Source organism: Nicotiana tomentosiformis, chromosome 6, assembly GCF_000390325.3.
Source record: "Nicotiana tomentosiformis chromosome 6, ASM39032v3, whole genome shotgun sequence".
In the NCBI taxonomy this organism is placed as follows: Eukaryota; Viridiplantae; Streptophyta; class Magnoliopsida; order Solanales; family Solanaceae; genus Nicotiana; species Nicotiana tomentosiformis.
In genome coordinates, this window is record NC_090817.1 from 12,782,669 (window position 1) to 12,926,847 (window position 144,179).

General features: G+C 36.5%; 6 protein-coding genes, 4 long non-coding RNA genes and 1 other non-coding gene across 14 annotated transcripts; 6 read left to right on the forward strand and 5 right to left on the reverse strand.

Annotated features, from left to right (window-relative positions):
- Positions 1-15,820: 15,820 nt before the first annotated feature.
- LOC104115420 (20 kDa chaperonin, chloroplastic-like) lies at positions 15,821-19,066 on the forward strand. Of its 4 annotated transcripts, none has more exons than XM_070177127.1 (6): positions 15,821-15,960; positions 16,182-16,363; positions 17,352-17,531; positions 17,614-17,769; positions 18,037-18,114; positions 18,753-19,066. In XM_070177127.1, exons 2-6 carry the CDS (start codon positions 16,193-16,195, stop codon positions 18,924-18,926), a joined length of 759 nt encoding a protein of 252 aa, XP_070033228.1. In that variant the 5' UTR covers positions 15,821-15,960; positions 16,182-16,192; the 3' UTR covers positions 18,927-19,066. The 4 variants fall into 4 exon arrangements, with proteins under 4 accessions (XP_070033228.1, XP_009624344.1, XP_009624343.1 ...); XM_009626049.4 differs by having other exon boundaries at positions 15,823-15,983; positions 16,187-16,363; XM_009626048.4 differs by having other exon boundaries at positions 15,832-15,983.
- Positions 19,067-29,997: 10,931 nt separating this feature from the next.
- LOC104115422 (17.4 kDa class I heat shock protein-like) lies at positions 29,998-31,363 on the forward strand. The gene is made up of 2 exons (XM_070177129.1): positions 29,998-30,300; positions 30,878-31,363. The coding sequence occupies exons 1-2, from the start codon at positions 30,091-30,093 to the stop codon at positions 31,145-31,147; spliced, it is 480 nt and encodes a 159-aa protein (XP_070033230.1). The 5' UTR covers positions 29,998-30,090; the 3' UTR covers positions 31,148-31,363.
- Positions 31,364-32,180: 817 nt separating this feature from the next.
- On the reverse strand, positions 32,181-32,995 carry LOC104115421 (uncharacterized). Its single transcript, XR_690599.4, has 2 exons — positions 32,562-32,995; positions 32,181-32,403 (listed from the first exon to the last, which is right to left on the reverse strand). It is a non-coding gene; the product is annotated as an uncharacterized lncRNA (long non-coding RNA).
- A 2,438-nt stretch (positions 32,996-35,433) lies between these two features.
- LOC138893269 (uncharacterized) lies at positions 35,434-37,231 on the reverse strand. The gene is made up of 2 exons (XR_011408357.1): positions 36,798-37,231; positions 35,434-36,639 (listed from the first exon to the last, which is right to left on the reverse strand). It is a non-coding gene; the product is annotated as an uncharacterized lncRNA (long non-coding RNA).
- A 22,198-nt stretch (positions 37,232-59,429) lies between these two features.
- LOC104085101 (3-oxoacyl-[acyl-carrier-protein] synthase II, chloroplastic-like) lies at positions 59,430-66,486 on the forward strand. The gene is made up of 14 exons (XM_009589057.4): positions 59,430-59,847; positions 61,010-61,215; positions 61,289-61,492; positions 61,590-61,700; positions 61,793-61,888; positions 62,219-62,264; positions 62,342-62,421; positions 62,583-62,651; positions 62,794-62,878; positions 63,371-63,525; positions 63,618-63,698; positions 64,447-64,506; positions 64,858-65,004; positions 66,150-66,486. Exons 1-13 carry the CDS (start codon positions 59,649-59,651, stop codon positions 64,972-64,974), a joined length of 1,509 nt encoding a protein of 502 aa, XP_009587352.1. The 5' UTR covers positions 59,430-59,648; the 3' UTR covers positions 64,975-65,004; positions 66,150-66,486.
- Positions 66,487-68,592: 2,106 nt separating this feature from the next.
- Positions 68,593-69,432, reverse strand: LOC104085102 (pectinesterase inhibitor 3-like). The gene has a single exon (XM_009589059.4). The coding sequence runs from the start codon at positions 69,429-69,431 to the stop codon at positions 68,853-68,855; it is 579 nt and encodes a 192-aa protein (XP_009587354.1). The 5' UTR covers position 69,432; the 3' UTR covers positions 68,593-68,852.
- Positions 69,433-74,827: 5,395 nt separating this feature from the next.
- On the forward strand, positions 74,828-76,676 carry LOC138893502 (uncharacterized). Its single transcript, XR_011409032.1, has 2 exons — positions 74,828-75,205; positions 76,331-76,676. It is a non-coding gene; the product is annotated as an uncharacterized lncRNA (long non-coding RNA).
- Positions 76,677-90,483: 13,807 nt separating this feature from the next.
- Positions 90,484-92,454, forward strand: LOC138893503 (uncharacterized). The gene is made up of 2 exons (XR_011409033.1): positions 90,484-90,978; positions 92,084-92,454. It is a non-coding gene; the product is annotated as an uncharacterized lncRNA (long non-coding RNA).
- Positions 92,455-96,466: 4,012 nt separating this feature from the next.
- On the reverse strand, positions 96,467-103,092 carry LOC104104754 (respiratory burst oxidase homolog protein E-like). Its single transcript, XM_009612907.4, has 14 exons — positions 102,434-103,092; positions 101,562-101,721; positions 101,301-101,349; positions 100,816-100,929; positions 99,749-100,171; positions 99,276-99,659; positions 99,044-99,139; positions 98,824-98,939; positions 98,574-98,744; positions 98,334-98,490; positions 98,061-98,249; positions 97,797-97,925; positions 97,554-97,632; positions 96,467-96,741 (listed from the first exon to the last, which is right to left on the reverse strand). The coding sequence occupies exons 1-14, from the start codon at positions 103,086-103,088 to the stop codon at positions 96,632-96,634; spliced, it is 2,832 nt and encodes a 943-aa protein (XP_009611202.1). The 5' UTR covers positions 103,089-103,092; the 3' UTR covers positions 96,467-96,631.
- Positions 103,093-114,031: 10,939 nt separating this feature from the next.
- LOC138893584 (uncharacterized) lies at positions 114,032-115,942 on the forward strand. Its single transcript, XM_070178218.1, has 2 exons — positions 114,032-114,352; positions 115,907-115,942. The coding sequence occupies exons 1-2, from the start codon at positions 114,032-114,034 to the stop codon at positions 115,940-115,942; spliced, it is 357 nt and encodes a 118-aa protein (XP_070034319.1).
- A 24,688-nt stretch (positions 115,943-140,630) lies between these two features.
- TRNAA-UGC (transfer RNA alanine (anticodon UGC)) lies at positions 140,631-140,703 on the reverse strand. Its single transcript has one exon. It is a non-coding gene; the product is annotated as a tRNA-Ala (tRNA).
- Positions 140,704-144,179: the final 3,476 nt, after the last annotated feature.

Sequence of the window (144,179 nt, forward strand, 5' to 3'; positions counted from 1 at the left end):
GATTTTATTGTTGAATTGGTCGAGGAAAGGTTGGGTTGTCATTGTAGCAGCTCTTGCCATACGAATTCCTCTAATCGTGTTTTTAATTCCCCCATCTTCTATAGATTGGCATCGTTAGGAGTGTCGGGACATCGTTGTTACACCACGGAAGGCTCCTTTGAGGTATGAAGGCTAAACTCTTCTTCAAGTATCGGAATTCTCGTATTCTTACAAGACTCCATCATGTGTAGTTCGAACTTGAAACACTGTTGAGGTGGCATATTAAAGATAGTAAATTGATTCTGAAATTGCATAACGTGTCCAAACCCTCACGTGTTAATGATTTTCTATTTTTACTTAATCATGTTATACCCCTTTTTGGGAAGAAATTTTTGTACGAAATCAATGTGATCAAATTCTTGTTTCTCATATGATGAAATCTTATGAACTTATACTTGTTAAGGCCAAAAGTGCCAAATGGTAGATTTGAAAATAAATCTTTTGTATAAACAATTATCGTTTTGGGAATCCGAAGTGTGGCATTGTGAATACACCTCCACCCGCATACATTGGGGTGAGGCGACGGGACCGCTTTGTGTAGCGATTGTGATTGTGAATACACCTCCACCTGCACACATTGGGATGAGGCAGCGAGGCCGCTTTGTGTAGAGATTGTGATTGTGACTACACCTCCACCCGCACACATTGGGGTGAGGTGACATGGACGCTTTGTGTAGAGATTGTGATTGTGAATACACTACTACCCATACACATTGGGGTGAGGCGGCGGGACCGCTTTGTGTAGAGATTGTGATAACGAATACACCTCCACCCGCACATATTGGGGTGAGACAACATGGCCTCTTTGTGTAGAGATTGTGGTATTGTGATTGAGGACATTTAGAGGATTACCAACTTGAAATTTATAAATATTATTAAAAGCTTTAAATTAATTTGCTATGGTTTTTAATGGCTATTTAAGCCCTTTTATTGCTTCCATGATTCGTCACATTCATGTTGCACTTCTAATCCTTGAAGATGGTGTTTGGTTTTTAACCTTGTACTATTGACATGAACTAACGACCCTTTTGTTGGGGGCGCTGCATCTTTAATGGATGCAGGTTCCACAACAGGCGGCTTTGATCAATGATAGCGGTGCACCCTCTTCCCAGCTGACTTGGTGAGCTCCACTTCATTTCAGGGTCGTATATCTTTTGCTCCTTATGCATTTAGTTTTGAGGTATACCCGAGGCCTTGTTGCCGGCACTATCATTGTACTTCTTTGTATATATTAGAGGCTCCGTAGACATGGTGTTGGGAAGGTCAAACTAGTAATGTTATATTTGTACCATATGTTCCACTTCAAACTATGAAAGTGTTTGTATTTTGAGACTTAAAAATGCTATAACTAATGAAATGTATCTTCTCTTTATTCATAGGTGATTTCAGATAGAAGGCATTGTACAATCTTGCTTGGCCGGGTTATCTTGGTTGAGCGTCGATCGCGTTCCCCGAGGTCGGGGCATGATATTGTGCCTCACACAAACTAACCTAAAGTAGTGAGACTTCTTTTTGTTTCATAAATTAATGAATCTAGATATTATATTCTTGAGTCCACAAACGTTGAGTCCACCAAATTGTGAAACAAAAAGAAGTCTCACATAACCTTAAAACATAATGTAAAAAACTTTCCTCTTCATTAGAACTTGGTATCATAGTTAGTGTGATGACCGATAGGTCATTTTGAGTTTTAGCCTGTATTCCATTAGTATTTCTCCTTAATATGAAATGACAATCCTCTAAAAGTATTCCAAACTCCATTTAGTATTTCTCGATTTACGTACACAGTATGTGTCTTGTTCCGAAAAGTTTTTATGTGGAAAATTGAAGAAAATATAAAATTTTACCTTAAAATGATTTGAGTTGACTACGGTCAATATTTTATATAAATGGACTCGAATCAGTATTTTGACGATCCAGGCGGGTCCGTATCATGATTTCGGATTTGGGTGTATGCGCGAAATTAATTTCGGAAGTCCATAGGTCGAATCATGTTGATTTGCCAAAATTTGGCAATTTGAAGTTAAAAGGTTTGACCGTAGGATGACTTTTAGCTATCGGGTTCAGAATTTGATTTTTGGACTTGGAATATGCCCGTTATGGTATTTAGAACTTATGTGCAAAATTTGGTGTCGTTTGGAGTTGATTTGATAGGATTTGGACGTTTAGTTGTAATTTTAGAAATTCTTAAACTTTACTTTGAAATTCATGTATTTTAGAGTTCAATTCGTAGTTTTAGATGTTATTTTTGTATTTCGATCACGCGAGCAAGTTCGTATGATGTTATTTTATTTGTGTGGATGTTTGGGTTGGAGCTCTGAGGGGTTAGATGAGTTTCGGACATATTCCGGAATGATTTTGAACTAAAATTTGACTACCGGTGATGCTGGTGCTCAAGTATCGCAATTGCGGGCACTAGCATCACAATTGCAAATGTGACAGTGGGGGCTCAGTTGTCGCAATTCCGACATCCCCTTCGCATTTGCGAAGTCTCCCACATTTTGCCTTGGTTCACAATTGCGAACATTTGTTCGTATTTGCCAAACTCCCTACTTCGCAGTTGCAAAGCCTTTTCTCGCAAAGCGAGGTTTTATGAGGTCGTCAGGGTTCGCAAATGCGAGCCTTGGACCGCTATTGCGAGGGTTCCCAAATAGGAATATTGTATCGCAAATGCGATATCTGCAACTGGTAAAAGGGCTAAGAGATGGGATTTTTGGAAACATTCTCTCATTTTTTAACCTTAGACTCAGTAGGAGGCGATTTTGAAGAGGGAATTTCATCTATAAACTTTGAGTAAGTGATTCCAATCCATTTCTAATCATATTCTATCCATTTATCTTAGACTTTAACATCAAAATCATGTGAATCAAGGTGAAAAATTGTGAAACCTTGTCAAGTTTTTGAAAAATAAGAAATTGAGTTTTGAGAGTCGATTTGGACTCGGATTTTGAAACTAATCATATATGAACTCGTGGGGTCATGGGTAGTCAGAATCTACCATTGGACTCAGGTTTTGATCGAGCGAGCTCCGGGTTGATTTTTGTTGATTTTTTGAGAAAAATATAAAGATCTTAGCTTTATATATTGTAATTAATTTTTCTAGCATTGTTTCATAGTATTAAGTCGATTTTGGTTAGTTTCGATTGGTGTGGAGGCAAATTTTAGAGGAAAGGCCCTGATTGAGCTTTGATTTGATTGCTGAGCGAGGTAAGTGTTGGGTCTAACCTTGACTTGAGAAAATTAGAAAATTTGTATTATGTGGATTATATGAGAAAACGACGTATATGCGAGGTAACGAGTGTATTTACACAGTTAAGATATTTGTTTCCATATTTCTTGTTATTTCATGACTTATTTTATTCCATGCCTTAATTATTACATGCTTCAATTACTTTCTATGCTGTAATTTGTTATTTGTCATCTGATTATTCTTGTATCGAATTAATCGTCTCTTTCATGACTCCGTGCTTAGTTGCTACTTGCCTTAATTGTTTTACTTGCACACCTTAATTATCACGTGTTTTACTTGTCATGTTGTTTTTGTCAATATTTGTTGCATTCTTTGATTTATTATGTGGTTCCTTTATTGCCTTGCACTTATACCCGTTGATTGTAGAAAATTCTTGTAAATTGAGTTATTGGTTTGTTTACGTTTACTTACATTATTTGTGGATCGAGTTGCATGCCACAACAGTTTGTGATATTGTGGAATAATGGAGGATTATGATATTGATAAATGACGATATGGTGGGATCGGGTTGCGCGCTGCAATAGTTTGTGTATGTAATACTTGGTATTGATAAATGATTATATGGCGGAATAAGGGAGGATTGTGATGGTAGGGTGGAATCGGGTTGCGCGCCGCAACGGATTGTATATGTGATTCTTGATATTGATAAATGATGTTATGGTAAAATAAGGGAGGATTATGTGTGTACGGTGAGATCGGATTACGCGCTGCAACGGATTGTGTGTGTTGTACTCGTTATTGTTATTGTGTTACTTTTCAGCATTTTTATATGAAATTACGAGGTCTGTTATTCTGGGTTCTCTGATTGTGAGCTTGAGTTCATTTTTATAAATTAACTGCTTTACTTTCATTCTTGTTTTCTTTCCCTGCTATTATTATTATCATTACTGCGTATATGTTATTGTAAGTGGCCCGTCTTAGCCTCATCACTACTTCGGCGAGGTTAGGCTCGGCACTTACACAGTACATGGGGTCAGTTATACTCATTCTACGCTCTGCAGTTTTTGTGCAAATTTCAAAGTGGGTTCTAGCGACATTCAGTATATTTGCTCGAATCCAGTTGTTGACGGAGACTTGAGGTACAACTGCACAACATTCGCAACTCTAAAGTCCCCTTCCCTCATATGTTTACTATTTTTTTGAGTCTCAAAATAGTGTATTTTGTTGAGGCCATGTTTGTAGCACTCTAGAGTTCATGTACTCGTGACACCACTGTTATGTTTAGAGTCGTTGTTCCGTATTATTATTTATACTAGACTTCAGACTTGTACCGTTTTCATTGTTAATATCTTATCGTAAATTGTTAAAATCAGTAAATATTTTGTTCGCGTCGGCTTTCCTAGCAAGTTGATGTTAGGCGCCATCACGACCTCGAGGTTGGGATTCCGGGTCGTGACAAGTTGGTATCAGAGCACTAGGTTGCCTAGGTCTCACGAGTCATGAGCAAGCTTAGTATAGTCTGGAGGATCGGTACAGAGACGTCTGTACTTATCTTCTAGAGGCTATGGAGTTTTAGGAAAACATTCGCTTCTTTCTTTCTCTATCGTGCGATTTCATTCTATCATTTGATGATTGAAACATTTTATTCTTGTTCTCCTGCAGATGGGGAGAACACGTACAACATCTGCAATCGGACAAGAGCCGAGGACGAGAAACAGCACCCGCAGTGAAGCCTCAGATTGATCATGAGGAGGAGGTCCCAGCTTAGACCGTACTAGTCGAACTAGCTCAGGTCCCGGAGGGATTCGTAGCCACTCAAGTGCTTCAGGACGCTCTAGTCCGCTTGGTAGGCCTTATAGAGAGTGTGGCCAAGACCGGTGCATTTCCGGTGGCACCAGCCATCTTTTAGGCTGGGGGAGGAGTACAGACTCTCGGACTACGGAACGGTATTCCGGGAGATCACCGTGCACATTTATTTTGGGATTACGGAACGGTATTCCGGGAGATCCCCCTGCACAGTTACGTTTGGGACTACGGGACGGTATCTCGGGAGATCTCTTGTTGTGTTTCTGTGTACTGAGTTGTTACATTATATGATTTCATTGTTGTTAAATTTCAGCCTTTATTTTATTGCGGTATTACACTCTATATTGTTTTATTATATATTTACCAGTATGGCCCTCGCCTCGTCACTACTCGACCGAGGTTAGGCTTGGCACTTACTGGGTACCGATTGTGGTGTACTCATGCTACTCTCTGCACATGTTTTTCATGTGCAGGTCCAGGTGTACCTTATCAACATTCTTAGAATTTAGACTAAGTACCAGTCATGGAAGAAGCAGGAAATTCATTAAGCATGCTGCACATAATTCACATAAACAATTAAGACACGTAGACATGTTGTATTAGACTAAACATGATAGCTACACATATTGGAATAACTCAATTAAGAATGAAAATAGATTAGTACTCATTAAAATGGTATAACTCAAAATAGCAGGAAAACATGTTGTTGCTCAGTAAGAAAATCGGGTTTTCCACAACTAGCTTGTGTACCTACTCGGCACCTCACGTACACGACGCTCACATATCACAATAGTTCCAAATCTTAAGGGGATTCCCCCCCCCCTCCCACACAAAGTTAGGCAAGCCATTTAACTTGAGTTAAGCTTAATCAATCCGTAAGAATGCCCTTTCCACGAATATTCGGCTCTGAATGGTCCAAATCTAGCCAAAAGCAATTACATATCATAATTACAACAATAATAGACTCATCTAATTAACCAAATCAACATTTTAACGAAAATTCCGAAATTAACTCAAACTTCATCCGTGGGGCCCATGTCTCGAAATCGGGTAATATTCATAAAATACAAAAGCTCGTTCACTCACGGGTCTAAACATATCAAAATTACTAAAATCTGACACCAAATGGTCCTCCAATTCCACAAATCAAACTTCCAAATCCCTAGCCTCCACTTCCTAATTTTCACCTTAAATACACACTAACTAGGTGGGAAAATACATGGGGAAGCAAGATTATTGATAAAAAATAAGCACAATGGACTTACCTCAAGAAATCTCTCGAAAATGCTCTCATAGCAGGCCGTACATTTTTTTTTAAAAGTAAATTTTGTTTTTCTTATTCAATGTTATTGATACTTAAGTGTTTGCAAACTTTTAAGACTTAGAATTAAACTTTGAAGTTTAAATTTTGAAATTTGAAATTTGAAATTTATAATTTTAAAATTGAAATTTGAAAGTAAGTGGCTACAAAAAATTATTTAATAAGACCAATAGGCAATATGTAAGGATCAAGCTCCGAAGACTTTCATTTGATATTTTTATTGAATAATATATAATACTTCAAATTAAGTTGCAAGTTCTTTTTTGATTTTGTTATTTTTGAACTTGCAAATTAAAAGTTTACAACATTTATAAAATAAAATAAAAAGAAATAGTACATCACATGCTTTGCATTATTTTTGTAAGTTCATCCATGTCAACATGAGGTTCTTGGTTTCCGGCATTGGTTGAATCAGAACCATAAACCATTATATCTCTAATTTCTTAGTTCTCCGCTTCATCTACCTCGTCACACCCTTGATTTCGTCGTTCTGATCTTATCTAATCTCTGAAGCACACTAGAATTTCCAAAGCATTGCAACAGAAGAAGGAATATTTGCATCTACAACAGAAGAAGCATCAACAATGTTAGCATAATAATTATATAATGTTTCTAAATATTTGTGTAGATCAGAAATACAAGTGTCAATATTAGGAGTTTCAGTTGGTGCAATATCCAAATAAGAATATAAAGCAGTGATTAATTGGCGACAAGTGGCCATTTTGATAGAAGAGTTTAAAATAGCACCAATTAGGTAAATAGGGGGAATTAGGTAGAAATATTTTTTAAATTTATCTAGCATAGATTCAACAAGAGAAGTATATCCTTCTTTCTTCTTCAAATTATGTAGTAAAAGAGAAATTTCAGCAATATGAACTAAACCATTTGCAATAGTAGGATAATTTGCAATATTTGAATTTGACCGTTGGCAACGGTCCAAAAATAAAACGTTAAAAACGGGTTGAACCGGGCTGTATCCCGTTAAAAACCCGTTAACGGGTTAACAGGCTTAGCGGGTTCCAGTGCACCAATATCAAAAAACTGTTCGTTTGAAACCCGCTCCCCACCCAACCCATCCCAGCCCGCCCCCACGCTACAGTACGGGAGGCAGTGTCATTCGCCCTGCCCGATTAACAGGTATACTATGAGGCATTATACGGGTGGCAGTGTCATTCTCTAGTTGGTTGGTTTGATCCGGGAGAGGCTCGGTTGTTGGGTACCGATTTGGTTCAGGATGCCTTGGAAAATGTCAAGATGATTCAGGATCAACTTCGCACAACTCAGTCTAGGCAGAAGAGTTATGCCTATCAGAGAGTTTGTGATGTTGCATTTATGGTTGGAGAGAGGGTATTGCTATGGGTTTCACCCATGAAGGGTGTGATGAGGTACGGAAAGAAGGGCAAGTTGAGCCTTAGGTATATCAGTCCCTTTGAGATTCTTGAGAGAGTGGGTGAGGTGGCCTACAATATTGCATTGCCACCTAGTTTATCAGTAGTCCATCTGTGTTCCATGTCTCTATGCTCCGAAAGTATCACGGTGATCCATCCCATGTGTTAAATTTCGGCTCAGTCCAATTGGACAAGGATTTAACTTATGAGGAGGAGTCGGTGGCCATTCTAGCCCGACATGTCCGGAAGTTGAGGTTTAAGAGTTATCCTTCCGTTAGAGTACAATGAAGAGGTCAGCCGATCAAGGCAGCCACGTGGGAGTCCAAGTCTAACATGCGGAGTAGATACCCATACCTTTTCACCAGTCCAGGTACCTTTCTATGTCTGTTCGAGGACGAACATTTGTTTTAGAGGTGGATAATGTGATGACCCAATAGGTTATTTTGAGTTTAAGCCTTTATTCTCGTGTTCCGAAACCTCGACTAGCTCCGTTTAGTGTTCCTCGATTTGCAAGCGTAGTCCGTGTCTTGTTCCACAAAGTTTTTATGTGAAAATTTGAAGAAAGTGTGAAATTTTGCCTTAAAATGATTTGAGTTGACTATGGTCAAAATTTTATGTAAACGGATCCGAATCAGTGTTTTGATGGTCCCGGTGGGTCATTATCATGATTTCGTACTTGGGTGTATGCCCAGAATTGATTTTGAAAGTCCGTAGGTCGAATCGTGTTGATTTGCTGAAATTTGGCAATTTGAAGTTGAAAGGTTTGATCGTAGGTTGACTTTTAGTTATCGAGCTCGGAATTTGATTTTTGGACTTGTAATAGGTCCGTTACGGTATTTCGAACTTGTCTGCAAAATTTGGTGTCATTTAGAGTTGATTTGATAGGATTCAGACATTTAGTTGTAATTTTAGAAATGCTTGAACTTTACTTTGAATTTCATGCGTTTTAGAGTTCAATTCATAGTTTTAGATGTTATTTTTGTGTTCCAATCGCGCGAGCGAGTTCGTATGATGTTTTTAGACGTGTGGATTTTTGGGTTGGAGCCCCGAGGGCTCGGATGAGTTTCAGACATATTCCGGAATGGTTTTGAACTGAAATTTGACTGCTGGTGCTCAAGTATTACAATTGTGAAGGTGGCAGTGGGGGCTCAGTTGTCGCAATTACGACATCCCATTCGCATTTGCGAAGTCTATCGAATTTTGCCTGGGTTCGCAATTGCGAACATTTGTTCGCATTTGCCAAACTCCCTACTTCGCAATTGCGAAGCCTTTTATCTCGCAAATACGAGGTTTCATGAGGCCGTCAGAGTTCGCAAATGTGAGCCTTGGTCCACAATTGCGAGGGTTCGCAAATGCGAATCCTGTGTCACAAATGCGACATCTGCAACTGGTAAAAAGGTTGGAAGACGTGATTTTTGGAAATATTCTATTTTTGTACCATAGACTCGACAAGAGGCGATTTTGAAGATGGAATTACGTCTATAAACTTTGAGTAAGTGATTATAATCCATTTCTAATCATATTCCATCAATTTATCTTCGATTTCAACATCAAAGTCATGTGAATCGAAGTGAAAAATTGTGAAACCTTGTCAAGTTTTTGAAAAATAAGAAATTGAGTTTTGAGGGTCAATTTGGACTCGAATTTTGAAACTAATCACATTTATAAACTCATGGGGTCATGGGTAGTCGGAATCTATCGCTGGACCCGGATTTTGATCGGACAGGTCCCGGATTGACTTTTGTTGACTTTTTAAGAAAAGTGTAAAGAGCTTAGCTTTATCTATTGTAATTGATTTTCCTAGCATTTTTTGTTAGTATTAAGTCAATTTTGGTTAGATTCAATTGGTTTGGAGGAAATATTTTGAGGAAAGGCCCCGGTTGAGCTTTGATTTGATTGCGGAGTGAGGTAAGTGTTGGGTATAACCTTGACTTGAGGGAATTAGGAAATTTGTATTATGTGTTATGAGGATTATGTGAGAAAATGGTGTATATGCGAGGTGATGAGTGTATATACGCCGTTAAGATATGTGTTTCCATATTTCTCGTTATTTCACGACTTATTTTATTCCATGCCTTAATTGTTTCATGCTTCAATTGCTTTCTATGTCATAATCTGTTATTTGTCATTTAATTATTCTTGTATCAAATTGATCATCCCTTCCACGACTCCGTACTTAGTGCTACTTGCCTTAACTGTTTTACTTGCACACCTTAATTGTCACGTGCTTTACTTGTCCTGTTATTTTTGATAATATTTGTTGCATTCTTTGATTTATTATGTGGTTCCTTTATTGCCTTTCACTTATACCCGTTGATTGTAGAAAATTCTTGTAAATTGAGTTATTGGTTTGTTTACATTTATTGCCATTGTTTGTGGATTGGGTTGTATGCCACAACAATTTGTGATATGGTGGAATAAGGGAGTATTATGATATTGATAAATGACGATATGATGTGATCAGATTGCGCGCTGCAACGGTTTATGTATGTAGTACTTGGTATTAATAAATGATGATATGGCGGAATAAGAGAGGATTATGATATTGATTATGATGGTACAGTGGGATCTGGTTGCGCACCGCAACGGATTGTATACGTGATTCTTGATAATTATAAATGATGCTATGGTAAAATAAGGGAGGATTGTGTGTGTACGGTGGGATCGGGTTGCGCACCGCAACGGATTATGTGTGTTGTACTCGTTGTTGTTATTGTGTTAGTTTTCAGCATTTTTATATGCAATTACGAGGTTTATTGTCACGACCCTAGGCTCAAACCTGTCGTGATGGTGTCTATCGATGGTACTAGGCCAACCGACTCCCACAATACTACAACAATTCATACAAAGATATGCCAAAAGGCGTCTTGTATAGCACAATTTCATTAAAGAAACAAGGGTTGAACTCAAAAATAGAGATGCAGAATGAAAAGCACCAAACATCGGGGTGTCACTGAGTCATGAGCAACTACTAAAAACTGGTCCGACAATAATAAGACTAACATAGTCTGGGAAAAATCCAAAATACAACTAAGGAGGAGATAAAGAAGGAGAAAACATGGCTGCGATCGCCAGGCAACTACCTTGCTAACTCCAATGATCAGCTACATGAATATCAACAGCCGCTACCGTGACCAAAAATGCATGGATCTGCACGCAAGATGCAAGGAGTAACGTGAGTACACCAACTCAGTAAGTAACAGAAATAAATAAAGGCTGAGAAGTTGTGACGAGCTAAATGCAAGTACTGTTCATATCACAAAAAAATAGTAAAGTGCGGCATGCTTTGTAACCAGAGTTTAAGTCAAATCAGCTTGTTTAAATCAAGTTCAAGTAAATCAATTAGAAATATCTTTCAACAATTCTCAAACAAAGACTCAAGCAACTATGAGCATGGATGATGAAATCATATACTGCCCCTCGGGCTAACATCACCCAGTCCTCCCAATCACTCCAACCTCACAATCACTCATGCCTCACCATCACTCATGCCTCACAATCTCTCAACACTCGGCACTCGTACTCAGTAGGTACATGCGCTCACTGGGGGTGTTCAGACTCTGGAGGGGCTCCTACAGCCCAAGCGCTATAATATGCACGGACAACTCACGTGCTACACGGACAAATTACATGTAATAATATCATATCAGAATCCGCACGGACAACTCACATGCTAAGGTACAATATCTCACAAACAGGCCTTCGGCCTCACTAAGTCATAAACCTCTCCAGTCTTTCGGGCTCTCAGAAATCAAAGAAATCAGCACAACAACATTAACATGATGTAACAAATAAAATAACAGAGACTGAGCATGATGTAAGAATGCATGAATATGACTAAGTACGGGATATCAACTAAAGCAGTGAGAGAACAGCAAGAAATGACCTCTAAGGGTTTAAACAATACTGGCATAAGGCCTAGACATGGTATCTAGCATGATTTACAATAAATCTTTCTAAAGCACATAAAAAGCATATAACTACAACAGGCTGTTCAACTTTACAGTTGCTACGGGACGGACCAAGTCACAAATCCCCAATGGTGCATGCCCACACGCCTGTCACCTAGCATGCGCGTCACCTCCAAATAGTCACATGACACAAAAATTTGGGGTTTCATACCCTCATAACTAGATTTACAACCGTTACTTACCTCAATCTGAGCAAATCTCTACTCCGCAATTCCCTTGCCTCTTGAATCGGCCTCCGAGCATCTCAAATCTAGCCACAAGCAGCACAATACCATTAATATATGCTAAAGGAATCAATTCCACAAGAAAACTACTAAATTAGACTCAAAACCCGAAATCGACTTAAATTCGACTTCCGGGCCCATGTCTTAAAATCTGACTAAAGTCACAAAACCCGAAAGCCCATTCACTCACGAGTCTAACCATATAAAATTCATCAAAATCCGATATCATTTGGTCCCTCAAATCCTCAAATTACACTCTCCAAAATCCCAAGCCCTAACCCCCAATTTTTACTTCAAAAGCCCACTAATTAGATGAGAAATCAACGAGAAAGCACCATATCTAGGAGTATTAGAGCTCATCATCTTACCTCTGTGAAAACCCTTGAATCCCCTTCAAAAATCACCCCAAAAGCTCCAAAGTCCGAGTTAAAAATGGTGGAAATGAGCAAAAATCACGAAGTCCTCAATTTGTACATTCTACCTAGTGCAACCGCACCTGCGGCCCCTTTTTCTGATTCAACAACGCACCTGCGAAAGCGCACTTGCGCATCATAATCTGCTTCTGCGACCATCGCAGGTGCGGGAACTTCATTGCACCTGCGCCTTCTGCCCAGCTCCTCCAATCTCGTAACTGCAATATCCCGCTCGCTTCTGCGGGCTCGCACCTGCGATGAAACATTCGCAGGTGCGATTATGACAACTGAGTTCAACTTCAGCAATTCCTTCAATTTCCAAACTTGTTCCGTTAATCACCCGGAATTACCCCGAGGCCCTCGGGACCTCAACCAAACATACCAACATAACCCCACAATATCATACGAACTTAGACAAATAATCAAATCACTCAAAACAACATCAAAATACCAAATTACACTCGGATTCAAGCCTAAGGACTTCTAAACTTCCGAATTCCACCAACGATGCCGAAAACCGCTAAACCACGTTTGAATGACCTCAGATTTTACACACAAGTTAAAAATAATACCACGAACCTATTCCAACTTCCGGAATTCCATTCCGACCCCGATATCATAATTTTCACTACCGACCAAAATCGCCAAAATTCTAACTTTCGCCAATTCAAGCCTTATTCTACCACGGGCCTTTAAATCTCATTCTCAACACGCTCCCAAGTCCCAAATTACCTAACGGAGCTAACGAAACCATCAAAATTTAAATCCGAGGTTGTTTACACATAAGTCAATGTCTAGTTGACATTTCCAACTTAAGCTTCTACTTTAGAGACTAAGTGTCTCAATTCACTCCGAAATTATTTCGAACCCGAACCAACTAACCCGATATATCAAAACATAGTGAAAATGCACAAAAGGAAGCAAAAATAGAAAAAATGAGCCTATAACTCTCTAAACGACCGGGGGGGGGGGGTCGTTACATCTGTTATTTTAGGTTCTCTGATTGTGAGGTTGAGTTCATTTTTATAAATTAACTGCTTTACTTTCATTTATGTTTTCTTTCCCTGTTATTATTATCAATACTGCGTACAAGTTATTGTAAGTGTCCCGTCTTAGTCTCGTCACTATTTCGTCGAGGTTAGGCTCGATACTTACGGAGTACATGGGGTCGGTTGTACTCATACTACACTCTGCAATTCTTGTGTAGATTTCAGAGTGGGTCCTAGCAGCGTTCAGTAGATTTGTTCGGATCCAGTTGTTGACGGAGACTTGAGGTATAACTGCACAACGTTCGCAGCCCTGAAGTCCCCTTCCCTCATATCTTTACTGTTTTCTTAGTTTCAAAACAGTGTATTTTATTCAGACCATGTTTGTAGCACTCTAGATGTTCATATACTCGTGACACCAGTTTTTGGGTTATGTTTAGACTCGTTGTTTCGTATTATTATTTATACGGGACTTAAGACTTGTACCGTTTTTATTGTTAATATCTTGTTATAAATTCTTAAAATCAATAAATTTTCTGTCCACATCGGCTTGCTAGATGTTAGGCGTCATCGCGACCCCGAAGTTGGGATTCCGGGTCGTGACAGTTAGTGAACTATTTTCATTATAAACCCTTAAAAGAATAAAGTGTGTGTAGAAAGATAAAAGGATATACAATTATAAATGAGATTGTGTGGTTGATACTTTTTAAAATAAGGATAATAATAGAGACATTTTTTAAGTTTGACTTCGAAAATACCAATTCTATTGTACTTTGTAATATTGCACTTACCGACCTTGTTTTAATTTATTTTATCGTAATTATTTGAAACTATTTATTATTAACACAACAGAAAAGGTTCAAAATTACCCCTCGACTATTTGAAAAAAGACAGGTCTACCCTCCGTTAAAAGCTGACATCATTTATACCTCTATCGTGACCTAAAAGGGCCATTGCTACCCTCTTTCACTAAAGGACACATTTTTCAAAAAAAAAATCGAAAACATATTTTTCTCTTTTTTAAATTCCACCTGGTACACCTCCCCTCTCCCCTCCACCCCTTTTTTTAGAAAGGGTCAAAAACTATCCCTGAACTATATGAAACAGGATAATTATACCCCTCTCCAGCCCCTTATTTTAGTTTTTTTTTCTCCTCTTTATTTTCTTTCTCTTTCTTCTTCCTCTTCTTTCAACCTCCATCGAAGAACCTCACCCAAAATCTCCCATAGACTCTAAAAAAAATTTCCCAAACAAAGTAACACATGCTAATAAAAATACACTTACACCCTCACAAATTACAAATAAAGCACACCATCATAAAACTTTCATATTCAAGTGAACCTTTAGTAGAATTGTACTTACATATCATGCGTGCTTTAGATGACTTATTTTTCTACTAATTGACATTTTTTCTCATGATATGCTTTTCTTGTGGTAAATAAATGCATCAACCGATATATACTCCATATGTTACGATTACATAAATAGGAAGAAAGTAACTAAAACTAAAGAAAACTTTAGACACAACACTAGTAGGAGTAAAAATATGATTTTTGGGTAGACAGGGTCTTTTCGACAATTTTTTTAATGTAAAAGCTAAATTAAAAATAAATTTTGTAACACAAAACATTCGAGGCAATATCAACTCGTGAGTGACATGAAAAATTTACTTTTTATTTATTTTTTATTTTAAAAAACTATTTAGTTACATAAAGTTAAAACTCGATTAATGGTTAAGTTATCCTAGTGTTACATGTTTTCTTTGCAGCTAGAATCGTCCTTATTAATCTTGGAGGGTTCTGTGCTATTAATAGATAATGGTGCGCACATAACTTAAATTCATTAGGGAGTAACTTATCGAAGAGAACTAATTAGAATTTAAGAGATTATATAAAGAGAACCAATCTATTTTAGTTGTAATATATGCAAATAAAAATACACGCACGTTCACTCGCAATAGAGGTTGAAAAAGAGAGGACGAAGAAGGAGAAAGAAAATGAAAGAGAGGAGATAAATGCAATTTTTATTGGCTTGTAATTCTTTGGGAGGATTGAGTGAGGTTATTAAAAAAATAAAAAGAGAATGAAGGGGAGGAAAAAAGATCAAAAAAATAAAACTAAAATAAGGGGTTGGGTAGGGGTATAATTGTCCCATTTTGTATAGTTCAGGGGCAATTTTGAACCTTTTCCGTAGATTCAATACAACCCAATTCTCCTTGAATTATATTGATAGATTTTTTTTTTTAATTTTAAAATTGGAGGTAAGGGGGAATTACAAGGTGAGAAATCAAACTCTCCCATCGATATAATAAAAGTTTAGGTACCCAATCAACTGAATTAGTATATCAAGTTATTTTTTTTAATATGTGCAACTTGAACATCAAACGAGGTTTAGTAATACAAAAATACAAAATGAATTTAATTTATATACATAGACAATTTTAAGAATAATAAAAAAAAGAAATCACCCCCACCCCCCCAAAATATCTGGCAAAAAATCCCTCTTTTAGAACCTTCTAGGGTTTTGTTATCCTCAAAAGGCTCTACGAATTCTATCTTCAACAGTGTAAAACACATTTCAGTCACTCAGTCTGTAGTAGATAATTCATCTCCTTTGTCATCAGTTCAACCTCTTTCCCAGTAAAGGTACTTCCTTTTTTACGATTAATTGAAATTCTTGAACTCATTTTTTGATTTACTCTCTTTTTACTTCTGGGATTTATTCTATTAAGGGGTTCTTGATTTAGTTAAGAATTCTTGAGCTTTTATCTATACGTGTACTTTTTTTTCTTCTGGGTGCTGAGGATATTGACTATTTTTTGATTGTGTGGTTTCTTGATTTAGCTCAGAAAGCAATGGCAACAACTCAGTTGACTGCATCATCCATTTCTGCTAAGGGTTTTGCTTCCTTTGAAGGGCTTAGGTCAACTAGTAATGTAAAGGTTGCATCTTTTGTTCCTTTAAAGCAGAATAACAGGTTGTCCCGTGGTCTTGTTGTTAAGGCTGCAACTACTGTAGCCCCTAAGGTATATAATTTTGCTTTCTTTCCTCTGCTGCTGTTGTTTTATTCCAATATTTTTAGTCGAACTAAGAAGGGGACCTTGGCGTAACTGGTAAAGTTGCTGCCATGACCTCGTTCGAGCCGTGGAGAAATGCAGGTAAGGCTGTCTACAATAGACCCTGTGGTTCGGTACTTTCTCGGACCCCGCGCCGCATAGCGGGAGCTTAGTGCATCGGGCTGCCGTTTATTTTTCGTCAAACTATGTTACTGTAATAGCTGAATAGTTAGGAAGAATTGCTTTGATGGGTTCTTTTTCTGCTCCGAATTGGTTGGCATTCTACAGTGTCAAACAGACTAGGAGAATATAAGGGGATTCAATTTTAGTCTATATATACATAAAAAAAAAATGAAATTTTGACCCAACTACACAGTGTAATTTTTTGGTGAAGGAGTGTCATTGACACTTCTTAGCCTAAGGTGGCTCCGACACTGGTGTCAAACTTTTGTGAGTCGATGATGTTAATTCGCGTCATTGCTCTCAACATGAATGTTTGCCTATCTTGTTCATTCTTTAGTTGGCGCAACTTTATAGTCAGCTAAAACTTATGGGAAGAGCTTGCTGAGCCATCTACTTCAGCCAAAATTGGATTGGGCAACGTAAGCTGCTAATTGATTTTAAGTTAACTGTTCTGATTTTGTGGCTAAGTAGCTCTATCTTGTGCCTGGTTAAACTAAGCGACGAGTTTGTAATTGTGCTTTGTTGCGTTGGGTGTTTCTGTTTTTGTCGTCAAAGAGATGTGATTCTGATATTTCATTGCCTGAATTAAAGTTTGCATCTTCTGTCAAGTATGTATTTGGAAACAAATGATGAATTAATTAAGCATTAGGTTTCTGGTGTCTAGTGGATTTTTAACGCCAAGCTTTGTCATTGCAATACATTTAAGGGTTGCCGTGCTGTTCTGGAAAGTTTCTTATTTATCTTCTTCCTTATTCTCTTGTTGTCGTTCGTGCAGTACACTTCAGTTAAACCTCTCGGTGATAGAGTTTTAGTGAAGATAAAGACTGCAGAGGAGAAGAGTGTTGGTGGTATCTTACTTCCGACATCAGCGCAATCAAAGCCACAAGGAGGTGAGATTGTCGCGGTTGGGGAGGGTCGTTCAATTGGCAAGACTAAAGTGGAAATTAGTGTGAAGGTAATTTCATAATCAATGATATACTCAGCTTGGCTTTCGAGCATGATTTGTCATATTTCTAAAAGGATCGTATTACGTGTAGAATGGTACCCAAGTGCTGTACTCGAAATATGCGGGAACTGAAGTTCTGTTTGATGGATCAACGCACCTGATCATGAAAGAGGATGACATTGTTGGTATTCTCGAGACCGATGATATCAAGGATCTGCAGCCCTTGAACGACAGAATTTTAATCAAGGTTTGTCATTATTGCTTCTTCTTTTTTTCCCTTGTTTGTGTGGCGTCTAGATTTTGATTAAATGATACATTCTCTGTATGATAAGATTTTTGTACATGATGACCTGTTTCCCTATTTTAAATTTTATATTTTTTTTCGGAAGTAGTGTTTGCTAAATGAGAGTTGCATTTTTGGAAGTTTGGCTTCGTTTCCCTGTCGCTTACTCTTTCTTGATATTTCACTTTCTTCAAGATTTTTATTTTCTGAAGTATCATTAAATTATATCAGGTAGCTGAGGTTGAGGAAAAAACTGCTGGAGGATTGTTCTTGAGTGAGGCGGCAAAGGAGAAACCTTCAATTGGCTCGGTAAAAATATGCACTCTGCAGTTCAGCTAGTATTATCCCTCCTATTATTATTTCCAAAGTCAATTTCTCCGTTTCAGATATTATATTTGTTGAGAGGATATAATTTTTACACACCGAGGGGGTCGTTTGGTTTTGATGGTTATTTAATTCTAAACATAAAATCCTGCATAAAATAATACAGTGTTTGATTGGCAGCATGTGAAAGAAATAGTTGCATATCTAATGCAGAGCTTGGTTGGTGTGTGTTAAGTTAGGCGGGAAGCGATGAATTATATTATGCTGGAGAGTATGTGAAATAAGAATATATGTATTAGCAATGCAGGGGTTAAACTATTTAAAGACAAAAAATACCATTTTAAAGTTAGTAATTGATGTATAACAATTTCATTATTAATCACTTCATAACTATTCCTTCATTTCTAGTCCCCATATAAACAATCTCTGCATTATAATCTCCGTATACCTATGATGTGAACCAAACGACCCTTTTAGACTATTTTAACATGTTGTAGTTGATTACTAATCTTACTTCTTATTGAAGGTTATATGTAGTTAACTCTTTTAGGTAAACTGTAAACGCCAGTGCAAAGAAGTTAAACTCTTGTTAAGATCTGTTGCCTTTTCTGTGGTTGAACTAGGTAATTGCTGCTGGACCGGGTCCTCTTGACGAGGAAGGGAACAGGAAATCACTTTCAGTATCTCCTGGAAATACAGTTCTGTATTCCAAATATGCAGGCAATGACTTCAAAGGGGCTGATGGCGCCGACTACGTAACACTAAGGGCATCTGATGTAATTGCTGTGCTTTCATAGATGAATTATATAACAAGCCATTCATTCTCATACCTATGTTCGCGCGGTGTAGTCTAGAGAAGAAGAGAATGATGTACCACTTTTGAATAAAACTTTTGCAAATTAATGATTAATATCAAAGTGTAGAATCCAATTTTACATCTGCTATTCTTCTTGTATCTTAAGTTTGCAGAAGTCTCAGTTTTTGGTCTTCTGTTAAAAGTGAAGGAAACAGAATGCTAGGTTACCAACTTAAAAGATGCAAAGAAGATGTGGCTATAGGTTTTGATAATGGGATAGTTAGGCAGGAAAAGAGATGAAAATTGAATTAATTTTAAAGAGCACTTTTATAAAACGAATAAAAGTTCATAACCTCGTATTTTTCTTTTTGAATTAGTTTTTTTTTTTTTTCATATTTTCTTAGTTGGCATGAGTGAGAATATTAATTTATCTTAGTTGGCAATAGTTAAGGACTATATTGCAAATATAGAAAAATAAAACATTTAAAATAAAAAAAAATTCACTCAAACAAAATGCCTCCCAAACTGATATCATGTCCATTTTACTTCTTCATCATCTTTCTTCTTCACTCAGTAGGAGTATTCTGGAATTGATTTGCTCAATCTTTCTGAGTAAGAGCTCGGTAGAACTTTCTTCACTCATTTTCAGCTTTGATCAAAAGTTTAAGATTTTTTTTTTTTGTACCTATTTTTTGCAATCCATTTTTCGTAGCCGATCATAAATAATATATGAGCAATTTCTATATAACACATAGGCAATTTATGATTTTATCATGATACTTTATTTAAAAAATGATCCCAATAATAACTAATAAGAGATCAAACAGAGAGATCACTTATGCGATCATAAATAATATAAGAGCAATTTGTAGATAACATATAGACGATCTATGATTTCACGAGAAATTCCCATTCTTTAAAAATGATCCTGTAACGACCCAACCAATCGTTTTGCTTTCTAGATTCTCGTTCCCCTAAATAAGACTCCCCGTATGTGCATTTACTGTTTTATGACTTGCGGGGATGGTTAGTTCGGGTTTTGGAAGGGTTAAGGTTGAAATCGGAACACTTAGTTCCTTAATATTGGCTTAAAATGGGTAAGTTTGACTTGAGTAAACGACCTCGAAATCGGGACTCGAAGGTTCCAATAGATTCGTATGATGATTTTGGACTTGGGCGTATGTTCGGATCGGATTTTAGATGACCCGGGAACATTTCGACGCTTAATATTGAAGATTGACACCTTGAAGGTTTTTCAAGTTCTTTAAATTTGGGTTGGAGTAGGTTTTGGTGTTATCGAGGTCCGTTTGAAATTCTGAGCTCGGGAATAGTTTCGTATAGTAATTTAAGACTTGCACGCAAATTTTAGTGTCATTCCGAGTAGTTTATGTATGATTTGGCGCGTTCGGAGTAAGTTGGAAGAACTTGAAGTTCATGACTTGATTCTATTTGGTTTTGGATAACGATTCTTAGTTTTGATGTTATTTTTCGCGTTCCGGGGGTGCGAGCGAGTCCGTTTTATCTTTACGAACTTGTTGGTATATTTGGGCGAGGCCCTGGGGGCCTCGGGCGCAATTCGTGCGGCGGATCAAACTTGGACTTGAAAGAAAGGTTGAAGCAACATGGTTCTGGTGCAATCGCACCTGCGAAGAACCTGCCACAGGTGCGAGCTCACAGAAGCGAGCTAATTCCCGCAGAAGCGGCTTGGCGTGGGCTGGCCAGTGATCATAGAAGTGGAGTAGGAGCCGCACCTGAGAACGCGTAGATGCGAAGGAGTTGATCGCAGAAGTGGGGAAGGTCGCAGGTGTGACGCGGACGCCGCAGAAGCGAGCCATTGTCCGCAAAAGAGAAGGAGGCAGACCTGGGCTTGGTCTGCACCTGCGAGATTTTGTCGAAGATAGGTATGGACGTCATCATACCGATCCGCAAGACTCTACTAGACACTTGCTCATGACTTGTAGAACCTATGAACCTAGAGCTCTGATACCAACTTGTCCCGACCCCAAATCCACTAGTCGTGATGACACCTAACCCAACCCGATAGGTAAGCCAACTAGTAACTATCCATACACTTGTGACACTAGGTCTTAGCAATATGCTAGTAGACATTTGATGGCTTTTGAGTATTTATTTCACCACACTTGTTCTTATATTTGTTTACACTTTGTTTTATCAAAAGATTTTCTCACCTCTTATTTATTTAATAAATAAAAATCAACTATTTCGAAATTTGTTAAAAAGAATAAATACATGGCTAGTTCATCGTTGACTTGCCTAGCGTCGACGTTGGGTGCCATCACGGCCTATAGTGGAAAATGGGTCGTGACAGATCCTCATAATAACTAATAAGCGATTAATCGGATATCACTTAGGCGATCATAAATAAATACATGGGCTATTTCTAGATAACACATATGCAATCTATGGTTTCATCATGATCTCCCACTTTATAAAAAAATAATTTTGGTAATAACTAATAAGCGATTAACCTAAGATCACTTACACGATCATAAATAATACATGAGCGATTTTTAGATAACACATTGGCGATCTATAATTTTAATAAAAAATAATTCTATTAATAACAAATAAGCGATCAATTGGAGATCACATACTCAATCATAGATAATACATGGGTGATTTCTAGATAACACATAGGCTATCTATAATTTTTATGAAAAACAATTCTGTTAATAACAAATAAACGATCCACCGAAGATTACATATGCAATCATAGATAATACATGAGTGATCTCTAGATAACACGTAGGCGGTGTATGATTTCACCAGTATCTCCCGTTTTATAGAAAAATGATCATGGTACTAACTAATAAGCGATTAATAAGAGATTACTTAGGCGATCAAAAATAATACATGGGCGATTTTTATATAAAACATAGGCGATCTATGATTTCAACAAGATATCCAACTTTATTAAAAATAATCTTGATAATAATTAATAAATAAGCAACTAGAGATAATTTATGCGATCACTAATTTTACATGACTAGATAACATATTTATAAAAAATAATCATGGCAAGAACTATAAAGTGTAACGACTCGACCGGTCGTTTTGAGTATTAGTACCATATTCCCCCATTTACTACTCAAATTATGATTTACGGTTGTTATTTGGCTTGCCAGGGGTAATTGGTTCGGGTCCGATGTGATTTTGTAATGATTTGGAACACTTAGTTCCAAGGTTTAGAATTTAAGTTGAAAAGGTTGACCGGATGTGAATTTATGTGTAACGACCCCCGGAGAATTTTTGCTAAGGAAATTAAGGTTTTGTGGTGCCGAGGTAGATCAATTAGTACAAAGGCTTGGACTTTTTAGATTGAACAATGCACTGAGGAGTAAAAAATAAATTAAGCAGAAGAGGGCATTTTTGCGGCCCACTATGCGGTCGCAGAATCACTCTGCGGGCCGCATAATGGCCATAGAGTGAAGCAGATGTGAGGCAAGATTTGAGAAAATCTGCGGTGCATTATGCGACCGCAGACCTGTTCTGCGGTGCATTATGCGATCGCAGAACAGGTATGCGGGCCGCATAATCACCGCAGACCTAAACAAGTGACCCTCATTTTGGAGCTTCAATTATGCGATCAGTTTACGGACCCGCATACGTTTTATGCGATCGCAAATTTGTGTCGGGGCTTCAATTCTTTCTAATTTTTGACCCGACCCAACTTTGATTTATAGCCCTTGAAGCTCATTTTGGAGCAAAAATCGGATATTTTTAGAGAGAAAGGAGAGTGTTCTAGAGAGAGGAAGAAGCTCAAGTGCTTTGTTCATCAAGATCTTATTCAAGCTTTGAAATCCAACAAGGAAATATCACAAGATCTTCACCCAAGAGGTAAGGTTCTAACCCCTAGTATTCAATTTCGAGTTTGCGTAAAGATGATTGATTAAGAGTATGATTCTTAGGTGTAAGAGTATTATTTATACGTATCAATAAGGTTTATGGAAAGATTGTTGAGTTCAAATGGGTAAGAATTGGGTTGAAAATGGTAGAAATCTTCAAAGACTTTAATTGAAGATTTGAGGGTCGAGTTGATGTCAGAATTTTGTGAAATTTGTATGGTTGGACTCGTTGTTGGATGAGCGTTCATATTTTGTAACTTTTGTTGGGTTTCGAGACGTGGGTCCCATGGGCAATTTTTGAGTTAATTTCGTATTTTTATTGAAAAATTAGTATTTTCTTATGAAATTAATTACAATAATTGGTATTGACCGAATCGAATTAATTGTGGCTAGATACAAGGATTTTGGAGACCAATTCGCATGGCAAGGGCATAGCGAAATAAAGAATTACACGATTTGAGGTAAGTAACAGTTCTAAATTTGGTCCTGAGGGAATGAAACCCCGAAATATGTATTATGTGATTGATTTTGAGGTGACGCACATGCTAGGTGACGGGCATGTGGGCGTGCACCATAGAAATTATGACTTGGTCAATTCCATGGAACTGTGTAGTTGAAAAAATCTGTTGATATCCGTTCATTTTTTCCTGTATTAGAGAAATTGATCTGTGAATCATGTTTAAATCATATGTTTACACTACTGGGACACAGAGGGGTCGTGTACTTGTGAAATTATTTGCTAAATTGCTGTTTTGCGCCCAGTCACAATTCTATTTGCACATTTTTACCTCAGTCTCCCTTATTCATTATTGATGCATCATATCACTGTTGTTGGGCTGCTTATCATGATTTTCGAGAGCCCGAGAGACTGGAGATGTTGATGACTGAGTGAGGATGAGGTCCTAATTGTGAGGATATTTATCGATCGGGCTGCACGCCGTAGTATGTTTCATTGATTTATGTCATGATTGGCTTGATATAGCAGTTGGGCTAAAGGAGCCCCTCCGGAGTCTGTACACACCCCAGTGAGTTCAGGTACCTACTGAGTGATGAGTGACTGTGAGGAATGAGTGATTGTGAGGAAAAAGTGACTGTGAAAAAATAGTGACTGAGGTTGGAGTGAATGGGAGGACTGAGTAACTATTGCTCTGAGAAGATGCATTGATTTCATTATTGCTGCATTTCAACTGTCATATATCACTGATTTGGAAAATTTTCTAAAAAACATTCTCTTCTGTTTCAGTCGAAGTTGATATGAAATTACTGTGCATTTTAAATGTTGAACTTGAAAGCATGCCTACCCTTTTATATTGGAAAGTACTGTAATTGGACTTAGCTGAGAAGCTCGTCACTACTTTCAATTATTTATTTATTTATTATTGTTACTTACTGAGTTGGTTGTACTCATACTACACCATGCACCTCGTATGCAGATCCAGGTGATCCCGGATACAGTAGGTGTTGATTATTTCACACAGTCGATTTTTCGGAGATTCAGAGGTAGCCGTCATGTTTCGCAGACCTTGTCTCTCCTTCCCTATCCTCTTGTTTACTGTATTTGGTCTTAGACTATTATAGATCGTATTTTCCAGACTTGTAATGTATAGATGCTCATGTACTCAATGACACTGGATTTGGGGAGTAAATTATATTCAATATTGATGGGATTTTTCCCCTTAAATTAATTATTATGTTTCTAATATTTTAAAAAAAACTTGGGTTATTGATGTTGTCGGCTTGCCTAGTATCGGGATAGGCGTCATCACGACATGTGTGATTTTTGGGTTGTGACATAAAGCCATCAACCAGAGATCACTTAGGCAATTATAAATAATACATGGAAAATTTCCAAATAACATCTAGGCAATCTATGATTTTACCAAAATTTTCTACTTTATAGGAAAATGATCATGGTAATAGCGAATAAGAGATCAAAATAAGATCACTTAGGCGATCATAAATAATACATATGTGATCCCTAGATAACACATAAACGATCAATGATTTTACCAGGATCTCCAACTTTATAAAAAATAACCATGGTAATAACTGATACACGATCAATCGGAGATCACTTGGACGATAATAAATAATACATGTGCGATTTCTAGTTAATACATAAGTGATTTATGATATCATCAAGATCTCTTACTTTATAATTTATTTTTTTGATAATAACTAATAAGTGATTAACCAGAGATCACTCAGACGATAATAAATAATTCATGGGGGATTTCTGGATAACACATAGACGATTTAAAACCGATTCTCATAATAACTAATAAGCGATCAACCGAAAATTCTTTAGACGATAATAAATAATTCATGGGGGATTTATGGATAACACATAGACGATTTATAATTTCACCAGGATCTATCACTTTATAAAAGATTAGCCTGATAATAACTAATAAGCGATCAACTGGAGGCCGCTTCGGCAGTCATTAATAATACATACGCAATTTCTAGATAATACATAGATAAAGTATGATTTCACTAGGATCTCGCACTTTATAAAAAATAATCCTGGTAATAACTGTTAAGCGATCAACCGAATTTTAGATAAGCGATCTCTGAAATTTATAAATTTTTAATTATATATTTTTGAAAAAATAAAAAAAACACGCACTTTATATTACTAATTTTAGGATACGCGCGATGCGCGTGTACCTTATATGTATGAGTATAACTTTTTAAAAATTTAATAAATAATATTAAATAGTATATTTGAGTTATAAAATAAAATTTAAAAAGTATAAGCTCTTGAAAATGACAAATATTGATCCTATTTAATTAAAATAAATAAATAACGGATAACCTAGCTAAGCATGAAAACAATTTAGATAATTTTAGAAGCTTAATGATTTGTCACGTATCCGCTTCTTTTATTTTAACTTTATATTAAAATGATTGTACATGTAATGCGTATTCTAGACAGATTAACTAAAAGAAAAATCGCGACAAATAAATTATGTAGCTAAGCAACAAAACTCTGTCGCTCAATAAAAAATAATGACAAATTATCAAAAATCATATCCAATTCAAGGTCTTATGTATCAGTTATAATATCCTTAATATCATTAACTGAATATAAAGAAGAATAGAGATGTTATTTTGATCTTCTTGCAACAAACTTACTAAATTTAGTTATTATCACCATTTTCTAAACAACTAGTATACTTACCCGCGCTATGCGCGAAAAATATTTTTGAGCAGCTCCACACATTCTTCATATTGGGAAGGACATCCTGCAAGAATAGTCATGCTAATTGGACTTTAACTGTGCAATTTCGAGAACAAAGGAAGGATCGTGACTTAGAAAAATTATGGAAAATAAATGATTTTAACAAATAAATCATTTTGGTAACTATCTCAAACTTGTCAATCGAAATAATATAGAGGGATGTTATTGATACTTAGTTTATCATATAAAGTTAGTTGTTGCATATAAATACCGGTACATAATATTTATTTACCTCAGATAAACCTGCATAACACGTAGAAAATCTATCCAAAGCATATGATAACAGCAAACACTTATCAATTCTCACAACAATTTAAAAGATCTATTCTTCTCCCTAAGACATAATTTTATATATTAAAAACTCAACAACAACAATGTATTTCAGAAACTTTAGTACATCTCCAATTTCCTCAAGATTGCGTTGCTCAATCTTATGTCCAAATTAAAAACTTCAAAATCAGCCTCTAACCCAACAATGAGAAGGACGACTTTAATTTTTATGTTTCTGCGTCTCTGTCGCTAAATAGAGAAAATAACTCGATATAAATGAGATTTGGCTCAACTCCTGTACAGTATCTCTCTATTTCCATCGGTGCATATCTAATTTAATAACATCTGTCATCTTTCAGATCCAAGGGCCAAAATTTATTTAGACTAAATCATAATTAAACTACATTCTCTTGTTAGATTAGCATTAAAATTGGAAAGAGAAATCAACTATATGAAATCTTGCTGGGAATTTCATTTTGATTGGGAAAATATTTTCTTATCAATGGAAACGATTCTTTGGTGCGAGAATGAAAGAAAAACAAAAGATTAAACCATTTATTTCTTCTTCACATTAACTTCAACCAAAAATATTTATCAATGCAACCAATTGCCTACTACAAAAAAAAAATATTTATTTGGTTTCCAAGAAACAAACAAGGTGGAATAACAAAAATGAAAATGTCCCTGTGAAAATAAAAAAGTTATGATGCTTAGGGGTGTTCAAAACCGAACCGAAATCGAAAATCAAACCGCAAAAGTGGCTTAATGGTTTATTGGTATCGGGTTATCGGTTTAACGGATGAGGAACTGATTGAAATTTTATTATTAACGACTTATCGATTTGGGGCGGAATATTTAATTTTCTTATCGGATAAATCATTAACTCGTTAACCCGTTAAGAATTTATATATATATATCTTTCACAGTTCCACTTATCCACTATTGAAGAATTTTTATTTTTTGTTGTTGTTCAAACATATAACATGCCAACAATCTCCTTCCTTGCATGTTATAAATATATAGGTAAATGGGATCCTAATGCCACCAGATGGACCATATTGTTGGCCAAAAGAAGATAGTAACAAGCAATAGCTTGTGTTTTACGCCCATTGAAGGTAACGATGAAAAATGGTGGGAATACATGCAAAGTAAACTGACTTTTTGTTGGTATTTACTAGTAACAGTGTAACACGAAGGACCAAAATAGGCCTTTGTAATACAAATTCAATTAGGCCGATAAACCGCCCGATAATAGCTAAACCGATATCAATCCGCCCGATATCTTATCGGGTGGCTAGCGAATTAATACAGTTAAAAACCGATAACCGATAAAGCGAACCGTTAAGAGTAAATAACCGTCCGATCCGCCCAATAAGCAGCCCTAATGATGCCTGTGAAAATAGTATCTCATTTGAATGGATTTGAAATTTGGGGAGAAAAAAGTTTAACAATTTGGAGAATTGATTCATGAAAAATTATAAAAATAAAAAATCCATGAAAGGATTTGATTTTGCTGGTACCGTATCCCAATATCCCTGTAAGTAAATGATTCTACATTTAAGGAAAGGCTAAATTATAGGAATATTTTATTTTAACCATAGTTTAGGGATTGATTTAGTCTTGGCCTTTAGATTTGAAAAATGACATATGTCATTAAATTAGACTTGCACTGGTGAAATTGGAGAGATTCTATACAGGAGGAGGGGAGCCGTATTCATATAAATGGGACAAACAAAAATTGTTAAAGCAAAAGCAGTTTTAAACAAAAGAGTCTTGAAAGTAAAAAGTCATATATGATAACTAAATAAAAAATAGTTAAGGGGCTATATAAAATTTGTCAAATTTAATTTGTATTTAAAAAATTAGAAGAAATAGCAGTGGTTAAAAATGAAAGTGGTCAACACCTCGTTACCTTTTTTAATGCTTGGAGGGGTTCCTTTTTATGTAGAAAAGAATAAGTAGCCCTAAATATTAGGCCTATTAACAAAAACTTGTACGAAATCGTGGAAGCAAATATTAAATAATGATAGTTAATTACTAAAACTTAATTTAGCAATTGAATTCGGATGCCTGTATTAAAAGCGTCAAAACTAGTTAAAATATATTGCTCTTATGCCTTTTTAAAATCTTGAAATTGTATTCAAACAAAGAAATGTTTTTAAAATCTTGAAATTGTATCTAAATAAGAAATGTTTGATAGTATAAATTATTAGTTAATTTTGAAATCCTAAATATTAGGAAATAATAAAATGACTATTTTGTCCAGTATGAACTCTATTTTAAAAAGGTAAAAAAGGAGAACGACATTTCGCTAAAGGCCTTCGTGCTTTTAATATAGTATTAGTTTTAGTGTACGCGCGATGCGCGTGTACCCTTATATACATACCTTGTATAAAGAAGAAAAAATATTTTGAAAATAGCATAATTAATTATTTGAAAGATGTGTTTGTGTTACATCTATGTTTTCACTGTCTCGATTGATTACTTCTGAATCCAAAAAATTTGATAGCTCGTGGTCTTAGATAAAAGAGGATAATGATCATCGCGTGAACCTCTATAAGAAGTTAAACAATTCTTTCACGTAAATAAATTTATTTTTTTTATTAATTTTTTAGTTCGGTTACAGTTAGCTTATTTCTTTTGTCATTAAAAATAATATTTCTTTCGTCGATTGGAATTAAGATCATTCTGATATCTTTCATCTTCATCTTGTATTTTAGGTGTATCAATTTTTATTCTTGGTTCGTGTATTGTTATTTCATGTTTAATTTTTGGGGCATGCTTCTAAACGAATCATCAATAATATTTAAATAATAATAATAATATTTATTTCCGAGGACATGACCCATGATAGAAAGCTGTGGATGTCGAGTATTAGGGTTGTAGGTTAGAAGATTGTTGAGTCTTGTCTTATTGCGTACTTTTGTGAGACTAGTCTGGTAAAATTTTCGTCTAAAATAGCTAGTGGCAATGTTGTGTCTTACTTCTTTCATTTCTCATAGTGTCAGGTATATTTACTGGCTATCGCTTTTACTTTGCATATATCTTCTCTTTTTCATATTATTATTTTTCCTATGATCTCTGTGGTGGTACTGATATTGTCTCATTTTGTCTTCTTGAGACGAGGGTCTTTCAAAAATAGTTTCTCTATTACTTCGGGGTAGGGGTAAGGTTTGCATACACACTACCATCTCCACACCCCACTAATAAAATTTTACTGGATCGTTCTTGTTATTGTTGTAATATTTAAATAATAATAATTAAATAAGTACAAATTTTTAGTATTACTTCGTATCAATGATGGAAATGTTTGTGGCTTTCAAACTTCGTGTAGATTTGAAGCTTTAAAGGATTTGTTATATAGCCTAACGAAGAGAAAATCCAAATTAAAGTATTTATTATACATTGTAGTCCTAAATATTGGGCTAAGTATTAATTAAAATGAATTTAAATTTTTTAAATATTAGTAAGTTAATTTAAATTATAATTTTATCTATTGTAAAATCTATATTATAGATAGATATAATAATATATTTGCACTTCCGAAATAAAGCACAAGAAGTCTGTCGAATGTTGTAGAAACCTCAACCGTTCCTATCAAATATTAACTGTAAGAACATCCTAGATTACACTCGAACTGGATAAGTTTCTTGATTCTTCTACTTATTTTTCTCGACCCCCTTGCCATAAATAGCACGAAACCTTCTAAATCAAACACAAAAATCAAAATCACAATTTCAAGTCTGTTAATTTTCCAAAATCCCATTTGGAAAGGAAAAAAAAAGATGGCTATGATTCCAAGTTTCTTTGGTGGTAGAAGGAGCAATATTTTCGACCCGTTTTCACTTGATATATTTGATCCGTTTGAGGGCTTTCCATTTTCAGGCACTGTTACTAACGTTCCATCTTCTGGTCGTGAAACTTCTGCTTTTGCAAATGCAAGAATTGATTGGAAAGAAACCCCAGATTCCCATATCTTCAAAATGGATGTTCCAGGTATGTAAATCGGGTTGTTTATATCGGGTCGGTTTAACCTGTTTTGATCATAGAAATAATATTAGGTAACCATTCTAGAGGATTGTTATTTAGAAATTAGATTTGAATTTCAGTTTTTCGGTTTAAATTTTTTAGAATACAAAGTTCGGAAGTTATTTCCGGAGTCCCAAAAATGATTATGTGCGTACTTTCGCCGTTTTGATCAAATAGAACCGTGGGTCATTTCGGGTTTTATTTGGACTTTAAGTTTATGCATGAACTATATGTAGAAATTATACTAAGTAGGTACTTTAATGGGCTTTTATTTAAAAATTAGTCAGTGCGTCCTGAATTTCAATCATTCAGTTCAATTTTTTAGGACAAAATTTGTCCTGAATTATCACGAAGTTAGTTTTTATAGTTTAAAATATCAGGATAAAAATAAATACTGAATATTTTTTAAATAACATCCTGAGAATGGTTATATGTGTATTTAACCTGAACTATATTGATCCGGTTATACTTAGACGTGTTAATGAAAAATTAGTTACTTTTGCAATATTTTAATGAAGAATTGGGTACTTCTGTAACGTTGCGGGGATTAAGAAAGAGGAAGTGAAAGTTGAAGTAGAAGAAGGAAGAGTATTACAGATAAGTGGAGAAAGAAGCAGAGAGCAAGAGGAGAAGAACGACACGTGGCATCGTATGGAAAGAAGCAGTGGCAAGTTTATGAGAAGGTTTAGGCTGCCAGAAAATGCGAAAATGGAGGAAATTAAAGCTGCTATGGAAAATGGAGTACTCACTGTAACTGTACCAAAAGAAGAAGAGAAGAAATCTGAAGGGAAAGCTATTGACATCTCTGGTTAAAAAATATTATAGTTTTAGTTCTTTTGTGATGTTGTGTGTGTGTGGTGAATAATTTTGAAGTGTTTTGTATGTGATGTTTGTTTTCTATGTTTTGGATGTGTTGGATATTTTGGGAGTCTTAAGTTTCTAATGTGAATTAGGTCTGTGTATTATTTTATCTTCAAAGTTGTGGGTGTCTAATCAACAGTTGTAATAAAGAGAATCTTGTTCTTGTCAGTTTTGTATATATATATATATATGTAATGTAAAGATAGTTGCTAATCTAATCTTATGTTTTTTCTGTTGGGGAAATAGTGACTTTGGTCCTTGGATTATTGCCCTTATTTTGCTTTCAGTACTTGTGTCATTTATAGGGATCAAATTCTCACATTTAATTTAATTAAAGATCAATTGTGCTTAGTTGAGTAATACAAGAATTGAGATCAGAACAAGGCAACAATTCAAAATTATGAACATAGATCGACTAAAAAAAAACATGGAATAAAAATGAGAGCTGCCAAATCTAACAAGTGCCAAATCTCTAATAGAAATTATTGAAACGATTCCCACGTTGGCATCGTAGAAGAAAGCAAGAATTTACAGGAAAATAGAAAGCTTAGATTTTTATTTCAGATAGATCACAAAAAATACACTGAATATTTAAAGGGAATCCAATACTAACTAACTAGACACGTTGCAGCTGCAGACAATAGCCACCTTAACTCCTTTAGGGACTGACTAACAATTAAAAAGGGACTAAACTGAAAATAATGAAATATTCTGGGACTAGAATGCCTAGATGCAATACTCGAGGTACCATTTCGTTACAATGCCTAGATGCAATACTTGTTGAAATATTGTCAACAAGTCGAGTTTGTTCCGTTCATTCTTGAACTATAGAGTGATTTACGACTCCACGACAAATTAGTAGTAAATGAATTCTGACCATGGCATTTTTTTTTAGGCAAAATATATCGACAAACTCTTAAAAGTTACTATCACTTTTTCTTTAGATAAAATTTTTAATGTATCATTTAAACGTAATATGCTGACATGCCAAGATAAGTGTTTCTTAAATTTTTCAAGAGCGTTGAATCATCCAAAAATACAAACTCACGTACTTTTTGCCGGAAATGTATAACTTCTGCCGAAAAAATTTCCAGTCAACTTCTCTTTTCTTCTCCACATGATCTGGGCGCACCAAACTCGACATACTTCTCTTTTCTTCTGCCGGATTCTTGATCAACTAGTCCCTCATTTTTTGCATGCCTGTGTGACTTTCTTCCCCAAAACCACGTTGTTTCACAGGGAAAAAATTAAATCAAAACTTAGTTCTTCCAAATCAAACAAAAAGTAAGATCTTCTCAAATCTAAATGCTATATATATTTATTCTTAAAATTTGAAAAAATAAATTACAATCAGATCTCGATTTACCATGCTTCGCTTCCACAACTACCCAATATAAATTAGCCTTGGAACATTATAGCCTTAATAAACAAGAACTGAGCAAAAATTGATCACTAATTGGTCCACTTATGGCAACATTTGGCCCATAATAGGTGTGGAGCCTCCATGGATGTATGTCAAGTTCGCCGGAATTATTTTTTGGGAGATTCCTGGCATTTGAGACGATTAAATGATTTGGGCTTTTGCAAGCTGGGGAATGACATGGGAAAGAATTTTTATGGAGTCGAATTTGCTCAAGGTGGAAGCTGGTGACAATTTCAGAGAGAAAACATGGCTGAGGATTAGTCCGTTGGGGAAGATGACGATGGGTGGAGTGGGTTCTTGTTTTTATATTTTATTTTATTTTCAGATTGTTTTAATTTTAAAATTTTAAATCCACGTGTACTCGTTTTATTTATCACTCTGGCGTGTGAATTACACGCACCATTTGTATTTGGCTGTCTACGAATTTTGTGTCTAAATGATACAAAAAAGACTTGGTTAAAGTATTCAAATGGAACAAACTTAAGATAGAGTGTCTAAGTGAAAAAGTAAGAACAACTTTAAGGGATCGTGTCCATGTATTCTACCTTTTTTTTTTCTTTTTTTCGTTTGACTTCAGGTTTAGCGCCGCACCTCTTCAAACAATGATTAAGAGTGTGGGTTTGTTAATTTTGGTAACTACTGCAACCCACCAGTTGCGAGATGTAGCATGTACAATCGACAAGTGAGGCTTATTTAGTCGATAAAAGTACCTTCACCCTCGACCGTTAGGTCGTGGGTTCGACTCACACTAGAAGAAAAGTATGAAAGCAATATAAATTCTCCTAATTTGGGAGGGGTTTAAAAAACACACATGTACGGTCCTTCAGCTTGAGCTGTGCTAATAGCCCAAATTAACTCACATGAGAATTTTATTTAAAATAGAAAAAGAAAGTGGTGTAAAATATGATTTTGCTTTATAATGCAATAAATAACTTTTAGCTACTTAATTGTACAAGTATCCTTTCTTTTTCCTGCCAGTAGTTTTAGTGTTGGTCTAGTTTTGTATTGTTATTAGATTACTATTGCTACATGTTATTGCTTTTGCTTCTGTTATTATTACTATTTAGCTGTTGTTACTACTTCATCTTCATGATTTCACTGTTGTATTTCTGATCTATATTGTTGTGTTGATTGTATGAGTCAAAAATTATCTCTAATATAATCAAATCATGTTAATATTAAGGAGGCATTCACAGACTGCCAAGTGTCACCAATACGACTTCAATGCAGACCTGCCCAAGGTCGAAGTGGTTCCAGAAATGATGAAGGCCGCGGTCGAAGAGTCAGCAAGGATCAAGGTCGAGGTCGAGCATTCTAGATAGAGTTATGTCACGACTCAAAATCATAACCATCGTGATAACGCATATCTCAATACTAGACAAGTCGACAACATCAATAACCCACGATTCCTTTTTAAATACGAAAAACATAATAATTTAAGTTTAAGAGAAAATCTTACAAATATTGGATATAAATACACTCCCAAAAATCCGGTGTCACTGATTGCATGAGCATCTATAAATTACAAGTTTGGAAAATACGGTCTATAATAGTCTGAGACCAAATACACTAAACAAAGAGATAGGGAAGGAGAGACAAGGTCTGCGAAACACGGCAGCTACCTCTAAATCTCCGAAAAATCAAATGTGCGAAAGAATCAACACTCACTCTGTCTGGGATCGCCTGGATTTGCACACGAAGTGCAGGGTGCAGTATGAGTACAACCAACTCAGTAAGTAACAATAATAAATAAGAACTGAGAGCAGTGACGAGCTTCACAACTAAGTCCAAATACAGTAGTTTTTAACACAAAAAGGGTAGGCATGCTCTCATATTCAACATTTGAAATTCCACACTAATTTCATATCAACTTCAACTGAAACAGAAGATAAGCCGTTTAGAAATTTCCAAAACAGTGATATATGACTGCTGAAATGCAACAATAATGAAATCAATGCATCCTCTCAGAGTAACAGTCACTTAGTTCTCCCATTCACTCCAACCTCACAGTCACTTATTTCTCACAGTCACCCATTCCTCTCAATCACTCGGCACTCGCACTCAGCACTCGCACTCAGTAGGCACATGCGCTCACTAGGTGTGTGTACAGACTCCGGAGGGGCTCCTTCAACCCAAGCGCTATAACAAGCCAATCATGGCAAAATCAATGAATTATGTTGTGGTGTGCAACCCGATCCTATAAATATCCTCACAATCAGACCCTCGGCCTCACTCAGTCATCAACCTCTCCAGTCTCTCGGGCTCTCAGAAATCATGACAAGCAGCCCAAACAACAATGATATGATGCATCAATAATGAACAATAGAGACTGAGATGAAATGTGCAAATAAAACTGCGATTGAGTGCAAAACAATAATTTAGCAGATAATTCCACAAGTACACGACCTTTGTGGGTCCTAACAGTATAAACACATGATTTAAACATGATTTATAGTTCGATTTCTCTAATACGTGAAAAATATAGGGATATCAACAGATTATTCAACTACACGGTTCCATGAAATTGACAAGAGGAGAAGTGGAGAAAGGAGCAAAGAGCAAGAGGAGAAGAACGACACGTGGCATCGTATGGAAAGAAGCAGTGGCAAGTTTATGAGAAGGTTTAGGCTGCCAGAAAATGCAAAAATGGAGGAAATTAAAGCTGCTATGGAAAATGGAGTACTCACTGTAACTGTACCAAAAGAAGAAGAGAAGAAATCTGAAGTGAAAGCTATTGACATCTCTGGTTAAAAAATATTATAGAGTTTTAGTTCTTTTCTGATGTTATGTGTGTATGGTGAATAATTTTGAAGTGTTTTGTATGTGATGTTTGTTTTCTATGTTTTGGATGTGTTGGATATTTTGGGAGTCTTAAGTTTCTAATATGAATTAGGTCTGTGTATTATTATATCTTCAAAGTTGTGGGTGTCTAATCAACAGTTGTAATAAAGAGAATCCTGTTCTTGTCAGTTTTGTGTATATATATATATATATATATATATATGTAATTTTAAGATAGTTGCTAATCTAATCTTATGTTTTTACTGTTGGGGAAATAGTGACTTTGGTCCTTGGATTAGTTCCCTTATTTTGCTTTCAGTACTTGTGTCATTTATAGGGATCAAATTCTCACATTTAATTTAATTAAAGATCAATTGTGCTTAGTTGAGTAATACAAGAATTGAGATCAGAACAAGGCAACAATTCAAAATTATGAACATAGATCGACTAAAAAAAAACATGGAATAAAAATGAGAGCTGCCAAATCTAACAAGTGCCAAATCTCTAATAGAAATTATTGAAACGATTCCCACGTTGGCATCGTAGAAGAAAGCAAGAATTTACAGGAAAATAGAAAGCTTAGATTTTTATTTCAGATAGATCACAAAAAATACACTGAATATTTAAAGGGAATCCAATACTAACTAACTAGACACGTTGCAGCTGCAGACAATAGCCACCTTAACTCCTTTAGGGACTGACTAACAATTAAAAAGGGACTAAACTGAAAATAATGAAATATTCTGGGACTAGAATGCCTAGATGCAATACTCGAGGTACCATTTCGTTACAATGCCTAGATGCAATACTTGTTGAAATATTGTCAACAAGTCGAGTTTGTTCCGTTCATTCTTGAACTATAGAGTGATTTACGACTCCACGACAAATTAGTAGTAAATGAATTCTGACCATGGCATTTTTTTTTAGGCAAAATATATCGACAAACTCTTAAAAGTTACTATCACTTTTTCTTTAGATAAAATTTTTAATGTATCATTTAAACGTAATATGCTGACATGCCAAGATAAGTGTTTCTTAAATTTTTCAAGAGCGTTGAATCATCCAAAAATACAAACTCACGTACTTTTTGCCGGAAATGTATAACTTCTGCCGAAAAAATTTCCAGTCAACTTCTCTTTTCTTCTCCACATGATCTGGGCGCACCAAACTCGACATACTTCTCTTTTCTTCTGCCGGATTCTTGATCAACTAGTCCCTCATTTTTTGCATGCCTGTGTGACTTTCTTCCCCAAAACCACGTTGTTTCACAGGGAAAAAATTAAATCAAAACTTAGTTCTTCCAAATCAAACAAAAAGTAAGATCTTCTCAAATCTAAATGCTATATATATTTATTCTTAAAATTTGAAAAAATAAATTACAATCAGATCTCGATTTACCATGCTTCGCTTCCACAACTACCCAATATAAATTAGCCTTGGAACATTATAGCCTTAATAAACAAGAACTGAGCAAAAATTGATCACTAATTGGTCCACTTATGGCAACATTTGGCCCATAATAGGTGTGGAGCCTCCATGGATGTATGTCAAGTTCGCCGGAATTATTTTTTGGGAGATTCCTGGCATTTGAGACGATTAAATGATTTGGGCTTTTGCAAGCTGGGGAATGACATGGGAAAGAATTTTTATGGAGTCGAATTTGCTCAAGGTGGAAGCTGGTGACAATTTCAGAGAGAAAACATGGCTGAGGATTAGTCCGTTGGGGAAGATGACGATGGGTGGAGTGGGTTCTTGTTTTTATATTTTATTTTATTTTCAGATTGTTTTAATTTTAAAATTTTAAATCCACGTGTACTCGTTTTATTTATCACTCTGGCGTGTGAATTACACGCACCATTTGTATTTGGCTGTCTACGAATTTTGTGTCTAAATGATACAAAAAAGACTTGGTTAAAGTATTCAAATGGAACAAACTTAAGATAGAGTGTCTAAGTGAAAAAGTAAGAACAACTTTAAGGGATCGTGTCCATGTATTCTACCTTTTTTTTTTCTTTTTTTCGTTTGACTTCAGGTTTAGCGCCGCACCTCTTCAAACAATGATTAAGAGTGTGGGTTTGTTAATTTTGGTAACTACTGCAACCCACCAGTTGCGAGATGTAGCATGTACAATCGACAAGTGAGGCTTATTTAGTCGATAAAAGTACCTTCACCCTCGACCGTTAGGTCGTGGGTTCGACTCACACTAGAAGAAAAGTATGAAAGCAATATAAATTCTCCTAATTTGGGAGGGGTTTAAAAAACACACATGTACGGTCCTTCAGCTTGAGCTGTGCTAATAGCCCAAATTAACTCACATGAGAATTTTATTTAAAATAGAAAAAGAAAGTGGTGTAAAATATGATTTTGCTTTATAATGCAATAAATAACTTTTAGCTACTTAATTGTACAAGTATCCTTTCTTTTTCCTGCCAGTAGTTTTAGTGTTGGTCTAGTTTTGTATTGTTATTAGATTACTATTGCTACATGTTATTGCTTTTGCTTCTGTTATTATTACTATTTAGCTGTTGTTACTACTTCATCTTCATGATTTCACTGTTGTATTTCTGATCTATATTGTTGTGTTGATTGTATGAGTCAAAAATTATCTCTAATATAATCAAATCATGTTAATATTAAGGAGGCATTCACAGACTGCCAAGTGTCACCAATACGACTTCAATGCAGACCTGCCCAAGGTCGAAGTGGTTCCAGAAATGATGAAGGCCGCGGTCGAAGAGTCAGCAAGGATCAAGGTCGAGGTCGAGCATTCTAGATAGAGTTATGTCACGACTCAAAATCATAACCATCGTGATAACGCATATCTCAATACTAGACAAGTCGACAACATCAATAACCCACGATTCCTTTTTAAATACGAAAAACATAATAATTTAAGTTTAAGAGAAAATCTTACAAATATTGGATATAAATACACTCCCAAAAATCCGGTGTCACTGATTGCATGAGCATCTATAAATTACAAGTTTGGAAAATACGGTCTATAATAGTCTGAGACCAAATACACTAAACAAAGAGATAGGGAAGGAGAGACAAGGTCTGCGAAACACGGCAGCTACCTCTAAATCTCCGAAAAATCAAATGTGCGAAAGAATCAACACTCACTCTGTCTGGGATCGCCTGGATTTGCACACGAAGTGCAGGGTGCAGTATGAGTACAACCAACTCAGTAAGTAACAATAATAAATAAGAACTGAGAGCAGTGACGAGCTTCACAACTAAGTCCAAATACAGTAGTTTTTAACACAAAAAGGGTAGGCATGCTCTCATATTCAACATTTGAAATTCCACACTAATTTCATATCAACTTCAACTGAAACAGAAGATAAGCCGTTTAGAAATTTCCAAAACAGTGATATATGACTGCTGAAATGCAACAATAATGAAATCAATGCATCCTCTCAGAGTAACAGTCACTTAGTTCTCCCATTCACTCCAACCTCACAGTCACTTATTTCTCACAGTCACCCATTCCTCTCAATCACTCGGCACTCGCACTCAGCACTCGCACTCAGTAGGCACATGCGCTCACTAGGTGTGTGTACAGACTCCGGAGGGGCTCCTTCAACCCAAGCGCTATAACAAGCCAATCATGGCAAAATCAATGAATTATGTTGTGGTGTGCAACCCGATCCTATAAATATCCTCACAATCAGACCCTCGGCCTCACTCAGTCATCAACCTCTCCAGTCTCTCGGGCTCTCAGAAATCATGACAAGCAGCCCAAACAACAATGATATGATGCATCAATAATGAACAATAGAGACTGAGATGAAATGTGCAAATAAAACTGCGATTGAGTGCAAAACAATAATTTAGCAGATAATTCCACAAGTACACGACCTTTGTGGGTCCTAACAGTATAAACACATGATTTAAACATGATTTATAGTTCGATTTCTCTAATACGTGAAAAATATAGGGATATCAACAGATTATTCAACTACACGGTTCCATGAAATTGACAAGAGGAGAAGTGGAGAAAGGAGCAAAGAGCAAGAGGAGAAGAACGACACGTGGCATCGTATGGAAAGAAGCAGTGGCAAGTTTATGAGAAGGTTTAGGCTGCCAGAAAATGCAAAAATGGAGGAAATTAAAGCTGCTATGGAAAATGGAGTACTCACTGTAACTGTACCAAAAGAAGAAGAGAAGAAATCTGAAGTGAAAGCTATTGACATCTCTGGTTAAAAAATATTATAGAGTTTTAGTTCTTTTCTGATGTTATGTGTGTATGGTGAATAATTTTGAAGTGTTTTGTATGTGATGTTTGTTTTCTATGTTTTGGATGTGTTGGATATTTTGGGAGTCTTAAGTTTCTAATATGAATTAGGTCTGTGTATTATTATATCTTCAAAGTTGTGGGTGTCTAATCAACAGTTGTAATAAAGAGAATCCTGTTCTTGTCAGTTTTGTGTATATATATATATATATATATATATATATGTAATTTTAAGATAGTTGCTAATCTAATCTTATGTTTTTACTGTTGGGGAAATAGTGACTTTGGTCCTTGGATTAGTTCCCTTATTTTGCTTTCAGTACTTGTGTCATTTATAGGGATCAAATTCTCACATTTAATTTAATTAAAGGTCAATTGTGCTTAGTTGCCAAATCTAACAAGTGCCAAATCTCTAATAGAAATTATTGAAACGATTCCCACGTTGGCATCGTAGAAGAAAGCAAGAATTTACAGGAAAATAGAAAGCTTAGATTTTCATTTCAGATAGATCACAAAAAATACACTGAATATTTAAAGGGAATCCAATACCAACTAACTAGACACGTTGCAGCTGCAGACAATAGCCACCTTAACTCCTTTAGGGACTGACTAACAATTAAAAAGGGACTAAACTGAAAATAATGAAATATTCTGGGACTAGAATGCCTAGATGCAATACTCGAGGTACCATTTCGTTACAATGCCTAGATGCAATACTTGTTGAAATATTGTCAACAAGTCGAGTTTGTTCCGTTCATTCTTGAACTATAGAGTGATTTACGACTCCACGACAAATTAGTAGTAAATGAATTCTGACCATGGCATTTTTTTTTTAGGCAAAATATATCGACAAACTCTTAAAGTTATTATCACTTTTTCCTTAGATAAAATTTTTAATGTATTATTTAAACATAATATGTTGACATGCCAAGATAAGTGTTTCTTAAATTTTTCAAGAGCGTTGAATCATCCAAAAATACAAACTCACGTACTTCTTGCCGGAAATGTATAACTTCTGCCGAAAAAATTTCCAGTCAACTTCTCTTTTCTTCTCCAAACCGTATAATTATTTATTTTGCAATGCTTTTGCCTCGCGAATCGGCCTCCAAACGCCTCAAATCTAGCCACAAATAATCTGATTCACTCAATAAAAATTATAGGAATTAATTCCATATGAAAATATAAATTTTCTATAAAAATCTGAAATTTCATCCCAAAATCGCCCATAGGGTCCACATCTCGGAACCCGACGAAAGTTACAAAATCTGAAAGCAAATTCAACCACGTGTCTAATCATACCAATTTTACCAAAATCCGACCTCAACTCGACCTCTAAATCCTCAAATCTTATTTTCAAATCCCTGATTTACACCTCAAAAAAGCATGTAATCTAGTCGGATTATTCGATGATAATTCAATATTAAGGAGTAGAAATGATCACAAGGGACTTACTTCAAGTTTTCCCGTGAATTGGCGCTCAAAAATCGCCTCACCCGTTTTGGAAATGTCAAAAATGACAAAACTTCTCGGACGCTTCTGTTTTTGTTCTGACCAGGGATTTTCGCACCTTCGACCAGCTTAGCCGCACCTGCGGTCTCGCATGTGCGAGATTTTTCTTCACTCCTGCGGTGGCCATCGCACCTGCGGACTTGCTTCTGCATTGAAGCATCTGATTCTGCGGTCCAAGACTGCTCTCACTCACTCCGCATCTGCGGAGCCTGGCTCGCACCTGCGGGCTCGCAGATGCGGAATTATTCACGCACCTGCGACGCAGCCAGGCCAAGTCCAAATCCTCTTCTGTGCATTGCCAGCCGCACCTACGAGGATAGTTCCACAGGTGCGATTGCACTAGAAGGCAGAAACTTCCAAATTTCCTCTAAGTCCGAATTTGATCCATTAACCATCCGAAAATCACCTGAGGCCCCCGGGACCTCAACCAAATACACCAACAAGTCCTAAAATATCATACGAACTTATTTGAAACCTTAAATCACATCAAACAACGCTAAAATCACCAATCACATCCCAATTTAAGCTTAACGAAAACTAACGAATTCCAATTTCTATACTTGATGCCGAAACCTATCAATTCAATTACGATTGGCCTCAAATTTTGGACACAAGTCATAAATGACATAACAAAGGTATTCCAATTTTCAGAATCGGATTCCGTCCCAGATATTAAAAAGTTAACTCCCCGGTCAAACTTCCAAACTTAAATTTTTATTTTAGCCATTTCAAGCCTAATTTAGCTACGGGCTTCCAAAACAATTTTCGGACATGCTCCTAAGGCCAAAATCACCATACAGAACTATTAGAATCATCAAAACTCTATTTCGGGGTCGTTTACACATAAATCGATATCCGGTCACTATTTTAACTTAAGTTTTAAACCTTGAAACTAAGTGCTCCAATTCATTCCAAAACCTCACCGGACCCGAACCAATCACCCCGATGAGTCACATAACAACTGTAAAATATAAATTGAATAGTAAATAGAGAAACATGGTTGTACTACTCAAAACGACATGTTGGGTCGTTACAAGTTATAACAGATAGTTTTAAGATAGGACACTAAAAAGGATATTATAGTGGATATTCTCTCACTACTAGAAACACGACATTTTCCCAGGAAAATTTTCCACGAAAAAAATTATTAGTGGCAATTCCCACCGAAATTCAATAGGAAAAGTGAAATTTCTTTTCCACGAATAAACAATAACGTTTTCCATTGACTATCCGTAGGAACATTTTTGCGCAAAAATGCGCGTAATTTAGTTCCCTCTGATTCGGTGGGAAAAGTCATTAAAAATAATTATATAAAACTAAAAATATTTTCCAGGAAAAATAGTGGAAAAATAAATAAAAAATATTTTTAAATATTCCCACAGATTCTGTGTGAACTAAAAAATTTGAATTTTGAATTTTTGTGCTTTATGAAAAAGTTTTTCCACGGACGTAGTGAGAAAGTTTTATTATTATTCACATAACCTTTTAGTTTTCTCTTAGTCTATTTCGTGTTTTCTCCCTCTGTCTCTCCACTCCAACGACGAATTCTTAACTTTACTCAATTTTCAGGTAAGTCTATCTCTCTCTCACCCACTCCTTTTTCGATTTTGATTTTTCGAAACTTAGGGATTTTCTGCTATTTCAAACCCTAGGTTTAAAAAAATTATTGTTGTTCGCTTGTTCATGTATAGTCTAATTAAACCTAAGTCTTTATTTGTTTCGTCTTAGAAATAATAAATTTGTTAAAAGACAATATTGAGTTGGTTTATTCTTGTTAGTTTGGTTATTTTTCAGATCTATTTTTCTTATATGGATTGGTGCTATGTATTTACAGGATTTCTTCACAAACATGGAGAAATTAGAAAAATTTCTAAGTTGCCCATGTCAAAATGAGGAATATTTTCTTCCTTGAGAACTGTAAAATAATGTAGTCTTTATTTAAAAGTAGCTACATATTTAACAATGCAAGCATAATCCTGCTAGGACCGCAGATAAACACCTTCTAAAACTAGAGTTTCCTTGAATTATGCCATATTTTTATGATATAGTTACTAAAGTAATGCCTAAATTTATATTGGAATATCTTTTTGAAATATTTTTCAGATTTTTTTAAAAGTACGTGAATGAGGGTGGGTTTGGGTTTGTTTACAATAATCTAAAAATATAGCTTTTAATTGAATTAAAAAAAGAAAAAAGAAAAAGAGTACTTACTAATATTTTTCAGAATTAAAGAGGAGAAATTAATGAGTTCATGGCTTATTTCATTAGGTGCTTGAATGTGTCCATTTGAGAATGATTTTGTGATTTGAGTTATTGTCTTAGCTTAACATTTTCATTTGATTTTCTTTATTTATAGGTGTTTGGTTATTTAGAAGTTGAAGGTGATAAAATCTAATTGAGAGCAGATGCCAGTGGTGCCTATTAGTTGGCATATGTGTATTGATTTTTACAAAAGAGATGGTGTAATAATTTTTTCCAATTAGAAGTACTGATACATTGTCTACATGCGAGTAAATTTCATACATTAGATATTTTTGAAATATATTAAAATGATTAAGTCCAGCCAGACTGCTAAGCTTTTTATCTTTCCATGTATTTCACTTTAAAGTTTGAGAAATAAAGATACTTGCATGCATAAATTTTCTTTAATTAAGTTTACTTTTATAATAATTGTATTTTTTTTACAGGATACTTTCAAACGAAACTTGGAGGAGTTCATTCAACATCAGTCGATTGATGATAACTATGGAATACTTGTCACTAGTGATGTTAAAAGTCTCAAGTCTCAGATAAACTCACTCTTATCATCTGGTGCATTTCCTGTGCCCCGTTCTCCAGCATATGATGATAACTAAGGACTAGTTTCTTTTAATAGTTTGTCTTGGATGGTAGCTGGATATTGAATATTGAATGCTGGAGTTTTTGAGTTTTTGTTCTACTTTCTATTTAGTTGGATATTGTTTATGAAATGGATTGAATTAGGTGTTGTTTATGAAATGAATTGGATTGCGTGTTGAATTTGGTATTTGAATGCTTAATTGTATTTAGTCTTGTATTGTTGGTTATACTTTCTGTTTGGCAGGTAGTGTAGTTCTAAAAATAAATTTGGCCATGAAAATATTTTCCAGATTTTCCACGGATTTCCCACCGACTCTGTGGGAATTTTGTGCATATTTTTTCCAGAATTTTAATATTTTTCACTGATTTTCGTGGGAATGTTCATATGTTTATTTTCAGGTTACGAATATTTCCCACTGCTTCCATGTGTAAAATAAAAAAAATATCTAAATTATTTTTAATACATCCCAAAGATTCGGTGGGAAAATTAAATTATTATATTATCTTACTTTTCCCACGACGTTCATGGAAAAATATACTATGTGACCCCACCAAGTACTCGTGAATCCCTCAGTGGCAAACTCCCTAGGAATTACCCACGAATGTCCTGGGAAACTATTTTCCCACCAGACATATTCCCAGTGAGTGTCTCCCTTGGGAATGTCGTGAAAATATTGATATTTCACACAGATTTCCCACAGATTCTTCCGTGAAAAAAGTCTGTATTTCTAGTAGTGTGTATGCGCATGTACTATTAGGGTTTTTAGGAATATGTTCCATATAAATAGAAATAGACACAATGATAGGGGACATGAGATATTCACTTGTAAAAAGCACAATTACTTTATAGAGAGGATTTGACCATATTACTAGCATACGAAAACAACCTTTTTAGTAAGATTCTTGTCTAGCTTTTCCACTTGATCCAATAACATCCAAAGTGTTCTACGACTTATTAATCATTCTTCATTGTCAGAAAGAATATCCACATATCTCACCCCTTTTCGAGTGACTCACACTTTTTTTATTTACTTAAATGTCATTCATTACTATTTATTACTATTTAATGTTGTACGACCCGACTGGTCATTTTGAGCATTTACACTTCACTCGATTGTTTGAGGGCATGAGTAGCTCCGTATGATGTAATATGAATTATGTGAATCGTCGGTTTTGGTTTTCAGGTTATTCAGAATTGATTTGAAAGAATGATTCTTAGCTAGAAGCTTTAAATTGGGATAGTTGATCAAGTTTGATTTTTTGTGAATTTGAACTCGGAACAGAGTTCTGATTGTTCCATTAGCTCCGTTGAGTGATTTAGGACTTAGGAGCGCATCCAGATTGTGATTCGGAGGTCCGTAGTTGAATTTGGCTCGAAATGGCAAAAGTTGAAATTTTAGAAAGTTTGACCGGGAGTGAACTTTTTGATATCGGATTCTGATTCTGATTTCGGGAATTGGAATAGCTTCGTTATGTTATTTGGGACTTGTGCGCAAAATTTGAAGTCATTCCGAATTGATTTGTTATGTTTCGGCACGAGTTATTGAATTTAAAAGTTTAAAATTCATAGATTTCGATTTGATGTGCGATTCGTCATTTTGATGTTTGTTATGTGTGATTTGAGGCCTCGAGTAGGTCTGTGTTATGTTATTGGACTTTTTAGTATATTCGGGCGGGGTCCCGAGGAGTTCGGGCATGTTTCAGATTGATTTCAGATCATTTTCTTCAATGTTGCTATTGCTGGTTCTGGTGTGACAGCACCAGCGGTTGGTTTGCACATGTGCGAGGGTTGCATAAGCGACGAAGGGGTCGCAGGAGTGGAAATATTGCTGGGAGTAGGGTTTCGCAGAAGCGGAGATTGCTTCGCATCTGCGAGGGCGCAGATGCAGTGAGTTGAGCGCATAAGCAGATTGGAAGCGCAGAAGCGACAGGTGGGGGCGCACCTGCTAGTGCGTAGATGCGGGTATTTTACCGCAGCTGCAAAGGCATACCTCCAATTCTTCTCCGTAGAAGCGTGATTTGGTCGCAAATGCGATGCCGCAGGTGCGAAAGTGCTGGGCAGAATGATAAATACAAGGGTTCGCGGTTTTGGCTTTATTTTAACATTTCCAAGCTCGGATTGAGGCGATTCTTGGAGCAATTTTTATCCCGTGGACTGGGGTAAGTGTTCTATACTCATTTCTTATCTTATATCACGAATCTACCTTCGTTTTTGATAATTGGATTATGAATTTTATAGAGAAAATTGGGGGTTTTGGCCTAAAGTTTCATAATATGAATTTTTGAGATTTGAACATCGAATTGGAGTCGGATTTGAGTGAAACTAGTATGGTTGGACTCATAATTGAATGGGTTGTTGGATTTTATAAATTTTATTGGGTTCCGAGGTGCGGGCCCGGGTTGGGTATTTTGCCGATTTTGGGCTTTTGATTCAAAATTTGATCTTTTTCGATCGGGATTGGTTACTTTAGCATTATTTGATGTATTTGAGTTGTTTTTGGTTAGTTTTGAGCCGTTCGGAGGTCGAAACATGCGGGATGGCATTTTGGAGCATCGTTTGACTTGTTCGGTATTGAAATTGGCTTGTTCGAGGTAAGTAACTCTTCTAATCTTGGAGCTGAGGGTATGAAATCTTGCAATACGTGTTATGTGATTTGTGTTGAGGTGACGCACATGCTAGGTGACGGGTGTGTGGGCGTGCACATGTGAATTGGGACTCTATTGTTCCGATGGCACTAAATAGTGGCCCTATTTTGTTGATATCCGTGTTTTCACCATGTGATAAAGTAATTGAGCTGTCAATCATACTAGATATCATGTTTAGGCTTTATGTCGATATTGTTTGGACCCATAGTGGTAGTTTCTTACTGTTATCTCACTGATTTCATTGATATTTCGTACTCAGTTATATTCATGCATTCATACCATATCTCAGTCTCAGATATTATTTATTGATACATCATATCATTGTTATCGGGCTAGTTTTATGACATTGTGAGCCCGTGAGTGAGACTGGAATTGATGACTAAGTGAGACCGAGGGCCTGAGTGAGAGTGACATTTTGGGATCGGTGTGCACGCCGCAACATATTATATTGATTATAGTTTATATGGATCGGGTTTCACGCTGTAATAATATTGGATCGGGTTGCACGCCGCAAATATTGGATCGGGTTGCACGCCGCAGCAATATAGCGCTTGGCCTTAAGGAGCCCTTCTGGAATCTGCACACCCCCAGTGAGCGCAGTCGACTATATATATGTGGATCGGGTTGCACGCCGCAACGGGCCTTCTGGTCATATATGGATCGGGTTACTCGCCGCAACAGGTATTGTACAATGTAGAGTGATTGAAGGTGCTGAGCCTTGAGCATAGTGAGTGGAAAGTGTGAGACAATGAGATTGAGTACTCTGAGAGTGTGAGTACATGATTTATCTCTGAGATACATGTCATTGGCATGCACACATGACATATAGGCATAGAGATATATTTTTCCTCATGATGTACGGTATCACGTCATCTATGACTTTTTTTACACACATTGATATGTGGACATATAGAGGTATTTCACACTTGTTATGTGGAAAGAAAATGAAACATCTTAATTATTATTGAAAGGATTTTGGGAAAAATTATTGTTTCAAACTTATTCATATTTTTGGCAACTTCGGTAAATGATTTGGGTTTTCACTGATGTACTTGAAATGCTGAACCATTTTCAGAAATCATGATTTTGCTGAGCATTTTTATCTCTTAGTTACTTCTTGTATTATTTGCTTTAAGTTGTTATGGACTGTTGTTGGCTATTGGTGTGGACCCGACCTTGGTACAAGCTCGTCACCACTTTCAACCTAAGGTTAGGTTTGTTACTTATTGAGTACATGGGGTCGGTTATACGCATACTACACTTCTGCACCTTACATGCTGATGTTGGCTGCTGATGTTGTTGTAATCGATGAGAGCTGGATTGAAGATGTACCGGTGTCCCGTTTGTAGCTGCCTCTTGTTCGTGGTAGCTTTAGATCTGTAAAACTCTGTTTATGTACTTTTCAAACACACGATGTATTTATTTCATTTTCGCTTTGTAAACTCTATTCGTAAAAGCTCATGATTTGTACTACCAGTTCTTGGGAGAAATGTATAAGATTCTGATAATTCCTTTTGTTCAATTGTCTTATTAATATTATTGAAATTGGATGGTTATTAGTTGCCTTACCTAGTGAGTTGGGTTAGGTACCATCACGACTAATGGATTCAGGGTATCAGAGCTCTAGGTTCATAGGTACTACAAGTCATGAGCAAGTGTCTAATAGAGTCTTGCGGATCAGTATGATGACGTCCATACCTATCTTCGAGAGGCTACAATACATTTAGGATATACTTCCCATCTTTCTTTTTTTATCGTGTGGTATTGATTCAGCTTGAAGCATAACTCTTTGAATTCCTTTCACGCATTTGTATACGCATGTGAGCGCTCGGTATCGACTGTGCATCGACGGCTTGTGATTTCATGGTTGAGGTACGATATGTGATTTTGGCATGCTGATGATGGGCCATTCTGTAGTACTTGAGGCTTGGTTTTGATGGTGTCTTGAGCACGGAGATTTCGGTTGTGTGAAAACGTGTTTGTGGGACTTATATGTCCGGTGATGTCCCTATTAGTGGAATTTCTTATTGGATGACTATGTGATGAGTATGATGAGACTACGAAATATGTTCAGATTGTTCGAATGTAACGAGAAGAGTTTACTTGAGGTGTAGCAAGGCCTATGGGGTGTTTGATTTCTGTATTAATTTGGCGTATCGTCTCGAGTTATGGGTGTGTTGAGGGATCTCTCATTTTGTTTAGTTGTGGAGTGAAGTAGATTCTCATGTCTTGTTGATGAGTTCAGAATCAAGAAGATTAAGTGATTGCGTAGTGGTCATGACTGTGAAAGGGTATAGAGAGATGTCGATTTGAGGCAGAGTAGGCGGGTTATCTCCTACGAGGTGTCCTAAGGTTGTGTGGTCCTTATGATGTTTTGTAGAGAGTTCTATTTTACCAGTGAATGATATATGTTGCAATTTGAGTTTGGATCGCTTGTGGAAGTTGTCTTGACTATTACAAGGGTGAATGCGAGATTTGTAGACGATATGAGGTATTATATGGTTTGTGTTACATGGGCTTGCGAAAGATTTAGTTGAATTTCAGTGCGAGATTCTGGCAGTAATAGAGTATGGATATCGTGATGTTATCGAGTGTTTTGTTCTGTGACTTTGGGCCAAGTGGGGGAGTCTGCTAGTGACGATTTAATTGCACGGTTATGTGTTGTATTGGTTTTGGTTCGGGGTATAATGGTGAATCAGTTATGACTTGCAGGGGTCGAGATCGAGGATGACTCAGGTAAAGAAATTTCTGGATACAGGTTGTATTACACTCTATGGGTATACGGGAATCATAAAATAATTGAGTGGTTATTCGCTAAGGATGTAGTGTACATGGATTAGGAATTTGCTCTGTTGCTTAGGAGTTTGGGTTACTCCTTTGGGTGCCATCGTGCCAATGGGTCACCAATCGTTTGGCCCTTTTGGGGCGGTGCAATTGAGATTTGAGTAGAGTGGATGACTCTCGAAAATAGTTCTAATGGATTCAAGAATTATATGTAGCGATTTGGAAGTTTCAAGATTGGTACATAGCTAGAAACTGAGAGTTACATTGGATGTTCTCGAGACTTGTGGCATTTTATACCATTGTGGATTATGCATTTCTGCGTCGAGAAGGTGAAGGAAATAGTCTTAGGTTCACATAAGGTCTCTTTAGAGTGGGTATCTCAGTTGTAGTGCTTTGGGGTGCTTAAGAGGGAAGTCATCGGCTTATGGGCCTTAGGGCGTTGTGGTTTTATACTAGGGTCTCTTGTGTGGTAAATTTTGGTTAAGGATCTTGGTGTTCCAGCAAGGAGAAGTATCAATTTGAAGGCAATTTGGAAGGGACTTGGAAAAATAGGACAGCGTGGTAGTAGGTTGGATCAGCACAGTAATGGATATAATCAGTTCTTTGGGTACTTATGATGTGGCTAGTCTCCACAGGTGTTTCGTGGCAATGTTCTTGGGTTTTGACGACCTGTGTGGGTGGGTGAGTTAGAGAGATTCAGTTTTGATAGCTTGGTTGTGTGCAAATGGGTTTCAAAGAGTTCCCACTGGGTTTTACCACAGTTCAAGGAGTATATTTCCTACCGGCGTGAGGAATATGTTGCGTATTGGGATTTTCTCCAGGATGAGATCAATGGAAGGTTTCTGACTGATCGGGTATGTATTTTGCTTGTGACTCAGAGTTGATTATGAGATTCTTGTACTCTTCACAGGATGGCATGGTAGATGCGGTGTGTTGTGTGGGATTGAGATTTGCATGTGCAAGGTCACAGTTCTGTTTTGAAGGGAAGAACATAAATTCGTAGGCAACATGGACGATTTCAGACGACTAGGTAAATGATATTACTAATCGGTATGGCCTGATGAGAGTATACATTTCAGAAGAGGCAATGTGTTTTGATTTATGGGTACTTCGTTGGTATTGAGGCACTTTCCTGGTTGATCGACTGCTGATATTCAAATTTTTCTATGTGGCACGGAAGAATTTCAGAAGTATTTCTCGTGGGATGATCGTGTATGAGAGATGTGTTAGACATTCTGGCGGCGGAGATAGAATCAGATATGGTGATTCGTGTGTTTTATGGATTTGGAAGCTGGGAGTTCTTAGGAGCAGATTGTTTCATGGCTGTGGACTGTGATGTTGTGGCCGAAGCTAGCCAGATGATAGTATGTGTTATGATTCAGTCATTGTGGATTTTCGGAGGTTTATTTATATATTTGTGGGTGACTAGAGTCGATTTGGGGTCCATTGGTAGGCCCAATTAGGATGTGTATTCTACACCGAGCCGGATTGGTTGGCTCCATACTGCTATTGTTGAGGGATGTGCCATTCGGTTGTTGTTGAGCTTATTCGTGTTCTGAGATGATCTGCGAGTTACTCTTCTATGCTACGAGGAGTTGTGATTCGTTGGTTATATGCACATATGATGCGGTTCTATTGGGCCTTTATAGCGAAATTTGAGCGAGAAGAGTATTGGGTATTGCTTGGTTGATGGAGTATTGGTTATGTTCTTTCGGGTTTTGTGTGGGATTGTGTCATTTTCTTCTCCATGGTTATGGTAATGCACTTGGAGTACTTGATGTCGAATTGCGCATGGTTATTGATTTTTAGTAGGCTGGCTTGAGGTATTTCATATAGACCAGTATTTGGATAGGGTCACGCATTGTAGCAGAGTTATGTTAAGATCTGATCCTTTGTGTTAGATTCGTGTATTTTGGTTCTACGGTGTGTGATAGGTTCTTAGCATTGCGTTGTGGTGGTACTTGTGGAGCTTGCGGGATAGTTCTCCCATCTGAATCAGTTTCCCATGATTTGAGTATATTTGGAAGGTTGCTTATTGGTGCACGGATTACACGGGTTATGGCGTCAGATTGTATTGATGTGGCATGTCACTAGAGTGGTCATGTTGGATGAGATGAGATCATTGGACCTAAGGTGGATACTATCGGAATTGATTACAATATGTTTGGAAGGATGATATCGAAAGTCGGCTTAGAATTTGCTATAGTTATTGTCGAATGAGAGGGAATTCCATGACTGGTTGATCTGATGAATGGTTATGAGTTCTGCATGTTTCTTTCATCATCGGCAGTGTACGAAGATTTTAGAACGAGATTTTGTTTGATATGAGGTTTATTACCGGCATTGGGTTGATTTGAACAGCTAATGTGATTAGAAATCATTGCTTCGAGCATTTGAGCTATGTGGTATTTGAATTTGAGTATTTGAGTTATGGTTACGACTTTTGGTATATCTTGTTCAGACTTATACGGTATGTAGATGCGAAATTTTGATCTTATAAGAAATTTCGGATGTTGGAAATATGATTTGAAGGCTTGTGGGCTAGGTTGAATTGAGAAATTTCAGTTATGTTATGTTATCGGACCTATATGGGATATGACATGGGATCACCCCCGGGTATGTGCATGGCAAGGTTATACGGCAGTTTGATGGCTTTGAGAACAACTCTGGATACGTTCGAGGACGAACATATATTTAAGTGGAGGAAGATGTAACGACCCGACCGGTCATTTTGAGCATTTACACTTCGCTCGGTTGTTTGAGGGCATGAGTAGCTCTGTATGATGTAATATGACTTATGTGAATCGTCGGTTTGGTTTTCAGGTTATTCAGAATTGATTTGAAAGAATGATTCTAAGTTTGAAGCTTTAAATTGGGAGAGTTCACCAAGTTTCACTTTTTGTGAATTTGAATCGGGAACAGAGTTCTGATTGTTCCATTAACTCCGTTGGGTGATTTCGGACTTAGGAGCGTGTCCGGATTATGATTCGGAGGCCCGTAGTTGAATTTGGCTCGAAATGGCAAAAGTTGAAATTTTGGAAAGTTTGACCGGTAGTGGACTTTTTGATATCGAATTCGGATTGTGATTCCGGGAATTGGAATAGCTTCTTTATGTTATTTGGGACTTGTGCGCAAAATTTGAAATCATTCCGGATTGATTTGCTATGTTTCGGCACGAGTTATTGAATTTTAAAGTTCAAAGTGCATAGATTTCGATTTGAGGTGCGATTCATCGTTTTGATATTGTTATGCGTGATTTGAGGCCTCGAGTAGGTCCGTGTTATGTTATTGGAATTTTTGGTATATTCGGGCGGGGTCCCGAGGGGTTCGGACGCGTTTCAGATTGATTTCAGATCATTTTCTTCAATGTTGCTATTGCTGGTTCTAGTGTGACCACACCTGCGGCTGATTTGCGCAGGTGCGAGGGTCGCAGAAGCGATGAAGGAGTCGAAGGAGTGGAAATATTTCTGGGAGCAGGGTTCCGCAGAAGCGGAGATTGCTTCGCATCTGCGAAGGCGCAAATGCGGTGAGTTGAGCGCATAAGCGGATTGGAAGCGCAGAAGCGACAAGTGGGCGCGCACCTGCGAGTACGCAGATGCGGGTATTATACCGCAGGTGCGAAGGCAGACCTCCAGTGCTTCTTCGCAGAAGCGTGTTTTGATCGCAAATGCGACGCCGCATAAGCGACTAATGTGCCGCATATGCGAAAGTGCTGGGCAAAATGACAAATACAAGGGTTCGTGATTTTGGCTTTATTTTAACATTTTCAAGCTCGAATTGAGGCGATTCTTGGAGCAATTTTCATCTTGTGGACTGGGGTAAGTGTTCTCTACTCATTTTTGATCTTATATCACGAATCTACCTTCATTTTTTCTAATTGGATTGTGAATTTTATAGAGAAAATTGGGGGTTTTGGCCTAAAGTTTCATAATATGAATTTTTGAGTTTTGAACATCGAATTGGAGTCAGCTTTGAGTGAAACTAGTATGGTTGGACTCGTAATTGAATGAGTTATTGGATTTTATAAATTTTATCGGGTTCCAAGGTGTGGGCCCGGGTTGGGCATTTTGCCGATTTGGGCTTTTGATTCAAGATTTGATCCTTTTCAATCGGGATTGGTTCCTTTAGCATTGTTTGATGTATTTGAGTTGTTTTTGGTTAGCTTCGAGCCATTCGGAGGTCGGAACGCATGATATGGTATTTTGGAACATCACTTGACTTGCTCGGTGTTGGAATTAGCTTGTTCGAGGTAAGTGACTCTTCTAATTTTGGAGCTGAGGGTATGAAACCCCGAAATACGTGTTATGTGATTTGTGTTGAGGTGATGCACATGCTAGGTGACGGGTGTGTGGGTGTGCACCATGTGAATTGGGACTTTGTTGTTTTCATGGCACTAAATAGTGGCCCTATTTTGTTGATATCCATGTTTTCACCATGTGATAAAGTAATTGAGCTGTCAATCATGCTAGATATCATGTTTAGGCTTTATGACAATATTGTTTGGACCCATAGTGGTCGTTTCTTACTGTCATCTCACTGATTTCATTGATATTTCGTACTCAGTCATATTCATGCATTCATACCACATCTTAGTCTCAGATATTATTTATTGATACATCATATCATTGTTGTCGGGCTAGTTTCATGACATTGTGAGCCCGTGAGTGAGACTGGAGATATTGATGACTGAGTGAGGCCGAGGGCCTGAGTGAGAGTGATTTTTTGGGATCGAGTTGTACGTCGCAGCATATTATATTGATTATATTTTATATGAATCGGGTTGCACGCCGCAATGAGCCTTCGGGTTGCACGATCCAATAGTGTGTATATATATATATATATATATATATATACACTATTAGATCGGGTTATACGTCACAATAATATTGGATCGGGCTGCACGCCGCAGCAATATAGCGCTTGGCCTGAATGAGCCCCTCTTGAGTCTGCACACCCCTAGTGAGCGCAGTCGACTATATATATGTGGATCGGGTTGTACGCCGTAATGAGTCTTATGGTCATATATGGATCGGACTGCACGCCGCAATAGGTATTGTATAGCATTGAGTGATTGAGGGTGCTGAGCCTTGAGCATAGTGAGTGTAAAGTGTGAGACAATGAGATTGAGTACTCTGAGAGTGTGAGTACATGATTTATCTCTGAGATACATGGCATTGGCATGTTCACATGACATACAGGCATAAAGATACATTTTTTCTCATGCTGTACGGTATCACGTCATCCATGACTTTTTTTACACACATTGATATGTGGACATAGAGAGGTATTTCACACTTTTTATCTGAAAAGAAAATAAAATATCTTAATTATTATTGAAAGAATTTTGGGAAAAATTATTGTTTCAAACTTATTCATATTTTTGACAACTTCGGTAAACGATTTGGGTTTTCACTGATGTACTTGAAAGGCAGAATCATTTTCAGAAATCATGATTTTGCTGAGCATTTTTATCTCTGAGTTACTTCTTGTATTATTTGCTTTAAGTTGTTATGGATTGTTGTTGGCTATTGGTGTGGACCCGACCTTGGTACAAGCTCGTCACCACTTTCAACCTAAGGTTAGGTTTGTTACTTATTGAGTACATGGGGTCGGTTGTACTCATACTACTCTTCTGCACCTTGCGTGCAGATGTTGCTGTGATCGATGGGAGCTGGATTGAAGATGTACCTGCGTCCCGGTTGTAGCTTCCTCTTGTTCGTGGTAGCTTTAGATCTGTAAAACTTTGTTTATGTACTTTTCAAACAGACGATGTATTTATTTCATTTCCGCTTTGTAAACTCTATTCTTAGAAGGTCATGATTTGTACTACCAGTTCTTGGGGGAAATGTATAAGATTCAGATAATTCTTTTTGTTCAATTGTCTTATTAATATTATTGAAAATGGATGGTTATTAGTTGGCTTACCTAGCGGGTTGGGTTAGGTGTCATCACAACTAGTGGATTTGGGGTCGTGACAAATGCTATCTTCCATCTTTTTGGATCATTGAATACTGTTATTAGTGCTCCAATTCATTACCATTCGGTCAAATATACATATTATCTGTCATAAAACTGATAACATTTTCATTTGGATATTATTATTTGCTAAGATTGATTCTTCTTTATCTAAATCTAATTGGTTGAACCAAGATCTATATTTTGGATCAAACATTGATGTTTGACTTAAGCTGAGGGTTTATCGAAAACAGTCTTTTTACCTGCACAAGATAAGAGTAAAGTGTGTATATATTATACCCTGCTCAGATCCCATTTGTGGGAATACACGGCCTATATTTTCGTTGTTGTTTAATTATACAGCTAGAATTTCATTGTTAAAGTCTACTCCTCTCGATTCTTGGCTTATAACCCTCCGTTCTTCAAGTTAAATTTATTGAATTTGTCACTAGGACGTTAGACAGTTGAGAAATGTAAACAGTGAGAGAAGGCTTGGGGCTGATTTATTGGCAGGAATCAATTGTGTGATGAAGTTGAATATAATAAAGTTGGTTTTAGTCTTACCCACTTTAATTTGAATAATTTAGCAACTTGTTACGTGTTTGTAATTCACAAGAGAGACTATGCAGATCTCATATATGGTCATGTCTATAATTCCCAAAAAAATTGTCCAACGTGACGAATCTAAAATTTATGGTTAATGGATTCAGAATGTGTGTAGTTTTATTATAAACGATATAAAACTTTAGAGGATCGAGATGGTTGAAATTGAACGTGTGCGTATAAATAAAATTCGAGCCAAGAACAGTGAGTCCAGTAGAATGAGGTTTGAAAATTAATAGTACTACGTAAGATTGAGGTTTAAGAAAGACATATGTAGTGCTCACGGAATTTCCTAAATCACTTGGTTGGAAATCATGGCTAGCGTAAAAAATAGAGGAAGGAAAATAAATGCTTATTCATATTGCATGTAAACAAACGAATAAGTGTATTGTCTTTAACATAAGGTTTATAATTTAATTATGGGTTTTTAAGCTTTGTTCATTTTCGCACTATTAGGTTGTTATTGACTTATAATAACAAATAACTTTTCCTAGGAAGTTGATATAGTAACCTGAAAATAGTGTATTAATCACCTACAATCGGTTAATCAACACATGTATTGTATAAATTCTTTACACTATCAACATATATAATCTAAATCCTTTAATTACAGTTCATTTATGGAGTAAGGGATTACATTTTTTGACATATAAATGACTATGTAACTTTGAGTTTTTTCTTTTGCCAACTTGAAAATTGGTTAGTTGAATGCTAAGCTTTTAAGAGGAATAGATAAGGTAGTTGCAGAAACAAGTCATGTTTCATTATATTGCGGCAAATTCAGGCAGCTTTTATTCAATGCTCAAATTCATGCATTTCCCGGGCCAAAGTGCAAGTAGGGTTGCCCATATAGTTCTTAAGAGTCAAAACAAGAAAAAAAACTTAGCAACATATTCTAGACAGGAATCTAATGTATTTAGGGGTCGTTTCGTAGGATGTATTAAAAATAATAATATATGTATTAGTTTTGGTTTTATTAATTTCTTGTTTGGTACTCCCTTCGGTTTACTTTAATTGATTTTAGGTCTTTTTTCTTGTGATCCACAATATTTGAATTTTTCAGATATCAAGAAGAATTTAAGTTCTTTTTTTCAAAGTTGCCCTTGGAGTAAAGAGTTTATGAATATTTGTGATATTTTCAACGAACAAATTAAGGTTAATATAGTCATTCTCATTGTCAATTAATACTAAAAGGTGAATTTCTTAATATGTGTGAAAACAACCAAAAATTTAATTAGAACCTGTTTGGAAAGCCACATAGGAATTGGATTTGGGTGTAATTGGATGTAATTAAACAGTTAGGCATGTTTGTCTAGCCAAGTAATTACTTGGTCTGCATGTAATTGGAGAGGTATAATTACACTCTCCAATTATCAAGGGGGAGGTGAGAATTGGTGGTAATTACACAGTATAATTACAAGGTTACTTTTTAATTTCTTTCCTTTTTGTTTTTATTTTAATTTACTTGATAACTTTTTATTTCCCTTATTTTATTTTTTTCTTTTATTTTTACTTTTTAATTTTAAAATATATGTTTTGTACATTTTTTATCTTTTATTTCTCTACCTTTACTTCTTGTGATTCAAGATTCAATGTAATTGCTCGTATATTTTATTTATTATTTATTTTATTTTCTTCATTTAGCGTAACATCGTTATTATTCTAGTTTTTGAAACTACACCTCCTAATATTAGCAATAATGAGTCATTAACAAATTTGACATATAATGAGTGATGTCATTAAAGTAGAATTTCATTGTTGCATGATGTTATAAACTTATTATGTTTCCTAATCTTTAAGTTGTATTAGAATTTATTTTTATTATGTCGGAATTTGACATATGTTTAAGTTTTTTTTTTGGGATTTTGAAATTGTGTTATACTTATGGTTCTTATTTACTTGTTTTAGTAGTATTGACTTGTTATTTCACATTGCATGTTGTTCATTTTTTAGCTAGAATTGATAGATTAGTTTTGTCAAATATTTATATAATATTATGACATTATATTTATAAATATTAATTTATTTTATCAAGCATATATTCCATGATGTTCTTACAATATATATTTTTAGTTTTTATAATTAATTAAACTCAATATTATTAATTTGAAAAATATATATAAAAATTATTTTTACAATATTAGTTATAAATATATGATTACTAATTAGTGTATATTCAAGAAAAAATATGTATCTTAAATACCAAATCTAATATCATTTATACTTAAAAGAATTATTTATAGGCATATATTTACTATATTTAACTTTTAAGTTTTGATAATTTATTTAAAATGTAATCTAACTGTGTAATTACACTTGTGTAACCAAACAATACGCTTGTAATTGCACTGTAATTTCGTTGTGACAAACAAACATGTCATCGTAATTACTAGATAGTGGAATTACTAGGCTGCGTAATTACTACCCTAGTAATTACACCAATTCTAATTACCTGGTGGCTTTCCAAACAAACCTTTAAAGTGGACCGGAGAGAGTAGTGTTTTTCAACCTACGTAAATACTTGTATTAATTATACACCATATTCGATACTATTCTTATAAGTAAGAAACTGTGATATTAACAATACCATAATTTTTAATATATGAATAAGAATGTATAACAACAAAATTTCCCTTTCAAAATCTTTAATATATCAGAGCAAACAGTCGATAAGAAATAATCTCAACATAACTAATCTCAATATTATTAATCCCAACATTACAAATATACGCTATTCAATATTGTTCTTATATACCCTACCAAACAATCCGTTAATGTATATTAGATTGTCTAATGTATTTAATACCTCTAGCAATAACTAGTAGTAGTACTTGTTTTTTTTAGCTCCTGCCCAAATTTCTAGGCTAGAATATAAAGCAAAGCAAAAGCCACACAACACTACACACTAGTAATTACTACTCACAATCCAAAAGTCAGTCAGCAAAGTTTTTTTTTAAGATTCTATATTTGACCTTTTCACATTGTTCACCACCATCAACTACAGTCACCTCCCCACCCCACCCACCTACCTAAGGGCAAAATCAGTAATATTTTTAAAGATGTTCAAATATAAAAGAAGTAAAAAAATATTCTCCGATAAAGACCGTTTAATATATACCTCTAAAATCTAGTACTAATAATTTATCTATATACGTAATATAATTTTTCGACGAAAAATGATTAGTTGAACGCCCTTTAAGACACGTAGCTTCGTCCTATGATCATCTTATAAAATTTTTCTAGGCTAATATGCTTTTGTTATTAGTAAAATAAAATTCTTGTTTCAAATTTATGACAGGTCATGAGGGCATTAGCCTAGTGTCCATTAATCAAATAATTTTGTTAAATTACTTAGCTTTTCTGAGTCTCTCTCTTTTGTCTTTTTATGTGGGAGAAAAAAAATAAAAATAAAAATACAATAAATAAAAATTGAAACTTGGCGTCTGTTGAGTTTTGTTGTGGCACAGAGATCCAAGAAAACAACACCACTTTTGTTTTCTTTTAAGTTTTCTCAGATTTAAGCAAACCCCACAAATAAAATGCCACTCATTTCTTTAATCTCGCTCTTTGCACCACTTTTTACTTCATTCTAAAGATACCCATTTGAAAAAGATTTGATTTTTTGATGGTATTATAAAGAAAAAGATTTGAGTTTTGATTGGAAATTGGACCCAAGAATGTCTGCATCGACTGTATCGTCATGGTCAATAGCTGCATGCATGTCAGCTGCTTGTGAAAATGAGCAAGAGAAGAACTTTTTTAATAGGAATAAGACTTGCAATGGCCTTTCATTTTCCAATTCTTGTTTAGTGAGAAACGAGTGTTCTTCAATCTTTGGATGTTGGAGGAGTAAACACAGGCGCAATCCCACTTCAGGTAATCCTGATTTATAGTCTTTAATTTGTTTTATTTTAGGTTCAGGGATGCTAATTGTGTCATTTTCCTGATTCGTTTTTCATTCAGTTTGATTGAATTGGATTTTAACAAAATTGGAGCTCTTATACATGTTTGAGTATCTATTCTAGTGGTGCATGGCATATTCTTATACTGAAGATTCTGTGTAGAGTTCTTAAATTTAAAGGTTATACAGGTGCTACTGCTGTCTCTGTGTGTTCTCTCTCTCTTTCCTTTTTTTAAATTGAGTGTGATGTCTCGGCCAGCTTGCCTGCATCTCGACTATTTCACCGGGTAAACTGTTATCTTCTATAGCATATCTCCCAATCATGTGAGCACAGATATCGAGTACCTGCCACCAAAACTTATACAGATGGGAATTTACTTCTTGTTCCCCTTTTTACAACTTGAAAAATCAAATCTTATTTTCCCCTTTTGCCACTTGAAAAAGCAAATTTTTGCAGTGGCTTATGGCTTTTAGTCCCCGGTTGGGGAGGTTGGGTATGATAGAAATTTAGCCTCGCCCTTGTCAGTTGTCATCTACTGCTTTTGTCTTATTTTATATGGCGGTATTTGATTGGATACGAAGTTGATTTGATTTACATATTATATTAGTGATAGTAAAAGAAAAATGTTGAAGTAATGGTTTGAAAAATTGGTTTGATAGAGAGAACATCACATCAAAGTTCAAAATTTGAATAGTTTAATGAATTTGAATCTTGATATTGGCAATTTCTTTTTATAGAAATGAGATGGTGTCTAATATTTTGGTGTGTCCCGTTATGGAGAGATTGGTATGTATAAATTGGAACGGAGGGAGTACTTTGTTATTTTGTGGACATGATTGCCAGTTGTTGTGCAATTTGGTTGTAGTTTAGTCTGTGCGAACTTCTCTTTTTTTCTCAGTAAGTGAACGTCTCTCTGTTTTGTTGGCTGTTTCTTCAGCCTACCACTAGTGTGTATTCTCATACCTAAGAAGGAATCAACCTTTGCATGTTTGATTTTTTTTTCCTTTTAAATACATAGCTGTTTATAATCTAGTCTCAAGAATGTAATTTCAATGTCATCTTTCTAATGAAAATTCCGTTAGATTTATCTACTACCTTGCATAAATTTTGACGTTTTGTGCCCATCCTTGTACTAGGTGGCATAAGGGCTGTTGCTGTACAACCAGTGATGGAAGTTACATCAAAGAAGAAACCGCCAACCAAGGAAAGGCGAGTGGTTGTGACCGGGATGGGGGTGGTCACGCCAATTGGTCATGACCCTGATGTGTTCTATGAAAACCTGCTCCAGGGTGTCAGTGGCATAAGCGAGATAGAAGCTTTTGATTGTTCGCATTTTCCAACAGTACGTCTGCTTCTTGGGTTGTTTTTTCTCTGACTCTAGTATTTTAGATGTTAATAAAGAGGTGCAATTGCAGAGAATTGCTGGAGAGATCAAGTCTTTCTCTACTGCTGGCTGGGTTGCGCCTAAACTTTCTAAAAGAATGGACAAGTTCATGCTTTACATGTTAACAGCTGGTAAGAAGGCATTATCAGACGGTGGAATTACTGAAGACGTAATGGAAGAATTGGATAAAACAAAGTGTGGAGTTTTGATTGGCTCTGCTATGGGTGGGATGAAGGTGATCCTCTTTATTTTCTTAAATAAATATTGTTCTGATTGGTTGGCTAAGTTAATTTTTTTTAAGTCTATTTTCTTGACTGTTGCTTGAATTGTAGGTCTTCAATGACGCAATAGAATCTTTAAGGATTTCTTATAAGAAGATGAATCCTTTTTGTGTACCATTTGCCACTACAAACATGGGCTCTGCGATGCTTGCCATGGACTTGGTTAGCCAATATATTATAATTTTTTGCGTTATCTATGTTTTATTGTCAAAAGAAAGTCCTTATTCTGTGTTTATTTGTAAATTAAACTGCAGGGATGGATGGGTCCAAATTATTCAATTTCAACGGCATGTGCGACGAGCAACTTTTGCATATTGAATGCTGCTAACCATATCATTAGAGGTGAAGCTGTAAGTTTCTTTACTTATGTCATTAAAGAGTTCTCAATAGCATAGCTTTCCTTATTATCTTATGTTGATTTACAAAGCTTCTTTATGTCTAAGGGAGGACTCCCAACCAATAACATGCTTTAATAGTTGGGCTTTTTTCATTTTTGGCCCGTCGGCTGAAACTAATTACAGACGCTAGCGCAGATATACAAAACATATGCACTGATTATGTATATGTATACTTAATATACAAAACATGTACATTTTCCAGCTATTATTTTTTAGGGCGGACCAAAAATATAATTATCCCTTAATAGTTTGTGTTCTCCTTTTGCTACTGAAAACTTGCAGGATGTGATGCTCTGTGGTGGATCTGATGCAGTAATTATACCAATTGGTATGTATCCTGTGTCTTTTCTGTATTAGTTTAGCAAGCTAAGTTATTTGTTTCCAAGTGATTTTAACTTTCTGCAGGATTGGGAGGTTTTGTTGCATGCAGAGCGCTTTCCCAGAGAAACAGTGACCCTACTCGAGCTTCTCGGCCTTGGGATAGTGTAATGTCCTGTAATTCTTTTCGTCTTGTTCTCGTACTGCTGTCTAGTTGGAAATGCACTAATTTTATCTGGAATAGAAATGCTAATTCTAGAGTACTTGCTTTAATCCAATTGTGGGGATAAATAAAATGACTGCATATTTTCATTTTGATCTTGGGCAGAATCGTGATGGGTTTGTCATGGGTGAAGGAGCCGGAGTACTGCTTCTAGAAGAACTTGAGCATGCCAAGGTGATTTATTAAGTATATTAGATTGCTTTTCTTCTTCAGCCTCCTCATGATTCTTAAATAAAAGAGAAAAATTAGAAAGAAGATCCATAGCCAGATAATTATGTAAGATATGCCCTTTTAATTTCATTGTCTGAATGAGCAGAGAAGAGGTGCAACTATCTATGCTGAATTTCTTGGTGGAAGCTTTACTTGTGATGCTTATCACATGACAGAGCCTCATCCTGAAGGTAATTTTTTCTCTTAGTTTCTGAAATTCCCCTATCCAGATAATTATATAAGCGTTACTTTGGCATTTTATAAGATTTGCCTTTCAACATCACGGGTTGCATCAATGACATAAAGTCGCCCTTCTCTGTTTAGCCATTCTTGTTTGTAGTGTTTGTATTGCTTTTCTCACAACTTATAATTAATAATGGACACGCGGAAATTGTAAATTGCTATCCCTGATTCTTCTTGAGCCTAATATTGTTTCCAAATTTCCGTTTCTTTTATCACTTTTTGGTTTGAGTTGCACTAACAATAGTTCTATTACCAGTCTTTTTTCTCCAAGGTCTAAGATTTTTGCATAATCTCAATTTCAAAAATTTGTTGCTCCGTTTGAAGCAAAGGGAGCTTAACTTAATAAGAAATGCATGATCTCTTGTTTTTGTGTGTAATGTAGATTGAACTATATTAGTTAATAAATTAACTCGAACTCTTCATTTTCCACAAATAAGCAGGAGCCGGCGTTATCTTATGCATAGAAAAGGCCTTAGCTCAGTCTGGTATATCCAAGGAAGATGTGAACTACATTAATGCACATGCCACATCCACACCGGCGGGGGATCTCAGAGAGTACCAAGCTCTAGTACATTGTTTTGGTCAGAACCCAGAGGTCAGATTTTTTCCTCAACTACTGTCGTTTATGCCTGTTTCTTCAGGGTTTTCTTTCAGCTATTTAATCAGTTGCTACTCTATGTTTTGCAGTTACGAGTGAACTCTACGAAGTCTATGATCGGTCACCTGCTAGGCGCTGCTGGTGCTGTCGAGGCAGTAGCAACTGTTCAGGTAGCTTTATTGCACATTCCTTGAAGTAGTGCTGCTACTTGATTGCTGTTTCTTCTAGTTTCTTGTTTAAGACATCATCTAAATAACTTATATGTTTGCAAAAATATGAATTTGAATAGCCATTTTTGAGATAACTCAACGATTATTTCTCTGCTACTTTCATAATTCTTTGCAGTTTACAGGTGCTGAGGAGTGTTATTGAATTGAAGAATTAACCCAAATAGCCGTCTATCCAACTGTTTAAACTAAAAATAGCCGGCGGATGAATAATATATGTTAATCCATGTATAATATGTGTATAACCATGTATAATCAGTGGATAAGCTGCGTATACTGGCTAGAAAAGTTAAATAGTGAATCTGGCTGGTTTTTTGTGTAAAGATCCCTATTGAATTTGACAGTCTTGATTGCCGGATCCAACTTTCGTGGTGGAATCTCATTAGTTATAAAATCTGCGTAGATTGTGGGAAGGACAATGAAGATTGTCTTTTCCGTGGAAATTTACTGCAACCTTATGTGAAATTATGTTTTTAATTGCAATTGCTTGTGATAAATGATAATGTTATCAGATTGACTTATGAAAAAAAAGATAATGTTGTCAGATTGAACCTAGATGTTGGACAGCTCGTCCATATGATTGTTGGTTACTGTATCTTTCTCAATACCATTTTAAACATGTTTCTTCTGTGCTGATGATTCTAAAAATTCTATTGCTTGCATCTGACCGAGAGTTTAAACGATTTTGTAGGCAATACGAAGTGGATGGGTTCATCCAAATATAAATCTTGAAAACCCAGAAGAGGGTGTGGTATGGCTCTCTTTTCATTGCATTGTCAATTGTTTTTGTTCGTTTGAGCTTGATTCATAATCTCAGTTGCTAGATTAAGGCAGATTTGAAGCTATCTTAATTCTATTTCTTTATAACAAAATTTGGCTAAACATGGAGTCTTTTGTGAAATAATCAATCAAACTGATAAGTTGGTTCATATCACTTGCATTGATCTGCTGTTTCAATTTTTCTATCATATTATGAAAACATTTCTCTTTTTGACATGAATGTGATGCATATCTTATGTTATCTCTCTTGGTTCAACTCTTGCAACAATTTAGTGTTTGACCAACAATTTGGCATTTGATGATATCTATATTCATGCAACAGGATACAAATTTACTCGTTGGTCCCAAAAAAGAAAGATTGGATGTTAAGGTGGCATTATCTAACTCATTTGGATTTGGTGGCCATAATTCATCGATCTTATTTGCTCCTTACAAGTAGATATCGGTGACAACATTGGTACATCCAAAGGTATGTAGGCGTCTATCCTTGTTGATTTTTACCTTGATTTTATAAGCAAGGACAGTTAGTAATTCTAGGTGGAACGTAGTTTAAGTGGAGCGTAATTCAGTTATAAGTGTTGTTTATTGAGGAAGATGGGAAAATAAAAGAAGAAAGAGGGCATTTGAAGGTTGAATTTTATCACCCTAAAGATGTAGCTAAGGAATCAGAAAGAAACTAGCTTAATAAAAGGAGCTCAATATTGTTTCTACTGAAAACAGAAATGGAATTTCACTCCCCAAGTCAGATTTCAATTTTGTTGCTGAAGAAGTTAAGAATCTCCAGTGGGAGTAAAAGAAAGAACTGTTGATTCCTTAGCAACATAGCAAAGGCTTATGTTCAAGAAACTAAGAACAGTATCTTCAGCAAGTAAACTCAAGAAATCTTTTCAAAATCCCCAATATTTGATCCATAACTTTTTATTTGGCAAACAAGAATTAACCATTAAAACAGGTCCGTATTGTTTGATTAGACGGTTTCCTTTTCTTGAAAATGTAAAAATAAGGATTTAGTCTGGGAATTGCAGGATGCTATGAGTTGAGATGATTTTTATTCTAGTGACTTCCTGTCACGACCCAAGACCATGGCACGTATTGTCCGCTTTGGGCCTAGGCTCGCACGGATTTGTCCCTTTTGGGCTACGCCACCTCGAGCCTCAAAAGCGCGCATACCATGTGAACTTGTACCATGCCTTATAACGCACTTCACTTTCCTCTCCCATTCCGATGTAGGATTCGCCTAAGGTGACATGTGCACCCCTTCTTCAGAAGCTCGTCAGCCTAGAAGTCTGTCAGTCCTGCTTGACCCGCCCTCTTCAGCCCACCCTCCGTCATGAGCATCACACTTTGATATTATAACCTATGGCAAGGAGATTGTTACTCTTAGCAAATGAACCATATCGTAGATGATTTTGATATCTGGTATAGGGTTAAAGCAATCAAGTTAAAAACTTGTTTCTTGCTTATGGAAAAAAGTTAAACTTATTTCTTCGCGATTCTAACTTCAAAGGAAAAATATCCCCCGGACACCCCCTTTTTTGTTTCTTCCTTTTCTATGTGAAAACAGATATCTTGATGTCTATATTGTCATAACAATATCCTTTTTTTTTTTGTCAGGAAAATCCATTAGTCCTTAATTTCCAGTTACAATGGGAGCTGAAATTCCTAAAAGGCCTCATTTTACTGGTAATATCGTTTCCTATGCAACATAATTTGTTGACATGCGGGAGAAGGTTTCCTTGTAGATAATCATTGGAGCAAGCATTAAAAACTGAAGGGGAAATCGCGAAGGATTTCCTTTTAATTTTACTGTGACATGCTACTGTGACATTCTTGTTTTTGATCATTAAACTGATCTCGTATTTTCTTAGGCACCAGAAAATGATTGCTTACTGGTTCCTTGGTTATCTGGAAATTGTTGGGGGAATACAATACTATTCTCTTAAACTTTAAATTTTGGCTTGTTTAGAGTTTTCCTGCACTTCTTAGTCTTTAGTTTTCCTTTTCTCCATTTGTCCAGGGGTAAATGTAGAACCTTAAATTACACTAGTTGGTTTCACTAGGCTCTATTGCAACCAAAACTTTCTGTATCATCATATATGTTTAGCTCAACATGGATGCATAAACTAGCAGTAGAAAATTGAACTAATTGTTCCTGGAAAAGGGCAGACCGGTGCACAACACATCTCCTCGCATTCACACAGGGTTGGGGGAAGGGCTGCACCTCAAGGGTTGTGATGTAAACAACCCATCCTAATGCACAATAATGGTGCATTAATGGTTGCTTTTATGGCTCGAACTCATGACCTAAAAATCATACGGAGATAACTTTATTGTTGCTTCAAGGCTCAACTAATTGCTCCTGGATCATATTAAATACTCTCGACTTAGATGTTCCACTCAAGAATGTGAGTGGGATGAATGAGATTTCTTCACATTGTAGTCATAAGTTTCGGGTTCAAGCCTAGAATTGAGAAACTCTTGGTGTGGAGTGCACTTCTCTTTAATGGATCCTACCCCGGGGCGAATGTTGATTAATTGCATCGGATTAGTTGGGTCAATAGTTTTCAATACTTAATGCATTAAGGGGGGATAAAAGTAAAAGTAGCACGGGCTAGCCGGTTTTCGGACTGATAATTGAAAAATAGCCAGCGTTTGCAAAGTCCTTGAAAAATAGCCATTATTTTGCTGCAACACGGAAAGTTCCAGCATAATATACTGGAGATTGGTGCACATGTGTATGAACTTCCAGCATATTATGCTGGAATTCCAGCACACAGAAAGTTTCAGCATAATATACTAGAGATTGGGGTACCTGTGTATGAACTTCCAGCATATTATGCTGGACCAGTATATTATACTGGAACTCCAGTATATTATGAAGGAGTTTCAGTATAAATTCATAATATACTGGAACTCCAGTATATTATGCTGGAAGTTCACATGTAAAAAATTCGAACTGCAGTATATTATATTGGAATATTTTCCGGATTTTGAACAGTATTTTCGTTCAGATTTATCTTTACATGAAAAGTGGCTAAATTTCGATTACTTTTGAAACTGTGGCTATTTTTCAATTACCACTTGTAAATCTGACTATTTTTGAATTTCACCCAGGAAAAAAAAGGGTAATCTTGGGGTGTGTTTTGTATGACAGGAAAATATTTTTTGAAAAATGTTTTTCCATTTTCCACTGTTTGGTTGCACAAAATAGTTTGAAAAATATTTTCCTAGATATCGCATTTTCCTGAAATTTGAGAAAAATGACTTCCCTAGAAAAAGTTACGAAAATATTTTCCAAAAACTCTACCTACCCTCACATCTAACCTCAACCTCCTCCAACTTTAATTTTCTGTGCCACCCACCCACCCCAACCCCGTCACACCCAAAAAATATTTTTTTAAAATTGTTTTTTGTATTTTCAATTTTCTGTTTTCTGTTTTATGGCTTCATGTTTATTGTATCTAAATTATTTATGAATACTCTTGAGAAGTTATTTTTCTTAATTTACTACTTGTTTTTCAAGAAAATATTTTCTTGCGTTATACCAAACACACCCTTGGTCGAACGGTCGTAATGCAGACCCCTCAAGCTGCCTCGACATGACACCCAAAATCTCCCTTGCCACAAATTTTAACAAGCTCCTATATAGCCTTTACAGTAGGGACGTCAGAAATCACCATAAATATGTCAAAATTTTAAATTTTGAAATTAATAATATGTTCAGTATTAAAAATTTTAAAGGATGGATCTTTAAAGTTTAGATTTTGAAAACCACTAAAATTTAGACAAAAATCGAAATTTCAAAAGTAATAATATGTTCAGTATTAAAAATTTTAAAAGTATAAAGTTTAGATTTTAAATCCGCCGTGAGTTTTAGCGGAGGTTAAAGGTTTGCACCGACAAATGCAGTCTTTTTTTCTTTTTCTTTATCCCTCTGCTCCTTTCCAGACCTCTCAATAATGACAAGGGGTAAAACATCTGAATTTTAGATCCAACATAGAAATTTGTCGAATAAAGCAACACAGTCAGAGTTAGACTAGGAACAGAAATCTAGCAATCAACATAAAATAGAGTATTTCCAGTAGCTTATAAATGTGTCTCACAAGAATCTTTAAAAAGAAAAAATTAATACAAGCAAGATTCATTTGATGGACCAAAGGTTCGCATGGATTCAATAGGTTCAACACAAACTAATATTTTCCGCTCCAAACATAGAAATATATATATGAAAATTACTAAAAATTTAACAAAATTAAAACAGATTCAAACGCTAAAAATCTTAAAGGTTGAATCTGTTAACTTTAAATTCTGGATCCGCTAGCTTCTAACGTCAAGTTGATTGATGAGGTAGAGAGCATTACTAGTAACCTTAGCAACATTAGTAATCTTTCTCTTCACATCATATCTAACTTTTCCATTAATTTCTTTGAAACCATCTAGACAAGTATCTTCATTTGTCAAAGCAGCACTAACCCAAGTCTCCAAATTACTCATTTGCAACTTAAAACCATTTCCTTTGTGCAAATGTTTTAGCTCAGAAAGAGCCTTTCTTAGCTCATCAATTGAGTCACCTATTTGCTCTATACAATCAATAAGTGCCCCTTTTTCTCTCTTGCTTTGTAATTTCAGTTTGATGAGGAAATTGGAAGCTTTTTTGGCTCTTGAAAAACTGACATTAACAGCTGCTTTTGCTAAATCTGTGGGGGTGTTAATGACATAGTTATAAGATGAGAGGGTTTTAATGCAAATATTTGGGTAACTTGCATGGAAACAAGATGTACTTACAAGGTCTGTGGAGGATGAAGATGATGAAGTGATTGGTTTCTTCCCTTTGGTAAAGTGAGAGAAATGGAGAATGAAGAGAAGAATAAGGAGAAGAAAGCGAAGCATTTTCATTTGTTAGTTTTGACAAGAGACGAATCTAGAATTTATAGTACGATGAGTTCAGAATATGTTTAATTTATATACGTATATATACAACGAATCAAGTCATGAAAGGCAGGGATGGAGCTACCTTTAGTGAATGGGGTTCAATTGAATCTCCTCCGTCGATATATTACGCTGCACAATACAATAAAAACGCAAACTTTTTCATTTATGTATAAATTCTTGGATCTTCTTGACATAAAAAAGCAGCTCCTGTAGTAGCAAAGGCGAGCCAAAATTTTGTTAATTCTTCTTTTTCTCTTTATATATACATATATTATACATTTATTATATACACTTTATATATAAATTATATATACTATATATCTGCAGACGGTTTTTAATTTAAGCAGTGAATGTATGCTATTTTGGTTGATTCTTATTTTTTTCTCTTTCTTAAATGTGAAGTGACTTTGGACTATGAAGTGTACTGTAAGCTGGGGTTAGCTGCTGAATTCTTTAAAGGGGTTGGTGAGTTTGATAAGTGAGCATTAATTTAAGGCATTCATAAATGGGAAAAGGGCCAAATATACCTCTCTATTTTCATATATTGTCTTCATTTAACCTCCGTTATATTATCAAACTAAATTTATCCCTATCGTTATACTATCGGGTCAAATTTATCCCTACAATCAGCAAATTTTTTAAAATACCCCTTGATCTGTTAAGTAATCCAAAATCTCTCAAATTTCTTTTATTTAAATCACTTGTTGTTCTTCTTGGTCCACTATTTTTGAAATAATTGACATTTAGCTGCTTTCGGAATTAGAGAAAAAAAAATATAAGAGAAAAAAATATTAAATACTACAACCGAATAAACAAAGTAATGTAAATTGAAAAATGAAGAAGAACAACAAGTGATTTAAATAAAAGGAATTTGGAAAATTTTAGATTACTTAACAGATCAAGGGATATTTTTAAAAGTTTGTTGATTGTAGGGGTAAATATGGTCCGATAGTATAACGGTAGGGGTAAATTGATCCGATAGTATAATGAAGGTTAAATGTAGACAATATATGAAAGTAGAGGGGTATATTTTGCCCTTTTCCCTATCATAAATTAACCTCCTTTATCTTCTCCTATTCCCTCAAATTCATATATATATATATATATATATATATATTTGTTTCCACCTTTTGGTGCTAGCTAGGCTTTCCAGATATGATCCGGAACCAAAGTGTGATATTTTTGGATTCAAACGAAGAAAATATGTGAAAAAATACCTGATTACCATTTTATATATAGCGCAGTTATTTATCGCGTTATACCTTAACAACACGTTTGTCCGTTAAGATATAGCACATGTAATATATGCTATATATTTAGTATTTGCAGTTTGACTAAATAGCTCATCAATTACATGCGCTATCCATATGATTTGTCTGTGCTATTCACTTATCTATCGTTGAGTATGTTCCCCTTTATCTCTATCGTACAAAGTTTACTAAACAAAGCTAATTCCTTTCGGTCAATTCAATGCCTTATTTCCTACAGATCTCCCCAAACTTGAACGGCATTAACATAAAATGAGTTTCTCAAAATCACTTTTTCAAAATTTTCAGAAAAACTTCTTCCCCCTCCCCTTCCCCCTCCACAAAAATCTGTAATATTTTTTCAAGTGAAATGCATGTTCAAACATAATTTTAAATTTTAAATACTATTTTTTAACTTAACTCCAAATATTACCTTTTTTCAAAAATTATTATTTTTATGTCCAAACACATTTCCTTTTAACATTTACCATCTTCCAATTTCTAACCCCACCCCAAATTCAATTCCTATTTCCAGAGGTGAGTTATATCTAATTTTTAAAGAAAACTACCCTTATAGTTTAGCATTGAAACTGCCAAATTAAACTTGTGAGATTTTTGTACAATTTATGAAGGGAAAAGGGCAAAATATATCCATTTACTTTCATATATTGTCTACATTAAACCTTCGTTATACTATCAGGCCAAATTTACCCCTACCGTTATACTATCAAGCCAAATTTATCCCTACCGTTATACTATCGGGCCAAATTTACCCCTACAATCAACAAACTTTTAAAAATACCCCTTGATATGTTAAGTAATCCAAAATCTCCCAAATTCTTTTATTTAAATCACTTGTTGTTCTTCTTGGTCCACTGTTTTTGAAATAATTGGCATTTACCTGCTTTCTGAATTAGAGAAAAAAATATAAGAGAAAAAAATATTAAATAATACAATCGAATAAACAAAGTATAGTATATTGAAAAATCTAAATTAGGTAGCTTTTCTAAATTCTAAAAGTATTTACAACATCCCAATTTTAATGAATTCGTTGCACCCAATATATGGAGACTTTGCAAATATTAGTGATTGAAGTTGAAGTTCTTCGGAGACTTTACATTGTCTAATTCAACTTTGCTTTAATTAAATGCCTATACATTTTGCACTCTTAAGTTAGTCGATCGAACTCTATACTAACCAGGCAATGGCAAAATATATTTGAATATACATATACATACATGATGATCATCTGCATATAATACACAATAAATAGACCCACTAAATTCTACGGTGTGTATATGATTAAAAAATAAATAAAATTTTAAACTAATTTTATTTATTACAAAAAGAGAAATGGGTGCATTGGTAATAAAAAAAATTATGAATAATTTGTATAGTCTAGTAACTTTAGCATTCACATTAATAGTAATTTTTAAAATTAAAATAGTGGACCAAGAATAGCAACAAGTGATTTAAATAAAAGGAATTTGAGAGATTTTGGATTAATTAACAGATCAAGGGATATTTTTAAAAGTTTGCTGATTGTAGGGATAAATTTGGTCTGATAGTATAACGATAGGTTAAATGCAGACAATATACAAAAATAGAGAGGTATATTTGGCCCTTTTCCCTTTATGGTACGGATTTTGATATATACAGCCTATCGTGTGATTTCAGTTACTAATTCTAAAATTAATAAATATTAATAATTAGATAGATGGAGAAATGAAGGGAAATGTAAAAAAAAAGGAGAAAAATGATAATTGAGTTTTCTTGACCAAAGAGATATGCCAAGTCATCACTTATTTTCCCTCTTATATATATATATATATATATATATATAGATGCTTGCGCTAGGATAAACTACCTATATTACACTCCTTATAGGATATGATTCTTCCCTTGACCTTGAGATACTTTGTGCCGTGGGCAGCCCTTTTATTGTGAAGAACAATTACAACCTTGTTCTTAAATCATTTGCAAAAATATCATCTTTCATGTCAATTCTTTCTACAATAATTATTCCAAAACTAACATCCATAAAATCGCTATAATACCGCCAAACAATGGATATTATGTCTTTTTGCAAATTCATGTGAAGAATTTCTAAATTCTCCCTGACTTTTGAGTTATGGATTCTACGAATGTCACCGATTAGAGTTGTGGTAAAATGGTACGTGTTCCTTCATCCTTAGCTAGAGGTCTTATATTCGAGTTATGAGTATAAAATTATTTTTGTTAGGAGCGATTTATCCCCAATATGAAATTTTCCGATACGAATTCAGATTTAGCCGGACCTAATACCGATACCGGACGAAAACCAAGAAAGGAATTCTACATACGTCTCATTCAGAAAATGAGAGAACTATACGTCCTTATTGTTCAAAATATTTATTAATTTTTTAAAGGGGTCCATTTTGTGAATTATAAGTTCTTTTTATTGGAGAAAAAGAGCAATTTCAGTGGTGAAGGTCCCTCCAAATTTCCCTGTAGTAGTTGTAGTTCAACAGGGGCTAGAATGGCCCCTCTTTCCATAAATATTTTTTGTTTGCACATAACCTGTCACAAAGTTCATTTATATGAAAATTCTACTTTTCAGAAACGGGCTCGGTTATTGATAGAGTGATGCCATTTCTTAAAATCTCTCTTCTGATTCAAAATCGTCGTGTAATATGTATCATTCCCTGTTCCGATCATGAAATATATGAAATTAACCAAAATTTGGATTTTTGTTCTTATTGGAACTCATTGTGCTGATCAATCACAATAATTGTGAAGTACTGTTCAATATCTTATATTTCTTTTTCTTCTTTGAATTAAATTTAAATAAATGTATATCCTTTTCGATCACAAGCTAGACAGGACAAAAGGAATAAATGAGAATGACCTACCAAATGATATTTTTTTGGTTCAGCCAACCAATATATAAACAATTAACAAGTAAACATCACTATGTAAGTTGGTGTTGCTTGTAAGGTTTGTGGTCAACAATAACATCAATATACACCGTATATTTTTATACGTGGGATTTAGAAAAAATATTGTGTATGCAAATGTTATCCTTATCCCTACTTTGTGCAGGTAGAAAGACTATTTTCAATAAATTCTCGGCTCAGGCAAACCTATTTGTAATCATAATAGGCTAATAGTTTTTTATTGTGACCCCCTGATCTCGTAATTAGTGCTCAAACGACAAATGTAGGGGTGGACGTTCGGGCAGTTCGGATTAACTATAAAAATTTCGGTTTGGATTTTTGATTTTCAGATTGAAGAAATAACAATCCAAATCCAATCCAAATAAGTTCGGATTGGATCAGATTTTTTAAGTTCGGTTTCGGATTAATCGGTTTGGATATTTTGAATTTTCGATTTTGAGCTTATAAAGCAAGCCCGAATTCTTTTTAATTAGGCTCTATAGTCTGGTCCCTGTCCCTGGTAAGGTCTGATTGTTATCTGTAAGTCTTGTTTTGACCGCGGGAAGGTGAACTTTGAGATGTTTCTTCTTTTTACAAAAAAGAATATCCAAATGAAGTACTCATGTTAAATTGTCTGAAAAGTTTCTCATTCTCACCGTAATCATCCAAATGAAGTATTCAAGTAATGAAATTTGTGAATACCTAATTTTTGTACTATTTTAATACCTCCTAAAGTCATTAGTGTTTTGTTGCTTTAATTATATTTCCCAATTTTTTGTGTCTTTGATTGCATATTTCCTATCATAAAAATAACAAAAAATAGTTCTTTCTTTATTTGAGCATTTTAGGAATTAACTAACTATTCAATTGGTGAATTAATCTAGTTAATTGATCATTTGAATAAGTTACTTAATTAATTTATTTGTTTGTGTAAATTTAGTTTAATAAGTAGGATTAAGAAAGAAATTGGGCCAAATTTGAAAGAGAAAGTGGCCAAAAGTGCAAGATAAGGGGCAGCCTTTGAAAGGGTGCGGAACGACGTAGTTTTGCCTCAAAACTACGTCGTTTCATTAAGTGACCCAAGATCAAATCTCACCCATTGATCACTCATTGATCTAATGGTCCGTATTTGATCTCTCAAGAGGTATTTAAAGCCTCAAAAATCTGAAACTTTTCCTCATTTCACCCATAACTCTTTCTCTCTTCTCTCTCTTCTCTCCACCGCCGTCGCCGCCGCCGGATATCACCTATCGGCGGCGGACCACCTCCAAATTAACACCATACAATCTCCACAACCTCCTCTTCCCATATCTCCAAACCAATTCCTTCAAAAAACCCTCAAACTCCTTGAATTTTAGATCTAAGTAACTTTAGCCGCCACTTTTTTGCCCAAAATCTTGAAGTTCCGGCCACTACCACCCCCACAATACCTACATCAACGGATAGAGCTCATCAAGACCTACCTATTGATGTCAATTCCATCCCAAAAATCCGGCAACTAAAAATCCGGTCAAATTCCGGCGACCACCCCGAACCCCCATTTTAACTATTTTTCGGCTTCAAGCATACTTGTTAGGTATAATCGTCATCTCTTTAATTAATTTCTGATTTTTTTTTTATTTTAGTAGATTAGTTTCTGATTTTTGTTTTATATATTTATTTATTTATTTTTTCTATTTTGGTTATTTATTGTTAATTAGAGTTTCAAGTTAGGTTTATTTAATTAGCTATCTCTATTTAGTTTAGTGGTTTGTTAGATTCGTTATTGATTTAAATATGATCTTTAGTGTATTAATTAAATCGTTCACTTAGTTAGTCGATTATTTAGTTGTTGTTAGTCGTTGTTCGATTATTAACGATGCTCGTTCTGTTTTGAGAATTAGTTTGTGAATTTAGTTATTTGTTTAGTAATTAGTTTGCACAAATCCAATTCATTCCCATCAAGTTGGTTTTAATACTTAGTTCAATTATGTTTTTAGTCTCGTCTATGCTTTGTCAGTTTATAGTTGTCCAAGTTTGATTTGTGTTGAGCAAGTAGTTTGTTGTTGATGTTTAAAATCTGAAGTTTAGTTTATTTTATCACAAAATAGGGTAATAGTAGCTTACTTTTACTAGTAGGGTGGCTGAAAAGACATTTTTCTCCTTGCTTCTGACACAGCAGATTTTCAGGTTGTCCTTTCACCTTTGGGACAGACCTTGAACAGTGTTTAGCACACAAAGTCAGTCTTTTGGACAGATTTTTGGTGAACCAAAATCTGTCCAAAAATCTAACTTTATTTGCCTATTGAAAGGGCTGTTTTTCTCCTATAAAAGGGACTGTCTTACACTTAGAATGCAGAGTTCCTTACTCACTGAAAAGGGGGACACTCTATCTTATACTTAAACACATCTTGGAGAGTTGCAAAAAAGAGATATATCTTTGAGAAAAATCAGCAGCTTAATACATATAACAAGCTGAAATTTCAGTATTTTGTGAGGTTTATTTGAGTGCAAAAAACCTTGAGAAAAATAGAAAGATCCCTTAGGCAATTTGTGAAGTTGATAGCTACCAGTTTCAAGTATTTTTGTTGAGTTTTCTGGGTTGTCTTAACACTTGAGTTCCTGCTGTTTTTACTGTATTTGCTGCTGAGTTTTTTTGTTGCTGCACTGCTGTATTTTATTATTCTACAAATCAGGTAACTTTCAAATTCTTATATTGCAGATTCTTGATGATAATAAGAAGGATTTGATCCCGGTTTGATTGATGGAACATATTGGATCTGATTTTTGTTTCAAGATTAATGTTATATTAGTATTATCATTATGTAAATCTGTTAAAGATTAGTTAAATTATCGTTTTCTTCTTTATATATGTGATTGAAATTGCATTCTGTTAAGATTACTTAGTTTGAAGAAAAGATAAAGACCCCACTTTTAACCATGTTTGTTTAGTTTGGGCTCTTTTTTTGTGAGTTACTTTCATGGTTCATGTATAATTATCTAAGAAAGACTTCTAACTTCAAATATTTTGATGCTTTAAATTATAGTCAACATAATGTTATACTTAATATAGTTCTTCTCTTTAGTATTAAAGTATTACCGTTTTTTGTAGTTTTTATATTTAGTCATGATTTTTATGTTGTTAATGAGTGTAGTTTGATTAGTGCCATGTTGATGTAGATGAGTAGAAATATTATGTTAGTCTTTAAGAAATAAGTTGGTTAAGAAGATAAAATATAATAATTAGCATGTAAGTTTTTTTATGAAAAAAAAACAAATTTTAGTTTGGACATCAATGTAAGAAACAATTTGGGCTTAGAAGAATACTTGTTATTTTGTGTTGTTTCGGTCATCGAGGCTCTTAAGCAACATTGGCCAAATAAGCTAAAATTTGTAGGCTCAATGACAATAGAAAGTAAGATGGACATTTTCTTTAAAATCAATAAATTGTCTTTTGTTAAATAAAATAAGTGGCCCAATACCATAAATGTTTAACATAAGTTTACCCGGGTTTAAAGTCTTGCATTAGTGAAAATTATTTTTAATAATAATATTATTTTTTTTCAGTCGAACAAGTAATAAATATAAAAAAGAAGCGCTTTTTAATTAATTTAAGCGATAGACAATTTTAGGCACGTTTGAGATGTAGACCATGTGTTCATACACGGTCCTTGGTCGTTATTATTATTATTATTATGTTTTTAATAAAGTAGTCATGTGTACATTCCCGCTCCTTGACTCTTCAATATTAATTGTACTTAAACTATGTGTACCGACACGCTCTTTGTTTTAATACATATAATCAAATAAGGACCTTGTGTGCTTGTGCGCTCCTAGGCTAAAATTATTAATTATTAAGCGGTACTAGACAATAGTAATTTAAGGCAAATAATATACACTTTATCCAAAAATAATTCAAGCCAAATTTTAGTCAATAAAAGCGACCGTGCTAGAACCACGGATTCGGGGAATGCCTTACACCTTCTCCCCGGTTAATAGAATTCCTTACCCGGACTTTGTTTTCGCAGACCAATAATAATAAATTCAAATCTTCCTTTGATTAGGGATTCGAATAAAAGGTGACTTGGAACACCAATAAAAATCAATTTCAAGTGGCGACTCTCTAAATAAAATAATTCCTACTCAATTTTGTCACTTTAATTGGAAAAACCCTTTAATCCGCACAATATTACCTTTGCAGGTAGAAAAAGGGGTGTGACAGCTCTGGCGACTCTGCTGGGGACATTAAGAATTCGAGCTTGTATATTGACTTTATTTGGCTTTATTAATTTTTGTATATATTGTGATTTATTTGGGCCTAAGTTGTTACTTGTCCACTTTATACTGTTTTGATATTGTTGAACTGTACATATAAATTGTATCCTCTCTCGCACCTCTCTAAGTCTTCTTATAGTTAGTTATGTTGTGTTTGCCTACCAGCATCACAAAATTTCTGTCTTGAGATAAAACCAGTTAGCCTACCAGCTTCTGGTGAAGGATTTAGTCACACATGCTTAGGAGAGAGAGTCGTTAGCTAGCCAGTGTTGTTCTACTACTGGTGACGCTTGACGCTCCTCGGCTCGGGTTGTCCGCTCGAGTAAGCCAGTCTAGACACCTTCTCCATTAGGATTTCAACCTAGAAGAACATACCTCATGCCGGATATCCCTAGTAGGTTCGCTTTATTTGCATCACGTGCATTTGACTTAGCGAAACTCGGCACAGGGGCCGGGTCCGTATAAGACAGGTATCCTTTTTGAGACCATAACGTTCACTTATGTGCTACATGTTACTTTATTTGGAAGGCTTGCATGTCGACCGGCTTTAGGGTGGATTAGTTGAATAAGCAGATAAAAAAAAAAAATATGCTCCCGATTTCTATACAAATGTTCGTTCTTTTTAAAATTAAAAAAAAAAAGGCCCGAAGTGATTTGGTGCGTTTGCTGTCCATGGTTAATTTTTCATAAAGAGAGGAAATATAGTTAGTTTCATTGGAAATTTTATAACCGAACTACGCGGGTCTGATTCTCACCGGATGTGAGATAAGTAGGCAAATCTCATTGGTTCCGGCCCCCAATTTTTAAAAATTTAAAATGATATTTTCCTTTAATTACTTCTTTAGAAGCTTCTTATTTTTTTTTAGGCCAAAAATTCAAAAATATTTTCTTGAATATATATATATATATATATATATATATATATATATATATTAAAAAAGTCTTTCTCCCAAAATCCCAAAAAGAAATATTTTCCTTCTTTTGAAATCTAAAAAAAATAAATAAATCAAAATTCAGAGATATTTTTTTTCTACTTTAGAAGTTTTTCTTTCACCAATTCCCAAAAAAAAAAAAAACAATCGAAGACAAAATTTAAAAAAATATTTTCTTTGTTAGGAAATTTTGTCAGATTAATTGTATATAAAAAAGAGTTAGTTGATCTATTTTATTTCTGATCCACCGAACTACACGAGTCTAATTCTCACCAAAAAAAAAATCAAAAATATTTTCTTTCTTTTTAGAAGTCTTTCATTTGAAAAAAAAAAAATCGAAATCCAAAAATATGTTTTTTCCTTCTTTAGAAGTCTTTCTCCCAAAAATAAAAAAATCCAAAAACAAAAAAATCAAAATCCAAAAATAAATAAATAAATATTTTCTTTCTGCTTTAAGAATTCTTCTTTTCAAACATTCCAAAAAAGAGCTAGCTTATGTACTTTGTTCCCGGTATCCCTGAACTACGTAATGATCTGATTCATGCGGCGACATGATACGTAGGCAACCCAAAAAAGGTTCGATCAAAATATTTTTCAATGATTCTAAGATGAGGGATCAAAGTGAGGTGTGAGTTAAAAAAAAAAAGAGAAGAAAATAAGAGCGTCAATAAGAAGCAACCTCATAAGCCGGAATGAAACATGAAGCCTCCAAAAGCATGCTAGAAATAGTGACAATGATTGGAGCATGGCACATTATGTGTGATTCTTATCTATAAAATGCTTAACCCTAACACGTTTGCTGTGTCTTACGTAGTAAGCTTAAGGTGGTTGGTTTGTGGTGAAACTGGCAACACACCATTACTTCACTAGATCTAAGGGAGCAGTAGTAATGACCAACGATGATGAGATCGAGCTGATCACTGACGACCCCCAGGGTCAATCATTTGAACAAGAGTCGGAGGAAATAAGAAAATTGAGACAGCAATTGTCTGATGTATATCAAGCTTGGGTGTCTGGTCAGCCTCCACCCCGTGGTCCCTCAGAGGGAACTTCCACCATACCCCTGGCTACCCAACCACCGCTCCATACAACGAGCGACCACATCCTACCACCAGGGTATGTGCCAAATTATAGCCTCCACGTTGCTCCGGGTACCTCTAATGTGCGACCTCCAGTCGCACCGGTCAGGAACACTCCTCCAGTCGTGTCTGGCGCCCCGGCATACACAATCCCGCCTCCACCTCCTGTGATGAGGCTAATCAATGAGCCACCATCTCATGCTTATGATGGCCAATATTACTCTCCAAATATGGCTTTCGGGGTCTCGGCTCCATATAATCAGACTCCTCAGTACGAGTCACCAGTGGAAAACGAAAAGCTTGTCAAGACGGTTGAGCCGGATGAGATGGCCAAGAAAATGAAAAGTCTTGAACAAAACATAAAGAACATACAGGGACTAGGGGGTCACAAAAGTGTTTCGTTCAGTGATCTATGCATGTTCCCTCACATCCATCTGCCACCAGGGTTTAAGACCCCAAAATTCGAGAAGTATGATGGACACGGCGACCCTATCGCCCATTTGAAAAGGTACTGCAACCAGCTGAGGGGTGCAGGTGGAAAAGAAGAATTACTGATGGCTTATTTTGGGGAAAGTCTTGTGGGGGTAGCCTCCGAATGGTTCATTGACCAAGATATATCTCACTGGCATGTCTGGGACGACATGGCCCAAGCCTTCATTAAACAATTTCAATATAACATAGATATTGCGCCGGATCGCAATTCCCTGTCCAATATGAAGAAAAAGCTGACCGAAAGCTTTAGGGAGTATGTAATCAAGTGGAGGGAGCAAGCAGCTAGAGTTAAGCCACCCATGGATAACCACGAGTTGATCACTGTTTTTCTGGAGGCCCAAGAGCCTGATTGCTTTCAGAACATGATGTCCACAATGGGTAGACCTTTTGCGGAAGCGATCAAAATAGGAGAAATGGTCGAAAATGGCCTTAAGACTAGCAGAATTGTAAGTCAAGCTGCTCTCAAAGCCACCACCCAAGCTATCCAAAATGGGTCGGGAATTTTGGCAAATAGAAAGAATATAGATGAAGGGTCCATGATGACTTCGGGATCTAGGGAAGTTCAAAGAGGGGCATCGCACCCTTATGTGCAAGTTCAGCATGGGCAATCCAGCTACCCTCAACATTACTATCCCCCGCCAATTCCTCAGTATTCTGTGGGACCGCCACAATATACAGTGTTTAATGCTCAATCATATGCTCGTCCTCCCAATCAACAGGTACGGGCACCATCTCCAAGATTTCCCCGACCTCAGCAGCAAAATTTTCGGGCACCCTACAATGCTCGTCCTAGGCAGGATTATGGTCGAGAGCAGAGGCCGGTGGAAAAATTTACTCCATTGGCTGAATCATACTCTAGTCTGTTCCAGAAGTTGAAGCAGATGGGCGTGATTGGACCCATCGCTCCCCACCATATGCATCCTGATTCGCACGGATTTCAAGCAAATGCTAGGTGTGAGTACCATTCAGGTGCTCCGGGGCATAGCACTGATGACTGTTGGACCCTGAAAAGAGCCATAGAAAGACTCATTGTTGAAAAATTGATTGTAGTCACGAATGGCGAGGAACCTCCTAATGTGACCAATAACCCGTTGCCGGTACACAATGATGTTCATTTTGTGAGAATGATTGGACGAGATCATGTATACAAGCCGGTTGGTCGATCAAAAATGACAGTGGTAACAATTCAAGAGGGAACCAAACTGGAAGTAAGTCCAAGCCTAGATGCACCGTTTATTGTGAAAGGTGCCCAGAGCTCAGAAAGGGAAACTTTATTTGTTCCAAAAATCTCGAGGTTGGAGGTTCGCTCCAATGCTCCAAGCCCAAAGTTATACGTCCTTGGAGGTCACCCCATCACAAAGGAGAATCAGGGCGGTACGACGGGTATAATAGAGCCGATCATAATCAAGCCTTCCACACAACCTTGTGTAACAAATACGAAAACCATCCCTTGGAACTACGACAAAACTGTAGTAACCTACAAAGGTAAGGAAATCATAGAAGAAGTGGGGGAAACTGACTAGAGGTTTGACTCGATCAGGGAGGTGTTACTCTCCAGAGGAGCTGAGGAAGGCTAAGCAAATCAGAGAAGGCCAAATGCCAATAAAGAAACCGGTCACTGAAGAAGAGACGGAGGAGTTTTTGAAAAAGATGAAAGTTCAGGATTACTCAATCATTGACCAGCTGAGAAAGACTCCTGCCCAAATCTCTCTGTTATCTCTACTTATACATTCAGGAGAGCATGCCCGTGTACTAATCAAAATCCTGAATGAGGCACATGTCTCAGAGAATACCACCGTGAATCAGTTAGAGAAGATGACCAATAGATTTTTTGAGGTTAACAGAATTTGCTTTACTGATGATGAACTTCCTGAGGAGGGAGCCGGTGATAATAGGGCCTTGCACCTGATTGTCAAATGTGAGGGGCATTATGTGAAGCGAGTCATGGTTGATGGAGGCTCGAGTGTAGATGTATGCCCTCTCTCTACCTTGCAAAGCATGAAGATCAATACAGACAGGATCTGACCCAGCAATGTTCGCATCCGGGCTTTTGATGGCTCAGCGAGAGATACCATTGGGGAGATCAATCTCACCATGACGATTGGGCCTGTTGATTTTGAAATTGTCTTCCAAGTAGTGGACATGGAAACTTCTTATAACTTTCTTATTGGAAGGCCATGGATCCATACAACTCGAGCTGTGCCATCCACCTTGCATCAGATGCTCAAATTCGAGCACGACATGCAAGAAATTATTGTTCACGGAGAAAACGAGTCATCCATTTATAAAGACCCGTTAATCCCATGTATTGAGGCCAAGGAAGGATGCGAGTCTATTGTCTATCAGGCTTTCGAAGTAGTTGTTGTGGACCATGTTGAGGAGGGAAAACCCATTCTACATCCGCGTCTCTCCGCCACATCCGTAATGGTGGCTGCACTTATGATGAGACAAGGTTATGAGCCAGGAAAAGGTTTGGGGAAATCATTGCAAGGAATTTCAGAACCCATTTCTCCGTTCAGTAACATGGGTACTTTTGGTTTAGGCTTCAGGCCAACACAAGCAGACGAAGACAAAGCCAAGCACCGCAAAAAGCATGGGTGGGTCTTGCAGAAACCTATCCCTCACATTTTCTACACTTTTGTCGAGCCACGATTCAAACATGGTCAAAATTCCTCGGCGCATGCAAACATTGATGAAATTTGCCATGGCCTCAGGCAGATATTTTCTGAAGTGAATATGATCCAGGCTGGTGAAGGCACTAGTCGTGCCGATATGAAACTAATTGGCCCAGAAACCATGCTCAATAACTGGGAAGCAACTACTCTCCCCACAAGGAAGGAGTCTTGGTAGTTGACTCTTGCAGCTTCTTTCTTTTGTACTTTGGTTTACCTTCAGGGTTGTAATCCAAATATCTTAGTATGATTTTAACGTTAACCCTTATATCCTTTCAAATTCAATGAAATGCAGTTCATTTTCGTATTAAATTTTGTATCTTTTCCTTTTCCTAATTCCTGCCATTTTATTTCCATTTCAGTTTTGTTAATGCCGGCTTTAATAACATGACATGCATGCGAAATTCACGCCCAGATCTCAAAAAGCTATCTAATTTTGAAATAATGCATCAAGAGGTCGAATACGATGAAGATAAGGTTTTTGATGAAATAAAAAGAGAGTTGGAACAGTTTGAAAACAAGCCTAGGCCCAACCTCAATGAAACTGAGCCAATTAATATCGGAGGTCATGAAGAAGTCAGAGAAACAAAGATAAGCATTCACACTGAACAAAAAACTAGAGATGCCTTGATTCAACTTTTATTTAAGTATAGAGATGTGTTTGCTTAGTCTTATGATGATATGCCGGGTTTAAGCGCCGATTTAGTTGTTCATAAGCTTCCTACATATCCTGATTTTCCACCAGTCCAACAGAAGCAACGTAAATTTAAAACGGACATGAGTGATAAAATCAAAGAGGAAATAATGAAGCAATTGAGCGCCAATGTTGTAAGAGCCGTACGATACACCACTTGGGTGGCAAATGTTGTGCCCGTGCCAAAGAAAATGGAAAAACTAGAGTCTATGTTGACTACAGAGACCTGAACAAAGCAAGTCCGAAGGATAATTTTCCTTTGCCGAACATCCATATACTTGTAGATAATTGCGCAAAGCATGAGATACAGTCGTTCGTGGATTGCTATGCTGGGTACCACCAAATTCTAATGGATGAGGGTGATGCAGGAAAAACCACTTTCACCACTCCGTGGGGTACCTATTGTTACAGGGTCATGCCATTTGGTTTAAAGAATGCAGGGGAAACTTACATGAGGGCCATGACCACCATTTTTCATGACATGATGCACAAAGAGATTGAAGTATATGTCGATGATGTCATCATAAAATCAAAGACACAGGTTGATCACGTGAATGATTTGAAAAAGTTTTTCGAACGGCTTCGAAGGTATGACCTTAAGCTCAATCCAGCCAAATGTGCGTTTGGGGTTCCATCTGGGAAACTCCTTGGTTTTATAGTCAGTCGGAGAGGCATCGAATTGGATCCATCTAAGATAAAGTCCATTTGAGATCTGCCACCCCCGAAGAACAAAAAGGAGGTCATGAGTTTGCTCGGAAGGTTGAACTACATCAGTAGGTTCATTGCTCAGCTAACAACCACGTGCGAGCCCATCTTTAAGTTGCTGAAAAAGATGCTGCAATCAAGTGGACAGACGATTACCAAAATGCTTTTGACAGGATCAAAGATTATCTATCAAAACCCCTTGTACTGGTCCCACCTGAACTTGGTAGGCCTTTGTTTTTATATCTATCGGTGATGGATAATTCCTTTGGATGCGTTCTGGGGCAACATGATGCAACATGCAAAAAGGAACAAGCAATATATTATTTGAGCAAGAAGTTCACCAATTATGAGGTTAAGTACACCCTTTTAGAAAGGACATGTTGTGCCTTGACTTGGGTCGCTCAGAAGTTGAGACATTATCTTTTGGCCTATACTACTTACCTCATATCCAGAATGGATCCTGTGAAGTATATCTTCCAAAAGCCAATGCCCACTGGCAGGCTCGCAAAATGGCAAATCCTGCTCACAGAGTTCGACATCGTCTATGTCACTCGCACCGCGATGAAAGCACAGGCTTTGGCCGATCATTTGGCAGAGAATCCAGTTGGTGATGAGTACAAGCCACTTACCACATACTTCCCAGATGAAGAGGTCAACTCAATAGAGGAAGTAGTTCCAGACGACAACCCCCTATGGAAAATGTATTTTGATGGAGCTGTCAATATCAAAGGAGTTGGGATCGGGGCAATCCTCATCTCACCTATTGGACAATATTACCCTGCAACAGCCCGACTTCGATTTTTCTGTACCAATAATACGGCAGAATACGAAGCCTGTATCATGGGTTTGAAAATGGCCCTCGATCTGGATGTGCATGGACTATTAGTTATGAGAGATTCTGACTTGCTTATCCGGCAAGCCCAAGGCGAATGGGAGACTCGAGACATCAAGCTTATTCCATACAGACAATGTGTACAAGATTTGAGCAAAAGATTCAAAACCATCGAGTTCAGGTACATTCCCAGGTTTCACAACGAGCTAGCCGATGCTTTGGCTACTTTAGCCTTGATGCTCCCTTATCCGGGAAACACCCATATCGATCCACTAGAAATCCAAGTTCGAAATCGCCACGGTTACTGCAATACAATTGAGACAGAACCAGATGGTGAACCATGGTATCATGACATAAAACGATTCCTGAAAATGAGAGAATACCCAGAGCAAGCCAAGGGAGATAAAAAAAGAACTATAAGGCGGCTCGCCAACGGTTTCTTCCTGAATGGGGAAATTTTGTACAAAAGGACCCGAGATTTGAACTTGTTGAGATGCGTAGATGCCACAGAAGCTGAGCGGATCATGAATGAAGTGCATTCGGGGGTATGCGGACCTCACATGAATGGATATGTTTTGGCGAAGAAGATTCTGCGGGCAGGGTATTATTGGCTTACAATGGAGCGAGATTGCTTCAGTTTTGTTCTCAAGTGTCACCAATGCCAGATTCATGGTGACCTGATTCACTCACCACCTTCGGAGTTGCATCCCATGTCCTCTCCTTGGCCTTTCGTTGCTTGGGGAATGGATGTTATTGGGCCAATTGAGCCAAAGGCTTCTAATGGGCATAGATTCATTTTGGTTGCAATTGATTACTTCACCAAGTGGGTGGAGGCCGTCACTTTCAAAGCAGTCACCAAGAAAGCAGTGGTAGACTTTGTTCATTCCAACATCATCTGCCGCTTTGGTATCCCAAATACCATTATCACTGACAATGCAGCCAATCTCAATAGTCATTTGATGAAGGAGGTATGCGAGCAATTTAAAATTATGCATTGCCATTCTACCCCTTACCGGCCAAAAGCCAATGGAGACGTTGAAGCGGCGAACAAGAACATCAAGAAGATTCTTAGGAAAATGATACAAGGTTCGAGACAATGGCATGAAAAGTTGCCTTTTGCTCTTTTGGGATACCGCATGACTGCTCGCACATCTGTTGGTGCAACTCCTTATCTGTTGGTATATGGGACAGAAGCTGTAATACCGGCTGAAGTCGAAATTCCCTCTCTTCGGATCATTGTGGAGTCGGAGATTGAAGATGCAGAATGGGTAAAACCCCGATTAGAACAATTAATGTTGATTGATGAAAAACGGCTAGCAACAGTGTGCTTTGGCCAGTTATACCAGCAAAGAATGGCACGCGCTTACAACAATAAAGTGCGTCCAAGGCACTTCGAGGTAGGCCAACTCGTTTTGAAACGCGTTCTTCCACACCAAGTAGAAGCTAAAGGAAAGTTCGCCCCAAACTGGAAAGGACCCTACATAATCAAGAAAGTGTTACCAAAAGGGGCCTTGCACTTGGTAGATGAAGAAGGACGAGTACCAAACATGACTATTAATGCAGATGCAGTCAAGAGATATTATCTCTGATATATACCCACTGTGGAACTTTCACGCATGATTTTCTTAGATCTAGATGACGAAGGCTACCATTGCTCGCTATTCCAAGCAAGTGTCACCCTTTTTGTTACACCTTTTAAGCTGTATGCTTCTTCTTCCTTGTTTTCCACCTTTTGGAACATGTGTACTTACCAAAAAAAAAAAAAGTCAAACAACAAATTTTCTGAGTCATTGAACTGCGTCCGACCTGATTCCGAAAGGATACGTAGGCAGCCTTACCCTGGGTTCGGTCCCATCGCAATAAAAATCCATATTCCCAATACTCCAAAACTGGGGCAGAAGTTTGTTTTTATCTTACGGTTTTTCCTGTAGAAATAGTTCCAAAAGTTGTAATTCAATTCAAAGTTCCTTTCGCCTTTTTCTGTTAAGAACTTCTGATCGATCTCTGAGAATACTTGAAGTCCCCATGCCACGGGCATTGTCCAACCTTCCGCGTGTCGTATATTAGTAAAAAAAAAAGGGAAGAAGAAGAAGAAATGAGAGAGTCTTATTGGTGAAAACCTGTATGGGCACTGTAAGGCGCCAACGATTAGAGAAATGAGAGAGGTCATTTAGTGAAAACCCGCAAAGGGCGCTACTAGCCGAATGAGGGTCTTCGATGCTCCAGCATGAGCACAACTAAGACAGTTTCAAGATGAACATTTGCGACGTATTTTGAGAATTAGACAGCTCAGACAGATCAGGCGTCCAGTCCAAAATGCATGTCATGATTCATTGAAGTCGGGACATATCTCCAGATAAGTCTCCTTATTTCTTTCCCCAAAAGGGATACCTTTTATTTAGACACAATTCCTTTTTATTTCCAATTGCTCTTCTATTCTTTTCCATAATTTTTCTTATATTCCCTTTCGGTCTAATCTTGCATCAAAAGCAAAGCAAAAAAAAAATGGCTGCAAAACTGGCTACAGTTTCCCCATAATACCGAGCATAATTTGGAGCATATACGAAAGTGACGAAGGCAGGAATCCAAATGTGATCTCTTTTGATAAGGCGGACAAAGTGTCTCAAAGAAACTGAAAAGGTCGCCTAAGCAAGACTTGCTTCATGGGAAAAGTTGATAAGCACTACAGTCAGAAATTGGTTCTAGGTGAAAGACAACTAAGTTTGATTTTAAAGGAAAATTGCCTTGCCTTAGGGACAAGGATTAGCGGTACCATGGACATCCGGGTATGAAACAGCCAGGGGCAACGTCAGAAGGACAATGTCTCTAGAAAGCGATACAAAGTATTCGGGAACCTCGGTATCACATTGACAAAATGAGTTCTTCGACAGCGGAGGGGTGAATTCAAACTACTAAGGGCATCAAGGCCACAAACCGACCACCACTTTAAAAGCTCACAAATTTTTCTTTGTTTGAAGCAGGATCAAAGCAGTGCAGAATGGCGATTCTCAAAGGGCGAATGTCACCAAAGGTAAGTTTCCGCGAAATCTCCACTTTCCTTTATTCGTAGCATGCATTATTACTGTCCACACCTCCCAATTTATAGCTTAAACTAGGTAGAACATTTTTGCCTAGGGGGATCCAACTCATAGTTCCGGGTAGAAGTAATCTTCGCTCAGGTTGCTTTTTGTAGCTTAACCCAGGTAGAACCTTTTCACCTAGGGGGACCCAGCTCATAGTTCCGGGTAGAAGTACTCTTCGCCTAGGCTTATTTTTCGTAGCTTAACCAAGGTAAAACCTTTTCGCCTAGGGGGATCCATCTCATAGTTCCGGGTAGAAGTACTCTTCGCTCAGGTTGCTCTTCATAGCTTAACCGAGGTAGAACCTTTTCGCCTAAGGGGATCCAGCTCATAGTTCTGGGTAGAAGTACTCTTCGCCCAGGCTTGTTTTTCGTAGTTTAACCTAGGTAGAACTTTTTCAAACCCTGGTTACGTTTCCTTTCGGTAATACAGGGTACCAACCCCCGGTTACATTCCTTTGCAGTAATACAGGGTGCCAACCTATGGTTACACTTCTTTTAGTAACACAGGGTACCAACCCCTGGTTACATTCCCTCTCAGCGATAAAGGGTGTCAATCCGTGGCTATATTCTCTCTTAGTAATACAGGGTGCCAACCCCATGTTACATTCTTTCTCACTGATACAGGGTGCCAACCCTTGATTATATTCCCCCTTAGTGATACAGGGCACCAACCCCTGGTTACATTCTTTGTTAGTGATACAGGGCGCCAACCCCTGGTTACATTCGTTCTCAGTGATACAAGGCGTCAACCCCTGGTTACATTCCCTCCAAGTCTTTCAACCTCACTCGTAGGGGACACACTTCCTAGCTTGAGTCAACCGTATTCATTTTAATAGGAGATGCACTCCCTAATATGAGTCATTATTCTAAGGAGATGCAATTCCTAGTTCGAGTCCTTCAATCTCACAGCCATTCCAATGATACCCATGGGACACGCACCTCTTAAGTCCAAGTTATATCAATTTTATACCTAAGATAAAAACATCCTTTTCGGAGCCTTTAGTTTCATTTTTGGATCTTTCAAATAAAATAAGCTGACCTACAGTTTTACCCAATAACTCGCAAGATTTTCTCAATGCCAAACTGGGGCAGAAAATTTTGTTTGTTTTGTTTGTCTTTGATGGCTTTGCAGGCCCTGCCGTAGAGCATATGTTGTGACGATTAAAGCTTGCAGTTTCAGCTTTCTCATCATAATAAAGAAGTTTCCGGTCACAAGATAGTTGGAGTTAGCTTGGATAATGTGTCAGCAGCCCAGCTTCTCGAGTTTCATTTTCCCGAACTCTGATCCGGAAAGCAAGCAATCGAGAATGGGCCATGATCCTTTTCTCAAAGAGCATCAAGATCCAATCTAAGGTCAACACAAGCGAGCAGGTCAAGAATCAGGATTTGACTCCACAAGACACATAGATTAGGAATTTTGTAACTCTTAGTTTCCAGACATATGTAGTTCTTTCTCTTATCCTTTTGATGCAAGCAACAAGTAGCAGTAACAGCAGCAACAACAGTCTTAAATCTAGTGTCTGGTAGTCCCAGCTACCAAATTTTTCCAGAACTACACTGACCTGATTCCTCTAAATAAGGATATGTAGGCTACCTTGGAAGCAGGGTTCGGTCACCATTTTAAAAAAATGCTTTCATTGGAGTAATATGTGAGCAAAAATTAGCCATGACATTCACTTTTCTTTGCACGAAAATCTTCATGTTCTCGAGCAAAGAGGGGCAGCTGTGAATACCTAATTTTTGTACTATTTTAACACCTCCTAAAGTCATTAGTGTTTTGTTGCTTTAATTATATTTCCCAATTTTTTGTGTCTTTGATTGCATATTTCCTATCATAAAAATACCAAAAAATAGTTCTTTCTTTATTTGTGCATTTTAGGAATTAACTAACTATTCAATTGGTGAATTAATCTAGTTAATTGATCATTTGAATAAGTTACTTACTTAATTTGTTTGTTTGTGTAAATTTAGTTTAATAAGTAGGATTAAGAAAGAAATTGGGCCAAATTTGAAAGAGAAAGTGGCCAAAAGTGCAAGATAAGGGGCTACCTTTGAAAGGGTCCGGAACGACGTAGTTTTGCCTCAAAACTACGTCGTTTTATTAAGTGACCCAAGATCAAATCTCACCCATTGATCACTCATTGATCTAATGGTCCGTATTTGATCTCTCAAGAGGTATTTAAAGCCTCAAAAATCTGAAAATTTTCCTCATTTCACCCATAACTCTTTCTCTCTTCTCTCTCTTCTCTCCACCGCCGCCGGAAATCACCCATCGGCGGCGGACCACCTCCAAACACCTCCAAATTAACACCATACAATCTCCACAACCTCTTCTTCCCATATCTCCAAACCAATTCCTTCAAAAAACCCTCAAACTCCTTGAATTTTAGATCTAAGAAACTTTAGCCACCACTTTTTTGCCCAAAATCTTAAAGTTCCGGCCACTACCACCCCACAATACCTACATCAACGGATAGAGCTCATCAAGACCTACCTATTGATATCAATTCCATCCCAAAAATCCGGCAACTAAAAATCCGGTCAAATTTCGGCGACCACCCCGAACCCCCATTTTAGCTATTTTTCGGCTTCAAGCATACTTGTTAGGTATAATCATCATCTCTTTAATTAATTTCTGATTTTTTTTTATTTTAGTAGATTAGTTTCTATTTTTTTATTTTTTCTGTTTTGGTTATTTCTTGTTAATTAGAGTTTCAAGTTAGGTTTATTTAATTAGCTATCTCTATTTAGTTTAGTGGTTTGTTAGATTCGTTATTGATTTAAATATGATCTTTAGTGTATTAATTAAATCGTTCACTTAGTTAGTCGATTATTTAGTTGTTGTTAGTCGTTGTTCGATTATTAACGATGCTCGTTCTGTTTTGAGAATTAGTTTGTGAATTTAGTTATTTGTTTAGTAATTAGTTTGCACAAATCCAATTCATTCCCATCAAGTTGGTTTTAATACTTAGTTCAATTACGTTTTTAGTCTCGTCTATGCTTTGTCAGTTCATAGTTGTCCAAGTTTGATTTGTGTTGAGCAAGTAGCTTGTTGTTGATGTTTAAAATCTGAAGTTTAGTTTATTTTATCACAAAATAGGGTAATAGTAGCTTACTTTTACTAGTAGGGTGGCTGAAAGGATATTTTTTCTCCTTGCTTCTGACACAGCAGATTTTCAGGTTGTCCTTTCACCTTTGGGACAGACCTTGAACAGTGTTTAGCACACAAAGTCAGTCTTTTGGACAGATTTTTGGTGAAACAAAATCTGTCCAAAAATCTAACTTTATTTGCCTATTGAAAGGGCTGTTTTTCTCCTATAAAAAGGACTGTCTTACACTTAGAATGCAGAGTTCCTTACTCACTGAAAAGGGGGACACTCTATCTTATACTTAAACACATCTTGGAGAGTTGCAAAAAAGAGATATATCTTTGAGAAAAATCAGCAGCTTAATACATATAACAAGCTGAAATTTCAGTATTTTGTGAGGTTTATTTGAGTGCAAAAAACCTTGAGAAAAATAGAAAGATCCCTTAGGCAATTTGTGAAATTGATAGCTACCAGTTTCAAGCATTTTTGTTGAGTTTTCTGGGTTGTCTTAACACTTGAGTTGCTGCTGTTTCTACTGTATTTGTTGCTGAGTTTTTTTGTTGCTGCACTGCTGTATTTTATTATTCTACAAACCAGGTAACTTTCAAATTCTTATATTGCAGATTCTTGATGATAATAAGAAGGATTTGATCCCGGTTTGATTGATGGAACATATTGGATCTGATTTTTGTTTCAAGATGAATGTTATATTAGTATTATCATTATGTAAATCTGTTAAAGATTAGTTAAATTATCATTTTCTTCTTTATATATGTGATTGAAATTGCATTCTGTTAAGATTACTTAGTTTGAGAAAAAGATAAAGACCCCACTTTTAACCATGTTTGTTTAGTTTGGGCTCTTTTTTCGTGAGTTACTTTCATGGTTCATGTATAATTATCTAAGAAAGACTTCTAACTTCAAATATTTTGATGCTTTAAATTATAGTCAACATAATGTTATACTTAATATAGTTCTTCTCTTTAGCATTGAAGTATTACCATTTTTTATAGTTTTTATATTTAGTCATGATTTTTATGTTGTTAATGAGTGTAGTTGGATTAGTGCCATGTTGATGTAGATGAGTAGAAATATTATGTTAGTCTTTAAGAAATAAGTTGGTTAAGAAGATAAAAGATAATAATTAGCATGTAAGTTTTTTTTATGAAAAAAAAATAATTTTTAGTTTGGACATCAATGTAAGAAGCAATTTGGGCTTAGAAAAATACTTGTTATTTTGTGTTGTCTCGGTCATCGAGGCACTTAAGCAACATGGGCCAAATAAGCTAAAATTTGTAGGCCCAATGACAATACAAAGTAAGATGGACATTTTCTTTAAAACCAATAAATTATCTTTTGTTAAATAAAATAAGTGGCCCAATACCATAAAAGTTTAACATAAGTTTATCCGGGTTTAAAGTCTTGCATTAGTGAAAATTATTTTTAATAATAATATTATTTTTTTCAGTCGAACAAGTAATAAATATAAAAAAAGAAGCGCTTTTTAATTAATTTAAGCGATAAGCAATTTTAGGCACGTTTGAGATGTAGACCATGTGTTCATACACGGTCCTTGGTCGTTATTATTATTATTTTTTTTTAAATAAAGTAGTCATGTGTGCATTCCCGCTCCTTGACTCTTCAATATTAATTGTATTTAAACTATGTGTACCGACACGCTCTTTGTTTTAATACATATAATCAAATAAGGACCTTGTGTGCTTGTACGCTCCTAGGCCAAAATTATTAATTATTAAGCGGTACTAGACAATAGTAATTTAAGGCAAATAATATACACTTTATCCAAAAATAATTCAAGCCAAATTTTAGTCAATAAAAGCGATCGTGCTAGAACCACGGATTCGGGGAATGCCTTTCACCTTCTCCCCGGTTAACAGAATTCCTTACCCGGACTTTGTTTTCGCAGACCAATAATAATAGAGTCAAATCTTCCTTTGATTAGGGATTCGAATAAAAGGTATCTTGGAACACCAATAAAAATCAATTTCAAGTGGCGACTCTATAAATAAAATAATCCCTACTCAATTTTGTCGCTTTAATTGGAAAAACCCTTTAATCCACACAATATTACCTTTGCGGGTAAAAAAAGGGGTGTGACAAAATTATTATTAAAAAATACAATAGAGATATTAATACGACCGATAAGAAGTAGAAATAGTAAAATCATATCCAAATAAAAAGTATTCTTGCAGTGACTTAGTAATTAATATTGAATATATGGGATAATATTTAATGGGTAGGGTATTGAACTTATTACTATTGATATATGGATAATTAACTAAATATTAAGTATACGATTTTTGGATTTTCGGATATCCAAAAATTTGAAGTACCAAATCCAATATCCAATCCGAAATCCAAAAATTTTAAAAATTAAATCCAAAATTCAATCCGTAATCCGAAAATCCAAACCAAAAATTCAAATAATTCGAATTTCGATTTGGATTTCGGGTTTGCCCAAACTATGCTCACCCCTAGACAAATGTTTAGAGTTTAGTTAGTAGAGATTAGAAATCCATCACTGAATCCAAATATATATTTGCCGCATGACTCTTGCAATTTTGTATACAAATCATATGCGGAACTAGAATTTTGAATTTATAAGTTTTAGATTTTAGAAAAGATAATTTAATGGATTCTGAATAATATACATATTAATTGAAGTTTTTAAACATAAATACAATAATTTGAACCAAAACTACTAATTCTATCGAACAAGTAAAATTGTAGCTCCACCCCTGACTTGTTTTATGAACGAACTAAGTAGTACCCTGTCCTAAAATAGTCATTACTGTGTGTGCTTTGAGTGTCAAATGAATTGATCTTTTATTACTCGTTGGTAATAAGTACATAACTAATTTTTTGAATTTAAGGTAACAGTCACAGGATTATCTTTTCTGATAAACGGGTAAGGCCAGGGCCGGCTCAATGATATTTGTGGTCTAAATCAAAACTTCAATGAGGGGGCCCTAAGATTTTTGTTGTAGAAGAAAACTCATAATTTTATTTGAAATTTATTTTGTTCGCTTTTTGAGATGCGAAATTATTAATAATTTATTTATTAAAACTCAGATTCATATTTTCTAGTTGACATATTAAAACTCTAATAAATAACTAAAAAGACAATCTATACTTAAAACGAAAATATATCAAAAAAATTTAAAAATAGATACAAATAATAAGATATAGAACAATCAAACCTGATTCAACAAATACATAACTTGATAAACTTTTGCTACTTCAATATTCTTGATAGAACGCCAAAAAACTTGAGAACAAATAAAAAAGATGGTACTTGTGTTTCTGCTATTTTATTTTGTGATAGTGACTCAATGAGATTGGAATGTAGAGAAGGCCAAAGGAACAATAGAAAAGTAAAAGTTAATAGACTTTTTGCAGAGAAAGATAAAAAGAGATAAAAAAATATGGGCCAATTTATAATAATGAAGGTACATAAATGAGGCAAGATTGTGAGACGTAGCAGTGGATCCCAAAAATATATTCGTTTTCTAATTGTTCTCCAACGGGCCTCTTTCCTTAAAACTTGCATTTTTTTTTTCAAATACTTAATATTCTTTAAAAAAAATTGAATAATACAATAAATGTTAGAAAAATTTGGGGCCCCCACAAATAGGGGCCCTAAGCCATTGCGGGCCCTGGGTAAGACATGAGAATAAATGATATACTGGCTTTGCACCATACAAACTCATTAGATTCTTTTAATGTACAATGCTATTTGCAAGAGAGAAAACTTATAACGGGAAGGAGTTAATTACTCAGATAATTAATCAATTATTTAAAATTACTTAGCAAAGTTATATTTTTTTTATTTGTAACAAAAAAAGTCAATTAACTATTTTAATAGCACTCAAAAAGTTATTTAACTATATTCTCAAACTTTTGATGGCCAAATATTTATTTTACCCTCTATAGTATTAACCTTTATCTTTTTAAATATTCTTTTAATATTATAAAAATTTTATTTTATTTTATATTATGGACTTACCATATAATAAATATATCTTATTTATAAAGTGAAAAAGAAAAAATAATATGTATAATGTTGGAACAAAATAGTGGAGCAAAATTTTCAAGCACACAAAATGTATATTATAAATATACCTCTATTTGAACAATTATTATTTTTATATTATATGCATGAAATATATCCTTTAAAAGCTTTTATTGTCTTTCATTCTTAATTGTGTAAACAAAATTTTGAGTTTTTGTTGTTATTATTAAAGTTATTCAAATAAATTATTCTAATTAAATTTTTTACTGCGTTCAACTATTTTATTCATCAATTTCAGGCGCTTTAACTTTTATTCTATAACTCAAACATAATTTTTAATATAATATTTATGTGATAAAAAAATTACTCATCTAAATAAGGTGTACACAAACGTTAAGACTAGTTAGGAGTAATAGTTTAAATAGAGGGTGAAGAGATTGGATTAGTTTCAATAGCATCTGACAAATTGAGCCAAATTCGCCGTAAAATCAGCGGCCCGTTTATAATTTACACGATCCAAAGTTCAAATGACACCGCATTAATCCTAAAGAATATTCTCCTACTGTTGTAGTCCGAGATTGCAAACTATATTTATGTTCTTTTGAGTAGTCGCGACTGAAAAATACCAAAAAACATTAATTTAGTTGCAGTCTTAAACTGCAAAATGTAGGAAAATATTTTTTTGGGATTAATCCGGCATCATTTTGAGTGCTATATAAATAGTTAAGTGACTTTTCTATGACAAACAAAAGAAATATAATTTTACTAGGTAATTTCAAATAGTTGAATGACCATTTGAGTAATCGACTCGAACTAAAAGTCCCTATGAACATATATTCTACTCCTGTGTTTTTTCCTGAGCATACTATATCATAAAAATTTACATTCTTTTTTTGAAAATAGTCTAATCAAATAAAGATGTCTTTCTCACTATAATCCTATATTGAAATTACTGTAATCACATATAAATATCTTTCTCACTATAATCATTTGTATGCTGTATATATACATTTACATTTTGCTAAATCAATATGTATACTCACATGTATTCCTTTTTTGGTATAAATAACTACAGAAATGAAAACGAAGGAAAAAGAAAAGGGAAAAATGTTTTGCTTGTTACCCAATTTTTCTAGCTTCAAAAGTGCTCCTTGTGAAAAACAAATCTTGTGGATGTCTTATAAGTCAATACTTTTGATAGCTTCTTCAACTCCTTGGCTAAAACAGGCGTCCCACAATAGAAAACTCCTGCATCATTTATCTTGTTAGTAAGGCCTACCTTGATATCTTTTAGTCTCTAATTTTCCCTTGTTTTTTTTAAAGCTATGTTGCTCAGACACTCTGAAAATATAGTCGGGTGTGTGCCGGATCCTTCAAAAGTAGTATATTTTTGGAGGATCCAACACGGGTGCAGCAGCAGTTTGGAAAGTCTGCGCAACATAGTTCTTAACTCTTAAGTACTGCTTGTCCGTTTTCCTTTTTCTTTTCCTGTTTGAGTTATACAATCACTTTACTATAAAATAACTGAAGGTAAATTACTCTGATATTCATTAAGCGATAACTTGATAAAAATGGTAAATAACTTGCTGTAATAAGTTAAAGTAAGTTAACATTATAAAACATCTTTAATAGTGTCGGTAGATATTGTTACATCATAAGATTCTGCTACGAGCTTGCAATGCCTTTGATTATTTATCTTTATAGTTTCTTTATTAGCCTCTATTTTTGGTCATATTCATTGTCAAAAGGTTGGATTATATTGAAGACAAGTTATGCTAGGATTATGCTGGTATTATTCATACTGACTGTTTGGTATGTTATATTAATCCAGAGATTGTTAATTTTACTGATATATCCTATGATAACTTATTTTGGGATTACTATTCTACCCTCTGGCAGGTGTAAGCTATTCCGGTATTATTTTTAATCCTAAGATAACTTATCCCAGGATTAGTAACCAAACAAGGGATAAGGCGGTACTAAATTTTTATTCCAAAATTATTTTTGGTTATCCATTATATCAAACGACCCCTTGGTTTGAGGTTGTGACAATTTCTTACCTACTGTTGAAAAAGGATGCTTGGAAGCTATTCTGTTGAATACTTCTTTCCACTTGGGCCTTGCAAAATGTGTCTTCACCTGCATAGTCTAAAGTGAGTACTTGGTGGAAAATGTACCAGTCCAATTGCACTCTACTCTTTGCTGTTGTATGATTGAACTATATTCTTAAAAATAAATTCCAGCCTCGCCGAATCTTTAAGAAGCTTTGAATGAGGGTAGTAGTGATGGAATATGGATCATACCCGAGTGCCAGAAACGATGTCAACACCATGTTTGGCATGGTTAAGTGCCTGAAGCATGGTGATTAGAGTGGACCTCGCGTCATCTTTATCATAAACGCTTGTCAAATAATTGTGCATCTCTATCTGACCCTGTTTCATTGCAGCCAATTGGTAATAAGATTGTCAAACTACAATACTAATAGACCATAGTAGAATCATTAATCAAAAGAGAAAAATTGGTGTAGCTACTATTAAGGACATTCATTGATGATTATTATGTACTACCTTGTGATCTATCTCTGCAACTTCATTCATGACTCCTTTAAACCACTCGAACGATCCAGGTTCTCTAGTAACCCAATAAAAATATGCATTTTTGGTCTTCTGTAATTTCTTTCTTCCACTTGATGCCACACTTGAAGTTGCAACACTTCTCCAGCTATCATATGATGAAGTGATCTCAGTACTAGAATCCTGAAGTTAATGTTTTGACTAAGATTAATACCACATGTTTACTTATTTAACAAGAATAAACAAAGAAAACTAAAGGATGAGTACCACATTGTCTTCTGTTCTTGAATTGTTTAATAGATCCTTCAAGATACTTATAAAAGGTGTAGCTCCAATTCCAAGTCCTACAAGAAGTAAGACATCGTAATTTTGATAGTCTTGTGCTGGGGCACCATACGGTCCATCAACAAGCAATCGAGGTAAACTGCATCGTAAATAAGTCCTTTAGACATATTGACAAGGGAATGGCGATTAAACTTTACATGTCAAATAACATTGATGAAGTACCTTCTTTGATCAACATCTTCAAATTCTTTGAACTTAGCTCGACCAATTACACATGCTGAACTGTTATCCTCGGTGAATACTCGCTTAAGTTCAGCTGTCCAGTCACCTACAGTGCGTATGTGAACACTGAGGTAGTCGTCTCCTGGTGCAGATGTTATAGAAAATGGATGCCTGGAAAAATAGTAAGATTGATACTTAATTACTGCTTGTGTATATATAATCAGCTTAATACAGGAACGAACTCACACACCATTCAAATGAGGAGATTGTTGGGCATTGCAAGAATATGTACTGCCCACTCTTGTATTTGAAACCATTTGGTTTTGATATGATCAAACTGAGAACGTCTCCTGGAAGTACAGAAACCTGTATAGGTAGAAAAACCAATTCTTCATTTGTTTCCTTCTATCCTTTTTATTTCTTAAATTCTCTACTAGATGGAAAGCTAATGAGCTGATATTTCAAGTTACCTTAAAAATCTTAACTCCGAAGTATTCTGATCTGCATTTTCTGAAACTCCTCTCTGCAGCATACAGGAGCAACGGAATGGAGATGTACATCCATGTCTGCAACAATCATGTGCAACAAATATTGAACATTTAATCATAGATAAATGAAAAGTAATTTGGTGCTTCATATATATATATATATATATGTGTGTGTGTGTGTGTGTGTACTGAATATATTCATAATTGTGCTTACTGTTTTGTGATACCATTGGTGGTCCAAGAACAGGAATATTCCATGTATTAGTAGCAATACATAAACCATTGCGAGAAGGTGATGAGAATACCAAAATGCGTTAAAGCCTGTTAATCGGTTGAGAGGAGGTGGCAGCTTCACCAAATTTCTCCTGAATCGTCGTGATGCTAATGTGAAAGTAATTGTCATCAAAATTACCATACCAATACCTGTGATGCCTTCAACACCAGTCAAAAGGCTTTTATAACTAGGCTTCACGTTGTCAAAATGAGACGATATAAGTGTAAATTTTTCTGTAGATGAGTTAACCAGACGGGGAAAATCACACGCTAAATGATTCCCCGCGTGAAGTACTACTCCAACTGCTATGGCAAATGCAATAATCTGCCAATTGAAATGACATAGTTCAGAAGAAAATTGTGTTCATTATAAACTTCAAGAGTACTAATATTGGTGAATTTGTTCTGTCTCACCTTGTGAAAATTGATGTTATCGTCGAAAGGGATAAGTAATCTGGATCTTGTAGACCTTAGCTTAGTTAATGTGTTACGACAAACCGGTAAAAGGATGAGTGCCATATTTAACTTGAGAGTCTCTGCAGCACCTTTAGCTATTGGCAAGCAATATCCCATAACTTGGAATGGTGCCCTTTGCCTATACTGTAAGAATTTCCATGTGAAAAGTCCGGCCATTGTTATCATCCATAGCAATAGAATCCAACCTCTTTGCCAGTTCTTTAGTACAAGACATTCGAGGGTGCAGCTCGCTCTCTTTATTATGTCTTTCGGCTTAAGGGATCCTGAGTTTTGACTACATCCAACACTTGGTGTGCTTAAAGATCTGCTGTAATTCATGTAATTGTCCCTTTGCAGAAGAAGTGCTTCCAACTGCCATAACTGAAAGAAAAGGTGAATGAGGTACAATTATCAAATGTGTCCGGCTACAATGATGTTACTGATAAACTAAACTACAACTCAAATGATACAGTTCCTCTGTCTCCCCAGAATGAAAGAAGTGATTTTTGATTTCTTGATCTGTTAAAATTAGTTTTTGTTGCTCATGCGCTTCTTTGTTAGCCTGATGCTTAATTTTATCTTTTAATGCCTATGATCAAACTATCTCCTTTAACTTGATCGAGACATACATGTGATTGGACTAATAATTTGTGTTCCTGAAAATTCATTGTATTATGACATTTTATTAAGCTTAGCAGAACCAGAAGCAGCTGCTTTATACTTTAATTATTTCTGTAATGCTTAGTTTAAGTAAGAAGTGGAAAAAGTTCCATTCCCAAAACGAATAAAGATTGTCTCAAAAAGTTTCAATCAACGTCTCAATTCCAAATCAGAATACTTTTGGTGTTCTGACTGATATAATGTGGTTGGTCATCCAATATTGGATCTGCGGTCCGAGTAATTTGGACATAAGTTTTTGTTTGGGCAGCAAATAGTCAGGTCACCAACTTTGTTAATTAGTTTTTGAAAATAGTTTAAGGGGAGGAAGTAAGAACAGAAAGATAAGAAGATCAAGAATTTGGTACCTCAATGTAACCAAGATCTTCAGGGTCTAATTCCTCCATTATTAAAAAAGCATAATCTTCTGCACGTTCCTTTAATCTGGACAGCTTATTTGCCGAAGCACTCAGCATTATTAGCTGTTGGAAGAGCAAACAGAAAAAGATAATATTAGAAACTTCTAAAGATATCGTTGCAGTATTAAACAGAGTTAAATTCAGTATAAACAATATTCAAACAATCAAATCATTTAAAAACTAAGGGCATATAAATTTCTGCACCAAGCTGATATTAGTAACGTGGAAAAGAAGGCAAATAACCTATTTGAATTGGTCATATACTCATATTAATTACAAGCTTATATAATATCAGCGAATAATTGTATTCTCGAATATAGCCTTCTCTATACCAAGTTTTTCTGTTTTTTGACAAGTACTACGAATAGTATAAGGAAATTATAAAATTTTAACCTCTTTTTGTAAATTGAGAAGTTACGATATGATAACCTTACCTCTTGAACTTCATCTCTGGTAATCCTTCCATCTCCATTGCTATCAGCCCTATAATGAGACGTACATGCAACGTGAGCAGTTGAATAAAACATAAATTGGACGACAACAATAAATAAAAATCACAATTTATCGATTATCAGTATTTATCAGACGGATGCCTTTAGAGTTAATATAACATTCTATAATAAGTTAAACTACACTAATCGTGTAAAAAGATTTGAACTATCAGTATACTTAAATAAAATAAAGAGTGCACAAACATGTCAAAGAAAATCTGAAGGCGAGCGTCGAAGCTCTGGTCAGAAATCTGCAACCAAAAATCATGAAGTTCTGATTTCGTTATCTTCGCCGTCTTTTGATGTCGTCGTCTCGCTAGTGCATCAAAAACTCCCACCGCAAACTCTTTCGAATCCTCCATTCCTGCACCATGTACCACCACCCTTACACATTTGTTGATGGAATGGAAAAAATGGCAAATTTAAAATCAAGATTTTGAAGTTAATAAATTATATTGTTTCTATGGGGATATATTAATTTGCTCCATGAAGTTCGCTATACAATGAAATCTTTTGAGTTCTACATACAAGTAATATTGAAGGTACTATGCTTTTCATGTTCTTGTAATTTTTCCTGTAGAAACGAAGCTAAAGATAATAGGATACAGTCTCTTCATTTCATTTTACTCTGACATTTGACTGTGCTTTAAAAAAGAAAGACAAAATTTTAAAATGTTTAATTTTAAACATGTTATGACATTTCTATGAATATAAGAGCATGATAAAATGGGAAGTTCAAAGTCTAAAATTCTTTTAACAAAGTTGAAAGAGAGGAGTGTACACAAAATGAAACTGATAAGTACTCCAACCATCCCAATTAATGTAAAAGTGTTAAGATTTCGAGAGTCAAATAAATCTTTACCATGATCTTTTCATATGTTTTTTTTTATATATATTTTGAATTTTTAGTTATTGTGACTTATAATATTTTTTTTACATAGTTTTCAAATATATAAATTTTATCTCAAAAAATTTAAATATTCTATGTCTAAATTCACGGAGAAATTTGAATCTAGAGAGAATAGTTATTTTGATAGCATTCATGTCATTTACGTGAACTGAAATTTCGAACGTACCGATGCATTCACCAAAATCTTCTCTAGCAAGCAATCCCTCCTTAGCCAAAGCATTGAACCGAGCCTCAACTTTTTCCCATAGCACATTATCTTCAAATTCTCCAGTACTTTTCTTGCTTATAAATCTCAATCCTCCAAGCGCGTGCTGAGCACTCGATTTATTTCTCACTAGCTTCAATTTCGATTTCATCTCTTCACGTATCGATAAAATTGTCTGCTCACTATTATCATTAATCCGAGTACAAAAAACGTGATCATTATCCACGTCGGATATTGACGTCAGTGATCCCGTTGAAAATCTCCGGCGAATTTTGGTACCGGCGCCGGATGTTCTAGAAACTTCTTCACCTCCAGCGGCTTTTGTATTATTGTGCGATGAATTAGCCGGCGTCGGCATTACATTACACACAACGATCGAATTATCGTCCAGCTCTACCGTGATTTCAACTAATTCCTCGTCATCGTCGTTGTTGTTATTGTTGTTTCTGTGCAAATCGTTGAGGAAAATCGGCAACATTGCAGCTCGGTTGAAATCGCGACAGTTTGCCGTCGCCGGCGTTGAGTCCTCCGGCAAGTCAAAGTTCCGGCTGTAATTCGATCGCTTTGAGCTGCTTCCGAAAGAGGAAGAACTCAAAATTGATACGAGCTGCTGCATTTTAGGAAACTACAGGTACCTAACTGTAATCTGTAGTGAAGACTGTAACTGCTAATTATATATATATATGCCCATTTCCTTAAGCTGTAAATTTGTACTCATCGGCCTCTCAATTCTTTGGAGAGAACTCTTAATTTGAAGGAATGTCTCCAACCTTTTAATTGTAGAAGAACCCCTTCAGTATGGTTGAGGTATGCATGGTATATTTATATAACCATGTCAGACATGAATATATAATAAATATATGAAGTAGAATATAAGAAATGAAGAAATAAATGTGAAATTATACTATAAAAATTTTGAACTTTGTGGTATCAAACGTGACATAAGATTTGAATCATAAAATACTATTAAAGAATAAAATAAAAGGTTTAAATTTAATTATTTTCAAATTTGGAAAGGAATGATTCTTTTTTAAAATAGACTAAAAAGAAAATAAAATTATGAAACCCAGAACGAATGATGTAAATATATTATTGGTGTAAAGATTTTAAGATTTTCAGCATTTAATTACTCATTATACCGGTCTATTAGTGAACCATCTCTCAAGGGATTGTGAAAGTGTTAAAATAATGAGTTCACATATAATATTTGTTAAGATGTTAGTAGATTTTAACATATATATATATATATATATATAGAAAATTATGGGTTCAGATGGACTTGCATGTTGCAGCTAAAGGACTACATCCGCCCCTGACAAAAACCTAATACAAACTGAGAGACAGATGATATGTAGTTATATAGATAGGTAGGTAGACGTTGTACAATTACTACTACATATACACTTTGTTTACCCTGAAAATCGGATAACAATTGAATTTGTAAGTGGTTTTAAAGATATGTGATCTATCTTGATACAAAACGATAAATTAGATTATAATTGAAATAAGTAATGCAAAAGTAAATGCAAACCATACAAATTAAGCGGTCTTAGCCCTAAAGAATTGATCACCCTCGAGCCTTAGTGCTTTGATCGATATCAAGACAAGATAGACAAGAACTTAAAGAAAATAATATTAACTTAAAGAGAATAACAACGTATTGCTTTGGGATGTGAGTTACAGTGTGTTCAATAAATTATCAGACCTCCTTTATACAGTAGAGGAGTCCTACTTTAGGTATAATTCTATAAAAGGTAAAAAATCTCTTGATTTGCTGATTGTCGGTTCCTTATTGATACGTGCCGAGATTCTCTCCGCAATATCCGACCGATCATGAATATTTCGGTCTTCTGTTAGTTATCTAAATAATATATCTCCGAGCTCGTTAGAGGCTAAGGTCGACACTGGACTCACCGCTAGTCGAAGACAGGCGTTCCGACCTCGGGTCCTAGCTCGGTGGGACTCGAGGTCGATCGTCATTCCTTGGTTGCCACGTTTCAAACCTAATCTACCAAGTCATAGGCGAGCTAGATTTTGACCGTATACAAATAGTCCCCTCAATTTTCGGAGAGTAGATGACGAGGAATGACATGATCTTCCAATCGTGACTTCGATATTTTGTGACAGAAACGACAAAATAGTCGAAACGTCTCGTCAGTCAAGTCTTAATGGCATTAAATGCTCGTGAGTTGCCGGTCGGCCATTCCCAGATGTGAATAGTCACTGGGAAGCTATAAATACCCCATCATTAGTTCATTCAAACTTTACTTTCAAACCTTCTAACCTCGTACCTTTAGAAATTTCAACACTTCCAAGCATTAAATTTCTAGTTGTTCTGAAATCCTTTTATAAGAACTTCAGCTCTATTTTTATCCCAAACCATCAAGCTTAATCTTTTAACTTCCTCTATTTTTTTTCATTTATCAAAGAAATAGTGAAGAATTGAAAATCCGTTCCCCAACAAGAAATTCTCTCTGCCTCGTGACTGGCTGTAGAGGAAAACATTTCGTCTGCTGCTACCAAGGAACCGACACCGGAACCTCCTCTGAAAATATTCATCCCTGGGGGGTGCCTGACTGGTGCTGATTTTAAGATCGAGAAGCCCTCATCGGTACCGGGTCGATGTGAGACGGTCTCGAGATATATCTGCTCGATCACCGAGGACGCCCTCTCCGAGGTCAAAAAAGATTGCAACTGGGCTAATAAGCACGTGGTGGTCCCCAAGCCCGAGGAAGCCATCACTACCCACGTGGAGGGATTTTTAAGTGTTTACACTTATCCCTTCATGTTGGGTCCCTTGTACCCGGTCATTATTGCCTTCTGTAAGAGGTACGAGGTGACCCTTGGTCAAATTCACCCTTCTTTTTGGAGGATAGTAATTCTCCTTCATTTTTTTGTAAGCAAAATCGAGGGGTATACCTTCCCCCTCGACTATCTCATGTGCTTATATAGTCCCCGACTTTATCAAGGGGGACTAATCAAGCTTGCTCGTCGGGCCAGTAAGGCCCCGTTTTGGAGCATTGACGAAGATCGGGATCGAGGTTGATTAGGCCGCATTATCTGAGTGAAGACCTCTAATTTGATCCCAGTCAAGCATATTCCATTTCCTGCGAAGTGGAACATGACACGTAAGTATAATCTTGCTTTCAAGATTTTGTTCATCGCTCTTCCTTTTCCTCCATTCTCATCGATGTTTTGTGGTGGTGCAGTTGTTTCTCGGATGCCGGATGCATTTTCTCGAATCAAGGAATGAGTAGAGGGCATTGCAACACAAAGGCCCTATTTCGAGTGTTCGTGGTGCGAGATTTCGAAGGCCCGATGGGAGTCCCGCTCGCATGATGAGATTTATCTTAATTGGCATTTGATTTTCTTTTTGCGTTGTTGAGTTCTTACTCGTATTATTTCTTTTGGCAGGTTTATCAAAGGATGTCGCAATGAGGCCTCCGTCCGGTGATGCCGATATCCATACCGAACCATCTGCTCCGAGGCAGGATAAAGAGAAGAATAGAAAAAGGGCTCCGAGTTCTCCAAGCTCTGAGAAGAATAAGGCAAGGAAAAGATTGGTGCGTAAACCCAAGGAAAGCACCAGTGCTAGATCAGTGTCTCCGGACTCACTCTATCGATTGAGGGATGAGTCCGATGGGGAAGGAGAAGCCTTCGTTCTGGTGGCCAGTGTGCCGCCGCAGCTCGAAGGGCAAGGGGCCTCCAAACTAGAGGGAGGCGAGGTCGATCTTCATCAATTCGGGGAGGCCGAGGAAGAGGCAGGAACTGAAGCTTCCTGGGATGCGGGCAAAACCCCGTAGGAAGCACTTGGCCCGATAGAGATTTCCGAGTCACCCTCATTCATAGAGTCGATGTTCAACGAGGCCCAAGGTGAAAAAGAACACCCCATAGAGGGGGCCCATAGAGAGAACGACCCCTTCCGCGGTTTTTTTGACGGCGTGGATTCGGCGGCCACGGAGGACACCACCGGATTTGGCGATTTAGAGATACCGAGGAAGATCTCACCCTCTGAAGAAAGCGGGCCTTCTTCGAGCCCGAAATTGGTCGATCGATTCCCTGCCCCAAGTGCTAATCCAAATCAGAAGCGATCTATTGTTATCTCCCTTCCGGAGTATGCCCGAGTCCTCTCCTCCCCGGTAGGGGTGGCTAGTTATCTTTGGTGTTTGGTGACCGAGGATGATCAAGCCAAGATGAACGAGGTAGATGTACCATGCCCTTTTAATGAAGCACAACAGGCGCTGAACCGGGTAACTTCATGCTTTCCTATGTGATTTTTTGATTTACACTTAGATTATTTCGTAGATAACTTAGTGTTTCTCTTCGTGCTCGTAGGACTCGGTGCTTCATCATGAGACCTTTATAAGGTACTGGTACGAGCAGAAACAACTTGAAGCTGAAGTTTGAGAGCTCACAGAGAAGAGAGATGCCTTTAAACTTCTTAGCGAGCAGTTTGAAAGGGAACGTGTGGAGCTGGAAGTTGCTCGGAAGGTACATGCTAATTTGGTCGAGCAGGTAAATGTTTTTGAGGTTAGTGACGATGAATTTGATTCAGGAGACTAATGGTCAAAATTCGAAGGTCCAGCAAAAACGTGATCGGATTGACCAGTTCCGAGTTGAAATAGATATAGTCAAAGCTGAGACCGATGAATGGAGAGGCATAATGGATCGTCTGGCCTCATAAAAAGAGGTTGCTCGGGCACAACTAACTTTGGCTGAAATCCAACTTAGAGCGGCAAAGGAGAGGGCTGAGGTTCAGATCAAAAAGGTTGAGGAGCTCCAATCCTGGTTTGGTTCGGCTGTCTCATATCGAGAAAGTCTGGCCAATGAGCTTAAAACGGCCAAGTTAGAGGTCGTTGTGGTGAAAGTCGAAGCTGATGAAATGGTGGCCCAGTACAAGGTCGATGCCGAGGCGGCTGATAAGTGGTGATTTTGACTACTTATTAGCGCCTTTTTTTTTTCGTTTTAGTCCAAAATCGCTTAATTGTGTTGCTTAAAACTGATAAAATATGCTTAATTACAGGAATATTGGAAGATGAGCTCCAAAGATGAAATCCACTCCAAGAAGGAGTAATATGAACTTAAGGACAAACACATCACAAAAGCTCAAAGTGCGGTCCGTATAATACTATATGCGGTCGCATGTCATGATGCAATTCCATCAGAGAAGATTGCAAGATGCGGACCGCACATGAAATTATGCGACCGCAAAAACTAGGTAAAAGCCAAAGTTCAGAGAACCTGCATTTCAAGATTAACAAGAGTGCGGACCGCACAATTATTGTGCGACCGCATAAGAGCATGATGCAGCCGCAAAACAAATTTGTGCAGACCACAAAAGAGCATGGTGCGGCTGCAGACATATTTGTGATGTCCGCAGAAAGAGAGAAGTGCGGCCGCAGGTTTCCAATCCTGTCAGGCTGAAGCAAAGTACGGACCGCACATGGAATTGTGCGGCCGCAGAACCTCCGGAAGGGCATTTTTGTTCGAAAATTCCAGCACTGTATAAATAGAAGAGTTTCACATTTTTAGGATAAGTTTTGACACTAGTTGCTACAGTAGACGGTTTCTTTTACTCATTTTTAGTAGTTTTTGCTATTTTGAGCTTTTTGAATATTGATTTCATCATTTTAATTATCAATATGGGTTTAATTACCACTTCTTCTTTTTCTTCCAATTTAAGCATGAGTAGCTAGATTTTCACTAGGGTTGTGACCCAACCCTAGTGTGTAAACTTAATGGGTGTTTGATTTATTATTTGTTTATGGTTGGGTGTTGATTATCTAGCCTAGTTATTGCTTTTATGTGAAGAATTAATGGTTGTAAATATTATTTTATGCCTATTTGACTTGGTCTCTACTTGAGAAAGAGAGACTTAGTCTAGAAACACTTGGCTAGCAAGAAATTGGGTCAATCGAGAGATTGATAACCCCAATTAAAGGGTTGAACCTAGAGATAGTAAAACTCGACTTGAGCTTATTATCAACTATTTTGTTCAATACCCATTAGGACTTGAGAAATCCAAATTGGGCAAAATCACTCTCTGACCGAGAGGTATTGAGTGGGTACTTCGGTGTTGATAGCTATAATACACCCCGACCAATAAAACAAGCTTTAAAGTTTACAACTCATTAGGCGAACACCTAGGTGAAGGTCATAGTCCTAGGCCTTTTATATCATTTGAAAAACAGCCAAAAACACTTTCCTAGTTTAAATTCTTAGTTTGTAATCTCTGTTTATATTAGACCTAGAAACAACCCAAGTTTGTAGAAGTGCAATTTGAGATAATTCAAGCTCATACACTATAATATATATCCCTAAGACCCATTCATAGCTCCCTGTGGAAAATCGACCATGATTCCTTGTTGGGTATTACTATTGCATCGACCGTTTTCATATCCTCAAATAGAAGAGTGAAATTGGCAAATGTGTGAGTACTGTAGGTGCAATCATGGCAAACAACGAGCTCGGAAACATAACCGTGGGGGATGTGGATGTTGATGATGATGTAATAGATGAGGTCCCTCTTGAACCTCTAGCCAATAGACGAGATCGGCCGTCTCAAGATAATGTACCCGTTCCACCCCACCTCCATCACGAGCGGCTCAACACCGGGTGTTGTCGAATGAAGGGTATGCAAGTGCTATAGTCTCACCCCGTATTAGGGCGGACAACTTTCAAATAACTAACGCGATGCTCACTTTGCTCGAGTAACGATGGTTATTTACTGGTGCACCGGGTCAAAATGCATATAAACACTTGGAGGGGTTAGTTGATACATGTTGGGGGAGAAAACAAACAAATGTCTCAGAGGATGCTTTGAGGCTAAGGTTTTTTCCTTTCTCTCTACGGGGAGGGGGGAGCTTTAGATTGGTTGGAACGTTTGCCAAATCATTCCATTCATACTTGAGATGAACTAGCAGAGAAATTTATTTCAAAGTACTTCTTTCCCGGGCACATGACCATTCTTCGGGATGAAATTCTATCATTCAAGCAAGAGCCCAATGAACCACTACACGAGATATGAGAAAGATATAGGACAATGGTGAAAGAGTGCCCCAACAATGATATGACGGAGAACATGATTCAACAAACTTTCTATCGGGGGATCAATACCACCAACCAATGTGTAGTGAATCAACTTGCCGGGGGGAGCTTCATGACTACGCCTTATGTGGAGGCATGTGATATTTTGTATGATATGGCGGGTACTTCATCAGCATGGCAATCTAGAGCCAATGTTCCACAAGGTGATCCAAATGTGATTCTTCTTCATAAAGAGTTACATGACTATGGGCAAGCCATAACCGAGCTGATAACCACCATGAACCAATTTGCAAAGGCTCAACTTTAACAAGTGCGAAACCCAAGGCAAGTCAATGCTATGGAGGGAATCAATATGATGGTAAACAAGAGAAGAACAAGAAGTCCACAAGTGCAACAAAGAGTGGACAAATTTGTGCAAGAAGATAGTGGATTTGATCAGGGTGATTCTTACAATGATCAAGAAGAAGAGGTCCAATATGTGAACAACTTTCAAGGTAAAAGAAACAACTTCCAAGGCCCTAGTGAACAACAATGGAGACCTTCGAATAATCAAGGCAATTGGAATTCTAACAACCAAGGTAATTGGAATAGTGGAAACAATCAAGGCAATTGGAACAACAACAATCAAGGTAATTGAAGTGGAAGCAATAATCAAGGGAATTGGCAAAACAATAATAACAAAGGCAATTGGGGAGGCAACAACCAAGGCGGGTGGAACAACAACCAAGAAAATCAGGGGTCGGGTTTTCAAAGGCCCCCGATGTAACAACAATCGAGCAACCCACCTCCTTATTCTTCTCATGGTCCTAGTTCCTCCAACAATGAAATGGGTCATATTGAGAACATGTTCAAGCAAATTATGGATAAGAATACCGATTCTGATGCCCAACTTGCTTCACACAACACATCAATCCGAAACTTAGAAGTGCAAATGGGTCAAATCTCTCAAGCTTTAAATTCTCGTCCTAAGGGGGCACTACCAAGCGATACGGTGCTGAACCCGAAGGGTGGGAACAATAGGGGCATACCATGGCCGTTACTACAAGAAGTGGAAGATGTGTAAATGCACCTACCTTAAGTCAAAAGCAACTTGTGGATGATGAGCAAGTGATAGAAGAAGAGGAGATCACGAATAATGTTGTAAAAGCAGATGATGAAATGTGGATTGATATTGATGACATGACAGAAGAGACTCAAGAGGATGTGAACTTATCTAGGGATCATGTGATTGACCTACCATAACCGGTAGTGCAAATATCTAAGGCACCATTGCCTAAGCCACCCCCTCCCTATCCTCAAAGTCTAGCCAAGCAAAATGGCGAGAATCAATTCAAGAAGTTCATTGATATGATGAAGAGTATCTCTATAAATGTGCCATTAGTTGAAGCCTTGGAGCAAATATGCTAAGTTTATGAAGGACTTGGTGACAAAGAAGAGATCGATGAATTTTAAAACTATCAAAGTCACTCACCAAGTGAGTGCAATTGTACATTCGATGGCTCCTAAGTTGGAAGATCCCGGTGCTTTTGGAATTCCTTGTACCATTGGAAGTGCCGAATTTGCAAAAGCTCTTTGTGATCTTAGGGGAGTATGAACTTGATCCCCTATTTGGTTTTTAAGACATTGGGAATTCGGCAACCAAGACCCACATCTATGAGATTCCAAATGACCGATCGTACAATGAAGAAATCGTTGGGGGTGATTGAGGATGTATTAGTTCGAGTTGACAAGTTCATTCTCCCGGCGAATTTTTTTATTCTTGATTGTGAAGTGGACTATGAGGTGCCGATTATTCTTGGTAGACCTTTTATTGCTATGGTGAAGGCTCTTATTGATGTGGAAGCTGGTGAACTCACTTTCCGGACGGGTGATGAAAAGGTGGTGTTCCACGTATGCAAATCTATGAGGCAACCAAATATCAATGAAGTGTGTTCATTCGTAGACTTGGTGAACGATGTAATTATTGATGATACAAGTGCCACGATTAATGTGGGTGACATGTTGGAGGCCATTTTGCTCAATTTTGATGATGATGAGATGGATGGCTTCACGGAATATGTTAATTCTTTGCAAGGGATTGAGTCGTACAATTATGCACCCCGAAACTTTGCTTGGATCTTGAGAATAGGAAAATTCCTCATACAAAGCCTTCAATTGAAGAGCCTCCTATCTTGGAGTTGAAGCCATTACCTCCACATCTCAGGTATGAATTCCTTGGCCCTTTCTCTACTTTACCGGTTATTCTTTCTTCTTGTTTGACTAACGTGCAGGTTGACTCTACATTGGTGGTGCTCCACAAGAGGAAGACAGCTATTGGGTGGACTTTGACGGATATTGGGGGAATAAGTCCCCGCATTTTGCTTGCACAAGATTAACTTGGAGGAAGATATCAAACCCTCCATTGAACATCAAAAGAGACTCAATGAAGCCATGCAAGACGTGGTAAAAAAGGAGATCATAAAGTGGTTAGAGGCCAGGGTTGTCTACCCCATTTATGACAGTTCGTGGACTTCCCCAGTGCAATGTGTTTCGAAGAAGGGGGCATAACTGTGGTCACCAATGATAAGAACGAGTTGATTCCAACAAGAACAATGACCGGGTGGAGAGTGTGTATGGACTATCGGAAGCTAAACAAAGTCACAAGGAAAGACCATTCCCCACTACCATTTCTTGACCAAATGCTTGATAGGTTGGCCGGCTGGGCATTCTATTGCTTTCTAGATGAATATTCGGGCTACAATCAAATCCTTATTGCCCCGAAAGATCAAGAGAAAACAACCTTCACTTGTCCCTCTGGCACTTTCGCTTTCAAGCGGATGCCATTTGGCTTATGCAATGCACCGATAACTTTTCAATGGTGTATGATGGTGATCTTTACAGATATAGTAGAGGACTACCTTGAAGTCTTCATGGATGACTTTTCGGTAGTCGAGGATTCCTTTGATGATTTCTTGAAAATTTTGGATAAGGTATTTGCAAGGTCTGAACAAACGAACTTGGTATTGAATTGGGAGAAATGTCATTTCATGGTCGATGAGGTTATTGTCCTTGGCCATAAGATTTCAAATAAGGGAATAGAGGACGACAAGGTGAAAATAGAGGTTATTTCTAAACTTCCACATCCAACATCCGTGAAGGGCGAGAGAAGTTTCTTGGGTCACACGGGGTTCTACTGACACTTCATAAAGGAGTTTCCAAAGTGGTGAACCCCTTGTGCAAGATTTTGGAGAAAGATGCTAAATTTCACTTCAACGATGATTGCATGAGAGTATGTGAATTGCTCAAGTTCAAGTTGACAACTACTCTCATTATCACTGCTCCTAATTGGAGCATTCCTTTTGTGCTCATGTGTGATGCTAGTGATGTAGCGGTTGGAGCAGTTTTGGGGCAACGTATCAACAATAATTTTTTATCTAGTCTACTATGCTAGTAAGACCATGAATGTTGCCTAAGTCAATTACACCATTACCAAAAAAGAGCTCCTTGCCATTGTGTTTGCTATTGAAAAGTTTTGCCCATACTTGATGGGTGCAAAGGTTATTGTTCATACGGACCATGCAACACTTTGGTATCTTATGAGCAAGAAAGATTCAAAAGCTAGGTTGATGAGATGGGTTCTTTTGTTGCAAGAGTTTGATATAGACATCCAAGACTGAAGAGAGTGAAAATCAAATGACGGACCCCTTGCCTAGTTTGGAGGAGTAGGGGAGGTTGCATGGTGGCCTTGAAATCAATGACTCTTTCCTCGATAAGCAACTCTTGGATATTTCAATGAAAGAGGTTTCATGGTTTGCAGATCTAGCAAATTCTTTTGTAAGTGATATCATCCTAGAAGAGTTCTCTTCAAACCAAAGGAAGAAGCTCAAATGAGATTGTCAAGACTATTATTGGGATGAATCGTACCTTTTTCGGATTTGCACGGATGGGGTAATTGGAATATGTGTACCAAATGAAGAGAAAAATGTTTTTCTTGAGGCTTGTCACTCTTCGCCTTATAGTGGTCACCATGGCAGAGCAAAAACGGCGGCTAAAGTGCTAAGTTGCAGTTTCTATTGGCCCACTCTCTATAAAGATGCAAGTGATATGTTGAAAAGATGTGATGAATGCCAACGGGCCGGTGGAATCTCGAAGAAGAATGAAATGCCTCTCACTACCATTTTGGAGATTGATATCTTTGATGTGTGGGGTATTGACTTCATGGGTCCCTTTGTGAATTCTTGTGGAAACACCTACATCTTGGTCGCGGTTGATTATGTGTCTAAATAGGTTGAGACCATTTCTCTACCTAATAATGAAGTGAGAAGTGGCATTTTTGAAGAAGAATATTTTCACAAGATTTGGTACTCCGCGGGCTATCATAAGCGATGTGGGTCGTATTTTAGCAACAAGGCTTTTAACACCTTACTCACCAAGTATGGTGTCACTCACAAAGTCACGACTCCCTATCATCCACAAGCAAGCGGTCAAGTGGAAGTCTCCAACCGAGAGATAAAGAGTATTTTGTCCAAAACAATGAATGTTAACCAGACGGATTGGTCAAAGAAGCTTGATGATGCACTCTGGGCTTATCGGACTACTTTCAAAACTCATATCGGGATGTCTCCATACCGGTTGGTGTTTGGCAAAGCTTGTCATCTTCCGATGGAACTCGAGCACAAAGCCATGTGGGCTTTAAAGAAGTTAAATCTTGATTGGGATGCAACCTCTAACTTGCGGGTTGCACAATTAAATGAATTAGATGAGTTCTGGTACCATGCATATGCAAGCTCGTCCTTGTGCAAAGAGAGAACGAAGTACCTTCATGACAAATACATACGAAACAAGGAGTTCAAGGTGTGCGATCTTGTTTTGTTGTTCAACTCACGATTGAAGATGTTTCCCGGAAAACTAAAATCCAAATGGAGTGGTCCCTTTGAAATTGTGGGTGTGACACCTTTTGGTGCATTGGACTTAAAGAACAAAAATGATGAGGTATTTTGAGTCAATGATCACCGTGTGAAGCATTATTTGGGTCAATTTTATGATGGCCACATGGTGTCAGTGATTCATTTGAAGTGATGGTAATCTGCGTCGTGTCGCAACGCTAAATCATACGCTTCTTGGGAGGCAACCCATATTTCTTTTCCTTTTTCTTTTCTTCTTCTTTAGATAGGTCTTATTTTTTACTAACTGGATTTGAAGAGTGTTGCAGGAATGAGTGTGCTTTACAGGAACTGTACTAAAAAAAAGTGGCTCAGTATGGAAAAAGTGCGGACCGCACAATTTTGAATGCTACAGCAGAAGGAAACTGAGGCCGCACAAATTGAGCTGGAAAGATGCAAACTCTCTGAAGTTTGTTTGTCAGAGAAACAACCAAATTTCGTATGCACAACGAATTCTACGGTCCGCACCAAAATCTGCGGCTGCACGACTAAATCTGCGGACTGCAGATCATCTAAGGAAAGTAAACCTCCAAGTAACAGAGTGCAGACCGCAGATCATCAAAGGAAAGTAAACCTCCAGGTAATAGAGTGCGGACCACAAAAGGAATTCTGCCGCCGCACTCATCTCGTTGTCCCTTAGCCAGGTCCATTTTGTATTAATAGTAATGTTAAGGCTAATGTACAAACTTTTCATTCTCTGAGAACTGAAACTTTGCACATATCTGTTCATTTATCTACCACCCATATACGCATCTGTGATCATTCCTTACCATTTCTTCATCACTAGTATGTTCAAATCATTTCTAGGATTCTTTAATTTTCTTAGTTTAGTTTATAATTTGTTAGTTATTTTAGACCATTTGTCCTTAGAAGTAAATTTTCTATTCATGTGGGGTTTAAATTGTGTGGGTCAACTCCTAATTGCTATTTGGGTAATGGGTATCATGATTATCATATTTAATTGCTATTACCATGACCAATTTGTGCATAGATCGAAACCCTTAAGGAATCTTCCCGACCTAATTTTGAAATCTGCGGCCGCATAAGAATTTGTGCGGTCTGTAGAAGTGTTGACTAAGGCAGTTGGTAAGGCAATAATGTGCGAACTGCACTTGCAATTATGCGGACCGCAGTAATCTTATCGCGGTCGCAGAAAAGTATGTGTGGCCACAGATCAGGCCAATCTCTGTCTTCAGAGAGTTGCTATTTTGAGGTACTCATAGTGCAGCCGCACTGACAATTGTGTGGATCACACTTTAGATGTGCGGTCACACTCAAAATTGTGTTGACCGCAGTTTCATATCTGCGGCCGCATATCCAAATTATGTGGTCCGCACAACCCAGGCTGCGGCCGTACTTGCAATTGTGCGGACCGCACTTCCCACCCTGCAAACATGTTTTGTTCTATGAATGTTTGTTTATCTGTACTTGAACTGTAATTGACTCCTGTTGTTGTTTGTTACAGAAAATGGTTAGTTCACGAGATCGTGGTGATGCATAAAAGGGGAGTGGTGAACCTTCTAGAGGCAGAAGCAAAAGCAATTTACCCCTCTCCCTCCAAAGGGCAATCAGTAACTAAGCCATAGCAAGCCGAGGAAGATATCCCGAGACTTTCGAGTCTAGTTCATATGCCTCATATCGCGAAGCATCGGAGGGTGACTCAATGCAAGAGCATCCTACTATTCAATCACAGCCACAATAACTACAGGGAAGATACCAACTTAGAGACGAGCCTTCCTCCTCTGAGAGCACTTAGGAGGGTTCGGAAGGTGACAGTTAGGCTTCAGAGCCCTCATTCACACATGTCCCCGATGCACCTTCTACTACAGTGGATGTTGTTGATATTCCGGATGATGTCCGAGGGGGTGATACTAGAGTTGTCAGCCTTGAGAGGTCGAAGAAGAAAGAGATTTGGGAAGATAGGTTTGTCAGTCTGGCTACTTTCACAAGCTCCCGAGAGTGGTTGCCAATAAGATCGCTCACTCTTGAGCGTCAGTTCATGATAAAATACCTTGACAAGCAGTGTTGAGATAGTTCCAGGAGAGGAAATGGTGGATGTGGTTCACCAAAAGTGTGGTAGATTCCAGGGAATACCTGGTCTAGGAATTTTATGCCAATGTGGCGCATATAAAGAAAGGGACCAAGGTAACAAAAGTGATAAATCTAAAGGTGCGATTCGATCAAAGCACCCTGAACACGTATTTAAGGTTTGAGGATGTGGAGCATGTGCAATACCTGGAAAATTTAGCACTGGGAGATGCAGTTTGACCATGGCTAGCTGAGATTCTTGCAGCTAAGAGGCCGCCTCCATCATGGATCACAGCAGGGGTTCCCATTCAGCGTAACACCATAAATTTTGAGGCAATGGGATGGCAGACATTCGTGTGTAAAAGACTAGACCCGTGCCAAAATGAAACAAATCTTCCAATTCAGCGGGCAATGCTAGTCGCTTCTATCATGGCCGGGTACCTAATCAATATGGGTGACGTGATGTCGGCTAACATGTATGTGGTCACCAGGAAAGGTGACACCTCCTACCCGTATTCCAACACTATCATTGAGTACCTTACGGATGCGGGTGTGGAGCCGAGGGATTTTGATACCAAGGTACGGGCGAAGAAGCACTTCCCATGGTATTATTTGATGGGTGGTGGAAACCCAAAATAAAAGGGTCAACCCTCTACTACTGCAGGCCAGTCTGATGAGCTCGTCAGGGTAGTTCTTGAGACAGTTGACATGCCATCTACTTCAGCAGAGCCTGCTGATGATGCAACAGTTATGCCTCCACCACCTTCTTCAGGTCCCTCAGCATCAGTGCCTTCCACATCAGCTTTGAAGCTGGTGCACATGCCCGCTCATCCACTATCTGTACTGTGAATCTCCCAAACACTAGCGAGCCTCAACAACTAGATGCAGATAGCCACTGCAAATCTGTTTGACATATCCAGTGATACTGCAACACAGTTATCCACTCTGGCACCCCAGATTCCTCCGACATTGGAGGATACATTGAAGAATATCTTGGAGAACCAGACCACTATCATGAACACCTTGGTAGCACATGGAGCAGTGATTGAGGAGCTGGGGAAGCAGGTAAAGAAAATGAAGAAATCCAGGCGTCCAAAAAATCAGTTGATAGGCTGAGGAGAGAGGTGACCAAGATAGAAACAGCTGGTGATCTTTCATTTGATATGCTCATGGGGTCAGACCCACGAGCACCAGAAGATCCAACGGCACCATCAGCTCTAGTGGCACCAGCTGGCCAGTCTGAGGAGCCAGACCTGGCTGCCGACACTACTGAGGCAGTGCGCCAGATGTTCCCCAACCCAGTTACTCCCAAATACGATGATGAGATCCAGTTAGAGGAGACTGAGGGAGATGACGCTGCTATGGACACAGAGATATACAAGGCCACATAAGGAGTCTTTTTCACTTTTACCCTTCTTATTCTTGCTTTGATTAAGCATTGGGGACAATGCTTATTTTTATTCGGCGGGGGGGGGGGAGTTATTTGCTATGTGGATGACTTTAGATATTTGGTTTGTAATAACTGATAATATTCTCTTCTTTCTCTTTATTCTGTATATATATATATATATTCTCTCCATTCTCTCTTGATGTATATATTCTCTCTTTTCCTCTCTCATTATGCTTTCATTAGTTTGCTTTTTAGCTTCCTTATTCTGTTTGCTTATTGGTCTATGTTTAATCTAGTAGCTTCATTTTAAATTTTTAGCTTCTTTTTATGTTTTAGTGAACAATAAGCTTTTGGTTTTCTTAATGCCACAGTTCGTTCCAAAGGTAATTTTGTGTGAACCAGATGACTCTTCCCAACGATGGATGGCATGGCAACCTTCTTAAGGGATTGAGTCCATTTTTGGTGTTTAGGTAAGAATAGTAGTAATAATGAATAAAAAGATCTAATTGAGTCTGGTTCGAAGAGTCAAACATGCTTCACTTGGTACCAACACACTTAACTACGTGGTTATGGTTAAAAATAAGGTTTTTGGAAAGAAATGGCTCTAGTTAGTGACCTTGTGACTCTTATGTTGAATTAGGAAATCTTCGAGTGGTTTAGTCGAACCAGAGTGATTTTCAATCTTGAATATGGTCGTTGTGGGCCCTCGACTCTATCCGCTTTAACAATCCAGTTGCGTAAGAGGTGAGATGTTGGTGGTGCAAGTCCAAGTACCCGTGCAAATGTTCTAGAACTTGCCCCGAATGTGTTTCTAGGCAAAATTTTAAGTTTTGCTTGGCTTGAGAAGTGATTGTAGGCTCTCCTTGACCCGTTTGAAATTTTCCATGGCCCATCAAAGTGGTATCCCTAGTCAACCCAATTGAGCCTAAAACCCTTCTCATTTGATCACCACGTTACAAGCCTTTATCCGTTTTGTTGTGACCGTCTCTTGGCACCCGAGCTTTCCTTAACACTCTTGTGCAACAATTGGCTAAAAACGTAAGTTTGGGGGAGAGACGAGGAGTTTGAAATGAGGTATTGTAATGACCCGATCGATCATTTTGAGTATTACAACCCCGTTTTTCCATTTGCTTCTTATTATATGTTTAAGTATAATTATGAGATTTATCGGGGAGGTTTTAGAATGAATTGGAACACTTAGTTCCAAGAATTAAGGCTTAAGTTAAAATATTTCAATGGATGGCGAAATATGTGTAAACAACCCCGGAATAGAGTTTTGATGATTCGAATAACTCCATATGGTAATTTTGGACTTAGTAGCATGTCCGAAATTTTTTGTGGAAGCCCCTAGCTTAATTAGGCCTGAAATGGCTAAAATAGAAATTTAAGTTTTGAAGTTTGATCGGGGAGTTGACATTTTGATATTGAGGTCGAAATCCAGTTTTGAAAATTGTTAAAGCTCTGTTATGTCATTTATGACTTGTGTACAAAATTTGAGATCAATCAAAATTGATTTGATAGGTTTCGGCATCGAATGTAGAAGCTGGAAATTCTTAAATTCCTTAAGCTTGAATTGAGGTATGATTCATGGTTTTAGCGTTGTTTGATATGATTTAAGATTTTGACTAAGTCCGTGTGATGTTATAGGACTTATTGGTATGATTTGACGAGTCCCGAGGGGCTTGGGTGTATTTGTTTTTGGATCATTGATTGAGAGACTAGTATGGTTAAGAAATTTGGGAGTTCGACCATGGTCAATATCGGGTCAAGACGACCTCTTTTCAGTATTTTGAGTGCGTGAGCAGGTCCGTAGAGTGTTTTATGATTGAAATTCATATATGGTTTGTGTCCTGAAGGTTTTGGGTGAGTTTTGGATGGTTAACGGATCAAAATTTAAACTTTAACAGCTGCTGAAAAAATCGAGGTCATGAAAAATTGAGGTCAGGAAATCGAAGTCATGTAATCGAGGTCATGAAAATCGAAGCCAGGAAATCGAAGTCATGAAAATCTAGGCTAGAGAAAATCGAGGTCATAAAAAAATGAAAGCTGGAGAAAATAGAGGTAAAAAAAATCGAGGCTGGAGAAAATCGAGGTCATGAAAATCGAGGCCAGGTCTGGACAGAAACTTTAAGTTATAAAACAGGGGAGTTTCGTCCCATTTTCCATTTTTGACAAATTAGAGCTTGGGAAAAGGTGATTTTTGAGAGATTCTCAAGGAAAAATATCGGGGTAAGTGATTCTAACTCGGATTTGGTCAATATACATGAATATATCATTGTTTTCATCATTTAATTAGTGTTTTGAGATGAAAATTTAGGGAAAATGAAGAAGAGTTCTTGGACTAGAATTTTGAGGTTTTGAATGAGATTTTGTTATCAGATTTGAGTAAATTTGGTATGGTTAGACTCGTGAGTGAATGTGCTTTCAGGTTTTGTGAATTTTGTCAGATTTCAAGACGTGGCCCCGGGGGGGTTGAGCCGACCTCGGATTTTTGGCTATAGTTTCATATTTTCTTGAGGAATTGATTCCTTTAGCCTATATTGATTGTATTTTACTGCTTGTGGCTAGATTCAGGACCTTTGGAGTCCGATTGAGAGGCAAAGGCATTTTGGAGTAGAGTTTTACTCGGATTGAGGTAATTAACCGTTCTAAATTTAATCCTGAGGGTATGAAACCCCGAATTTTATGTTATGTGATTGGTTTTGAGGTAACACACATGCTAGGTGACGGGTGTGTGGGCTTGCACCGTAGTAATTGTGACTTGGTCAAATTACATAGAACTGTATAGTTGAATAATCTGTTGATATCCTTACATTCTCTATGTGTTAGAGAAAAATTGAGTCGAGACTCGTATTAAAAATTATGCTTAGGCATATGCTGTTATTCTTGGTACCCACTAGGGTCATTTCCATGGTTGAATTATATGTTCAAATTGTAATTTCACACCCAGTCATGTTTATTCACTTCATATCATATCTCAGTGTCTGTTGTTATTTATTAATACATTGTATTATTATTTTTGGGCTGATTATCATGATTTCTGAGAGCCCGAGAGACTGGAGAGGTTGATGATTAAGTGAGGCTGAGGGCTTAATTGTGAGGATATTTATGAGATCGGGTTGCACGCCGCACGCCGCATCATGTTTCATTGATTTAGGCCATGATTGGCTTGATATAGCGCTTGGGCTGAAGGAGCCCCTCTGGAGTCTGTACACACCTCCAGTGAGCATAGGTACCTACTGAGTGTGAGTGCGAGTGCCGAGTGCCGAGTGCTGAGTGATTGGGAAGAATGAGTGACTGTGAGGAATGAGTGACTGTGAGGACTGAGTGACCGTTACTCTAAGAGGATGCATTGATTTCATTATTGCTGCATTTCAATTGTCATATATCATTGTTTTGGAAAAATTTCTAAAAGACATCCTCTTCTGTTTCATTTGAAGTTGTTAGAAAATTACTGTAGAGTTTTAAATGTTAAACTTGAAAGCATGCCTATCTTTTTATGTTGGAAAGTATTATATTTGGACTTAGCTGAGAAGCTCGTCACTACTTTCAGTTCTTTATTTATTATTGTTACTTACTGAGTTGGTTGTACTCATACTACACCCTGCACTTTGTGTGCAGATCCAGGTGATCTCGGACACAGAGGGTGTTGATTCTTTCACACAGTCGATTTTTTCGGAGATGCAGAGGTAGCTGCCAAGTTTAGCAGACATTGTCTCTCCTTCCCTATCCTTTTGTGTGTTGTATTTGGTCTCAAATTATTATAAACTGTGTTTTCTAGACTTGTAATGTATAAATGCTCATGTACTCAGTGACACCAGGTTTTGAGAGTGTTTGTATCGGTAATTGCAAGATTTTTGAATTGTGTTTAAATATTATATTTTCAAACTTAAAAGAAATTGTGGTTTATCGAGGTTGTCGGCTTGCCAAGTATCGAGATAGGCGTCATCACGACAGGTAGGTATTTTGGGTCATGACAGGTATCAAGGCAAAAGAGAAAATAAATGAAGAGAAGGAAAGGCAAGAAACAGAAAAATGCAAAAAGAAAGTGAATAAGTTAAAAAGTTGAAAGGATTCAAAGAAAAGTAATGATGCAAAGTATGGAAAAATCAAAGAAGGAGAAAATAAAAAAAAGTGGCCAAGAAAGAGTGATGTTAAATCTCTCTAGTTCCCCTAAGGAAAAGAAAATGCCTCAAAGAGTTAGCAAAAGCATAAGCCGATAAAAGAAAATGGAGTGCTTAAGGAAAGATGAACTTGTTCTATCATAGCTTATCCAACCTTATTCCAAAAGCCTTCATTGCTTCCCGAAAAAGCCCTACCTGATTTCAATTCGAGTCAGCTTATATTAGTGGGGATTTACATGAGGGGAAAGCCTATGGTACTTAAAGTCGTACTTGCGACATTCTTTTGAGAGAGATGAGTGAACCTTTCACAAATCTTTGAATTGAGTGCTATATTCTTAAGTAAGATAGGCAAAATGAGAGTAGATGAGAAGGAGTTTGGGATCCACAATGACCTACATGAAAGAGCGAGATTCCTTGATGAATAAAGTTAACTCTTGATGCTTAAGTGTCACATTAGAACTATTCGTGCTTAAAAGTTTAACTTGTTGCCTTGTTAATAATTCATAAGTGTTGTGGGTAATTGTTGGTCCCAATTGATGTGTGATTGATTCACGCTTGATTAGCTGGAATGGCTCTTAAATTGTGGAGGTGGGAATTACCTTATTTGCTTGAGGACAAGCAAAAGTTTAAGTTTGGGGGAGTTGATAAGTGAGGATTTTGACTACTTATTAGTGGCTTTTTGCTTTCGTTTTAGTCCAAAAGCACTTAATTGTGTTCTCAAAAACTGATAAAATATGCTTAATTGTAGGAATATTAGAAGATGAAATCCACTCCAAGAAGGAATAATCTGAACTTAAGGACAAACACAGTCCAAAAGCTCAAAGTGCGGTCCGCAGAATACCATCTGAGGCCGCATGTCATGAAGCAATTACATCAGAGGAGGTTGCAATATGCGGACCATACATGAAATTGTATGGCTGCAGAAACTAGGTAAAAGCCAAAGTTCAGAGAACCTGCATCTCAAGTTTAACAAGAATGCGAACCGCACAATTATTGTGCGGCCGCACCATATTTGTTCGGACCACAGAAGAGCATGGTGCGGACGCTGACATATTTTTTATGTCCGCAGAAAGAGAGAAGTGCGGCCGCAATTCAGAATTGTGCGGCCGCAGGTTTCCAATCCTGTCAGGCTGAAGCAAAGTGCGGACCGTACATGGAATTGTGCGGCCGCAGAACCTCCGAAAGGGCATTTTTGTTCGAAAATTCCAGCACTATATAAATAGAAGAGTTTCACTTTTTAGGTTAAGTTTTGACACCAGCTACTACAGTAGACGGTTTCTTTTACTCTTTTTAGTAGTTTTTGCTATTTTGAGCTTTTTGAATATTGATCTCATCATTGTAATTATCAATATGGGTTTAATTACCACTTCTTCTTTTTTTCCAATTTAAGCATGAGTAGCTAGATGTTCACTAGGGTTGTGACCCAACCCTAGTGTGTAATCTTAATGAGTGTTTGATTTATTGCTTGTTTATGGTTGGGTGTTGATTATCTAGCCTAGTTATTGCTTTTATGTGAAGAATTAATGGTTGTAAATAATATTTCATGCCTATTTGACTTGGTCTCTACTTGAGAAATAGAGACTTAGTCTAGAAACACTTGGCTAGCAACAAATTAGGTCAATCGAGAGATTGATAAGCCCAATTAAAGGGTTGAACCTAGAGATAGTAAAACCCGACTTGATCTTATTATCAACTATTTTGTTCAATACCCATTTGGACTTGATAAACCCAAATTGGGCAAAATCACTCTCTGAACTAGAGGTATTGGGTGTTGATAGCTATAATACACCCCGACCAATAAAATAAGTTTTAAAATTTGCAACCCATTAGGCGAACACCTAGGTGAAGGTCATAGCCCTAGGCCTTTTATATCATATGAAAAACAACCAAAAACACTTTCCTAGTTTAAATTCTTAGATTGTAATCTTAGTTTAAATTAGACCTAGAAACAACCCAAATTTGTGGAAGTGCAATTTGAGATAATTCAAGCTCATACACTATAATATATTTCCCTAAGACCCATTCATAGCTCCCTTTGTAAAATCGACTCCAACTCCTTGTTGGGTATTACTATTGTATCGAGCGTTTTCATATCCTCAAATAGAAGAGTAAAATTGGACGATATCAGCGGCTCAGGACCTTGTAAAAAATGTAGTTGACAATATGAAGTGGCAATCCCGAAGGGAGGCCCTTGAAGAAGTTCACGCTCGGGGTTTTGATTTTACGACTGAGATCGAGAATGCCAAGGTGATCGAAGCCGAGGCCAGGAAGCTGGCCTATCCCTAGAAGGAAGATTCCGAGGACTCAAGTAGGTTCAAGGATGGAGAAGACCCTGGGAATCCCGGTGACAAGGTGGGCTCCGGCCAAGATCATGCTACTTAAGTGCCTCTGTCTGATTTTGTTTCTTTTCTTTTTGTATTTAGTACTTTTTGTCAAGGCCGTTTGGCCTTTGTAAAGATTATACTTCATAAATATAAATTTTTTGTTTCTCTTTGATAATTCTCGAGTTTTTCCTTTGCCTTTCTTTTTATGTTTTGCAAAGATTGAAATGCCTTAGCATTAAATAGCCATGTTCAGAGTTTCGAACAGGTTTTGCCTTTGATTTCATTTTTTCAAAGGCATCGTGGGAATCCGGTATGACCGAAATTATTTCCCAAAGTACTTATAATTCCTTAGATTTATAATTTCCCAATGGTACTTTTTGTTACAGTTTTCAGACGTCTCCAGGCCGTTTTAATATAGTCGTAGCCTTTTAGTTCGAATGTTGCCCAATGGGTTTGTCACCTCGAATTATCCGGACTTTCCTTAGATAACGATCCCCGAACGAAATTAGCCGTAGATTTTTAGAGTTCGGGCAATGACAAATAAGCTCCGTGCCCTCGGGTTTTGATATCCCGGAATGGATGTAGCCTTTTAATTCGGGCAATGCCAAATAGGCTTTTTTCCCTCGGGTTTCGATATCTCGGAATGGCCGTAGCCTTTTAGTTCGGGCAATGCCAAATAGGCTTTGTACCCTCGAGTTTCGATATCGCGGAATGGCCGTAGCCTTTTAATTCGGGCAACGCCAAATAGGCTTTGTGCCCTCGAGTTTCAATATCCCGGAATGGTCGTAGACTTTTATTCGGGCAATACCAAATAGGCTTTGTCCCCCCCGGGCTCCGATAATCCGAGCCATCAGAGTTTGTTTTCGGATGACATCCTCCGATCAAGAGTGATTGTTTGAACCTGGATGAAGGCGAACCTTGGGCTCGATACCTTTAGGGGATCGAATGTAAGAACTTCCTTAAAAGAAAAAAGAGAAATTCTTAAAGGACGAGATATTTATCGGCCAGGTAGAAACTTTTATTCTTGTGCGTGATAGTTACACATGTGTACAAGTTTTTGTGCCAGGGCTCGAGTAGTATATGCGGGCACGGTTCATGTGACCGTTTGGCCCTTACAGTAAATCTTATCGATCGAGTTGTGACCGTTCAATTATAAAGTTTCCTTCCTTGCTAAATTCGTCAACCGAGGGTGATCCCCATAGTGTTCGGGGCCGAGCATAGGGAGGCCTCGAATATTTTTGTCGTGATCTTCGATACCGGTTGGTAACCCGGACTTCAATTCCATATTAGCACGATTTTCTGTTCAAAGAGAAAGCGTAAAGTAGTGTGTGTTATGGAGATTTGTATAAAAAAACTACTATTATCCTTAGCCCCATTGTGGAAGCCAAACTGTTTACCCTCAAAATCGGATAACAATTGAATTTGTAAGTAGTTTTAAGGACATGTGATCTATCTTGATACAAAATGATAAATTAGATTATAACTAAAATAAGTAATGGAAAAGTAAATGCAAACCACACAAATTAAGCGGTCTTAGCCCTGAAGAATTGATCACCCTCGAGCCTTGGTGCTTTGATCGATATCAAGACAAGAGAGACGAGAACTTAAAGAAAATAATATTAACTTAAATAGACTAACAACATATTGCTTTGGAGAATCTCCAACCTTTCCCTAAAAACCTATCAAACAACAAAACACTCTTCCACTCAGTCGAAACTTGCGCAATGACCCAGAATCCTAACATAAACATAATCCCCCCCCCCAAACCACCAGACATAAATTCCGACCATGCATTAATGGAATCTGAAATTCCTTCGCTCAAAGACAAATAAATGGCAGATGAGCACCATAATAGGATATCTATCCTTCCCCTACTACCCCATCAAACCCATATGGAAATTAATACATCTACTGATTACGATGACAATCAAATAGAGACCTCTCACGCCAACATCTTCATTGTCCTAATTACTACGGAGAACAAACAAAGAATTTACTATCCATGGAGATTCTCCCTTATAATCAAACTACATGGCAAAAGAATCCTCCATGAAGTCTTAAAAAAATTAAATGAACTCTGGAAACCGTCAGAATCTTTTCCATTAATTGATCCGGGAGAGGACTACTATATTGTGCGCTTTAACAAAGAGGAAAACATGGTGAACACACTGCAAAATGGACCATGGTTCATATTTAGACATTTTCTCTCCGTGCAACATTAGAAATCAAATTTTGTGGCCTCTCAAGCAAAGCAAACCTTTACTGCCATAAGGATTCGACTCCCCCAACTCCCTACAGAATTTTATGATGGGCAAATACTACAAAACGTTGGAAGCACAATAGGGAGACTCCTTAATATTTATGCCTCTAAGAGGTCGATAAGCCCATTTATGTGTTGAACTTCCTTTAGACAAGAATGTAAAACCCTATATCTTCATAGGCTCACACAAGCAACACATACTCTATGAGGCTGAAAATCTACTTTGCAAAAACTGTGGTTATCTTGGCCATAGCACAAGACAATGCAATAAAGCTAAGCATAAGGAAACTACAGTGAAAACAAGGCAAACAAACAACAACCAAGAAAATACCACAATCGAAGAAAAGGAAGAAGAATGGAAGACTGTATCTTTACACAAAGGAAGAAAGAAATCTCCAACAATTGCAACAAAATCAGTTGAAAACACTCCAATGACAAGTATAAATGTCAACATCTTTGATGCCAACACTAGTAAGTACCTGACCTCTCAAAAATTAATGTATAGGAATAAGTTTATGTCTAATACGTCCAAACCACTGCCTAAAGTAGGAGAACATTCCAACCAAGATATGAAAATCAAAAACCACTTTTCACCTCTTGAGGATGGAGACATGGTTTTGGAAGAAACCACCACCTATCCTAAAAAAATTATTAAAATTAATATTAATAATCTTAATTTTGTTAATAATACTCACCCAGTAAGAGGGGACATATCAGACCCCCATACCTCACCCCATAAGCTCACCCCCTCACCCAACCTACCAACTTGTACGCAATTTACTAATAATTACTTAACAACCAATAACATTCCTAATAAAAATCACTTCAACACTCAATCTCTACCTCACAACATGGATCATTGTAAGTCCATGCAAGATGAACCTTTGCATGCGTCTTCTGGCCAGAAACACATGGCAGTAAATCAGACAACAACAAAACAAATGGCAAATTCATTTGTACTCGTAACCCAAAACCAATCCCCACCCTTGCCTATTAAAACCTTTACGCCAAACCATACCAAAGACATGCAAACAGAGCCCCTAATCATTGAGAACCTATCATCTGGTTTTCAAACTCCCAAAAACATTATACTACCAACTATAAAACCTCCGTTAACGGCAAACAATGCCAAGAATCCCAATTTTAGTCAGGAGGCATTATCGCTTGATCCAACTTCAGAGAATAAACCACACGAACACACTAACCATGACAAACACTCCACCCCCACAAACTAAAACTCCAAACCACCCAAGGATTCTGATCCAACCTCCATTATCACAAAATCATCAGCCCCTATCATGGATAGAGATGGGCCTGATGGGCCAAGCTATCTCATTCAACATTATGTTGGAGGGCAGGAAAACAGAGATCATACTACAAAACACCCATTATCTAGCCCAACTCATCTTAGAAGGTGTTCGTCTAACAATGAACAACTATATGAATCAAATCTAGATAAACAATGTTCTTCAACCTATTGCACCAAACATGCCGACCAATGTCACCCAAACAATGAGGGGGGAATGGAATCTACCCCCTCACTTTGTACCAATACAGTCTTCAACTTTATTAGTGGAGTTACCCTTCTTCACCCTAGAAGTGGTAACGAACATAAATCCAATCTTCACCCTCTAGAATGCACATGCAGAGCAGCCACAGACAACATATGCACAAAACACATACAACATGGACAACCAAGGTCCATCTCAACCTCCAATACAGCAAAATCCAGTGCCAATGGAACAAGTAATGGAGGAAGAGGTAGACCCCGTGAACTTAATACCAGAAAATATAGTGGAAGATTCAAATCTTGATGAAGTAAAAGTCTTTCTATTCATGGAGATGCAAGAGAAGAGGCAAATTCTCTTCTGTCCAATGGCACTCTACAAGTTTACAATGGACATAAGGCTTCCGGCAGACCCAACGATGGGTCAGCATACAATGATCCTTGTACCTTTTCTGAGAAGTAACCCGATGCATGCATCAAGGGTGAGGGAGAATGGGGACATCCACAACCAAACCTTCAACATGAATAGAGCCACCACCTTCATAATTTGGAATATTCATGGGGGAAACAACGAATATTTTAGGTTGAATTTCAGAGAAATGGTCGACACCCATCACCCTAGTATGGTGACCCTTCTTGAGACCAAGATGGACAATCATCTACCACTGCTCAATCCTTTTGTCTTCTCCGATATGATAGAAATCCCAGCTCAAGGCCAATCAGGAGGGATGGTGATTCTATAGGATCACACTGTTGTCAATATCCACAGCTCTGTTCGTAGGAATCAAGAAATTAGTGCGACAATTGAGGTAATTTCAACACACAAATCTTGGTTATTTAGTTCTATCTATGCGAGTACTAATAAAAATCTTAGAAATATCATGTGGAGTAATCTTATAGATTTGCATAATTCATACAAAGGGTCTTGGCTCGTGGGAGGCAATTTTAATGATGTTCTTAGTGCTAATGAAAAATTAGGTGGCAATACTATTAATAATAAACGGTCTAAAATGATCTGTGACTATATTAATAAATTCAATCTTATAGACTTAGGATTTAAGGGAAGTAAATACACATGGTCTAACCATAGAAAGAGGATTAAGGGACTCATCATGGAAAGACTTGATAAAGTATTTGCAAATGAGGAATGGATCTCCCTTTTTCCTAAGGCTATTGTCACTCACCTACCCAAAACCCATTCGGACCATAATACTCTTCTAATAGAAATAATTCCCTAAACAAATTGCGCTTTACCAAAACCATTTAGACTAAAAACATATTGGTGTAGGCATCCTGATTTCATCAATCTCGTAAAGAATAGCCGGAAGGATTCTAATTATTCTCAAGAATCTAATAAATTTCTTAGTAATGTTAAGGAATGGAAAGATAGGCAATTTGGAGAAATATTTAGAAAACAAAAAATCTAGCAAGACTTAATGGGATTCAAAATTCAAAGAACTACTCCACCTTCTTCATCACCTAGAATAAAGGCTTCAAAATGACTATAACAACATCCTGAGAATGGAGGATGACTATTGGAAACTTAGGGCAAGAATTTCATAAATCCAAGAGGGTGATGTCAACACCAAATTTTTTCACATTATGGCCTCCAATAAAAATCGTAGAAACAAAATTACTTTCTTTAAAGATAATAGAGGCAATTTGATTAATGATCAAGTGGCAATCCTCCATCATACATCGCAATACTTCCAAAATATGTTCAACACAAACCACACTGAAACTGATTGGTCTAGTATTAAAAGAGATCCTACCATTTTCAACAATATAAACCTTTCAATTTTAGACAAACAATTATATCCAACGGAGGTAGTCAATGCCATCTTCTCCTTCAAACCTTTTAAAGCACCAGGCCCCGATGGTATACACCCTTTTTTTTACCAGAGATATTGGGACATTGTAGGCCACTCAGTTATCGATCTTTGCTTACAAGTATTCCATAAAAAAACTCTACCCACAAGAATTAACAACACATACATCTGCCTAATTCTAAAAATTCCTAATGCCAATAACTTTAAAAACTTTCGACCAATTGGCCTTTGTAACACTATTTACAAGATTATTACTAAAATATTACAAATAGGTTATAACTATTCCTTAATCAAATCATTATCCCATTTCAAGCTAGCTTTATTAAAGAAGACGGGCTTGTGATAATACTGTGATTATCCAGGAAATTTGTAACCAATTCAGAAAAATGAATGGCAAAAAAGCCAATATGATCTTGAAACTGGACCTTGAAAAAGCATTTGATAGGCTTGAATGGTCTTTCATCTATAGTACTCTCCAAATTTTTAAATTTCCTCCAAAAATAACTCGCCTAATTATGAGCTGCATATGCACTAGCCAAATTGCTATCTTAGTTAACGAGGCAACCACAACATTCTTTAGCCCAAGAAGAAGTATTAGACAAGGATGCCCTCTATCGCCTTACATATTCATCTTGTGTATGAAAATGCTCTTACGACTTATCCTCCACCAAGTGGATACCTGTTTATGGGACCCCATCCACCTGAGTAACAAGGACTTAGGCATATCTCATTTATTCTTCGCTGACGATCTTACTCTTATGGCAAGGGCAAATTTAAAAAATTTCAATACTATTGACAAGTGCCTAAAATTATTTTGTAATCTATCTGGACAAGCCATCAATCTTCAAAAATTAAAAATTTTATTTTCCAAAAACTGTCCTCTTGACACTGCCAATAATATAGCAAATGGCTTCAACATCAAGATTAACTATACCTTTGGAAAATACCTAGGATTTCCTATTCTAGATAGAAACCCTAAAGATTCTGATTATCAATTCATCATAGACAATTTGCGTGATACGTTATCATCTTGGAAAACAAAGTTTTTAAACATAGTCGTCAGAGCCACGTTAGCCTCAGCTACACTAAACTCTATCCTTAATCATGCAATGCAATACACTATCCTTCCCACCCAAATTAAAAAATAAATTGATCAAATACAGAGAAACTTCATTTGGGGAACTACTAATGACAAGAAAAAGCAGCATCTCATTAATTGGAATATTCTTACAATGCCTAAACAATTAGGGGGATTGGCATAAAAAATGCTAATTCTAAGAACATGGCACTTCTAAGTGGGCTAACATGGCGAATCCTAACCAACCCCATGGATCCCTGGGAAAATATCCTCATAAAAAAATATGGATAAAAAAGAAACAAAAACTCCTCTTTTATTTGGAAAAGTATTCTCAAAGGATGGGATACATGCTCTAAAGGCATTCTCTGGCTCCCAAGAAAAAATTCAAATCTCAACATATGGGATACTAATTGGATTCCCAACTCTCCTAAATTGAAAAATGTTATAGAGGGACCCCCTCCAAAATAATGAAAACAATCTTAAGATAAAAAATATCCTTCATAATGGTATCTCGAACTTAACCAAAAAACATTTCGAATTGCCCACCTCCATTATTAATAATATAAATGTCATCCCTCAACCCCTTAAACAAGGTAACAATGACAAACTTGTATGGAGCTTAAACAACAATGGGGTCTTCACAACTAAAACATGTTATCAACTAATGAATAATTCTCCTCCAGTTGAACTGGACTTCAAATGGATATGGAAGTTACAATGCCCCAATAAAATCAAATTCTTTCTATGGCAGTGTCTCCATAATAAAATCCCATGTCGCCAATACCTCTATCACATAGGAATAAATATTGACCCTCTATGCACAATTTGTCGTAATGATGTGGAAAGCATTACCCATATTTTCTTAAACTACCCTAATGTTAGAAGTATTTGAAAATCTCTTAACATCAACACCAATAATATTATTGGTACTAATCATTGGATTATCAATCTAAGGGACTTAAATCCTCCATTAAAATCGACTAATATTGTATGGGCTGACTTACTCCCCTTCCTATTATGGGGCATCTGGATTTTCAAGAATAAGAAAAACTCTAATAATACAAATTTTCCACCCATACTAAAAAATATAATGGGGCAGGCCCAGGAATTCCTCCTTCTAAGTTCTCCAAGCGAATCAATCCGTCACAATATTTCGATCAAGATAAAACGGCATGCAGCAAGTAGAAATTGGTATAAGCTTAATACCGACTATGGGTGGTATGTGGGCCGGGCCCGGTCCTAGGCGGGCCGGTTCTAAACGGTCCCGGGCTTCGCAAGCTTCTTGTTGGAACCGGTCCGGGACCGGGACCACAAACTAACGGTCCCGTGTTAAGTGGGCCGGTCCCAGTCCTAAGCGGGCCCAAACAGTCCTAAGCGGACCCAAGTGGGCCCAACGGATACTTTCTATTTTTTAAATTATTTTTATACAAATTAGAGAAAAACTATGGTAATAAAAATATCTAAGGCAATTCCTAGTAAATTATATAATAAAATTGTCACCTAAATTTTTTAATTCAAATTTAAAGACAAAAATATTGTAAAGCGATATTCAAAGCAATGCGTTATAATATATATATATATATATATATATATACACTATACTATATATACATCTTAAGATATATAAGCTATATTCGATTTACTATATATACATCTTAAGATTTATAGATTAATATTCGATTTATATACTATATATACATCTTAAGATATATATATATATATATATATATATATATATATAGTATAGTATAGTATATACTATATTATACTATATTATACTATACTATATAGCTTAAGATATATAAAAAGACAAAACTATTGTAAAGAGATATTCAAAGCAATGCGTTATATTTTTATTATAGCATTAAAAAATCATGACAATATCTTTCTTAGTCTTCCTCCCCCCTATGAAATGAGCACAACAAGGTGCTAATACCACCATTGAGAAGAAAAATAAACTAATCAAGATGTGCCAAAATATAAGTTACATATTAATTTATATGGTATCTCTTACAAATTTTATAAATCCTTCAAGGTCCGAAGGAATTTCCGTTGGTGGTGGCGAAAATGAAGCTTGGTCATCACCGCTTCCAGGCGAAGCATCATCCTCCACAAGTTCAGCTAGCATTTCTTCATAAGCTTCGTCTACCTCTGGTTGTGATTCAGCAAGTCTAAAATTTCTTCTTTCCGAATGGATAAAATCTCTGAAAAGTACTGATTTTTCCAAGCTCTCCCTCATAGACGCTCTATAATCACCGAGTTGAAGTCTTGCTTGACTGAAAGCGCTCTGTGATGCCACTGTTGAAGCTTGAATAGTTAAAATATCTCGGGACATCCTTGAAAGAATCGGAAAGTATTTTTCTTTGTCTTTCTACCATTCCAAAATATTAAAGGAGACGTCGGGATTCACTTCCTCCATTCCCTGTGATAAATAAATTTCAAGCTCATTTAGTTGTGAAAATTCACTAGTACTAGAACATTGAGAACCCCTGAACCCTGCCCAAGCACTAAGTGCTATTACTCCCGCAGTTCTTTTAGATGATTGAGAACTAGGAGAAGAAGAAGGAGTTGGAACATTTGGTCTAGCATGATCTAATGCAACTTGATAAGCATTATAAATAGTTTGAACATTTATTTTAATTGAGGTTATTGCATCCGCAAGTTTAGACAACTCCTCATCTTCAAGTGCTAAACCATTATAAATAGTTTCATACCAAAATTGAGGACCTCATAATTTTATAGTAGGATTTAACAATACAGCAACACCATAAATAGGGGGAATAGGGAAAAAATATTTTTAATTTTTTTTTCTCATGCAATCAATAGCAAGTTAATAAATTTCTCTACCCTCTGAAAAATGATCAAACAAATTTACAAGTTCTGCAATATAAACTAAATAGTTAGAAATAGTAGGATAATATTGCCCAAAAAATTTATTTGTAGCAGTATGATTTTTTTCTAAAAACTCTACAAGCATTTTAACATTAGCCCAATCCGCATTTGTAAGGTGCTCATCATCATCACTTACATGAGCATTAAACGTTGAGTTTATGGGGTTTCTATATTCATATGCAACAACTAAACTTTCATCCATGTAATTTCATCTAGTTGGACAAGGTTTAGGAACCTTTCTTTTTTTAGGCCAAATTCATCGCATCTTTTAAAATATTCTCTAAGTCTACTTCTACTGTTTGAATAAAAAAGCCAATTAAGAGCCATTTTAACCTTTTCAATTTCAACATTTAAAATTCGCATACCATCACCCACAATTAAATGGTAAATATGACAAATACATCTAACATGAAAATGTTACTAAATGCAGGACTTAGTGTAGTGGTAAGCAAGGATACAATATTTGTGTTACTAGCAGCATTATCCATTGAGACTGATATTATTTTATCACTAATGTAAAAATATCTACAAATATTTGTAATCGTGCTAGAAATAAACTGCCTTGTGTGACGTGAATTAATTATTCTATAAGTAATAATGCGCTTTTGCATTATCCAATCCTCATCAATCCAATGACTGGTAACAGTAAGGTAATCACAGTCATTACCACTTCTACCAATATCAGTTGTAATAGAAACACGATAATTTATATGAGTAAATAAATAGCGCAAATATTATTCATATTCATGTTTATATTTATAAATATCACTCTTTACGGTTGTGCGAGAAAAACCTTTATAAGTAGGATTATAAAACTTTTCTAATATAATGCACAAAGTGAGGGTTAGAAGGAAAATTATAGGGTAAGCACATAACAGTAACCATTTTTGCCAATTCTTCCCAATCGTTTTTTGGATCATAATATAAAATACCACCGGTAACATTGTTAATTCCCGGTTGAAATTTATTTGACCTGGTACTAAGGTCAGACTGACTAGGTTCACTTGTCCCCTCGGCCAAAGCTTTCATACGAAAATATCTAGTTTTATCTTGAGGGTGTAGCAATATGTGTCTAGTCAAACTTCCCGGTCCCCCTCGACTTCCAACATAGACTTCCAACATATTTAAAAACTAACTCTTTGCCACAAGTATTATACTTAGCCCTATTTTTTTCTCTTAGTTGAGTAAAAAATGGCCAAACAAGAGATGTTTCTGCCCGTTTAGACGGTTGTCTAGAAAAAGTAGGAGCAGTAACATGAGGGTCAGACAGGGGATCATTTGGATTATTATTAGTTGGGTTAACTTCAGGAGAAAGACTAGTGGGTGTATTGTCATCCGGTTGCGTTTCATCAAAATCTATTTCTTCATCATTATTTTCATCAATAGTTGGATTACCATAAAGAGCATTCATGTATTCATGGTTTAATTATTCACCGGGTGCAATATTATGGCAAAATTGACTCTCGATAAATTGTAATAAACTATTATCGCTATCAAGAATAGGAGGTGTAGGACGGGTAATAGGTTTGGACCGGGGAGCCGGGGGAAGTGGAGCAGGAACAGATTGGCCACGAGATTCACCACTCTTGGATTTTTCCTTATTTTTACTAAATATTTTTTTAAGGAATAAGCCATCTTAATTAATCAAGCAAAGTAAATAAAATAAACAAACCTATAATATTAAAACTTAAGAGTTGGAACGAGTTTACCGAATTGACGAACAACTTGTTGAAAAATAATTATCGTTGAAGACTTGAACACTTCAATTTACCAACTTCACAATTTTGCATAATTGTAACAATTAAGTAAGCAATTATAGAAGAATATTAGAGAGAGATTGATGATTTTGTGAGAAAAATGAAAGAATGGGGGAGTATTTATAGTTGAAAATAGGGAAAAAGTGTAATTATAAAAAGTTTGGGGTTAAAACAAAATTTGGAGGGTTAAATGGCTATTTTGCAAATAGCCAACGACTATTTTGGCAGACCGAACGGCTAGTTTTTAAATGTCCAAACGGTCAATTTTTTTTTCTTTTTTAAAATTATCTGTTAGGCCCGTTTAGGACCATTTAGGACCGCTTGAACCGGCCCATTTCTCAGCCGGTCCCGGTCCCAAACGGTCCCGGTCTCGCGGGTCTCGCCTATGAGACCGGCCCACCACCCCACGGTCCAGGTCCTATCCGGTTAGGACCGTTTAGGTCCACCGCCCATATGGGCTTGCGGTCCTGAGCCGGTTCCGGTCCTAACCGGCCCACATGCCACCCTTAATACCGACGGAGCATACAAAAAATGTGACAAAAGTTCAGGAACATGAGGAGTGTTCAGAGATCACACAGGAAGTTGGATCATTGGATTCCAAAAATAAGCTACTACCATCTCTCCATTACATGCTGAATTGCATGCAATATACGAGGGGCTCCAAATTGCCATAAAATTCAACCTTTTCCCCCTTGAATTGGAAACTGATTCAACATAGGCCATCAATGCAATACATCATGACCACATAGTCTTTTCTAACTTTGTTTATGCATGCAAATCATTAATGCACCAGCTGAAGGACCTCCTGCTTCAACATAACTTCTGTGAAGGCAACCAAGTGGCGCATCTACTTTCTAAGGACGCCACCAGTAAAAGCTTTAAACAATTAAGTCCGGACAGGCCAAAGCTCCATGCAACTCCACCTCGTCTTTTTGAAAAAACTTTATCTACTTCTGTTTGTAATATGCTAAGGACATTAGGTAGCCAAAATATTGCTTGTGATATTCCACCAGTGAGTGGAAACTTTTCACCTTCTTGTAACAAGCTAAATGACTTTTAGCTAATATAATATATCCTGTTATTATAAAAAAAACGTATTGCTTTGGGATGCGAGTTCGGTATGTTCAATGAATTATCAAACCCCGTAAAAGAGTCGTACTTTAGGTACAGTTCTATAAAAGGTAAAAAATCTCTTGATTTGCTGATTGCCAGTTCCGTATTGATACGTGCCGCCGACCGGTCACGGATATTTCGGTCTTCTGTTAGTTATCTCAACAATGTCGCTCCGAGCTCGTTCGAGGCTAAGGTCGACACCGGACTCACCGCTATCGAAGGCAGGCGTTCCGACCTCAGGTCCTAGCTCGGTGGGACTTGAGGTCGATCTTCATTCTTTGGTTGCCATGTTCCAAACCTAATCTACCTAGTCGTAGGCGAACTCGATTTCGACCGTACACACACTTAACTTTTAACATAATAAAGTTTTACTCTAGCTTCTCATGGATTAATGACGGCATATACAAGGCAATTAATTGGGAAAACCGGTATGTAGAGAGTCGTAGAAAGCGAAATTTTATCAAAATAAAAACTTACGGTTATCATGGATCGGATATCATATATTTAGTTGAAATTAGTTTCTCATTTTGTTCTAAGTATATTATACTATAAGTTTGTGAACTGCGTGTCTGGAGTTTTAAAACCTTATAATTAAAGATGCTAGCTAAATAATTCTTCATTAATTCCCAGCTTATAATTTGACCATATTAGTCAATTTTCAAGCTAAATTAAACTAGATTTGCAAGTTTTAAAAAGAAACTTATATTTTAAAAGAATTACAAATATTAAACAGAATTCATTTCATTTGATCATAAGAAGTCAAAAGTGATGATAATTTGAGAGAAGAAGTAAATAGGTAATGATCGAAGAGGGTCTTCTATTTATTTTGTTGGGAGTTGCCCTTTCTTTTTCACGTTGTCCTCTTGATTCCTAATCATATGGAGATATGGACAGACATATACAACCATAAAATAAACTTACCGTCACATACCGTTAAATTGTTTATGTGTGACCAATAGGTCACGTGTTCGGGCCGTGAGATCAGCCACTAATGTTTGTAATAGATAGTTAGGTTGTCTAAATCATACCCCTAGGGTTTAGATTTTCCAGAAACCTGTGTGAATTGGAATATTTTGTGCTACATAGCTGCCTTTTTACTAAAAGCTTAATGTATTATGCTTCGACTGGCATATAGAGTTGTATGTAGATAATTTTATATTGAAATTTAAAACCAAGATATCGACACTAATCAATGTTCGTACTTCGTATCCGTGTCTACCACTTTGGCTTTCCCAATTATATATTGCTACCTAATTTTGTTCCCAATATTGAAGATTTGTACCTTACCATACTGGCATTCATATTTATACGCTTTAATAATTTAATGTATCTCACATGATATCTCGAATATGCTACGTTGCTTTTTCTAGTCTTTTTTCTTTTTCTTTTTTTCTGAATAATTGTGACGTTTGATCAATATAGATATCCGATAATTTTGCCCACTAAAAAATAACACATAGTATTTTTTTTATATGTACGGCGAAAGAGTACTCACACATACTGGAAAGATACGTCAATCTAACGGCTAACCACTTGTTATTTGGAGATGAAATTCAAAAGACCATTGTTAATGTGTGGTAGATTGGCTCAAGTGCATAATAAGCCAGTCGAAAAGATTTAAATCCCGAACTCTCATAACCTTTTTAACTTCATTGACCACCGAGTTACATCATTAACAATTGTTGAAAACGTCTCAAAATAATTGAACAACGCCTAGCTCGTCTTCTATATTCTTTCGTTGACTGCTTTAGTTTTAAATAATGCCTTTTTTCTTTCTATTTAACACTTTTTCTGACCCAAAGCTCATTCTTAAAGATATGGATTAAGATTTTTCAAAGTAATACCGTCCCTTATGGAGAATCATGACTTTTGTCAAGAATCATTTGGAAGGACTAATCACTCAACCACGTTATAGGGTCTTAATTAATTTTTTCCAGGAAGATGGTAGGTCTTATTTTTTTAAAATATATTTTCTGTTCAGCTATAAGACACGTAAAATGCTTCGGATAGTTTATATATATATATTGTGCGCAAGGATAATGAATTACTAACTTATTATCATTCCCCAACTCTCAAATCTCAAATATGAGCTGGGAAATTGATCACAGAGTATTGTATAATATGGCTGTCATTGAGGAGGAATAAGTCAATAGTTTCCTTATAGTAATCATACTCTTTTTTTCTCCTTATATATATAGAAAAGGAATATTTGAAATATAGTTCCTACCGAAGCACTAAACATGTACTAAAAACAAATTTCGCATGCCCAACTTAAACTAAAGATTGTATTGTTTCCCCAAGCAAATCAAGAAGTAAGAAAATTATTTTTCTTGTTGAAGAGGATATATCTATTACACTCGCTGTTCTATTTTATATCGCAATATTTCCTTTATTGAGTTGGTTAACTTTTTAACTTTAGAAACAATTATACTTCCCGTCAATTCTATCATTAATGAGATAATTTATTGTCACGTAATATTAATAACGTGTTTTGTACCAAAAATTTCAAAACTCTCTCTTAAACTCAGTGGACCTATATTTAAACTTCATCACATAAAGTGAAACAGAAAAGAGTATATATTAACTAACCATTACAAGATATGACCTTTCTCCTCAGCACCTGATTTAAAGGGTTATTATAAACACAAAAGAAAGCGATGAAATGAAACGTCGGAGGACAGTTGTAGACTTATAGCATAAGAGAGATAAAAGAAAGGGAAAGAGGGGCGCTACATACTTTTTAATGAATCAAATCATTGCTCATGAGACAATTGAAAGCTTGTTACAAATAGAATACTAGGCATATTAATTTGAGGGGATATTATTACTTTTAGCTCACGCCAGAAATAATTTATATTTGGTAGTCGAAAAAGTATAAAATTTGTATATAACATACAGAATATATATATATATATATATATATATATATATATATATATAAATTATACGTTTTTCGGCTATTATTTTTAGAGTGACTATACGGCGTCATTTTCCCTAATTTAAGCCCAAATCCATTTGATTCGCCCAACCCGTCCAAGGTTGGGCAGGTCAATTTGTTGAACTCAACTCATTTTAATCCAATCCATTTCAGCTCATCTAAAATTGCGCTGATTTTTAGCCCAAATTGATCCATGAATAATTATGCTAAAATATATTAAAAGTAATTTTTTTGTTTAATATGTTATATATAACCATAACAAAAGAAAAAGAATTCTTATTTGATAATTAAATAATTTATAAGAAAATAATATGCACTAATTAAAGTTTGATAAGAGTTGGACCGGTTGCACTAGAGGGTCAATTATTTTTTTGGCTCTTTACAAACTTGTTTTTAGTTTTATAACCCTACATCTTTTTTTATACATGGGAGATTTATTTTTACACGTAAGAGATCTATCTTTTACACATAAGAGATCTAAAAAGGTCATTTCTTTAAATTCAAAATTATAAAGGGGCATGATGTATAAATAGTACTGGACCCTATGACCCAAATTTTAGCTCAATAATTACCCGTCCATTTATTAATTCAGCCCATTTTGACCCGCACAAAATCAATGCAACTCACTCATTTGATGAATACAAGTTCAAATGAATCTGTTTTATGTTCTAGTATTTGATGAGTACTTCATAAAGAAAAAAAATTAACTGCCTATGATAATCATAGAAAAAGCAGAAAACGAAAACCTTTTCTCAAATATATAAAGTAAACAATTTCACGTTAGACCTTGATTTTTGTGAAGAGAAGTAAAGGCAGCTGCTGCCATCGTAAATTTAAAAAGAAGAAAAAAGAAAAAAGAAAACTTTAGCATTAATGTCATTTACATGAGATACTTGAGCTTTAAAAGATTAAAATAATGATATCAACAAAACATTATTAACAAATAAAATGGAGATGCGGGGGATCGAACCCCGTGCCTCTCGCATGCAAAGCGAGCGCTCTACCATTTGAGCTACATCCCCAGATATGAGTTATTGTTTCTGATGTAACATCAGATTAGAACCCTCAAAGTACAAACTTTGCCTTGGTTTCGACCCGGTATTCGATGCTCGCATTGGAGCCTGATTATATCCGGATTTGTACCGCGTAGGACCCCATTCGGGAGGAAACACTCCCAACCAATAATTTTTTCATACCCAGAAATCGAACCCGAGAACTCTGATTAAAAGAAGAGCAGCCTTATCCACTGCGCCACGTCCTTTGGTGCTCTCAAGTACAAACTAAGAAAATGATTAGACCATGCAGATTTATCAAACTATCCAACAAGTGAAAATCATATGCACCTTTTCTCATTCAAATCCATCAATATATTCATAGGCGAACTCAAAATCTGAAATTACTATATTTTGACTTCTAAATTTACTACCCTAACTCATAGCTCGTTTTAGTTAATGAATTCGAGAGTAAAAGCTATTGTATTCGTCCAAACATTTCTTTTCTTTTCTATTCTTTTTTTCGTTTTATTTACCAACGATATTTCATTTTTTGTCTCTTTGGTTTCAAAAGTTAAGTAATACAGTACATCAAGGATTAGTTACATTTTGAGTTTATCTAATTTAATTTAATAGTTTCTCTTGGTATCTTAATTTGTGTTAAGTCATTGATCTCATGAATCTAATTTCACTATCTTTGAGTCAGGATTGGATATATATATTCTTCGATAAAAAATACATGCGCGCCCAATATCTCTGGCTTGAGCTCTCTGTACATACCTACAAACCCTATACCAATTATCTAGAGATAGAAAACAAATCTGCTTAGGAATATACAATTAATCATATTAGCAGTAATTTATGTGCATATCACTTGCCGAATAGTAATTTCAAATGGTTCAAGAAATGAAATCACTGTGAGCACCTAATTTTTGACCATGCTTGAATTCTTTCTCAATCATCTTATCAATACCTCACTTCCCACTTTATCAATTCCGCTTCCATTTTTCCCACGCGTGTCCCCACTCCACTTTCTTACTAATTCCCCACTCTTTGTCCCCCACTCACAAATCTCATACCCGAAATCATCCATTAAAGTACACAACAGCTCATCTTCTATTGGCTCACGTTTTCAACATAGGAACCGGCTGGAAACTCCAGCTCAAAAAGGTAACAAAACAATCCCAAAACACCCCATAAAACACCTCAAAATCCACCCCAAAAAGAGCTAAAAAAACAAGCTTCTTCCAAGCTAAAATAACTCCAAAGCATGGCTGAAAAATAGCCCTACACCCAGCAAAACTTCAGCCACTAAATAAACCCAAAATCACTCCAAATATAGCCTGAAATCCAGTTGAAAAACAACCCTCAGCTCTAGCGGAACAGAGTTTTATTTCCATTCTAAAATTAAGTTGGTAAACATCACAAAATCATCATCAAACAAGGTTAGTCGAGGTCGCCGGAAAAGTTTTCGTTTGTGGTCAAATTTACTCTTAGATCAAGTTCTCTCACTCAGAAGGTTTTATATGTATTTTCATTGCCTCTAAGGTTCGTCTTGTTTCACCTACTGTTTAAATAAAATTCCTGTTTTGTTTAGCTAATGTCCTATTGTTCATGGTCTACTCGTTCCAGCTGAATTTAGCATGCTAAGATATGAGTTTGCACTTAATAGATCTTGGAGTTGCAATAGTTTGATAAGTTTGATATTATGCTTTTGTTCAACTTTACTGATCTTGTAATATGCTACAAAAGTTTTGGCATACGAGTCTTAAAATTAAAAAATCTCATTGAAGGTCCACTGTTTTGTTATTCACTGTCCCTTTCCACAATCATGTCTCTTTGTTAAGATTTTTGAGTGTTTTATATATTGGCTTCATTTGCTTTGCTTAAAGATTGATTCATGATAACTACTATTTCCTTGAATAATATTAGAAATTGCAGAGAACATTGATTGGTATGAGTAAATAGATTTAGAATGAGCTTTGGTCCACATGTTTTAAAACTAAAGAAGGTAAAAAAAGAATTGGTAAAATGGACAATTAAGACAAAAGGGGACAATTAAGATAAGGAAGATGAATTAGATTTTTGGAACAATTAATGTGCTATGAGGGTTCAGATAACATTAACAACGTTATGGGCTTTGAGATTTGTATGAGAGCTAGCCCAAAGTTAATAAATCAAAATCAGGCTCATTTCTTCTATAATCGAGTCATTATTACACTTAGTTCAAAGGGCTAAATAACCTTTTTTCACAAAGATATTCTCCCATAATCTATGGCCTTCACAATAATCTCAAAGTTTAGGAAGAATAATTAACACCGTTAGAGTGTTTTAGGTGCACTTTCAATTAGTTTATTGCGATTATGTATACGTTCGTGTGGCATAATTGTGATTTCCAAAATTAAAATCGAAGGGGTGTGACACCTCTGGCGACTCTGTTGGGGAACTAACCAGAATTCGAGCTTGTACATGTTGACTTTTATTTGGCTTTATTAATTTGTATATACTGTGATTTTGTTTGGGCTTAATGTACTACTTGTCTGCTTTTTACCGCTTTGATATTGTTGAACTGTACATACAAACTGTCTTCTCTCGCACCCTCTCTTAGTCTTCTTGAAATTAAAATTGGGCATTTGCTTGATATAGCCCGCTTTCTTTGAGATAGCCGAGGTGCTTGTCACCCTGTGAAAGATTTTAGTCACACATATTTTAGGCGGGGAGCGCCACCAGCTAAGCCGGAAAGCAATGCTACCGGTACGCTGACCCTCCTCGACTCGAGTTTGTCCGCCTAAGTAAGCCAGTCGAGATACCTTCTCCACTAGGATTTAAATCTAAAAGAAAAAACCCCATACCATATATCCCTAGTAGATCGTATTATTTGCATCACGTGCATTTGACTTAGCAAAACTCAGCACAAGGGCTGGGTACGTATAAGACATGTATCATCTTTGAGACCGTCGTGTTCACTTATGTGCTACTTGCTACATCATTTGGAAGGCTTGCTTGCTTTGTTGACCGACTTTAGAAAATTAGTTGAGCAGAATTATAAAAAAAATTATTCTCCTTGTTTAGTACAAATAATCTATTTTTTTTAAAGATTTTATAGTAGTTTGGCGTGATGTGTAAATATTAATTTTCATAAAAATCAAAAAGAGAAAAATAGTCGTTTTGACCGAACTACGCGGGTCTGATTCTCACCTAATGTGAGATACGTAGGCAAACCTCATCGGTTCTAGCCTCCCATAATTTTTTAAAAATTCAAAAATATTTTCCTTTAATTCCTTCTTTAGAAGTTTTTTCTTAGAAATTCCCAAATAAAAAAAAGTATTTTAAACCCAAAAAATATTTTCTTTCATTTTAGAAGTCTCTCATTTGAAAAAAAAAATCAAATCAAAATCCAAAAATATATTTTTTTCCTTCTTTAGAAGTCTTTCTCCCAAATATTCAAAAACAATTCAATCAAAATCCAAAAAAATATATATTTTCTTTCTCCTTTAATAAGTCTT

What these genes read in the sequence shown, in the direction of transcription:
- LOC104115420 (XM_070177127.1), top strand. Translation starts at nt 16,193, where the DNA reads ATGGCAACAACTCAGTTGACTGCATCATCCATTTCTGCTAAGGGTTTT. An exon ending in CAACTACTGTAGCCCCTAAG is followed by an intron (nt 16,364 to 17,351) that starts GTATATAATTTT and finishes TCGTTCGTGCAG; the next exon opens with TACACTTCAGTTAAACCTCT. An exon ending in AAGTGGAAATTAGTGTGAAG is followed by an intron (nt 17,532 to 17,613) that starts GTAATTTCATAA and finishes TATTACGTGTAG; the next exon opens with AATGGTACCCAAGTGCTGTA.
- LOC104115422 (XM_070177129.1), top strand. Translation starts at nt 30,091, where the DNA reads ATGGCTATGATTCCAAGTTTCTTTGGTGGTAGAAGGAGCAATATTTTC. An exon ending in TCTTCAAAATGGATGTTCCA is followed by an intron (nt 30,301 to 30,877) that starts GGTATGTAAATC and finishes TGTAACGTTGCG; the next exon opens with GGGATTAAGAAAGAGGAAGT.
- LOC104085101 (XM_009589057.4), top strand. Translation starts at nt 59,649, where the DNA reads ATGTCTGCATCGACTGTATCGTCATGGTCAATAGCTGCATGCATGTCA. An exon ending in CTTCTCGGCCTTGGGATAGT is followed by an intron (nt 62,422 to 62,582) that starts GTAATGTCCTGT and finishes GATCTTGGGCAG; the next exon opens with AATCGTGATGGGTTTGTCAT. An exon ending in AGGCAGTAGCAACTGTTCAG is followed by an intron (nt 63,699 to 64,446) that starts GTAGCTTTATTG and finishes ACGATTTTGTAG; the next exon opens with GCAATACGAAGTGGATGGGT.
- LOC104085102 (XM_009589059.4), bottom strand. Translation starts at nt 69,431, where the DNA reads ATGAAAATGCTTCGCTTTCTTCTCCTTATTCTTCTCTTCATTCTCCAT.
- LOC104104754 (XM_009612907.4), bottom strand. Translation starts at nt 103,088, where the DNA reads ATGCAGCAGCTCGTATCAATTTTGAGTTCTTCCTCTTTCGGAAGCAGC. An exon ending in TCGGAGTTAAGATTTTTAAG is followed by an intron (nt 98,940 to 99,043) that starts GTAACTTGAAAT and finishes CTACCTATACAG; the next exon opens with GTTTCTGTACTTCCAGGAGA. An exon ending in GAAGATGTTGATCAAAGAAG is followed by an intron (nt 98,491 to 98,573) that starts GTACTTCATCAA and finishes TTTACGATGCAG; the next exon opens with TTTACCTCGATTGCTTGTTG.
- LOC138893584 (XM_070178218.1), top strand. Translation starts at nt 114,032, where the DNA reads ATGAATGTTAACCAGACGGATTGGTCAAAGAAGCTTGATGATGCACTC. An exon ending in TACGAAACAAGGAGTTCAAG is followed by an intron (nt 114,353 to 115,906) that starts GTGTGCGATCTT and finishes TGTTTGTTACAG; the next exon opens with AAAATGGTTAGTTCACGAGA.